Source organism: Pongo pygmaeus, chromosome 11 (genome assembly GCF_028885625.2).
Source record: "Pongo pygmaeus isolate AG05252 chromosome 11, NHGRI_mPonPyg2-v2.0_pri, whole genome shotgun sequence".
Lineage (NCBI taxonomy): Eukaryota > Metazoa > Chordata > Mammalia > Primates > Hominidae > Pongo > Pongo pygmaeus.
Genome location: NC_072384.2, coordinates 16,905,044 through 17,016,665, shown reverse-complemented (window position 1 = coordinate 17,016,665; position 111,622 = coordinate 16,905,044). Strand labels below are relative to the sequence as shown.

General features: G+C 43.5%; 2 protein-coding genes across 24 annotated transcripts; one reads left to right on the top strand and one right to left on the bottom strand.

Moving 5' to 3' along the window:
• Window positions 1-23,619: 23,619 nt before the first annotated feature.
• On the bottom strand, window positions 23,620-111,024 carry SAP130 (Sin3A associated protein 130). 23 transcript variants are annotated; one of them, XM_054477109.2, is made up of 21 exons: window positions 110,875-111,024; window positions 109,118-109,235; window positions 100,574-100,809; window positions 99,283-99,441; window positions 97,693-97,804; window positions 96,027-96,151; window positions 94,869-94,993; window positions 84,839-84,986; window positions 84,588-84,678; window positions 84,276-84,380; window positions 78,628-78,769; window positions 75,478-75,599; window positions 71,821-72,123; window positions 69,033-69,210; window positions 58,328-58,432; window positions 35,329-35,687; window positions 32,570-32,818; window positions 32,280-32,405; window positions 27,865-27,968; window positions 24,822-24,935; window positions 23,620-24,562 (listed from the first exon to the last, which is right to left on the bottom strand). In XM_054477109.2, exons 2-21 carry the CDS (start codon window positions 109,227-109,229, stop codon window positions 24,404-24,406), a joined length of 3,174 nt encoding a protein of 1,057 aa, XP_054333084.1. In that variant the 5' UTR covers window positions 109,230-109,235; window positions 110,875-111,024; the 3' UTR covers window positions 23,620-24,403. The 23 variants fall into 23 exon arrangements, with proteins under 23 accessions (XP_054333084.1, XP_054333087.1, XP_054333088.1 ...); XM_054477112.2 differs by having other exon boundaries at window positions 69,033-69,207; XM_054477113.2 differs by having other exon boundaries at window positions 84,839-84,983.
• LOC129031176 (steroid hormone receptor ERR1-like) lies at window positions 64,009-68,001 on the top strand. The gene has a single exon (XM_054477123.2). It carries the CDS (start codon window positions 65,971-65,973, stop codon window positions 67,237-67,239), a length of 1,269 nt encoding a protein of 422 aa, XP_054333098.1. The 5' UTR covers window positions 64,009-65,970; the 3' UTR covers window positions 67,240-68,001.
• Window positions 111,025-111,622: the final 598 nt, after the last annotated feature.

Here is a 111,622-nt window from a genome sequence, read left to right as displayed (position 1 = left end):
GGCAGCCTCATCCACTGGACCCATTCGTGGCTCCAGCTGTGATGGCCAAGATGACAGGCAGGCTTGGACTGGCATGGTCAGCAGGCAGCTGCAAAAAGAGGCTCTCCACAGCTCCTGACCCTTCTGCATTTGTCAGCTGAAGCTTTCCACGTTGCTCTAGAAAGCCAACTTTCCAAGAAATGCTGTTCACAATTTGCCTTCAAGGAAATCATTTGCAGTTATAGCTGCCATGTCCTCACATTAAGCTTATTGCTGGTAACGATGGTGCCAAGACAGTGGTACCAAATGCAGTCTTCCTGAGTGGCCTTAAAAAAAATTAAGCTAATGGCAATTTTATGTCTTATGGAAGCTGTTCTTATCTATTAACTGCCAACATCTCAGCCTGGACATTTCAGGAAACTCAGCAGGAAATTTTGTTTTTAATTTTTGTGGGTACATAGTATGGGGTACATGAGATTTTTTTTTTTTTTTTTGAGACGGAGTTTCACTCTTATTGCCCAGGTTGGAGTGCAATGGCACGATCTTGGCTCACTGCAACCTCTGCGTCCTGGGTTCAAGCAATTCTCCTGCCTCAGCCTCCCGAGTAGCTGAGACTACAGGCACCTGCCACCACACCCAGCTAATTTTTGTAATTTTAGTAGAGGCAGGGTTTCACCATGTTGGCCAGGCTGGTCTCAACTCCTTACCTCAGGTGATTCGCCCGCCTTGGCCTCCCAAAGTGCTGGGATTACAGGCATGAGCCACCACGCTGGGCCCTCTGTTTATTATTAAACCAACAATATTAAACTCGTCTTACTTGCCAAAGATTTACCCAAGTTATGTGAATTCAAAAGCATTTGTGTCCATTTCTGCACTTTCAAGAGCTTACATGCAGACAGATGCAAGGATCTATAGTTTTCATTAAGGTTTTTCTTTTTTTTTTTCTTTTTAGATGGAGTCTCGCTCTGCCATCTAGGCTGGAGTGCAGTGGTGAGATCTCGGCTTGCTGCAACCTCTGCCTCATGGGTTCAAGCGATTCTCTTGCCTCAGCAGGAGATTACAGGCATGGATCACCACATTCGGCTATTTTTTTTTTGTATTTTTAGTAGAGACGGGGTTTCAGCATGTTGGCCAGGCTGGTCTCGAACTCCTGACCTCAGGTAACCCTCCCACCTCGGCCTCCTGAAGTGCTGGGATTACAGGCGTGAGCCACCACACCCAGCCTCTTTTTTTCTTTTTATGAGGGTGTTTCTGTGGAAACATTAAGGTTTTTCATTTGCCTATTCCTAAATAGTACCTCCTGCCTGCAGACTACCAATCTTTCAATTGACTTACTTTTCTATCAAACAATTGGTCTACAGATGTCTTGTCTTCACCACCTGACTGCCTTACTCACTCTAGCAGGGGCCGAATCAAAGATCCTTGCCCCATTTTCAATTCTTATCTCTAGTGACCTGCCTGATGATTGCCCTAAGTAATTTCAGATTAGACTTTTCATTGTAATCTTTTCCTTCTGTTTTTTAAAATTTCTCCAAACTGGGATAAATAGAGCAGACTGGTTTGGGGCTCTGTAATGTTGGGGACCTGGCAGGAGGTCCCTCTGGCATGCCCAGTATTTGGTAGATTAGACCTTGGTTTTAACCTCATCAACGTCTGTTTTATTTAGCTCTTTTTTTTTAGACAGGGTCTCACTCTGTCACTTAGGCTGGAGTGCAGTGGCACAATCAGGGTTTAGCGCAGTCTTGACCTCTTGGGTTCAGGTGATCCTTTGACCTCAGTCTGCAGAGTAGCTGGGACTACAGGCATGCACCACTACGCTCAGCTCATTTTAAAATTTTTTGTAGAGATGGGGTCTTACCATGTTGCCCAGGCTGGTCTCAAACTCCTGGGCTCAAACAATCCTCCCGTCTTGGCTGCCCAAAAGTGTTGGGATTACAGGCAGCCACTGCGCATGGCCTGGCACATTTTCAATCAGCATCTAAAACTTTTCCTCCCTACATCTGCATTTCCAACGGGATAGCTCTTAGGTAAAACAAGGGCAGAAAATCTATATCTTAAAGGAGTATAGTTTACACTTTAGGTCTAAATACCATCATTTGCCAAAACAAAGAAGGGTATGGGTAAAAAGCCCAGTTAAGACACGATGGTCAGCAAAGGTAAGGCTTGTTACGTCGATTTTCTTTTTTCTTTTTGAGATGGAGTCTCGCTCTGTCGCCCAGGCTGGAGTGCAGTGGCGCGATCTCGGCTCACTGCAAGCTCCCCCTCCCGGGTTCCCGCCATTCTCCCGAGTAGCCCGGCTAATTTTTTTGTATTTTTAGTAGAGACGGGGTTTCACCATGTTAGCCAGGAGTTATGTCGATTTTCAAAATAACTGGCTGAGGGCCAAGAAAGGCATATTTTGGATAATAATTTAGTTAGCTAGGAAGCTTTTCAGTTTAGCCTCTAGTTTTGTTTTTTGTAACCAGATTGTTGGGTTCAGGGCAGAGCTCATTAACAAACAGGGCAGACAAAACTTTTCCTCTGCCTAGACTCAGCATGGATGGTTCTGAGCTCAGGAATTTGGCCAGAGCAGAAAGGTAATTAAAGAGGCAAACTTTCTTGACCTAGTGGCCTAACCTATATAAACACTTTATCTAGCTTTCTATTAGTCTTGGGGTGGGGGGAAGGTCACTAAGCCAAAAGGTTAGTAAATAAACTCATTTTTTTCTCATCAGTTAGTTGCTTAAGATTCTTTTTTATTTTTAGTTTTAGGAACAGGGTCTCACTTTGTTGCCCAGGCTGGAGTGCAGTGGCATGATCAGAGCTCACTGCAGCCTTGAACTGCTGGGTTCAAGTGATCCTCCCACCTCAGCCTCCTGAGTACCTATGGCTACAGGCACATGCCACCATACCTGGCTAATTTTTTAATATTTTGTAGAGGCAGGATCTTACTGTGTTGCCCAGGCTGGTCTCAAACTCCTGGGTTCAAGCAATCCTCCCTCCTGAAGTGCTAGGATTACAGGCATGAGCCATTACACCCAGCCTGCTTAAGATTCTTATTTGCCTTTTTAAAAGAGTATTTTTAAATAGGCCAAAAAAATTTTTTTTGGGGGGTCCTGCTATGTTTTACTTATTTACTTTTTTTTGAGACGAAGTCTCGCTCTGTCACCCAGGCTGGAGTGCAGTGGCGCCATCTCGGCTCCCTGCAACCTCTGCCTCGCTGGTTTAAGCGATTCTCCTGCCTCAGCCACCTGAGTAACTGGGATTACAGGTGCCCACCACCATACCCGGCTATTTGATCTGCATGACAAATAAAATAGCTGTCCCTGGGTGCATCCATTTTGGGAGCCCTTCGTTTCTTTTCTTTCTTTCCCCCTTTTTTTTTTTTTTTTTTTGAGACAGGGTCTCACTCAGCTGTCCAGGCTAGTGCGGTGGCCTGATCATGGCTCACTGCAGCCTCGACCTCCTGGGCTCAAGTGATCCTTCCACCTCAGGCTTCTGAGTAGCTGGGACTACAGGCATGAGTCACCATGCTCTGCCCTTCATTTTCTTTCTTTCTTTTTTTTTTGAGATGGAGTCTTGCTCTGTTGCCCAGGCTGGAGTGCAATGGCACAATTTCAGCTCACTGCAACCTCTGTCTCCTGGGTTCAAGTGATTCTCCTGCTTCAGCCTCCCAAATAGCTGGGATTACAGGTGCCTGCCACCATGCCCGGCTAATCTTTTTATTTTTAGTAGAGGTGGGGTTTCACCATGTTGGCAGTCTGGTCTTGAACTCCTGACCTTAGGTGATCTGCCTGCTTCGGCCTCTCAAAGTGCTGGGATTACAGGCATGAGCCACCGCGACTGGCCTTGACCCACCCAACACGCCCGGACTCCTCATTTTCAAATGTACTTCTTAGATGGATGATCTTGTCCACCTGTAATGTTCTTTATAATGAGCACTGTAATTCTCAATTATCAATGGGTAAGATTTTATCATTTTTCTAAGTCTTTATAAAAATGGGCTTCCAGCCGGGTGTGGTGACTCACACTTTAATCCCAGCACTTTCGGAGGCCAAGGCAGGTGGATCACTTGAGGTCAGGAGTTTGAGACCAGCCTGACCAAGATGGTGAAACTCCGTTTCTACTAAAAATACAAAAATTAGCTGGGTGCGGTGGCAGGCACCTGTAATCCCAGCTACTTGGGAGGCTGAGGCAGGAGAATCACTTGAACCCAGGAGGTGGAGGTTGCAGTGAGCAGAGATGGTGCCACTGCACTCTAGCCTGGGCGACAAAGCAAGACCCCATCTCAAAAACAACAACAACAACAACAAAAAAGGGCTTCCAGGGCAATAATTCTTATCCATGTAAAAGGTAGGCATAGCAGGACTGTGGCGTGCTCAGTTCTTTAAACATCAAGGATCTGTGGCCTGGTCTGGTGCCTCCTGCCTCTAATCCCAGCACTCTGGGAGGCTGAAGTGGGAGGATCACTTGACCCCAGGAGTTTGAGGTTACAGTGAGCTGTGAACGCACCACTACATTTCAGCCTAGGTGACGGAGCAAGACTGTTTCTAAAAAATAAAAGAAAGAAAAGAAAAAATGGAAGGACCGAGTCTGGAGGCTCATGCTTGTAATCCCAGCACTTTGGGAGGCCGAGGAGGACAGATCATTTGAGCCTCAGAGTTCAGGACCAGCCTGTACAACATGGTGAATCCACATCTCTACAAAATACAAAAATTAGCCAAGCATGGTGGCGAATGCTTGTAGTGTCAGCTACTCGGGAGGCTGCGGTGGGAGGATCACCTGACCCTGGGGAGGTCATGCTGCAGTAGCCATGATAGTCCCACTGCACTCCAGCTAGGGTCACAGAGTGAGACCCTGTCTCAAAAAAAAAAAAAAAAAAAAAAGGAAATTAAGGATCCCATTTTTTACATCCAATCTTGGGTCTCTGAGAGCCAAAATAAAAGCCTAACAGGGAATTATATGGGGGTGGGGTCATCTGAAGTTTTCAGTGTTTCGTATTGCATAGAAATTTTCTTGCGAGGCATGGTGGCTCACACTTATAATCCCAGTCCTTTCAGAAGCCGAGGGGAGAGGATTGCTTGAGCCCAGGTGTTTGAGACCAGCCTGGGGAACAGGGTGAGACACCATCTCTAACAAAAAAAAAAAAAAGAAAAATTAGCCAGACATGGTGGCATGTGCCTGTAGTCCCAGCTACGTGGGAGGCTGAGGTGGGTGGTAGGATCGCTTGAGCCTGGGAGGTCAAGCCTGTAGTGAGCCGAGATCACACCACTGCACTCCAGCCTCGGTGGCAGGGCGAGATCTTGCTTCAAAAAAGAAAAAAAAGAAGTTGTCTTGAAGCTGTGGGTGACCTAGTGTCAAACTGACCCACTCTATGATCCTTTCACTGGAGGCCTCTTTGTAGGTGGCGTGCACTCTATGAGCTTTTCGGATCCCTTCCTGTGCTCATCAGTCAAGTTGTGGCTTGGCTCCGAGAGTCCCTTGAACAATTTAGCCAGTATTTTCCCTAATTCAGAGGAGACAACCCAAATCCCTGCAAACGTCTGAAAACTGGAATCACCAGCTAGTAATAATTATCACTTACTGCAACTGCCACCAGTTACCTTTAAACATTGGCACTTGTCAGTGATCCCTTGGTCACCATAAACCCCAAAAGGACATTTGCCCTCTCACAGCACTAATGAATCCTTGGTACTTGTATTGTCCATTCTTACATTGCTATAAAGAAGTATCTGGCCAGGCATGGTGGTTCCCGCCTGTAATCCCAGCACTTTGGGAGGCTGAGGTGGGATCACTTGAGGTCAGGAGTTCGAGACCAGCCTGGCCAACATGGTGAAACCCTGTCTCTACAAAAAAATTCAAAAATTAGCTGTACGTGATGGCACGTGCCCATAATCACAGCTACTCGGGAGGCTGAGGGACAAGAATCGCTTAAACCCAGGAGGTGTTGTGGTGAACCAAGATTGCACCACTGCCCTCCAACCTGGGTGACAGAGAGAGACTGTCTCCAAAAAAGTAATATTAAAAAAGAAATATATGAGACTGGGTAATTTATAAAGAAAAGAAGTTTAATTGGCTTGCAGTTCTGCAGGCTGTACAGGAAGCATGATGCTGGCATCTGCTTGGCTTCTGGGGGCCTCAGGAAGCTTCCAATCATGGCGGAAGATGAACGGAGAGCAGGCATGTCTTACATGGCAGGAGCAGGAGCAAGAGAGAGTGAGAAGAGGGAGGTGCCACCCACTTTTAAACAACCAGATCTCATGAGAACTGACTCACTATCATGTGAACAGCACCAAGAGGTGATGGTGCTAAACCCTTCATGAGAAATCCACCCCCATGGTCCAATCACCTCCCACTAGGCCCCACCTCCAACACTGGGGATTACAATTCTGCATGAGATTTGGTGGGGACACAGATCCAAACCCTATCAGTATCCAAAGGTCATGTGTTTTCTCACAGCACGAATGGACCTTGGATACAAAAGCCAAAAGGATTAGGCTCAACACAGCCCAGACCTGAGAGGAACCTACTCATGACCCCAGGGCTCTGTGAGAAAGAGAGGACCCGGCAGGAGTCAGTGGCATCTTGCCTGTGTTCCTTAGGGACCCCAAGGGCCATCAGAAATATCCTTCTGGTTGCTTCACAGATTGTCAGAACTGTCAAAAGCCAAAATCACAAATAATTTGGTTAAATGATCCAGTTGGCTTTTATTAGCAATTCATGAATTTATGGCAGCATTTACTCTAAAAATTTAGAAAAGGTGCTCTGATAAGCTGAGCAGAAGAGATTGGCTTTATAGGTAGAAAAAGGGCTGAAGAAGGCAGAAATAGAAAGCCAGAGGCAGGCCCGGCGCGGTGGCTCATGCCTGTAATCCCTGCACTTTGGGAGGCTGAGGCAGGCGGATCACGAGGTCAGGAGATCCAGACCATCCTGGCTAACATGGTGAAACCCCGTCTCTAATAAAAATACAAAAAAATTAGCTGGGCATGGTGGTGGGCGCCTGTAATCCCAGCTCCTCCGGAGGCTGAGGCAGGAGAATTGCTTGAATCTGGGAGGCAGAAGTTGCAGTGAGCCGAGATCGCGCCACTGCACTCCAGCCTGGGCAACAGTGCGAGACTCCGTCTCAAAAAAATGAAACAAAACAAAACAAAACCAAACGCAGATTGGTCAGCATCAGGTTACTTCAAGGTATTTTATTTGTAAGAGTTAAAACAGGGGGGACTTCCTTAGCAAGCTGGCTAAAACTGGCTTGTTTGGAGATGTGGTTATTATCTTTCTCTCTCCTGATTTCCTAGAAGGTCAGATAAATAACTTAGTCTCACTTTGGTGACATGAAACTTTAGCATGAGTGACTCCATTTTGGTTTGGTCTACTGGGGTCTGGTTCAGGAGCTCAATACAAATCAATGGCTTCCCATACATTTTATTTAACATATATTATTGAAACTAAGTTGGTATTATTCAGAGTATATCGTCATAAGTTTAGGATTTTAACTGAAATACCCAAGGTAACTCCTAAGAAAATAACTTTAAAAATATACAGAAAAGTAAAGACGAAGGGAATCAAAATGGTATATTATAAAAAATCAGCTAACTACAAGAAAAGGTAGTAATAGAGGAATTAAGAAACAAAACTAGAAGATTAAGAAACAAAACTAAAAATTAAGAAACAAAACTAAAATAGCTAAATAACAGAGGTAAATCCTTCTTTATCAGCAATCACCTTCAATGCAAGCTGACTAAACTCTCCTATTAAAAGACAGAATGGGGTGGGCAGGTGTGGTGGTTTGCATTTTTGTATTCCCAGCACTTTGGGAGGCTGAGAGGGGAGGATTGCTTGAGCCCAGGAATTTGAGACCAGCCTGAGCAACATAGTGGGACCCTGTCTGTACAAATAATTTAAAAAATTAGCCAGTTGTGATGGCAGGTGCCTGTAGTTCTAGCTCCTCAGGAGGCTGAGGTGGGAGGATAGCTTGAGCCTGGTAGGTTGAGGCTTCAGTGACCTGTGATTGCGCCACTGCACTCCAGCCTGGGTGACAGAGACCTTCTCTCAAAAAAAAAAAAAAAAAAAGAAAAGGAAGGTAGAGAATGAGGGGATGAAGAGAGGTTGGTTAATGGGTATAAACATACAGTTAGAAGGAACAAGGTCTTGTGTTCAACAGAACAGTATGGTGACTATAGTTAATAATATACTGTACATTTCAAAGATAACTAGAAGATTTGAAATGTTCCCAACACAAATGTTTGAGACGATGAGTATCCTAAATATCCTGATTCGATCATCACATATTACATACGTGTATCATAACACTACGTGCACCCCATAAATATGCAATTATTATGTATCAATAAAAAAATAAAGAAACATAAAAAAACACGTTGGCTCTGATGGCTCATGCCTATAATCCCAGCACTTTGGGAGGCCGAGGTGGGTGGATCACCTGAGGTCAGGAGTTCGAGACTAGCCTGGCCAACATGGTGAAACCTCGTCTTTACTAAAAATACAAAATTAGCTGGGCATGGTGGCGCATGCCTGTAATCCCAGCTACTCAGAAAGCTGAGGCAGGAGAAAAGCTTGAACCCGGGAGGCAGAGATTCAAGCGATTCGCATCATTGCACCCCAGCCTGGGCGACAAGAGTGAAACTCTGTCTTAAAAAAAAAAAGAAACCAAAAAACCAGAGACTAGCAGAATGAATTTTAAAAAAATCTGGCCGGGCATGGTGGCTCATGCCTGTAATGCCAGCACTTTGGGAGGCTGAGGCAGGTAAATCACCTGAGGTCAGGAGTTCGAGACCAGCCTGGCAAACATGGCAAAACCCTGTCTCTACTAAAATACAAAACTAGCCAGGCCTGGTGGTGGGTGCCTGTAATCCCAGCTACCCAGAAAGCTGAGGCAGGAGAATCACTTGAACCTGGGAGGTGGAGGTTGCAGTGAGTCGAGATTGTGCCACTGCACTCCAGCCTGGGCAACAGAGCGACGCTCTGTCTCAAAAAACAAAACAAAACAAAAAAACTATATGCTGTCCACAAGATACTCATATATAAAAAAACAAGGAAGCTGAAAATGCAAGGATGGAAAAAGATATTCCATGCAAATAATAACCAAAAGGGAGCCAAAGTGACTGTATCATTGTTAAACAAAATTGACTCTAAATGAAAAATGGTTTCAAGAGAGAAGGGACATTTCATATTGTTATAATATTAACTACAGCAAAAAGATATAACACTTATAAACATATTTATAACTAATAATACAGTCCCCAAATGTACAGAGCAAAAATGGATAGAATTGAAGAGAGAAACAATTCTTCAATAATAGTTAGACACTTCAATATCCCACTCTCACTAATAGATACAACAGACAGATCAATAAGGAAATCAGGAAACTGAACAATACTATAAACCAGTCTGAGCTAACAGACATATATAGAGCACCAAGCAACAGCAAAATACACATTCTTCTCCAGTGTATATGGAACATTCTCCAGCATAAACCATGTGTTAAGCCATAAAACAAATCTCAATAAATTTAAAAAGACTAACATCAGGCCAGGCGTGGTGGCTCATGCCTGTAATCCCAGCACTTTGGAAGGCCAAGGTGGATGGATCACTTGAGGCCAGGAGTTCAAGACCAGCCTGGCCAACATGGTGAAACCCTGTCTCTACTAAAAATACAAAAATCAGCCAGGCCTGGTGACACATACCTGTAATCCCAGCTACTTGGGAGGCTGAGGCATGATTTTGCTTTAACCCTGGAGGCAGAGGTTGCAGTGAGCTGCGATTGTGCCACTGCATTCCAGCCTTGGCGACCGAATGAGACTGTCTCAAAAAAAAAAAAAAAAAAAAAAAAAAAGAGAGAGAGAGAGAGAGAGAGAGAAGGGGAAAAAGACTAACAGTATACACAGCATCTTTTCCAATCACAATGGAATAAAACTAGAAATGAATAACACCAGGAAAACCAGAAAATTCACAAATATGTGGAAATTAAAGTCTTAAACAACCAGCGGTAAAAGAATAAATCACAAGGGAAATTAAAAAGTGTTTTGAGACGAATAAAAACAAAAACAAAACATAGCAGTGCTAAGAGGAACTTATAGCTGTAAATGTATATGTTGAAAAAGAAGAAATATCTCCAATCAATAAACTAATTGTACACCTACAGAACCAGTAGAAGCAAACTAATGGAGAAAGAAGGAATCATAATGGTAGGGCATAGATTAAGTACAGAATCAAAAATCAATAGAGAAAATCAATGAAACTAAAAGTTGGTTCCTAAAAAGATCAACAAAACTGACAAACCTTTAGGAAAAAAGGGAGGAGATTTAAATTACTAAAATCTTTCATTCTCGAAAGGGGAAATAAAAAAAGAAAAATTATTACTGAAATTAGAAAATGAAAGTAGAGCTACTACTACCAATTTTATAGAAATGGAAAAGACCATAAGAGAATGTTATGAATAGTTACAAATCCACAAATTAGATAACCCAACCTAGCCACAACTTAAGACACCTAATTAGATGAAATAAATAAATTCTAGAAACACACAATCTACCCAAACTGACTCAAGAAATGAATGCAGGCGGGGGTGCCACGGAAGGCAAGCTGGTAGTGTCGAGGGCTGTTGGGGGTGAAGGCGTCTCATACAACAGGGCCAGATGCAGACATGCATGTCTTTGTAAAGTGAAACATTCAATGATAATCTCCTTCTGTAAAGATGCTAAAGACGGTTCTCATGCCAAAGAACACAGCATGTATATCCCAGTGTGAGAGCTCAGATTCTGGGGAAGACTGTTCTATGAAAGCAGGCTTCCAACCAGACAGTGATCACTTTGGACCCACTAGCCTGCATTTTCAGTCAGCTTGAGAGGAGGGCTTCTGAAGACTGAACAGTTTTCTATGATCCTTACAGGAGAAATGCCCCAGAGAAATGCAGTATTTATGTATAGTCCGTTGGTATGAATTGGATCTCTAGGAAATACCAGAATTAGCAGTGTAGAATATATTCAATGGTTCGTGGGCCACTACGAAGCATTATTCTATGGCTTGACAGTACAACTCCCAGAACCAGCTCCTGTTTCTGCAATGAGGTGTTCTTTCAGAGTCGGTGATAATGTATGAAACCTGCAAATTCATGCAGGGCACATTCTGAAGTGAAAAAAACAAAAAGGAAACCTAAAGACGCATTCTACGTTGCAGGGATAACAATGATTGATCTTAACCCAAGAGACACCTGGAATTTTGTGTTTGGACAGGCTTCTTTGACAGTTGGTGTGGGGAATTCAGCTTTGCCAGGTATGGCAGTGATTTTTATTGTTCATGATATGAAAGCAATGTGAAGAGGTCCCAGAGTGACAATTACAGTCCTGGAATGGCAAGTATTTTGCCGCTTCAATGCTGCAAGACTTGAGCGGGAGATGAATGACTTGCTTAGTAGGTACAGTGTGTGTTGCTCCAAGGATGGATGCACCTGTCTTCACCACAACACAATATATTACAGTGTAGCAAAACTGCATTTTTATTCCTTGAATATATACAAAGAAAGAAAGAAAGAAAGAAAGAAAGTTTTTCTATAAGAATAATTTAGGCTGGGCGTGGTGGCTCAGGCCTGTAATCCCAGCACTTTGGGAGGCTGAGGCGGGTGGATCACCTGAGGTCAGGAGTTCGAGACCAGCCTGGCCAACACAGAGAAACCCTGTTTCTACTAAAAATACAAAAATCAGCTGGGCATGGTGGTGATCCCAGCTACTTGGGAGGCTGAGGCAGGATAATCACTTGAACCTGGGAGGCGGAGGTTGCAGTGAGCTGAGATCACGCCACTGCACTCCAGCCTGGGCAACAAGAGCAAGACTCCATTTCAGAAAAAAAAAAAAAAAGGAATTTAAACCCGCAATGCATAAAAGTATAACTCACCTTCTCTATATATCATAAAATTCTGAAATTTCCAAAAAAAAAAAGAAAAGAAAAAAGGCCAGGTGCACTGGCTCACACCTGCAATCCTAGTACTTTGGGAGTCCAGGACAGGAGTTCAAGACCGGCCTGAGCAAGAAAGTAAGACCCCATTTCTATAGAAAATTAAAAAATTAGCTGGGCATGGTGGCATGTGCTTGTAGAGCAGCTACTCAGGAGGCTCAGTGGCACAATCGCAGCTCATTGCAGCCCATCTATCTGCCCATCTATTTCTGCAAGTTGCAATGTGCTACGGTTTCAACACTAGAAAGGTGACCAAGTGCTTGATGATGAAATCTCCTGACATTCCTGGAGTCACTCTGAAACATCATCACGGGAATAATGTGAATTTACCAGACCCATGGAAACTTTTAAGAAAAGAGTGGATAATAAAATGCCTTGCAGCCCTCCAAAATAAACAATCTTTTAATAGGAGTAATTAAAATGAAACAGTTGCACACAAAAGAAAAAAGAAATAGAAAATCTGAAAACAGTCATCTGCCACACAATGACGTTTTGGGCGAGTCAGACCTCATAAATGACTGTGGTCCCATAAGCTTTAATAGAGCTGCAAAATTCCTATTGCCTGGTAATATTGTAGCCATTGTTGAGCAACGCATTACTCATGTGTCTGTGGTGATGCTTGTGTAAACAAACCTACTGCACTGTCAATCATAAAAGCATAGCACATACAATTAAGTACAGTACATAATACTTGATGATAATAAACAACTATGTTATTGGTTTATGTATTTACTACACTATACTTTTAATCATTGTTTTAGAGTATACTTGTTATGCTTTTTGAAACAGGGTCTCACTCTGTCACCCAGGCTGGAGTGCAGTGGTGTGATCACAGCTCACTGCAGCCTCGACCTCCCAGGCTCAAGCAATCGTCCCACCTTAGCCTCCCAAGTAGCTGGGACTACAGGCACACACCATCATGCCCAGTTAATTTTTTGTATTTTTAGTAGAGACGAGGTTTCGCCATGTTGACCAGGCTGGTCTTGAACTCCTGAGCTCAAGGGATCCACCTGCCTTGCCTCCCAAAGTGCTGGGATTACAGGCGTGAGCCACTGTGTCTGGTCAGAAAAAATTTGTAAATTAATTTAGTGTAGCCTGAGTGTACAGTGTTTATAAAGCCAACAGTAGTGTAGAGTAATGTCCTAGGCCTTCACATTCACTCATCCCTCACTCACCCAAAGCAGTTTCTAGTTCTGCAAGCTCCATTCATGGAGAGTGCCCTATATACAAGTACCATTTAAAAATCTTTTACACCATATTTTTACTGTACCTTTCTTATGTTTAGATATGCTTACACAAATACTTACCATTATGTTACCACTGCCTACAGTATTCAGTACAGTAACATGCTGTACTGGTTTGTAGCCTAGGAGCAGGCCATATAGCCATATAGCCTAAGTTGGTGTAAGTACAACCTGTGATGTTTGCACAACAATGAAATTGGCTAATAACACATTTCTCAGAATGTATCCCTGTCATTGAGGGATACATAACTATAGACCTAGAACTATTAAGGAAATTGAATCAATAACAAAAAACCTCTCAACAAATAAACACAACCAAATGGCTTCTCTGATAAATTATAATAATTCTACAACAATTACTCACAAACACTTCCAACATACTAGGGAAAAGGGAACACTTTCTGTATCACCCTACAAGTCCAGTATTACCCTGATGCTCAAATTAGACAAAAGTACAAGAGAAATATAGACTAATATCCTTTACAAATATACATAAAAATACTCAATAAATACTAGTAAACTAAATTCAGTGGCATGTAAAACAGATTATACACCATGACTGAGTGGGATTTATCCTTAGAAAGCAAGGATGGTTCAACATACTAAAGTTAATGTAACATATCATATTAATAGAAGGAAGGAATAAAACCATATAATGACATTTTAAGCTAGATGATTAAAACAAACAAGTAAAAAAACAAACAAAAAAAACTATATGATCATCTCAGTTGATGCAGATTTGAAAAAATTTAACCTTCTTTTATTATAAAAATACTCAATGAACCAGGAATAGCAAGAAACTTCCTAAACATGATAAAGCCCATATGAGAAAAATTTACAACTAACATAATAATCAATGGTGAAAGACTGAATGCTTTCTCTCTAAGGTCAGGATCAAAGCAATAGTGCCCACTTTCATCTCTTCTCTTAGAGTCTCACTCTGTCGCTCAGGCTGGAGTGCAGTGGCGTGATCTGTGCTCACTGCAACCTCTGCCTCCTGGGTTCAAGTGATTCTCCTCCCTCAGCCTCCTGAGTAGCTGGGATTACAGGCAAGTGCCACCACGCCCAGCTAATTTTCATATTTTTGTAGAGATAAGGTTTTGCCATATTGGCAAGGCTGGTCTTGAACTCCTGACTTCAGTGATCCACCCGCCTCAGCCTCCCAAAGTGCTGGGATTACAGGTGTGAGCCACCACACCCAGCCCACTTTCACCTCTTCTATTCAATGTAGTAGTGGATGTTCTAAGAAGAACAACTAGATAAGAACAAGAAAATGCATCTAAATGAGAAAACAAAATAAAGTTATCACTGTTTGAAGATGACAGAATCTTTTTTTGACGATCTTATTTGTAGAAAAACCTAAAAACTCCACAAAAACTATTAGAGGTAATTTAAAAATTCAGCAAACCTGCAGGATACAAATTAACTCCCAAAAATCAGTTGTATTTTTATACTTTTGCAATAAATAGTCTGAAAGCAAATTTTATTTATTTTATTTTTGGAGACAGAGTCTTGTTCTGTTGCTCAGGCTGGAGTGGAGTGGTGCGATCTCAGCTCACTGCAACCTCCACCTCCCAGGTTCAAGTGATTCTCCTGCCTCAGCCTCCCAAATAGCTGGGATTACAGGCGCGTACCACCACACCCGCCCACCTAATTTTTGTATTTTTAATAGAAATGGGGTTTTGCCACGTTGGCTAGGCTGGTCTCGAACTCCTGACCTCAGGTGATCCACCCGCCTCGGCTTCCCAAAGTGCTGAGACTACAGGTGTAAGCCACCATGCCCGGCCTGAAAGCAAATTTTTAAAAACAATTCCATTTATAATAGCTTCAAAAGAATACTTAAGAATGTAAAATGGGGCTGGGCGCAGTGGCGCATGCCTGTAATCCCAGCACTTCAGGAGGCTGAGGCAGGTGATCGCCTGAGCCCAGGAGTTCGAGACCAGCCTGGGTAACATGGCAAAACCCTGTCTTTACAAAAAAATACAAAAGTTAGCTGGGCGTGGTGGCACGTGCCTGTGGTCCCAGCTACTTGGGAAGCTGAGTTCGGAGGATCACTTGAGTCCAGGAGGTTGAGACTGCAGTGAGCCAAGATTGTAACACTGCACTCTAGCCTGGGTGATAGAGTGAGACTCTGTCTTAAATAAATAAATAAATAAATAAATAAATAAATAAATAAATAAATAAAAGAATTTAAAATGTTGCAGCTACTATAAAAAATAGTTTGGTGGCTATCCACAGAATTATCATATGATACAGCAATTCCATTCACAGATATAGATCCAAAGGAATTAGCCACTTAAACAGATGCTTGTATGCCAGTGTTCACTGCAGTATTACTTAAAACAACCAAAAGGTAGAAACAACCAAGTATCCATCAACACATAAATGAATTAAAAAAGTGATATATACAGTGATATATACTTACAATGGAATATTATTCAGATTTAAAAAGGAATGAAGTCCTGATGTGTGCTACAACATGGATGGACCCTGAAAACCAGGTGCTACATGAAATAAGCCCAACACAGAAGAACATATATTGTACAATTCTAGTTATACAAGGTATCTAGAACAGGCAAATCTGTAAAAATAAAGTAGATTAGAGATTACCAGGGGCTTATTGGTTACAAAGGAGTAATGAAAAACTGTTAGAATTAGATAATGCTAATGTTGCATAACATCGTGAGTATAATGATTGCCACTGAATTGTACACTTAAAACGGCAAATTTTATGTTACATATATTGTTTTAAAAATTAGTAATTTAATGTATCACAAATCTTTGAACTGTATACTTAAAATGGGTAAGTTGTATGATATATGAATTGTATCTCAATAAAGCTGTTTAAATTTTTTTTTGTTTGCTTGAGATGGAGTCTGCACTGTTTCCTGGGCTGGAGTGCAGTGGCATGATCTTGGCTCACTGCAACCTCCGCCTCCCCGGTTCAAGCGATTCTCCTCGCCTCAGCCTCCAAAGTACCTGGGATTACAGGCACCCGCCACCACACCTGGCTAATTTTTTTTGTATTTTTAGTAGAGAACGGGGTTTCACTATGTTGGCCAGGCTGGTCTTGAACTCCTGACCTCATGATCCGCCTGCCTCAGCCTCCCAAAGTGCTGGGATTACAGCTGTGAGCCACTGCACCTGGCCAAAAATGTAAAAAATAAAAACATCAATTGTATTTCTATTGTATACTCATTGGTATTGTAGTACCAATGAGTACACCAAATATGAAATTAAGAAAACAATTCCGGCCGGGCACAGTGGCTCACGCCTATAATCCAAGCACTTTGGGAGGCCAAAGCGGATGGATCACCTGAGGTCAGGAGTTCAAGACCAGCCTGGCCAACATGGTGAAACCCTGTCTCCACTAAAAATACAAAAATTAGCCGAGCATGGTGGTATGTGGTATGTGCCTATAGTCCCAGCTACTTGGGAGGCTGAGGCAGGAGAATCGCTTGAACCTGGGAGGTGGAGGTTGCAATGAGACAAGATTGCGCCACTGCACTCCAGCCTGGGCAAATGAGTGAGACTCCATCTCAAAAAAAAAAAAAAAAAAAAAAAAAAAGAAAAAAGAAAAAAAAAAGAAAACAATTCCATTTACAATAGCATCAAAAACAATAAAGTCCTTAGAAACAGGTTTAGCAAATGAAGTGAAGAACTTATACTCTGAATACTTCAAATGAAAGAAATTAAAGTAGTACTAAATAAATGGAAGGACATCCCATGTTTATGAATCAGGAGTCTTAATACTAAGATGGCAAAATTTCCCAAACTGCTCAATAGATTCAACATAAATCATATCAAAATCCCAGATGACTTATTTGCAGAAGTTGACAGGCTGATCCTAAATTCACGTGGAAATTTAATGGACCCCAAAACAGCCAAGTCAATCTTAAGAAAGACTAACAAAATGGAGAACTCACACTTCCCAATTTCAAAACTTTCTACAATGTTACAATAAGTGAAACAGTGGGATAGTGGCTGTCACATATATAGCGCAATGGAATAGAATTGAGAGACTATAAATAAATCTTTACACATATAACTTACTGATCTTTGAAAAGCTGCCAAGGCAATTCAGTGGAGAAAGAATCATTTTTCAACAGATGGTACTGGGACAACTGGTTAGCCACATGTAATATTAAGAAAATCAAGTGGGACCCCTCTATGTCATGCCACATGCAAAAATTAACTCACAATAAACACCAAAATGAGGGTAATAGTTACAGGGTGAGGATTTGTTTTGGGGGCAACAGAAATGTTCTCAAACTGATTATCATGGTGGATGCCCAACTCTGTGGCTATGGTAAAAGCCATTGAATTGTATACTTCAAGTAGGTGAACTATATGGTATGTAAATTGTAATATCTCAATAAATCATTTTAAACAATGAAATGACAAAGGTTGTCATTAATGATTCCATGGATGTGACGAGGATGACAAAGGAATCCTATGAACAACTCTATGTCCACACATCTCATAATTTAGATGAAATGACCCAATTCCTTCAAAGACAGAAACTAGTAAAACTCACATAAGGAGAAACAATCTGACTATGCCTGTATCTATTTTAAATTGAATCAACAATTAATAATCTTCATCGTCCAAAAAAGAAAATGCCAGATGTAAATATTTTCACTGCTGAATTTTACCAAACATTTCAGGAAGAAATACCAATTGTCTATGATCTCCTTCTTGGAAACAGAAGCGGAAAGAACACTTCCTCACTCATTGTATGAGACTAGTATTACTCTGATGCCAAAACCATGCAAAGATAGAGCAAAAAAGAAAATCACAAACCAGTAACTCTTATGAACACAGATACAACAAAATATTGGCAAACTGAATCTAACAATGTATAAAAAGAATTGCACATCGCAATCAAGTGTGATTCATTCCAGGTATGCTGGTTGGACTGGCTATATCAACAATAAAAATTCAGTTAATGTAATCTACTATGTCAACAGTCTAAAAGGAAAAGTCATATGATCATATCAGTTGATGTAAAAAAGCATTTGCCAAAATCTACCATCTATTCAATGGTTGAAAACTCTTAGCAAATGACGAATAGCAGGGAGCTTCCTCAACTTGATAAAATAAATCTACAAAAAACCCTACAGTTAACATCATAGTTAATAGTGAGAAACCAAACACCTTACCCTTAGGATTAGAAAGAAGGCAAGAATTTCCCCTCTCTCCATTCCTATTCAACATCTTTCTGGAAGTCCTAGCTAATGTGTTGTCAGGAAAAGGAAATACAAGTTATACAGATAGGGAAAGAAGAAATAAAACTATGCGTTCACAGGTGGAATGATTGATTCTGTAGAAAATCTCTAAAGAATTGACAATAAAGGCCACCAAAACAAAACAAAACAAAAAAACAAACTTCTGCAAATATTGCAACATGCACCACCCAAGGTTAATAACATGGAAATGTCAATTGCTGCCAGGCACGGTGGCTCACGCCTGTAATCCCAGCACTTTGGGAGGCCGAGGCGGATGGATCACGAGAGGTCAGGAGTTCGAGACCAGCCTGGCCAACACTAACCCTGTCTTTACTAAAAATACAAAAATTAGCTGGGCATGGTGGCGTGCGCCTGTAATCCCAGTTACTCGGGAGGCTGAGGCAGGAGAACTGCTTAAGCCCAGGAGGCGGAGGTTGCGGTGAGCCAAGATTGCACCACTGCACTCCAGCCTGGGTGACAGTGTGAGGCTCCATCTCAAAAAAAAAAAAAAAAAAAAAAAAAAAAAAAATGTCAATTGCTTTTTCTATATATCACCAGTGAGCAACTGGAATTTGAAACTAAAAACATAGTGCCATTTACAATAGTACCAAAAAAATAAAAAACTTACAAATCTTAGTGAAATACATATAGGATGTATACGAGGAAAACTGCAAAAACTCTAGTGAAAGAAATCAAAGATATAGATAAATGAAGGGATAGTTCATATTTGTGAATTAGACCACACAACACTGTTATCAATTATTTCCAACTTGATCTACAAAGTCTACATAAAGCTAATCAAAGTCTCAGCAAACTCTTCTGTAGATGTCAACAGAGTCTATAATTTACAGGAAAAGACAAAAGACCTGAATAGCCAACACAAGAATTAAGAACAAAGATGAAGAACTGACACTGCCCAACTTTAGGACTTCCTATAAAACTACACTAATGTGCTATTCATCAAGGAAGTGGATCCATGGAACAGAAGAGAAAGCCGCACAAATACAGTCAATTGATCTCTGACAAGGGAGCCAAGGCTTATTAGCAAAGGCTTCAAAGAGAAATCTTATTAGGATTTCAATGGAGCAAGGAGAGGCTTTTCAACAAATGGTGCTGGAACACAACTGGATGTTCATATGACAAAACAAAACACAAAAACCCTGGCTGGGCGCAGTGGCTCATGCCTGTAATCCCAACACTTTGGGAGGCAGAGGAGGGTGGATTGTTTGAGCTCAGGAGTTTAGGACCAGCCTGGACGACATGGTGAAATGCTATCTCTACAAAAAATACAAAATTTAGCTGGACATGGTGGCATGTGCCTGTAGTCCCAGACACTTTGAAGGCTGAGGTGGAAGGATCGCTTAGGTCCAGAAGATTGAGGCTGCAGTGAGCCATGATCATGCCACTGCACTCCAGCCTGGGTGAGAAAGCGAGACCCTGTCTCAAAACAAAAACAAAAACAAAAAAATCCTTCACAGACCTTACATCTTTCATAAAAATCAACTCAAAATGGATCATAAACCTAAATATAAAACATAAAACTATAAAATTCAAAGAAAACAGGAGAAAATCTAGGTGCCTTAGGTTTAGCAATATCTTTAATGTCCAAAGCACAATTCATGAAATAAAAAATTAAAAAGTTGTATTTTACTAAAATTAAAAACTTCTGCTCTTCAAAAGGTACTACAGGCCAGGCACAGTGCTATAATCCCAGCACTTTCGGAGGCTGAGAGGCTGAGGTAGGAGATTCCTTGAGCCCATGAGTTTGAGACCAGCTTGGGCAACATAGTGAGACCCCATCTCTACAAAAAATACAAAAATGAGCTGGGTGTGGTGGCACATGCCTGAAGTCTCAGCTACTCGGGAGACTGAGGTGGGAGGTTTGCTTGAGCCCGAGAGGTTGAAGTTACAGTGATCTGTGATCATGCCACTGCACTCCAGCCTGGGAAACAGAACAAGACCCTGTCTCAATTCAAAATAATAATAATAATAAAAAAGGCAAAGATGTGAATAGACATTTCACCTGAGAAGATACTAAAGAAGGCAAATGAACACATGAAAATGCTCAACATCATATATCACCAGGGAACTGCAAATGAAAATGAAATACCACTACACACCTATTAGAAAGACTAAAATCCAAAAAGCACTGACAACACCGAATACAGGAACTCTCATTCATTGCTGGTTGCAATGTAAAATGATACACCCCTATTAGAGGACAGTTTTGCAGTTCCTTACAAAACTAAACAGTTTTTCACCTTACAACCCAGCAATCACACTCCTAGGTTTTTACCCAAACGATCTGAAAAGTGACTTACACATAAAAACCTGCACACAAATGTTTATAGCAGCTTTATTCATAATAGCCAAAATTGGAAAGCAAACCAATGGGTCCTTCAATAGGGAAGTGGACGCACTGTTGCATCCTCACACAGAATACCACTCAGCAAGAGAAACAACGTACTGATACTCATGACAAATGGATGAAGCTCAAATAATGTTGAGCAAAATAAGCCAGACACAAGTAAGTGTGTACTGCATGAATCTATTAAATGAAGTTAACGAACAGACAAAACTAATCTGTGTTAACAGGTGGTAGATGAGTATTTACCTTTTTTTATGGGGGGCGGGCTGAGGCAGAGGGGTACTGACTACAAAGAAGTGCTCCTTTGGGATTATAGAATGTCATGTATCTTTATTTGGGTGTTGGCGATGGGTGTACATATTTGTCAAAACACAAGATTTTGACAAATCTTATTAGGATTTGAGCATTCGACTCTGTATTTGTATTACAATAAAAATGATTACTTGGAAAAAAAGTTAGTGGGGCAGTGGAGGGCTGTGATTGGATGTGGCAGTGGCGAAGCTTCTGGAGATGACTGACAAGTTTCTATTTCTTACCATGGGGGTGATTTGAAAGTTGTTCTTAAGAATTTATGAATCTATACATTTGCTTCACATACTAGGCTTTCGGATGTGTGGTATTTTATAACGTAAAAAGAAAAAAAAATTGTTTTTAAGGAGTCCATTCCATCGTTGGTTGGGTTGGACTACATAATCTGTAAATAAATATTCAACCCTGTAATTGTATGACTCTCTATTATTACTATGACAAAATCAGTAGGTCAGGTGCAGTGGCTCACGCCTGTAATCCCAGCACTTTGGGAGGCTGAGGCAGAAGGACTGCTTGAGGTCAGGAGTTTGAGACTGGCCTGGGCAACATAGTGAGATCCCACCTCTACAAAAAATTAAAAAGCCAGCTAGGCATGGTGGTGTGCACCTGTAGTCCCAGCTACTCAGGAAACTAAGGCAGGAAGATTGCTTGCACTTGGGAGGTTGAGGTTGTAGTGAGCTGTGTTCGCCTCACTGTATTCCAGCCTGAGTGACATCAAGACCATCTCAAAAAAAAAAAAAAAAAAAAAATCACTCGTTATGAAGACATAAAAATATTACAAGGCATTTTCTTTTTAAATGTTTTCTTGTAGAAGTGGGGTCCCACTATGTTACCTAGGCTGGTCTCGAAATCCTGGGCTCAAGAGATCTTCCTGCTTCGGCCTTCCAAAGTGTTGAGATTACAGGCGTGGGCCACTATTCCTCTTTAATAAAACTGTATTTTTGTTTGTTTTTAGACAGGGTCTCACTCTGTCACCCATGCTGGAGTGCAGTGGTGTGATCTTGGCTCACTGTAGCCTCTGCCTACCACGTTCAAGTGATTCTCCTGCCTCAGCCTCCCAAGTAGCTGGGACTATAGGCATGCGCCACCACAGCTGGCTAATTTTTATTTTTTTTTTAGTAGAGACGGGGTTTCACCACGTTGGCCAGGCTGGTCTTGAACTCCTGAGCTCAAGTGATCTGCCCGCCTTGGCCTCCCAAAGTGCTGGGATTACAGGTGTGAGCCACTGCACCCAGCCAATAAAACTATATTCAAAAACCATTGTTTGTAGGCAAGAATCATCCCCTTTGCCTCTCCTAACTTCTGACTGCATTGTCCTCATAAGGGGAAGAAATCCTGAAAACACTATTTTCTTACCTGCACTGACTTCAAGGCTTGTACTGACAAGCTTTCTTCAAAAAAGTAATCTCTAGCCTGAGCAACACAGTGAGATCCCATCTCTTAAAAAGAAAAATTAAAAAAAATCGCTGGGTATGGTGGCAAGCACTGGTAGTCCCAGATACTCAAGAGACTGACGCAGAAAAATCGCTTGAGCCCAGGAGTTGGAGGCTGCAGTGAACTATGATTGAGCCACTGCACTCCAGCCTGGGTGACAGAGTGAGATCCAGTCTCAAAAAAAAAAAAAAAAAAAAAAAGCCATAGGGAATGTGTCTAAAATATAGGATCCCACATACCTGAATCCTGTCCTGCTCTAACCAAAGACCACATGTGACCACTAAAGCAATGTGTGTACTGATGAGAAACTCCAGCAAAGGAACACTATTCTAGGAGTTAGGCTAGATTGGCACCTAGCAAAACCTTTTCAAGTTTCTCTGTATCCTCATGAAATACTCTAGTCAAGCAGCCTCAATTGCGCCCAGGCTGTCTTTAGCCTAGGCTCCACAGGCCTGGGTGGTCTTCCCAATCCCACAGATGACAGCTTACCATTCTACTATGAGGAAGGCTGTCTCAGGTGAGCCAGGGCATTGGTCCCAAAGGCATGGGCAGAAATGGAACACGGCCCATCTCAAATCTGTTCAGGTCAGAGCAAAGGGAAGCGCTCTAGCCCCAACCTGGTAGCTGAAAGCAGGTGTCCTAAGGAGGGTGGTCGGGTCTTGTCCGCAGAGGCAGAAGCCTCTGAGAAAAATCTTTCCTGGTCTGTCACATGGAGGCCAGATGGAGATGGTTGGTCTTGTGCCCAAAGGAAGCCCATCTGAGCTTTCCACTCAGGTTAATTCAGAGGAAGAGCAACGCGTGGAGAGAATCCACCCGCCCGAAAGCTCCGCCCCCAGTACTGCAGCCTTAACAGTCCTATAATCAGACCAATTTATATCCGCACTGGGCCACAATACAGGCTTGTATTTAAGGGAGCCAAGATCCAACAGGTTTCACCACTGTAGCATATTTAAACTACCCTGATAAGAGGAACTCTATGCGAACAGCATAACTTCAACAAACAAAGTAGGCTCCCAACAATGTGTGAAAAACCGAAGCAGGGTAAACATTTCAGTGAGGGTCAGCGTGGCACTGATTCACTTTACAAAAAGATGCAAACTGCGCCAAGTACAAAAACCTCTTTGAGTCCTTTATTAACGTCTGGAGATGTGTGGTACATACAATTAACAGCATCACACCAGCTACAGAAGTACAGATAACCAAGAATGTACTTCAGAACAAGGATCTGAGAGCAACTTATGGTGTTGCCTGCTCTGAACCTCCACAAAAACCCAGTTCTGACACACGCAAGACAGACGATATAACAATTTCACTTGGGAATGGTTTTTTTAAAAAAATGACAAGAACTAATAGTTCAAACCCTTTAGAGTGTGAGATGTGGCAGCTCGCTTGGTGCCGTGGCACTGCTGTAAAAGGCCAACGTGGGCATTTGAAGGTCAGGCAGAAGAACCGAATGGGGTGGGTGGAAGAGGTTTTATTTTCAGTGTAGAGAGATAACAGATGGTCCGAGTGGATACTTTCAGTCCAGGCTCAGTATGGGGCCTGCAGGAATCCACTAGATAAATACAGTCTATAAACCGGAAGGCTGAAAAACACCAGCCAGCCATCCTTGTCATTGCTTCCAACTGGTGGACACTGATGCATCCGGAGTCACTTATGACACAGGGCAGGTTTAACAGGGGTGCACCCAAATGCAAGAAGGCAGCTCACTATGTCCAGTCAGCTCTGATCCTTTCATGCCACTGGATGTCATGGGTCCCTCTGCTTTCACATGGGAACTAAGGAACACTTCCTTTATTTCAATGTTCCACTTTGGAAAAGACCAAAACCCTCCCCCCACCCCCACCATCATTCTTCATAAATTTGCTTCCAATCTCCTGATTGTTCTGGGTCTAGACTTTTTCCTTTCGCTTCAATTTGGACACTTTTTTGACAGTCCCGTTCTTGTTAAGCAGCTTCAGGACGCGGTCTTTATGATCTAAAACCTTAAGCATGGAGTCTCTGGCTTCACTGATTTGATCCATCACAAGTTTACACCTCTGCATATTTCCCTGAAACAGAAGACATTGCATCATCAATCAATGATCATGAGGATAGTACAGCTTTTAAAAAACTGCTTGCCTTTGGGCAGAGGCCATGTTGAGGCTTCCACAATAGAGAAAATGTCTTCTTGTTTCTCAGGAGTGCAGGCTGAAGCACATATGTTTTTACTGAAGATATGAGGGAGACGGGGGAAAACGGGAGAAGTAGGGCTTTACATAAAGCAACTTCATAAAGTGGATGATCAGAAGGGAAGGGGCTCACTCAAACCTGTATCAGTTCGTTTATTCGGTGGAGATCATCATCAGTTGCTGCTTTTTTCTTTGGGATAATCCCTTCCTGCAGGTTGGTAAGTCTTTCATAGACATCATGTTCTAGATTCGTCTGCAACACACAAAAGGGAGGATATCATAACGTCGGAAATATTTTTCTATGTCAACCCCAGGCAAATGAACCCACCTTCAATCACCTTTGTAAACTAAGAGTTGTTTGGGTGACAACGTCCTTTCTCCTAAGGACGAAGATACTAAGGTTTAAAAACAGTAAAGGTGCTGGGCGCAGTGGCTCACACCTATAACCCCAGCACTTTGGGAGGTCAAGGTGGGTGGATCACCTGAGGTCCGGAGTTCGAGACCAGCCTGACCAACATGGTGAAACCCCATCTCTATTAAAAATACAAAATTAGCTGGGCGTGGTGGCGCATGCCTGTAATCCCAGTTACTCGGGAGGCTGAGGCAGGAGAATCGCTTGAACCCGGGAGGCAGAGGTTGCAGTGAGCTGAGATCCCGCCATTGCACTCCAGCCTGGGCAACAAGAGCGAAATTCCATCTAAAAAATAAATAAATAAATAGATAAATAAATAAATAAATAAAATAAAAACAGTAAAGGAAACTGATCAACAAAGATTTACATTATAATTTGCCATAGTTCAGAGCCTATCTTCAAGGATAACTTTTGAATACTGCCTTGAATCCTCAATTCTTCTGAAACACAAGTCTCCAAGTTTCACAGAAGTGATCTCTGCTAAGTCAGAAGTAGCCAAGGCACTACATTTTTTAGATACTGACAACAGACAATGTTCTTCAGGTCACTGCTACTGAAAAGGAAAAACTTTATGAGGTTGTTGCCTCCTCTTCACCCGCTGGTGAAGGAGGGATTCTTGCCCTAGGGTTATAGAAACGGCCAAACATATAAGATCCAACACTGGACAGATAAGATTAACAGCAGTTTATGAGTCACAAATATAGTCATGCTCTGCTTAATGACAGGGATACATTCTGATAAACGTCTTTAGGAAATTTTTTTGTGTGACCATCACAGAATGTACTTACACAAACCTAGATGTTATGAACTACCACATACTTAGACTATATGATAGAGCCTACTGCTCCTAGGCTACAAACATGTACACCATGTTAATGCAAGGAATAGTGCAGTAAACTGAAACACAGTGTTAAGTATTTCTGTATCTCAACATATCTATACATAGAAAAGGTACAGTAAAAATACGGCATGACAGATTAAAAATGGTAAAGAGCACTTAAATGAATGCAGCCTACCAGGACTGTTAAGTTGCTCTGCGTGAGTCAGTGGGTGAGCAGTGAGTGAATATGAAGGTCTAAGACATCACTGTACACTACTATAGGCTTTATAAGCACTGTGCCCTTAGGTTACACTAAATCTATTAAAAATATTATTCTTTCTTCAATAACAAATTAACTGTAGCATACTCTAACTTTTTACTTTATAAACTTTTAAACTGTTTTAAACTTTTTGACTCTTGCAATAAAACTTAGCTTAAAACACATATTGCTGGACAAATGTGGATACTGTTGGGCGGTTACAAAAAATATTTTCTTTCTTTGTATCTTTATTCTATAAACTTTGTTTTCTTCCTTTTTTTTGAGAGTGTCTTACTCTGTTATCCAGGATGGAGTGCAGTGGTGCAATCATGGCTAAGGGCAGCCTTGGTCTTCCGGGCTCAAGAGTTCCTCCCACCTCAGCCTCCCAGGTAGCTAGGACTAGGGGTGTGCACCACTGCACCCGGCTAATTAAAACACTTTTTTTTTGTAGAGACAGGGTCCCACTATGTTGTCCAGGTGGGCCTCAAACTCCTGGGCCCAAGCAATCCTCTTGCCCCAGCCTTCCAAAGTACTGGGATCACAGGCCTGAGCCACTGAACCTGGCCCCTTATTTTCTATTAAAAAAAAATTTAACTTTTTATACTTGTTTGTTAAAAATTAAGACACAGTACAGCCTGGGCAACATAGTGAGACCCCGTCTCTACAATTTCTTTTTTTTTTTCTCCCGGGAGGGAGTTTTGCTCTTTTGCCCAGGCTTGAGTGCAGTGGCACGATCTCTGCTCACTGCAACCTCCACCTTCTGGTTTCAAGCGATTCTCCTGCCTCAGCCTCCCGAGTAGCTGGCATTACAGGCGCCTGCCACCACGCCCAGCTTATTTTTGTATTTTTAGTAGAGACTGGGGTTTCACCATATCGGCCATGGTCTCGAACTCCTGACCTCGTGATCTGCCCACCTCGGCCTCCCAAAGTGCTGGGATTACAGGTGTGAGCCACCATGCCCGGCCTCTATAAAAAATTTTAAAAAATCAGCTGGGTGCAGTGGCTCACACCTGCAGTCCCAGCTGTTTGGGGGTGGTGAGGTGAGAGAATTAACTTAAGCCCAGCAGGTTGATCATGGCTGTAGTAAGCCATGGTCATGCCACTGCACTCCAACCTGGGTAACACAGCAAGACCCTGTCTCAAAAAAAAAAAAAAAAAAAAAAAAAAAGAACAGGAGAGCGGGAGAAGTATGCCCCGGTCTCTGAATGATGATGTGTGTGACTGGCTTATCTGAGTAATATTGGAATACTGGAAGCTGGCAGGGAACTGGAGCCTACTACTCAGCAAGGAGCAGGAATTGTGTGCCTGGTCCCCGTGGTGTGAAGGGTTGTTTGCCTAGGAGACTTCATCTGAGGGAGCAGAGTTGGAGGAGGGACTCTCGGTTAGGCCATTTGAGGCTCCCCCTATTTCAGATGTCACAATATCACATAACACTGAATCTTAAATTTAGGTCTTACACCACAGTTGTTCCATGTATTTTGGATCTGGATACCAGAACTCAGATGTATTTCAATTTTAATCACATGTAACTGACACAGTGTGATATTATATAGCACACATAAAAATTCTATCATAACCCATGTTAGCTGGGAATGCTTTAGAGTTACTTTTAAAAAGTTCTATGAACTCAGCTATCTGCAGTGTCTTCTCCTCTCTTCAGCATGATGAACAACTGCTAGAACTCCACCTACCAGCTGTAGTAACTGGGCGGCACAGAGGTGGACTTTCCAGCCTTGAGCACGACAGGATACTCCTTTCTGATTAGCTATTTCCTGCAGCATAGCTTTCTTCTCCTCTGGAACCATAAAAAATAAAAAGACGTGTATTTCAGTGTTTAAAAAGGTAAATGATTGGTGTTCGAGCAGTGTAAATGCCATTATTCTAACAAGAATTTTATATTTTTTTTGAGACAGTGTCTGGTTCTGTCACCCAGGCTGAAGTGCAGTGGTACAATGTCGGGTCACTGCAACCCCCACCTCCTAGGCTCAAACGATTCTCCCACTTCAGCCTCCCAAGTAGCTGGGACTACAGGTGTGCACCACCATGCTGGGCTCACTTTTGTATTTTTTGTAGAGATGAGGTCTTGCTATGTTGCCCAGGTTGGTCTTGAACCCGGGCTCAAGCAATTTGCCTGCCTTGGCCTCCCAAAGTGTTGGGATTACAGGCATGAGCTGCCGTACCTGGCCATAAGAACTTTTTTATTTGAGGTAATGGTTTCATCTAGGAGAGGCAAGCCAAGAGGACCCCAGGCTGCTGACTCCCCTCCTTTCCCTCCACTAAGTGCTACCTCCTAAAGCAGGGCTGTCACTCAGAGAGAAGCTTGCCACATGTCAAGCCAGGGCCTCCCCCATCTCTAAGGCCCTGGCTCAAACATTTTGCCGGAAGAAGTGGGCTGTAAAACAGATACCTTCTAATTTCTTCCTGAAGGAAGTGAGTCCATTTGCAAAAGTGTGAAGAAGTTCAAACCTAAAGGTGCTCCCAAGAACAGCGGAGCCTGTGGCGAAGGGAATTGGGGGAGACTTGTGGAACTAATGAAGATATAGCCTAGACTATGTGCAGGCTGGTTTCAAGGAAAGAACAAAGCATAAGACAGCTGGGGGAGCCTTTCCAAGGGCAGAACAACTTTATCAAATCAAGGAAGAACCCTTCTTTTTCTGTTTTTGAACACTGTTTATCACGAAAAGGTGTTTAATTTTGTCAAATTTTCTATATTGATTGATACAATCATGTGATTTTTCTTCTTTAGCTTTTGTTGTGGGTTGAATGGTTTCTCCCCCAAAAGATATGTTGAAGTTCCTTGGTGCCTGTGACTATAACTATATTAGAATGTAATGCAGTCTGACCGCAGTGACTCACACCTGTAATCCCAGCACTTTGGGAGGCCGAGGCAGGTGGATCACTTGAGGTCAGGAGTTCGAGACCAGCCTGGCCAACACGGTGAAACCCTGTCTCTACTAAAAATACAAAAAATTAGCTGGGTGTGGTGGTGGGCGCCTATAATCCCAGCTACTCAGGAGGCTGAGGCAGGAGAATTGCTTGAACCCGGGAGGCGGAGCTTGCAGTGAGCTAAGATTGCACCATTGTACTCCAGCCTGGGGGACAGAGCGAGACTCTGTCACAAGAAAAAACAAAAAAAAAAGGTAATTTGGTTAAGAAGTCATACTAGATTTTGATGAGCTGTAAATCCAATGACTGGTGTCCGTACGAGGGAGGGAGAGAGAGAAGTAGAGAGAGAGAGAGAAAAGGAAGGGGAGAGAAGGAGAGAGAAAAGGAAGGGGAGAGAAGGAGAGAGAAAGAGAAAAGAGGATGGGAGAGGCAGAGAGACACAGACAAGAATGCCATTTGAAGATGGAGGCAGGGACTGGAGTGGTGCAGGCGCAAGCCAGGAACACCAAAGATTGCTGGCAATCACAAGAAACCAAAGAGACAAGGAAGGATTCTCCTCTACTGCTTTCACAGAGAACATGATCCTATCAGACCTTTACTCTGGACTTCTAGCCCCCAGAACCATGGGAGAATAATTTGTACTGTTTTATGCCGCCCAGTTTCCAGTACTTTGTTATGGCAACCCTAGGAAATTAATAAGGCCAGTTAATAAGGTGTATTACTTTGGTTTTCAAATGTTGAACCAGCTTTGCACAGCAAGAATAAATTCTACTTGGTCAAGGTATATACTGCTGGATTTGATTTGCTAATATTTTATTAATGCATTTTTACATCTATATTCATGAGGAATATTGATCTGTCGTTTTCTATATTTGTACACTCTGTCTGGTGTTGATAGCATGAAAACATTGGCTTCATAAAATAAATTTGGAATGTCCTTGCCTATATTTTAAAAGACACTGCAGAGAAATGGATCATTACCTGGTCAGCCGATTATCTTATCAGTATGTAATATCCCTGTGTGTCTCTAACAATTTTCCTTCCTTAGAATTTTACTCTATGTGACATTAATATAGCCACTCCTGCTTTTCTGTAAATTAATTTCATATTGTGTGAATTAATTTTGTATTGTGTGTGTGTATGTGTGTGTGTGTGTGTGTGTTTTGAGACGGAGTCTCACTCTGTCGCCTAGGCTGAAGAGCAGTGGCATGATCTTGGCTTACTGCAAACCTCCAATTCCTGGGGATTCAAGCGATTCTCCTGCCTCAGCCTCCTGAATAGTTGAAATTACAGGTGTGTACCACCATGCCTGGCTAATTTTTATATTTTCAGCAGGGACGAGGTTTCACCATGTTGGCCAGGCTGGTCTCGAACTCCTGACCTCAGGTGATCCACCCATCTTGGCCTCCCAAAGTGCTGGGATTACAGGCATGAGTCACCACGCCTGGCTTGTATGTATTTTTTCCAGCCTTTTACTGTCAATCTACCTATGCCACTGTATTCAACATGAGCTGCTTGTACACAGCACATAGTTGGACTGTGTTTTTTCATTGATTCTGCCAATCTGTGTCTAATTGGTATGTTTAGACTATTTACATTTATGACAATAACTAGTATGTAAAGCTTAGGTCTGCCACATTACTATGTGTCTTCTGTATTTCTTTTTTGTTTCTCTTTTCTTTCCTGTGAGTTTTTTTTTTTTGAGACAGAGTCTTGCTCTGTTGCCCAGGCTGGAGCGTCGTAGCGGTGGTGTGATCTTGGCTCACTGCAACCTCTGCCTCCCGGGTTCAAGAGATTCTCCTGCCTCAGCCTCCTGAGTAGCTGGGATTACAGGCACCTGCCATCACGCCTGGCTAATTTTTTTGTATTTTTAGTAGAGACAGGGTTTTACCATGTTGGCCAGGCTGATTTTGAACTCCTGACCTCCAGTGATCTGCCCACCTCGGCCTCCCAAAGTGCTGGGATTACAGGCGTGAGTCACCGCGCCTGGCCTCCTGTGAGTTTTAGTCTATCTTGATGTATTTATATATAATTTATACGTTATTTTATAGCTGAGGCAAAATAGCTGCACTAAAGTTTCATAGTCAAGAGGCACTGTGTAAAGGAGGTTAGTATGAATATACTGAAACAGAAGATTTAGGGATCATAAACCTTTCAGCTGTCAAGTTATCTTTCTTGAGATAGTTTTTGAAGAGCGAGTCCCAATAAGCATTTAGACTCTTGTAGTGTGGCTTGAAATGCTACCAGACAAATTCCTAAATATTTTTTCTATGGAATTCTTGTGGCATGAAGAGATGTTTAGTGGTTCATATCCTACTTCCACTAAAAGGCAACACTGCTTGACCTCTGGAAATCTCACCTTCTTTCCAAACCTCAGAGTATACTTGTGAGGAAGAAAAGCTGGGAAATGTAGCCGCCTCTGGACTTCCATTCAGAGACTGAACTGTTAGCATCTCCACCTCTGCTTAATTAGTCAGTACTACAGCCAAGTTAGACTCATCTTGAGCCTTCAAGAAAACCCTTAGAGCAGTTTCCAAATGGGATTTATGTAAGAGAATGGGAAATGTGACCAATTATCTAGAGACTCACATTTCTTTGTACATATATTATATTTGAGATTAATGGCACTTAAAGTCCATCAGTAGAAATACTTGCAGGTATTTGCAAAGTACTATCAGCATTTTCAATCATATGTGGGTTTATTAAAAGGTTATTCTCAGGTTCCACCAGAACAACAAAACATTCATTGAGGGCTTACCTTAGACCACTCCAAGAGCTTTGTATATTTGTTAAACAAAAGATCTTTTGGCAGACATGCTTACAATGCATGCATATTTTAGCATCTTAGGAACTACTGTGGACTAAGAACTGTGTTACACAGTAACCCAGTACAGTTCTTCCACAATGACTCTGGAAGCCACAGGTATCCTCCATCAGTACTTTGGGAGCTGTTAACATGTGGGTTTTACAAAAACCAAGGCTGTCACTTAACCATTAAACTGCAATTCCAATAAATACACACAGCTTGCTAGGGCAAAGGGTAATTTTCTAGGTTTTATATTCTACGGGATATACTTAAACACTAAAGCCTCAAGATTTTGTAACAAAAATTTATGGTTTTTTTGAAACTGGAAAATTGTGGATCTGTTTTTCTCTTCTATTTTTATTAAGTTTATACCAATTTCATGAATTAATATCAACTGTTTCTGGGGAAACTAACCTTTGACCCGGACGTCACTGTACCTCTGAAAGTGGTGGTAAGCAGCTTTCCAGGGGTTCCGATAGTGACGAAGCAAAGTAATGGGGGGTCTTGGACGCACTGGGACATATCTCACACCTTCCTCATCTATTAAAGGGAAGACATTAAACAACTTAGTAACATTGTCAACAATCCTCAAAGTTCATTTCCAGTAAGTGAGGTATGAGTGAGGCTGACTATGTAACGAGTCTCTGGGTTGGACTCTGACTTTATGGGAAGCGTCATAACACAAGTCAGCCTGTGACCATTACCAATATACTCCTTGGGAGGAGACTTGCGCTTCTCAGCCTTCACCAGAAGACTCTTGGCAGTGGACTTCTCATCATCCGTGCTGTTTGTCTCCATCATGTCACCTTCTTCTGTTGAGATCACGTGCTGTTGCTTTCGAGGCTTTTTCCTTGGGGAGGCACCAGGTGGTAGGTCACTTGTAGGCATGGACAAGTTGTTTGCCAGCAATGCAAGAGATGGAGACACAGTGTTGGTAGCCAGCGGAGGAACTGCTGTCATAGGAAAAGGAGCACACATATCTGTAAGAACTCAAACGTAACAGAAAGTTTCACTTACTTCCTTCCAACAAAGACGATTAAGAAGACAGCACAGAGAACCAACATTTATTGTCTTCCTATGTGTCTGGCACTGTGCTAAGCACTCTGTGGCAGAAGCTGCAAACTCCTAATAGCCCATATCTTCATCTTCCTTAGTTCCAGGACCTCCCTTTGACAAGGACACAATGATATTCAGCTAAAGAATGTACTTCCTAGCCTCCATTACAGGTGTGGTCATCTACGATGGAAGTAGAAGTGTTTTGTAGCACTTTTAGCAAATTTCCAGGAGGGAGAGAGAGAGCAGGTGTGATCTACTCCTTGTCTTCTTTCTGTGATCCTGGAACTCAGATGAGATGGCTGCAGCATCAGCAGCTGTCCTGAATCAAAAGCATGAAGGTCAAATCCTAGGGGTGGTGGAGCAAAGAGGTGGAAGGAGCCTGGCTTTCTAATAATTTGATGAAGTCCACACACAATCCCTGAACTGTTTGCCTCAGGACTTGCTCCAAAGGAGATAACAGGACCTTATGAGTTAAGCTACTATTTTTCACACTTTTTAAACATAAATGCCTAGCAGGTAACCTATTAACTCATTATTATAAAAATCATCTGAATAAGTAGGCATTGTTATTATCCTCCAATTCACAGATGAGAAAATATGGCACAAGTCACACAAGTATGAAGTGGGCAAGCTGGGACTGACAGAGGCGGTCTGGCTTCAGAGCTTGCACTCTCACCGACCACAGTGTGCTACCTCCAGATAAAAAGCATGTGTTGTGAGGATGTAAACATTTGCTTGAGCTTGTATGAATCATACATCTAGGAATTATCATGTAAGGGCTCACCTTAACTCTTATTTTCACTCTACCACATACTTGCCCTATTTTCCTCTACCCACTCTGCTGCCCACTCCCAACAGTCACACCCTAAACTTTCCTGTCACCGTTAAATATAAACTGCCTCACACCCAATCTCAATTTCTAGCATCCAACTTCCTAGGTAAATCCAACTCTCTTTCTAGGTTCCTCCCCTCAGTACTCAGCCTCCAGCACTTCTTAGGCCTACATGGAACCTGTTCATCCGACCATGTTCTTTGCTATATTTTGAGCACATCACGCATGCTCCTACCTCCAGATTTTTGTACTTACTGCTCTCTGGCCTGGAATAGCCTTTCCCCGGATATCCTCATGGCCAGCAACTTCATTTCTTTAATGTCTCTACTCAATGGTCACTTCCTCAGTGAGGCTTTCTCCTAAAACTCTTTACACAAATTCCAGCCCTGGCTACAACTTTCCTTGTATTTTGTCCCTGCTTTGTTTCTCCATAGAACTTATCACCCAAACATACATATACACACATAAATACATATATAATTTAGTCATCTTTTTGCTTTTGTCTCCCTTGCTAGAATGTAAGATCTAAGAGGATAAAGCTGCATTTGTCTTACACAAAGTTGCATCGTCAGTGCCCAGAACAATTCCTGGAATAGACCCCTATAAGTTGAGGTAGGATTACAGGCAGTTTCCTAGCACAGAGAGGTAAAGGGAACCAGCCAAAAAGAGCAGATGAGTAGCATAACTGAGGGTGCTTCATTTTTCCCTTCTGGATTACTCATGGTATCTTTTGAAGAAGGTGCCAAGGGTAAATATACCCGCAAAAAGAGATTTCATGGCAGAATAAACAAACAGATGAGTAAATAAACAGTAGATTAAAAAAACTATAGACACAGCACAATCACACCTCTATCGGGCAAACGGCATGAGAAAGAAATGGAGGCCTTCTCACTGAAATAGTAGGTAATACTGGGTACCAGAGCACAAATAACTTGCTTTCTTCTTTGGATTTGTTTATACTTCACACAGTTTGTATACTGAATATGTTACTTTTGTAGGAAAAACAAAATTCCACATAAATTATTTAAAAAAAAAAAAGAAAAGAAAAAAAGAAAACCTCTCAAGTGACTTGACTTTCTCAAACCGGAAGTTTAGAGTTAAGATGAAGTAGTAAAGGGAGAAATGAATTGTTTTAAGATTTTACTAATCACATATAGGTTTTTCAGCAACACAAATCTTACTTGACTGTATAACAAGGCAATGAAACTTGGAATAAATAGTACTAAAGCCATATTGTGACCCCTTTTACATAGTAGTATTTTCTTAATACTACTTTCTTAATACTACTAGGCATGGAAGGAAACTATGTTGAAGGATATCCATGGGGAAATATTAATCTCTTTCATGATTTTGGCCAGAAATTAAACTTTATTACAAAAGGGAAGCAAAGTAGTTTTAGTTTTCACAGTGAGTTTACTGCTTTCTTCTACTTATCAAAAACTAATGACATGCAACATCTAAAATGGGTATCAGGGAGTCTTGGCTGAGGGTTACAGAAGAATCTGGATGCTGGAGGAGAATTAGGGAAGGGGAAGAGGCAATCGCCAATGGAGAGTATTCTATGGACGGACTTACCAGAAACTGGCCTCATGATATCCATTGGTTCTACTTCTTCTTTCACTTTAATTTCAGGAACGGGAGGGCCCAAGACGGAGGAGAGACTGCCACCCACAGTGACTGATGGAGGTGGTGCAGCTGCAATGGTGGTGATGGGTGGAGTGATGGGGACCGCTCCAGGAATGGTTGAAAGGGCAACGGCTGGTTGTGACGGGGGACTGGCTGCTGCAATCATAGTTGGAATGGTCGGTGGAGGCTGCTGGGCAGTTGGAGGGACGGCAATGGTAGGCTGATCATTATTTTGATTGGATACAGTCTCCATGGACACAGTGACGGGAGTGGCCATAGACACGTGGATTTCAGACTTGGGTTTGGCACTAAAACACAAAAGAAAAGCACATGTAGCAAATAAGAAAAAAACTGCCTTCATCTACAACATCTGAGAGGATGAGTATTTGTCCAATTATTTCTGTCCAGCACACTGCACAATGTATACTCTATTTCCTTTTTTAAAATTTTTAATTTAAAAAAAATTTTGAGACAGGGTCTCACTCTGTTACCCATGCTGGAGTGAGGTGGCGTAATCTTGGCTCACTGCAACCTCTGTCTTCTGGGCTCGAGGGATTCTCCCACCTCATCCTCCCGAGTAGCTGAGACTACAGGTGTGTGCCACCATGCCAGGCAAATTTTTGTATTTTTTTGTGGAGATGGGGTTTCACCATGTTGCCCAGGCTGATCTCCAACTCCTGAACTCAAGTGATCCGCCTGCCTCAGCCTCCCAAAGTGATGGGATTACAGGTGTGAGCCACCACGCCCAGCTCTAATACTCTATTCCTTGACTTTAAAGTTTAACAAAGCAATTTTAAATGGAAATCAGGTTGTAAAGATATACTGTATGTCCTGCTCCCAAGTTTTTATAAGCAGTAATAAAATTAACTAAGAAAATAACACTTTAAAGAATTCACTCAAAGTCATATCGTCATAGCACAACCAATTTTCATAATATTAATGTATCTTTTCTCCCAGAAGTCCTTAATATATACGTTGTCTTTGGAGTTGTTATTTTTCTGTTTTTTTTTTCTTTTCTTTTTCTTTAGTTACAGTTGTAATTGAGAGGGACTGAGGTTAGCTGATTACTAATGGCCAATGCCTCATCAACCATTCCTGTATAGATGGAATTTCCATAAAAACTCGAAAAGACTGGGTTCAGGAGCTTCTGGGATAGCTAGCACGTGGAAATTCCTGGAGGGCAGGCATGCCTGGAGAGGCCATGGAAGCTTCACATCCCTTCTCCCAGGCCTTATACTTCTGTTCCATTTGGTTGGTCATCTGCATCCTCTGTAATAGCCTTTATGAAAGTAGGTTAGTGTACGTTAAGTGTTTTCCTGAGTTCTGTGTGCTGTTCTAGCAAATTAATCAAACTTATGCATGGGAACTAGCTGGTAAGAAGAACAAGTAAAACCACCTGGGGCTTGCATTTGGCGTTGAAAGTTGGGTGCAGTCTTCCGCATGTTCTCACTCACAGGTGGGAATTGAACAATGAGAACACTTGGACACAGGAAGGGGAACATCACACACTAGGGCCTGTCATGGGGTGGGGCGAGGGGGAGGGACAGCATTAGGAGATATACCTAATGTAAATGATGAATTAATGGGTGCAGCACACCAACATGGCGCATGTAGACATATGTAACAAACCTGCACGTTGTGCACTTGTACCCTAGAACTTAAAGTATAATTTAAAAAAAAAAAAAAAGTTGGGTGCAGTCTTGTGGGACTGAGCCCTCAACCTGTGAGATCTGACACTATCTCCAAGTGTCATAATTGAATTGGAGGGCACCCACCTGGTGTCTTCTGCAAAACTGATTGGTTGGTTGCCGGGGAGAAATCCTTCCCCACTTCTTACTAACCAAAGGTCACAGAAGTTTCTGTGTTGTTGTTGAGTGAGAGAAGACAAAAACAAAAACACTTTGGTTTTTACTCCTATATTCTCAGATGAGAAATTGTATACTTGGGATTTTTAACCTATAGAAATGAAAATATTGAGTTGGGCACAGTAGCTCATGCCTATAAATTCCCAGCAGTTTGGGAAGCTGAGGCAGAAGAATCATCTGAGGCCAGGAGATCAAGACCAGCCTGGGCAAAATAGTAAGACCCCATTTCTTAAAAAAATTTTTTTTTTAATTAGCCAGGTGCACTGGCATACACCTGTAGTTCCCGCTACTAAGGAGGCTGAGGCAGGAGAATTACTAGTACCCAGGAGTCTGAAGTGGCAATGAGCAATAATTGTAACACTGGCACTCCAGCCTGGGCAACAGAGGGACTAGAAGTTCTGGAATATAAAAGTGTAAATGCTGAAAGGGGAAAAAGAAGAAAAAACACTAGAGTCTGAACTGTATATTTGAATAGGCATAAGGAAGAACTGGCTAGGCACGGCGACTCACACCTATAATCCCAGTGCTTTGGGAGGCCATGGCAGGAAGATCGCTTGAGCCCAGGAATTCAAGACCAGCCTAGTTAACATAGGGAAACCTCAAAACTACAAAAACACAAACACTAGCTGGGCGTGGTGGTGTGTGCCTGTGGTCCTAGTGACTCTGGAGGCTGAAGAGCAGGAGGACTGCTTGAGCCTGGGAGGTTGAGGCTGCAATGAGTTATGATGGCACCACTGAACTCCAGCCACAACAGAGCGAGACCCTGCCTCTTAAAAAAAAAAAATAAATAAATAAATTATGGCAAAATATTAAAACAGTTACATATGTTTGATTACTATTATTTTCTCTATTTTCTCAGACATTTACAGATTTTCATATTGAGAAGGCTTTAAAATAAAGTTGAAAATATCTAGAAAGAAAAAGAGAGAAGAGAGACAGTAAATAAGAGAGAAAAAATAAAAAAAAATCAATTCTAGAAGTTCACCTGACAAATAAGAGTTTCCCCAAAAAAGGGAGGAGATGGAAATTGAGTAGCAGAAAACAAATCATGAAAGAAATAATACATTAAGATTTCCCTGTACCGACCAATACAAGTTTTCAGACTAAAGAGACCACTGAGTATACAGCACATATAAAAACAACCAACTGGTACAACAAACCACCATGGCACATGTATACCTATGTAACAAACCTGCACGTTCTGCACATGTATCCCAGAACTTAAAGTATAAAAAAAGGCTAGGCACAGTGGCTCATGCCTGTAATCCCAGCACTTTGGGAGGCTGAAGCAGGAGGATCACGAGGTCAGGAGTTCGAGATCAGCCTGGCCAACATGGTTAAACCCTGTCTCTACTAAAGATACAAAAAATTAGTGGGGCGCAGTGGCGAGCGCCTGTAATCCCAGCTACTCAGGAGGCTGAGGCAGGAGAATCGCTTGAACCCAGGAGGCAGAGGTTGCAGTGAGCTCACGCCACTGCACTCCAGCCTGGGCGACAGGGCGAGACTCCATCTCAAAAAACAACCAACCCAAATTCTACTGTCAAGTTTTTGAACATTGAGAACAAAGATCATTAAAGCGTTCAGAGAGAAATGAACACATAAGATATAAAGATCAGCACTCAAAAATCATATCTGGGTTTTCAAAAGTAAAAACAAAATGTAGAAGACAACAGAGTAATACCTTTATATGTATGCCACACTCTCTCTCTCTCATATATATGAGAGTGAGACAGATGACACAGAGAGAGAGAGAGAGAGAGAGAGAGAAAGAGAGACTCTCTCACTGTGTTGCCTAGGCTGGAGTGCAGTGGCATGATCATGGCTCACTGCAGCCTTAAACTCCCAGACTCAGGTGATCCTCCCACCTCAGCCTCAGTAGCTGGGACTAAAGGTATGTGCCACCATGCCTGACTAAGTTTTGCATTTTTTGTAGAGGCGGGGTTTCGCCATATTGACCAGGCTGGTCTCGTACTCCTGGACTGAAGCAATCTGCCTGCCTTGGTCTCCTGAAGCTCTGGGGCGAGCCACCACACCCAGCTAATATTTTTAAAGAGCAATGATTTCCCATCTAAAATTCTGCCTGCCATTCTATCATTTAAGAGTGAGGAGTTGTGTTTCAGGAATGATGGAGTAGATATACTTTTTCCTATTCCTCCCACAAAGTATAGCTGAAAATTGTGAGTGTTATATATAAACCAAGCACAATGAGCTGCTGAAAAGTGAGGAGAAAAAGGCACATTGTCTAGGGACCTTGGGACCCCAGGAATGGCACGGCAGTCATTTCCCTGGATTTGCTTTTTTCCTTGTGTGTCCCGGATAGGGCGCTGGAGAAGCTGATAACATGGAAATGCCAAAGAGCAGAGACAAAAAAAAGTCCCAAGAAAAGCCTACTCTGTCTAGCCCAAGAACCAAGAAAAAGGGGTGGCTTGGCATGATGAAAATCCTGTAGACAATAATTGCTGTACTCCAGTGAAACGTCACAGAAACAACTGCGGCCTTGGCAAAGGCTGAGAAGAGTCTAGACTTCCCCGGCCAGGTTGTAATGAGAGGCCTCAATCTCCTCCCCATCCCACTACTCATGCGGTATCATCAGAGGCCAACCGGGAACCTGGCCTTCACTGATCACCTGGCAGTAACAAGGCAATGCCCCGTCTTCCCTGCTGGTGTAGTTTGAGAGGAGGCTTGCTAAAGTATAACCTATATATAAATCCAGTCTTATAACTTAACACTTAAAATGTCCAGTTCCAAACGGAAAATCACTCATCAAGAAACAGGAAAATCACAACTTGAGTAAGACAAGAGATGAATGATGAAGCAATTATCTGACAAGGACTTTAAAGCAGATATCATAAATATGTGTTAATATGCAATTACAAATTCACTTGAAATGAATGAAAAAAATAGAAAAATCTTAGTAAAAAAACCAAAGTTATAAAAATTTTGGAACCAAATAGAAATTAAAGAAATAAAAAATATAATAACTGAAATAAGATGGTCTTGCTGTGTTGGCGAGGCTGGAGTGCAGTGGCTCTTCACAGGCATGATCATTGAACACTACAGCCTCCAACTCTTGGCCTCAAATGATCCTCCCTCCTCAGCCTCCTGAGTAGCTGGGACTGTACAGGTAAAAGCCATGGCATCTGCCTTAGAATCAATGAGGCCGAAGACGGATCAGTATTATTAGGCTAATCTGAACAATATACAGAAAACAGACTGAAGAGTGTGGATAGAATAAAGATGTTTTCTGATATGCCAAGTATCAAAAACTGACATCTTGGGCATTCTGTTCCTACTACTGAAGAGGTGCTCTTACAAATCAAGGGGGTAAATCAAGAAAAAGGAAGCATACAGGCTCCAGGTGACAAGGTGAAGGGAATTCAGAGCCTGGCAGACAATGGAGGCACCAGGAACAACAGCTGGGCACCAAGTCCAGACAGGTACCGATACAGACTGGGGCAGGCAGAGGCAGGGCTTCAAGGAGGGATATGATCAAGAAAAAGCACAAATGACAGAGATCTGACAGGTTTAACTCATTTAGGGCAGTTCTGTAGGTTTGGTAGAAAGTTTGAAGATGAACTAGTGATACCTAGAAAAACCTACACAAACATTATAAGCCTTGTAGTACTACATAACTTAAAAAAATTATATTTACTTATATTGACAGCTATTGGATTTCCTTTTTAAATCTATTTTATATTTTCCAATATCTTAATTTTCCTTAAAAGTTTTTTTGTTTGGAATTAGTAATGCATTCACATGTTTCAAATGATGTATCAAGAAAGCTCCCTTCTTCTAACCCATCTACTATTATCTTCCACACTATATCACTATATCTCAGCATTCCACTGACTCTAAGATGGCAACAGTTATAAAATGAACCATTATTTTGTGCATACTTAAAAATGCAATAACTGAATTCTAGAATATTAAGATGTCATCAGTTTTAAGATATTGATTTTAGAGATGCTATGGTTTTAAAACCTTGTTTCTCACAATCAATGAAATATAATAATTTCTTGTATGACCTTATAGTACTTATGAATGAGACATAAGCAAATACAAATGTTTTTTCTTTCTTTCTCTTTTTTTTTTTTTTTTTGAGACAGGGTCTGGCTCTGTCGCCCAGACTGGAGTACAGTGGCACGATCAGGACTCACTGTAGCCTCGACCTCCCAGACTCAAGCAATCCTCCCACCTCAGCCTCCCAGTAGCTTGGGACCACAGGTGTGCACCACCACACCCAGCTAATTTTTTTATTTTTTGTAGAGATAGAGTTTCACCATGTTGTCCAGGCTAGTCTCAAACTCCTGGGCTCAAGCGATCCACCCGCCTCAGCCTCCTCTCCCCAACCCCTCTAGCAGCTGAGACTACAGGGGTGTACCACCATGTCCAGCTAATTTTTTTTTTTTTTTTTAATTTTAGTAGAGACAAGGTCTTGCTATGTTGCCCAGGCTGGTCTCAAACTCCTGAGCTCAAGTGATCCTCCCATCCTGGCCTCCCAAAATGCTGAGATTACAAGTGTGAGCCACTACACCTGGCCCAAATGTTATTTTCTTACCCAATCTCCCTGCTTATTTCAAAACTGTCATAGCATATACCTCATACCTTGCTTTTTTTTTTTTTTTGACTCAATTGGGTTGCTTTTTTGAGTTGTAACCATATTTTATTTACCCAGTTCCCTATTTGTGGAGTAGAGTATAAAGACCAATACAGATAACAACATTCAACAGACTAAAAAACTATAAATTTAACTGGGAATATTTGGAGGCAGAAGGTGAGCAGAATGCACACAATTTCCCAGGCTCCCCATCCTACCAAGAAATGCAATGCCCAGCCACAGTGGACGAACCACTTGCTGTCAGAGCCAGACTTCTCAAAGTATGTCACTTCCTTGCTTCTCTACACTAAGGAATTTGGGGAACGTGAGGGTGGCATGAAAACTATGGGGGTGGGAGGAGGTGCTTCTGAGCTCTGGTGCTGACTGTTCAGGAGAGCTGCATTTCACAGTGGAGCTGTCCAGGGAGCAGCAAGCCAGGTATCTTTCAACAGAGCCCTTCCAACTCTGGCGTGTTAGCTCTCAGCACGCTGACACCTCTGTCATCTGATATGTGTGCTCGTGTATCCGAATAATAAATTACCACACATACCTGGGAAAGAAAAATGCCTCTGTAATTTTGGTAATTATTGCCAAGTTGCCTTTCCATAAGGGTTATAACAACCGTTTGCACTCTCACCAAGAATAAAAGCACCCAATTATCCACAGCTCTTCCAACAGCATATTTCAAACTCCTGGGATTTTGCCAGTATGAAAGGTAAATGATGGTGTCTCAGTGTGCTCTCAGTTTGCTCATCTCTTGATATAAAGCATCATTCCACATGTTATGGACCACTGATACTTCTTTACCTGTGAACTACTTGTTCCTCAGGGATCTAGAACTAGAAATACCGTTTGACCCAGCCATCCCATTACTGGATATATACCCAAAGGATTATAAATCATGCTGCTATAAAGACACATGCACATGTATGTTTATAGCGGCACTATTCACAATAGCAAAGACTTGGAACCAACCTAAATGTCCAAAAACGATAGACTGGATTAAGAAAATGTGGCACATATACACCATGGAATACTATGCAACCATAAAAAATGATGAGCTCATGTCCTTTGTAGGGACATGGATGAAACCGGAAACCATCATTCTCAGCAAACTATTGCAAGGACAAAAAACCAAACACCGCATGTTCTCACTCACAGGTGGGAATTGAACAATGAGAACACATGGACACAGGAAGGGGAACATCATACACCGGGGACTGTTGTGGGGTGGGGGGAGGGGGGAGGGGGGAGGGATAGCATTAGGAGATATACCTAATGCTAAATGACGAGTTAATGGGTGCAGCACACCAACATGGCACATGTATACGTATGTAACAAACCTGCACGTTGTGCACATGTACCCTAAAACTTCAAGTATAATAATAATAAAATTAAAAAAAAAAAAGATGACTGGCTTGATGTCATAAAGTTAACTAGAAATAGTCACATAAACCTTAACTGTTGCTGCTTCAAAGAAACTGAATAAAAATAAATTGTACATAAGTGTCTGAAAAAAAAAAAACAAAAACCAAAAACGTTCATTTTTCTACCGGACTTACTTCTTTATTCTTCATTTCTGGCAGTTATTTATATACTATGAAGATTAGCCGTTAGACTGTGATATGAGTTGGAAATATATCTTCCCAATTCATCATTTGTCTTCCACTTTGCTTATCAAGTTTTTTCTTGACAAAAGTAGTTTGTTTTTTAAATAATTTTTACTGAGTCAAATTTCTCTCTCTCTTATTAAAGACAGAGTCTCACTCTATCACCCAGACTGGAGTACAGTGGCACGATGCTGGTTCACTGTAGCCTCGACCTCCCAGACTCAAGCAATCCTCCCACCTAAGCCTCCTGAGTAGCCAGGACCACAGGTGCGTGCCACCATGTCCGGCTCATTTTTGTATCTTTTGTAGAGATGGAGTTTGGCCATGTTGCCCAAGCTGGTCTCGAACTCCTGGGTTAGAAGCAGTCTGCCCACCTTGGCCTCTCAAATTGCTGGGATTACAGGTGTCAGCGACCATAACCAGCCCTAAGTCAAATTTCCCAAAACTTTCTTTTTATAGATGCTGAATTTTGAGTCATAATGTGTTATGGTTTGACTCTGTGTCCCCACACAAATCTCATCTTGTAGCTCCCATGATTCCTATGTGTTATGAGCGGGACCCTGTGGGAGATGACTGAATCATGGGGGCGGGTCTTTCTTGTGCTGTTCTCATGATAGTAACTAAGTCTCATGAGATCTGATGGTTTTAAAAAGGGAGAGTTTCCCTGCACAAGCTCTCTCTTTGCCTGCCACCATCCACGTAAGATGTGACTTGCTCCTCCTTGCCTTCTGCCATGAATGTGGGGCCTCCCCAGCCACATAAATTTATCCATGGTTTTTTCTATCATTATTTGCATAGAACTACGTAAGTTCAATGTAAAAAACTCCTTTTTAGTTTTTTATGGTTTATCTCGATTGGGATAGTGTTAGGCAGGCAAACTAGAAATAGGAATGAAAGGAGAAAACAGAAAGCCCTTTTTACCCATTTTAAAATGTTCTCTGAGAGCTGGGTATAGTGGTATGTGCCTGTAGTCCCCTACTCAGAAGCCTGAGGCAGGAAGATGACCTGAGCCGAGGAGTTCAAGGCTTCAGTGAACTGTTCACACCCACTGCACTCCAGCCTGGATGACACAGTGAGACCCTATCTAAAAAATAAGGAAATTTAGGCTGGGCGCAGTGGCTCACGCCTGTAATCCCAGCACTTTGGGAGGCCAAGGAAGGCAGATCACTTGAGGTCAGGAGTTCGAGACCAGCTTGGCCAACATGGTAAAACCCCGCCCCTACTAAAAGTACAAAAATTAGCTGGGCATGTTGGTGGATGCCTGTAATCCCAGCTACTCGGGAGGCTGAGGCAGGAGAATCACTTGAATCCAGGAGGTAGAGTTTGCAGTGAGCTGAGATCACGTCACTGCACTCCAGCCTGGGCGACAAGAGCGAAACTCCATCTCAAAAAAAAAAAAAAAGTAAATTAAAAAAGCCACAATGAAAACATTATATAGCAGAATCAGTGGGCTGCAATGAAAGCATTATTTAGAAGAAAGTTCATAGCCTTAAATATTGAAAACTGTCAGGCTGAAAAACCAGAAAACAAAAAAATAAAGGAAACAATAAATATAAAAACAGAAACTAATAACTTAGAAAAGAGACTAACACTGGCTGGGCGTGGTGGCTCACGCCTGTAATGCCAACACTTTGGAAGGCTGAGGCGGGTGGATCACCTGAGGCCAGAAGTTCGAGACCAGCCTGGCCAACATGGTGAAACCCCGTCTCTACTAAAAATTCAAAAATTAGCCAGGTTTGGTGGCACACACGCCTGTGATCCCAGCTACTCAGGAGGCTGAGACACAAGAATCACTTGAATCCGGGAGGCGGAAGTTGCAGTGAGCCGAGAATGCGCCACTGCGCTCCAGCCTGGGTGACAGAATGAGACTCTGTCTCAAAAAAAAAAAAAAAAACAGGCTGGGTGTGGAGGCTCACGTCTATAATCCCAGCCCTTTAGGAGGCCAAGGTGGGCAGATCTCGAGGTCAGGAGATCAAGACCATCCTGGCCAACATGGTAAAACCCCGTCTCTACTAAAAATACAAATAAATTAGCTGGGCGTGGTGGTGTGCACCTGTAGTCCCAGCTACTTGTGAGGCTGAGGCAGGAGAATCGCTTGAACCTGGGAGGCAGAGGTTGTGGTGAGCCGAGATCACACCACTGCACTCCAGCCTGGCAACAGAGTGAGACTCCGTCTCTAAACAAAACAAAACGAACAGAAAAACCCAGACTAACACTAACCCAGGTAGTCCCAGCTACTTTGGAGGCAGAAGAGGGAGGATCACTCAAGCCTGGGAGGTCAAGGCTGCAGTGAGCCAAGCCAGGATTGTGCCACTGCACTCCAGCTTGAGTGACACAGTGAGATTCTGTCTCAAAAACAAAAAAAGCGAGGGGTGGGGGATGGGGCAGGGAGTGGGTATGGTGGCTCACGCCTGTAATCCCAGCACTTTGGGAGGCCGAAGCGAGTGGATCGTTTGAGATTAAGAGTTTGAGACCAGCCTAACCAATATGGGAAAACCCTGTCTCTACTAAAAATACAAAAATTAGCTGGGCACAGTGGCACATGCCTGTAATCTCAGCCACTTGGGAGGCTAAGGCATGAGAATTGCTTGAACCAGGGAGGTGACGATTACAGTGAGCCGAGATCATGCCACTGCACTCCAGCCTGGGCGACAGAGCGAGACTGTCTCAAAAGAGAGAGAGAGAGAGAGAAAAAAAAAAGTGTAATTAACACACGGAATTTAATAGTATCTATTTCCCCTTATTATTATTTCGATTTATTATTATATCCTATTTATTTGTTGTCTGCTAGAACTGATGAGGCCTGAAAAACGTGAATTAAAGCCCTTTTGCTCCTAAGCTGCTCTTTGAAACTCTCCTCATACTTCTTGTAAATTCTGCTTTATGAGTCTTAATGCTACATTATTTGGTACACAGATATTCTTAACTGTTAAAACTTCATTGTAGGCCAGGTGTGGTGGCTCACATCTGTAATCACAGCACTTTGGGAGGCTGAGGCGGGTGGATCACAAGGTCAGGAGTTCAAGACTAGCCTGACCAACATGGTGAAACCCCATCTCTACTAAAAATACAAAAAAATAAGCCAGACATGGTGGCGTGTGCCTGTAATCCCAGCTACTCAGGAGGCTGAGGCAGGAGATTCTCGCTTGAACCTGGGAGGCGGAGGTTGCAGTGAGCCGAGATCGTGCCATTGTACTCCAGCCTGGGGGACAGAGCGAGACTCCGTCTCAAAAAAATAAAAATAAATAAAACAAACAAACTTCATTGTAAATTAGATTCTTCAGCATTATAAAGGACCCTCTGTGGGCCGGGTGTGATGGCTCACACCTGTAATCCTAGCACTCTGGGAGGCCGAGGCGGGCAGATCATCTGAGGTCAGGAGTTCGAGACAAGCCTGGCCAACATGGTGAAACCCTGTCTCTACTAAAATACAAAAATTAGTCGGATGTGGTGGCGCGTGCCTGTAATCCGAGCTACTCAGGAGGCTGAGGCAGGAGAATCGCTTGAACCCAGGAGGCGGAGGCGGCAGTGAGCTGAGATTGCGCCACTGCACTCCAACCTGGGCAACAGGAGTGAAATTCCGTCTCATGAAAAGAAAGAAAAAGGACCCTCTGTGTTTTGCTTTTAAGCCGAATTCCACCTTTTCTGATAAGATTTCAATTTGTTTACCTTTGCTTGATAAATCTTTTGGAAAAATATTTGTGTAATTTGAGTCCTCAGATGACATTATCTTTTTTCACTGGTATTTTAAAACTGGTTACCATGGGATTACAATCAACATTCTAAATTCATATCAATCTAGTTTGCATTGATACCAACTTAACTTCAGTAACATACAAAATGTGAAAGGATGGAAAAAGATATTTCATGGAAACAGTAAGTAAAAGAAAGCTGCGGGCCTATATCAATATCAGAGAAAATGGATGTTAGATCCAAAACAAGACAAAGGACATACTATATTAATAAAAGATTCATCAAGAAGATCAAAGAACTTGGAGAAATGAGCAGTTACTAATTAAAGGGCATAAAGTTTCAGTTAAGCAAAATGAAGAAGTTCTAGAGCTCTGTTGTGTGACACCGTGCCTACAACGAACAACAATATACATTTTAACTTCTCCCTACCAGGGCAGAACTCATGTTAAGTGTTCATACCACAATAAAGAGAAAAAGATACAGCAATTATAAACCTTCGCACATCAAAGAATGGTGCCCCATGTAACAGAATAAAGGAGATACTGACAGAATTAAAGGGAGAGACAGAGAGGATGACAAGAATAGCTGGATATTTCTTTTCTTTTTTTGAGACGGAGTCTCGCTCTGTTGCCCAGGCTGGAGGGCAGTGGTGCAGTCTCAGCTCATGGCAAACTCTGCCTCCGGGTTTCAAGTAATTCTCTGCCTTAGCCTCCCGAGTAGCTGCGATTACAGGCATCTGCCACCATACCCGGCTAATTTTTGTATTTTTAGTAGAGACGGGTTTCACCATCTTGGCCAAGCTGGTCTTGAACTCCTGACCTTGTGATCCACCTGCCTTGGCCTCCCAAAGTGCTGGGATTACAGGCGTGAGTCACTGTGCCCCGCCATAGCTGGAGATTTCAATACCCCACTTTCAATAATGGATGAAACATCCAGACAGAATCTTGGCAAGGACACAGAAGACTGGAACACTAAACAAACTAGACCTAACAGATATAGAATACTCCACCCAACAACAGTGATTGTACATTCTTCTCGAGGGCACATGGGACATTCTCCAGGATAGACCATACGTTAGGTCAAAATTCAAATTTCAAAAAATTCTTAAAGTCTGAATCCAAACAAAAGATCTTTTCCAAGTACAATGGAAAGGACCTAAAAAATCAATACGAGGGAAAATGGAAAAATTCACAATGACAGGTGAGACTTCTTCCCTGAGTCAGGTAACGGTTTTGAACATATGCAGAACACTTCCTTAAACTTTTGGCGTCTTCATAATGTAACAGCTATAGTAAAGCATTTTTTTTTCTTTTTTTTAGACAGAGTTTCACTCTTATTGCCCAAATTGGAGTGCAATGGCACCATCTTGGCTCATTGCAGCCTCCGCCTCCTAGGTTCAAGAGATTCTCCTGCCACAGCCTCCGGAGTAGCTGGGATTACAGGCGGCCCCCACCATGTCCAGCTAATTTTTTGTATTTGTAGTAGAGACAGGGTTTCGTCATGTTGGCCAGGCTGGTCTTGAACTCCTGGCCTTAGGTGATCTGTCCGCCTCAGCCTCCCAAAGTGTTGAGATTACAGACGTGAGCCACCATGCCCGGAGTTGGTTTTTTTTTTCAAAGACAGGGTCTTGGGAGGAGGAGGTTGCAGTGAGCAGAGATCGCACCACTGCACTCCAGCCTGGGTGACAAGAGCAAAACTCTGTCTCAAAAACAAAAAAAAGACAGGGTCTCACTCTGTCGCCCAGGCTGGAGTGCAGTGGTACGATCTCGGCTCACTGCAGAGATCCACCTCCCAGGCTCAAGCAAATCTCCCACCTCCCGAGTAGCTGGGACAACAGGTGCACCACTACGCCCAGCTAATTTCTGTATTTTTAGTACAGACAGGGTTTCACCATGTTGGCCAGACTAGTCTCAAACTCCTGACCTCAAGTAATCCACCCGCCTCAGCCTACCAAAGTGCTGGGATTACAGGCTTGAGGGCACTGTGCCCGGCCTGACAAGCACTTTCAAGTTCTGTATGACTAATGTTTTCTCCATTACTTTCTTATGTCTAGATCAGGCGTTGACAAACTATATCCCGGCCCAACATCAGTTTTGCAGATGAAATCTTTCAGTACAGCTACACCAGACATGAGGACTCATGACAGAGACTACGCGACTCACAAAACCTAAAATAACTTACTATTTATTTTTCCCCTTACTGAAAACGCTTATCAGTCTCTGCTTAGATGATCAACAAAACAGTAAACAAAGTGCTATTGATAATTTCTGTGGAACAAGTGCTCCAACCGGGGCCAATTTCAAGCTGCCAATGCTAAATGACTCAATGTGGAGTGGGGTGGAGGTTGGCGGGGGGAGAGGGGGACGTGAAACAGCACACCATTCTACATAATTATTCCATCGGAAGAACGACAAAATGTAGTTGAATAATTAGCAAGTACTGGGTATTTTAATTTAATTATGAGTTTTTACCCAGGATTATAATTTTTTCAATGGCTGTGTCTAACACCTACCTCATAAAATTCCTGATAATGTATCAATCTACTCTTGTGAGTTAGCACAAGTCAAGTTCAGCATCCCTTTACTTAATGTTTCATTTTGACCTTCCTGAATCACTTCGTGTTTGGCCTGCCTCTGTATACAAGGCAGAGCAGAGGTGGGTTCTACTTTGCAATGCAATCTGCAAACAGGCGAGTTAAGACCTGTATTAGATTGCTAGAGCTACCACAACAAATCATCACAAACTGTGTGGCGTAAACAGAAATAGCTTGTCTCACAGTTCTGGAGGCCAGAAGTCTGAGATCAAAGTGTCGGCAGGGCTGGTTCTTTCTGCGGGCTTAAAGGACAGACTATTCCATGCCTCCTCTCCCAGCTTCTGGTGGCTTTGCTGGAAATCTTTGTTATTCCTCGGCACCTTCCCAATCTCTGCCTTCATGTTCACATAATGTATTTGTCTGTGCCCTAATTTCCCCTTTTTCTAAGAATACTAGTCATGGGTCAGGTATGGTGGCTCATGCCTGTAATCCCAGCATTTTGGGAGGCCAAGGCAAGAGGATCACTTGAAGCCAGGAGGTTGAGACCAGCCTGTGCCATATAGCAAGACCTTGTCTCTACTAAAAAAATTTATTTAGGCGAGACGCAGTGGCTCATGCCTGTAATACCAGCACTTTGGGAGGCCGACGTGGGTGGATCACGAGGTCAAGAGATTGACACCATCCTGGCCAACATGGTGAAATCCTGTCTCTACTAAAAATACAAAAATTAGCTGAGCATGGTGGCTTGCACCTGTAGTCGCAGCTACTTGGGAGGCTGAGGCAGGAGAATCTCTTGAACCCGGGAGGTGGAGGTTGCAGTGAGCCGAGATTACGTCACTGCACTCCAGCCTGGGTGGGAGACTTCGTCTCAAAAAAAAAAAAAAAAAAAAAAAATTTAAATTAGCTGGGCATGGGCCCGGCACAGTGGCTCATGCCTGTAATCCCAGCACTTTGGGAGGCCAAGGCAGAGGGATCATGAGATCAGGAGATCGAGACCATCCTGGCCAACATGGTGAAACCCTGTCTCTACTAAAAATACAAAAATTAGCTGGGCATGGTGGCACGTGCCTGTAATCCCAGCTACTCAGGAGGCTGAAGCAGGAGAATAACTTGAACCAGGGTGTCGGAGGTTGCAGTGAGTCGAGATCGCACCACTGCACTCCAGCCTGGCGACAGAGAGCAAGACTCTGTTTAAAAAAAAAAAAAAAAAAAAAATTAGCTGGGCATGGTGATGCATGCCTGGAGTACCAGGTACTCGGGAGGCTAATGTGGGAGGATCACTTGAGCCTAGATCACACCGCTCACTGTACTCCAGCTTGGGTAACAGAGCAAGACACTGTCTCCAAAAAAAAAAAAAAGACCAGTCATATTGAATTGAGGATTCACCCTACTCCAGTAGGGCTTCATCTTGACTAACCACATCTGCAATGACCCTATTTCCAAATAAGGCTGCATTCCGAGGTACTGGGAGTTGACTTTTGGGGGACGCAGCCCAACCCACAACGAAGCCACTGACATGACATGATATGACGCATGCTTGGTCTTACTTCTATCACAGTATGCTCTGTATGGTTTTTCTTTTATCTTTCTCTCTCTCTCTTTTTTTTTAGACAGGTTCTTATTCTGTCACCCAGGCTGCATAGGAGTGACATGAACACAACTCACTATAAACTCAACCTGCCAGGCTCAAGCGATCCTCCCACCTCAGCCTCCTGTGTAGCTGGGACTACAGGCCCATACCACCACACCCAGCCAATTTTTTAATTTTTTTTAGAGCTGGGGTTTTGCCATATTGCCCAGGCTGATCTCGAATCCCCGGGCTCTCCCCATCTGTTGACCTCGGCCTCCTAAGGTGCTAGAATTATAGGCATGAACCACGACACATGACTATCTTTCTTTATATTTTATCCACTTTTTCATTTCTTTTTTTTTTTTTTTTTGAGACGGAGTCTCACTCTGTCGCCCAGGCTGGAGTGCAGTAGCGCCATCTCGGCTCACTACAAGCTCCAACTCCTGGGTTCACACCATTCTCCTGCCTCAGCCTCCCGAGTAGCTGGGACTACTGGCGCCCGCCACCACGCCTGGCTAATTTTTTGTATCTTTTTAGTAGAGACGGGGTTTCACCGTGTTAGCCAGGATGGTCTCGATCTCCTGACCTCGTGATCCACCCGCCTTGGCCTCCCAAAGTGCTGGGATTACAGGTGTGAGCCACCACGCCCAGCCACCCACTTTCTCATTTCTATCTTCTACGGCCAATACTCTCTTGTGCAGTTTTAATTTTGCCTTCCTTCTGTGGTATCTTCATTAGTTCTCTACTGAGTCCTGTCAACTCCTGTGTCATCACTTCATGTTTTGCCATTTACTCCAGGAGTCTTTTGTATTTGAACTTTGTGTTTTCCTTCATAGAGGTGGTTATTTTGTTATGTTATTTAAATTCATGGTGGCATGTTTCATTATAAATTTCATCTGTCCCCTGTCAACATTTTTTGGTCAGTGTCTTAAGGAACAGATTAATATACTTTGTTGTTCCTTTCCTACATTTTAATTTTAATTATCTTCATATTAATCCTTTTTTGTTACTCATCAGTGAATGGAGTTGGCTATTTCTAAAACAGCCATTTATGTGAGATTACTTTTACTTGGGTGTGGGAGTGTGGGTGGTTTATTCTTCCAGCTAGTTATTTCTTCACAATCCAAATGCTTTCTTCTTTCAGGTGCCACAGATTGACTACTGCAAATAAAGCCAGTCTGAATGCCTGTGTGGGCCCTACCTCCACAACTTCTCTGAAGCACACCAAATCCAAGAAAGAGTCTAAAAAAGAGCCCCTGCTCACCCTATTTCTGCACCTGCTGTCTCACAGGGAGACTTTGGTACCTCATGGCAGGTTCTTCATCTTCAGGACCAACACTTGAAAACTAAGTCCATATGAGACTTTGTTTTGAAAAAGACAAAAACAGAAACAGACCAGGTGCAGTGGCTCATGCCTGTAATCCCAATATTTTGGGAGGCCAAAGTGGGAAGATCAGTTGAGGCCAGGAGTTCAAGACCAGCCTGGGCTACACAGTGAAACTGCCATCTCTACAAAAACAATATGAAAATCAGCTTAGCAGGCTGGGCGTGGTGGCTCACCTCTGTAATCCCAGCACTTTGGGAGGCCAAGGTGGGCAGATCATTTGAGGTCAGGAGTTCGAGACCAGCCTGCCAACATGGTGAAATCCCGTCTCTACTAAAAACACAAAAATTAGCCAGGTGTGATGGTGAGTGCCTCTAATCCCAGTTACTTGGGAGGCTGAGGCAGGAGAATCAACTGAGCCTGAGAGGCAGAGGCTGTTGTGAGCCAATATGGTGCCAGTGCACTCCAGCCTGGGCAACAGAGTGAGATTCTGTCTAAAAAAAAAAGTAAATTAAAAAAGTAAAAATAGCTGGGCATAATGATGCCTGCCTGCAGTCCCAGCTACTCAGGAGGTTAAGGTGGGAGGATCCTTGTGCCCAGGAGTTCAAGGCTGCAGTGAGCTATGATCACGCCACTGCACTCCAGCCGGGGTGACTGGGCAAGATCCTGTCTCTAAAAATAAAACAAAAATAAGCAAACAAAAACCCCAAGTGTTCATTAGCTGAAGACTAATTGTGGCACCAACACACCTCAGCACATCACACAGTATAGGGAAACAGTCACTTTTTCTGGTTTTTCACTTTCCTGACCTCTAAAGATGCTATGTCCTCGAGCCTGGTCCTTGCACCACTTCTGTTCTATTTATACTACCTTCCACTCTCACAGCTCTAAAGAACATCTGTCTGCTTACAATTCCCAAATCTCTATCACCAGCATGGACTTCTATCTTCAATTCTAGAGCTGTATGACTTCAGAATTTTGTTGTTGTTGTTGTTGAGATGAACTTTCGCTCTTGTTGCCCAGGCTGGAGTGCAATGGCGCGATCTCTGCTCATTGCAACCTCTGCCTCCCGGGTTCAAGAGATTCTCCTGCTTCAGCCTCCCAAGTAGCTGGGATTACAGGCATGCGCCACCACACTCGGCTAATTTTGTATTTTTAGTAGAGAGGGGGTTTCTCCATGTTGGTCAGGCTGATCTCAAACTCCTGACCTCGGGAGATCCTCCCGCCTTGGACTCCCAAAGTCCGAGGGAGTGCTGGGATTCCAGGTGTGAGCCCCTGTGCCCGGCTTCCTTCAGAATTTTCTATCTGTCTATATGACATCTCCACTTGGGTGTCCAACCATCTAGATATTGCAAAAGTAAAACGACTGAAACTAACCTGATTTTTTTCCTGCTATTCTCATAGCTTTCCTCATTTTAGAATGCTCAGGTAAAATTTGGGAGCTATCCTTGACTCCTCTCTTTCTCTCCATTCCATCAGAAAATTTTGTCAACTGTACCTTCAAATCACATCAAGAATGTCAAAACACTTGTTAAGACATATGGGCAGGGTGTGGTGCTCATGCCTGTAATACCAGCACTTTGTGAGGCTGAGGTGGGAATACTGCTTGAGCCCAGGAGTTCCAGACCAGCCTGGGCAACATGGCGAAACCCTGTTTCGACAAAAAAATACAAAAATGAGCTGGGTATGGTGGCTCTTAAGTAGTCCTAACTACCCGGGAGGTTAAGGTTGCAGTGAGCTGAGATTGCACCACTACACTGCAGCCTGGGTGATAGAGTGAGACCCTATTTCATTAAAACAAACAAACAAAAAACACTACCTCCATGCAGGTTCAAGCCATGAAGATAGTTAATGATTGTATCAGCTCTCACTGCTTCCACCCTTGCTCTGCTGCAGTTTATTCTCAGCACAGTAGCCAGAGTGATTCTTTTAAAATAAGTCAGATCATGTCACTCCTATGCCTTAACCCTCCAATGGCTCTCCGTCTCTGAATAAAATCCAAAGGCTTCTGAATAGCCCACAAGGCCCTAAATAATCTAGCTCTCAATGTCACCTCTAAGCCATCTTGTACAACTCTCCCCTCTGGTTCCAGGCTAGTCTTCCTTGCTGGTCCTGTGATATTATTCCTAACACATAGGCAGTCCTCACTGAGCACGAAGCTCACACATGTAAATATCAGATATACTCATGCAGCACATAAGGATGTTTCAATGAACAAGGGACCATGCACATGACAGTGGTCCCATAAGATTATAATTTCTGGCCAGGTGCGGTGGTGCACGCCTGTAATCCCAGCACTTGGGGAGGCCAAGGTAGGTGGATCACCTGAGGTCGGGAGTTCGAGATCAGTCTGACCAACATGGAGAAACCCTGTCTCTACTAAAAATACAAAATCAGCCAGGCATGGTGGTGCATGCCTGTAATCCCAGCTACTCGGGAGGTTGAGGCAGGAGAATCGGTTGAACCTGGAAGGCAGAGGTTGTGGGGAGCCGAGATTGAGCTACTGCACTCTAGCCTGGGCAGCAAGAGTGAAACTCTGTCTCAAAAGGAAATAAATAAAGATTATAATTTCTATGTTTAGATACACAAATATGTACCACTGTGTTACCACTGCCTATAGTATTCAGTACAGTAAAGTCCTGTACAGATTTTTAGCCTAGGAGCAATAGGTTGTACCATACAGTCTAGGTATGCAGTAGGCCATCCCATCTAGGTTTGTACAAGGACACTCATGATGTTCACACAACAATGAAATTGCCTACGGATGTATCTCTCAGAATGTATCCCCATTGTTATGCGGCTAGCTCTACAGTCCCCAAATCACCATGTAACTGACAGATGCCCATCATGATCAGTAACCAATCACATCACTTCGTAAGTCTGGTAATGATCAATCACTGACCATAAACAGTTCTGCATAAACTACCCAAGGTAATTTATAGACAAACAGTTCATAAAGAAAGCAAAGCATGTAGTTGTGTTGCTCTGGCATCCTAGTGATAAACCAATGTGAAATTTTAAGAAAATGGAAGACTGAATGTGAGAATGGGTCAATCAAGATGAAAATGCAGCAAAAGACCAAAAAGGAATAAGGCCAGAAGTGAAATTGTATGTGATTTGAAGATTTCAAAATGGCCCAGCAAAGAGAAAAAAGGATAAGACCTAGACTTGTAAAAAGCTGTATGGACCATATTGAAAAAGTCTAGTGAATATAAAAAGGAAGGTAAAGTAGCTTTAATATCATCTTTCAGTTTAAACTGCATCAGGAAAGCCACCTATGGCAGAAATAGTTTATTTCTATTTTGGATTGACAATAGTAATAACCAAAAAAAATTACAATTATTCAAGGCTGAAGCATTGAAGTTAGCTGCCACACTGAAAGAAAATGGTAATTAGGAAAATGAATTACTGCTACTGAAAACTGGTTTTAGCATTTCAGAAGTCAATATGACTATGAGTGGTGTTGAGTGAATCAGCTAACTGCCATCACACAGAAAGATGGTACTATAAAGTGTGTACCCTGAGTCCGAGGAGAAGTGAAGGCAAAGTGGTTTTGAGGAAAAGGATGAAGAGGTCTCAGAAGTTACGCCGGCAAAAACCTTCACATTTAATGAAGTCTTGGAGATGTTCCACAACACTGTCACCCAGGCTGGAGTGCAGTGGTGCAATCTTGGCTCACTGCAAGCTCCGCCTCCTGGGTTCACGCCATTCTCCTGCCTTAGCCTCCCGAGTAGCTGGGACTACAGGCACCCGCCACCATGCCCGGCTAATTTTTTGTGTGTTTTTAGTAGAGACAGGGTTTCACCATGTTGGCCAGGATGGTCTCTATCTCCTGACCTCGTGATCTGCCCGCCTCGGACTCCCAAAGTGTTGGGATTACAGGCGTGAGCCACCGCGCCCGGCTGGTCATTTTTTATGGTCATTTTTACGTTACTGCACTAATGTGCAAACTGACAACTGCAAGTATCCTTATATCAAAGCCTTGGTTCCTCTTTCCTCTGCCTGACACATTCCAGCATCAAAGAGCACATGGCTTATTCCTTCATACTCTTCTCAGAGAAGCCTTTTTCTGTAAATCATCACCTCTTCCTCCCATTACTTTTTATTCCCTTTACTCTGTCTCCCTTTCTTCTTATATTTATTATTTCTTCACATCCACTAGAAAGCAAACTGAAAGGGAATGGACACATTACATCTATTTTTGTGACTGCTCTATAGCCCCACATCCTAAAATAACACCTGGCACAAACAAGGCATTCACAGGTTTTTTTTTTCCTCAAATGTGGTTTTATGAAGAAGTAGATCTAAATATACTAACATGGCAAACTATTACTGATATAAGTAAAAGTGCAAGACATAAAACAATATAATCAGTAAGATCTCTTTTAAGAATCTATCAATTGGGGCCGGGCATGGTGGCTCACACCTGTAATCCCAGCACTTTGGGAGGCCAAGGCGGGCGGTTCACGAGGTCAAGAGATAGAGACCATCCTGGCCAACACGGTGAAACTCCGTCTCTACTAAAAATACAAAAATTAGCTGGGTGTGGTGGCACGTGCCTGTAGTCCCAGCTACTCAGGAGGCTGAGGCAGGAGAATTACTTGAACCTGGGAGGCAGAGGTTGCAGTGAGTGCCACTGCAGTCCAGCCTGGTGACAGAACAAGACTCTGTCTCAAAACAAACAAACAAACAAACAAAATGAATCTATCAATCTATCTACATGTGTATGCAGAAAAACACGTGGAAACATACTTATCAGAACTATTATCTTGATCATAGAGGAAGTCTACAGGAAAAAACAAACAAACAAAACCCCAAAACTGTTACCAGTCAACATTATTCTAGCAAGTGGGATTGACAATGTGGGTAGAGAATGAGACAATAATTTTCACTTTATACTTTAAGTATTTTTATATTATCTAATTACTTTTTCCAGTATAATATTACTTGTGGAATTAAGAAGAGGAAGAACAAATACTGTCATAAGGCTCGGCATGGTGGTTCATGCTTATGATCCCAGCACTTTGGGAGGCTGAGGCACGTGGATCAATTGAGGTCAGGAGTTTGAGACCAGCCTGGCCAACATGGCGAAATCCTGCCTCTACTTAAAATACAAAAAAAAAAAGCCAGGTGTGGTGGCACGTGCCTGTAATTCCAGCTACTCCAGAGGCTGAGGCAGGAGAATTGCTTGAACATGGGAGACTGAAGTTGCAGTGAGCCGAGATAGTGCCACTGCACTCCAACCTGGGCAACAGAGCAAAACTCTGTCTCAAAAACAGAAAAAACAAAAATAAATACTGTCACGATGTCATTTTTGAATGCCATAGCAACTGGGTGTTTGCTATAAGGCACATACAAAGTGTTTTAAAAGTATCATTTTGTTTAAATACACAAAAATTCTATGAGGTAGATGTTATAGGAATGCGCAATGCCCACTTTATAAATGAGGCAAATGGGAATCAGAGAGGTTGAAAAACGCGTTCAGGTCATGCAGCTAGAAAGTGCATATAAGTTGGGAGTGGTGGCACACGTCTATAGTCCCAGCTACTCAGGAGGCTGAGGCTGATCACTTGAGCCCAGGAGTTCAAGGCTGTCGTGTGTTACAATTTTCTATGATGGAGGCTGAGAATAGCCACTGCACTCCAGCCTGGGCTATATAACCTAACAAGACTATGTCGTGCAGGAATATTAGACTCCCCCCAAATGCAAAGATGTGTGGGTAAAAGCAAGAGTGCTAAGAACACTTAGGTGCTCACCCTGCAGGCCTAGGTGACCCAGATGCACTCCGCATAGAGCTCTCCACTCGAGGACTAGCAACATCAGGAGGCTGAGGAGGAATGAGGGTTTTCCGAACTGCCATTCTGAAAGAGACAAGAGACAAACCCGGAGAATAGCAGTCCAAGGGCATTCAAGGCTAAGAAATACAAGATGCACATTTGCCAGGCATACCTAGGACAAAATAAAAGCCCTACATTGACTAAGTATTTTTAAAATGGATTTTCATTTTCTCGGATACCACAGACACATTACCAAAAAACCCAAATAGTACACAAAATCTTAAAAAAAAAGAGAGCAAGTCCCTTCCCCATTCCTGCTCACTTCCTGTCAGGCTCCCTCCAGGAAGCAACCATTGTGACTCTTTTAGCCGCTGCTTCTAGCATGCCACGTCTCCTTTCTACTTGATGTTATTAACACTGACATCCATATTAAGTGTTTACAATTATTATTATGCCTATGGTGTTTATAAAGACCCCGAAGCCAAGTGAAAAAACCTGATCCAGGAAGAGTTGGAGATCAATTGTGCTGTGCAGCAGAGTGGCCACGTAAGGCTCTGACAGAATTACCCATCAGGTTAGCACTATGAAAACACGAGCAATCTTGACACGTTTAGTTTTGATAGAGTGGTGGGAACAAATACCAGTTCAGAGTGGATCTGAGAGAAAATAACTAGACAAGACTATAGCAGTTTACAACACTTAATCACTAATATATCTGGGTACTGATCTTCAGAGCCACTAACATCTCAAAAAGGGTGAGCATCATACATCATGTGTCTTCTGGTAAGAGACTAAATCACCAAACTATGAAGTAGTCTTGCCATAAGAAGAAATAATAAAAAAGAAAAATCACATCAAACCTTTAGAGTCAAGTAACAACTTACAGAAAATGTGGAGGATAGAACAAGTGAAATTACACTACAGGTGCAGTCAGTTGAACTGAGTTCTTTAAGAAGATATATGTAAGTCCCAATCTTTAGTAACTGTGAATGTGACCTTACTTGAAAAAAGGGCCTTTGCAAATGTAATTAAGGATCTCAAGATAAGAGATTCTTAATTACATTTAGATGTAGAGTTTTGGATGTAGAGTTTAGTTTAAGATCCAGTGACAAGTATCCTAGTAACAGAAAGGGAAGGGAGATTTGAGACACAGGTACGAGGGCAAGGCCATGTGACGACGGAGGCAGAGATTGGGGTGCTGTGCCTGCAAGCCAAGGAACACAAAGATCAACAGCAGCCACTGGCAGCCAGCACGAGTGGATTCTCCCTGAGAACCTCCAGGGGGAACTGACCCTGATGACACCTTCATTTCAGATTTCTAGCTACTGGAACTATAAGATAATACATGTCTGTTGCCTTAAGCCAGAAGATTTATGGTAGTTTGTTACAGCAGCCCTAGGAAATGAATACACTGGGGATGCCATCAACAAAATCCAGAGGGGCTATGGCCCAGAAGACCAAGTTTCTTCAACAAATAAACTGCAGGAAAGAAAAAGATAGAGGAAACCTCGATAATAAAATGGCTTTTAAAGTCATATTAACTAATCACAATGTATGCATCTTATCAGAATACTCATTCAAATAAATAATATAAAATATAACAAATCGTGTGACATTTCAGACCATTGGAAACCTGAACAATGACTGGCTATTTGATATTAAGGGGTAATTGGTTTTTTAATGTTATATATCTCTCCATAGGAACATGCTGAAATACATACAAATGAAATGACATGGTATCTAGGATTTGCTTCAAAATAATATGATACGAGCAGGTAGGTTAAGCATATAGGTGAAGCAAAATTGGCCAAGAGCTTTTAAGCTGAGAACTAAAGTTGGGTGACAGGCATATATTCATATGTTCAAAATTTTTTTCTTTTTTTTTTTGAGACAGAGTCTCGCTCTGTTGTCCAGGCTGGAGTGTGGTGGCACGATCTCAGCTCACTACAATCTCCGCCCCCTGGGCTCAAGTGATTCTCCCGCCTCAGCCTCCTGAGTAGCTGGGATTATAGGTGCCTGCCACCATGCCCTAGCTAATTTTTGTATTTTTACTACAGACGGGGTTTCACCATGTTGGCCAGGCTGGTCTCGATCTCCTGACCTCAGATGATCTGCCCACCTCGGCCTCCCAAAGCGCTGGGATTACAGGCGTGACCCACCGTGCCCGGCCACAGGATTTTCTTATGTTTAAACTTTTCCATAATAAAAATAAGGATAAAAGTTAAAAAAGGAAGACCAACTGCATTGCTGCCACCCCTCCCACCCCCAACACTGGCCAAAAACTAACCAAACCAAAAACAAATTTAAAAAAAGAACCTAATGAGAAACATCACTATAAACTGACAGAATGACCAAACTCACAAAGACTGCCCAGAACAAGTGTTGGTGAGGATGAAATAATGATTACTCCTGGTGAGAGTGTAAATGGGTAAAATCACGCAGAAAACCATGATCCATGAAAGTTTAAAACAAGCACACCCTATGACATAGCAAATCCCTCAGTATTTAACAGAAATGTACTCATGCACGAATCAAAAGTCATGCACAAAAATGTCCAGGGTATCATTACAGGAAAACATGGAAGCAACCCAAATAACCATGGATAAAACACGGTACTGTTATACATGGTATTTTATACAACAATTAAAAAATTACAATCAAGGCCAGGTGCTCCACGCATGTAATCCTAGCACTTTGTGGGGCTGAACCAGGTGGAATGCTTGAGCCCGGGAGTTCGAGACCAGCCGGGGCAACATGGTAAAATCCCATCTCTACCAAAAATACAAAAACTGAGGTGGGAGGATCACCTGAGCCTGGGGAGGTAAATGCTGCAGTAAGCTGTGATCGTGCCACCACAGTCCAACCTGGGAGACAGAGCGAGACCCCATCTCAAAAAAAAAAAAAAAAAAATACAATCATATGCAATAATGCAGATGAATTACATAAAACCGAGTGATGAAAGTCAGACTCACACAAAAAAATGCACAACATGTGATTCCATCTATCCATTGGTTAGTTACCTTTGGGAAAAGATGTTGGTAACTGTTAAGGTCACCACGACCAGACCATTCCCTTCCCTTCCCACAGGCCTTACAATACAGTCCCTTGCACTCTCCTCACAGCTACCCCAAGGCAAAAGACAAACCCCTGCCCCACCCTTCGCTGACCCCTCCAGTAACTGTCCAGACAGTTACAGGATGCGGTTAACATGTCTGTTCACCTCGCACAACAAAGCTGGCAAAAAACATCTCCAGGATGCGGGTAAAGACACCTGTACCCAACTCAGCTCCCCCACCCCGACCCAGTCCTCCTGCACCCCCGACTCAGCTCCCCCACCCCGACCCAGTCCTCCTGCACCCCCGACTCAGCTCCGCCACCCTGACCTAGTCCTCCTGCACCCGACTCAGCTCCCTCACCCCGACCTAGTCCTCCTGCACCCCCGACTCAGCTCCCCCACCCCGACCCAGTCCTCCTGCACCCCCGACTCAGCTCCCTCACCCCGACCTAGTCCTCCTGCACCCCTGACTCAGCTCCCTCACCCCAACCCAGTCCTCTTGCACCCCTGACTCAGCTCCGCCACCCCGACCTAGTCCTCCTGCACCCGACTCAGCTCCCTCACCCCAACCCAGTCCTCTTGCACCCCCGACTCAGCTCCCCCACCCCGACTCAGTCCTCCTGCACCCCCGACTCAGCTCTCCCACCCCGACCCAGTTCTGGCCCTATAAAACCCTGCTATAGTCTGTAAGGGGGGCTGCCTCCTCTAACTGTGGTGGAGCAGCCAAGCAGCTCAATAAAACTTGCTTGCCTGACTTTGGGTCTCCTCATCCTTTCTCTTGGCTGACCTTACAGTAACATTGTTTCTTGACCTATACAGTGGTTGGACACTGTTTATTTTGAGACTATACATGCATCTGTGACATTTTCTATATACTTCCATGAAAATGATGAAAAAAAGACTGACAGAAGAACTGGACACAGCAAACACAGACAATTTCTTTTTACAAAGAAGAGCAAAAAAAAAAAAATTTAGGGTGGTAGATAGTAGAGCAAAGTGAGCTCAACAGAAGGATATTTCAGACAGAAAAAATGACAGCATGTTTATACTGTTTATGTGAATGATCTACTAACAAGAAAAAGCTGAGGCTGTAGGAGAGAGGGGGAGAAGAACTAGAGCATCATTCCTGAATCGGCAAGAGAGGAGGAGACAGGGCACGTTGGAGAGGAGCCCAGAGAGCTTGTCTAGAGGAACAGACAGAGGCAGGACACGGGGTACTGCCACCGTAAGTATTATAGATGTGATAGCTGCAGATGGTGGAAGTTGTCTTTTGATTTTCTTTTTCTCAAAAAAGGAGCAATTTGTTGACTAACAGTGAAGACGTAAGAAGCCTGGAGTTCTGAGAGAAGGAAACGTAAAATAGTTATCTGGAGTGGTGCAGGAGAGTATGCTTTGATGGGCTGCTTTAAGACCTTAGTGCGTCTGTGAGGCTAAGCAAGACCAGTTGGCAACGTGGCTTTCCCTGCCACAATCTGCTGTACATGTGCCAGCATAAATGAAGCCGAAAGTTGGATCTAAGTCTGGTTTTGACAAAGCGAAGTGGGGTGGCGGGTAAGGAAATGACTGCAAGTGACCACAGACTCTCAATCAGGAAGAGCAGAGAAAGAGGCCATGACAGGCAGTGAAGAACATGAAAAGGTGGATCAATGGACTGGAGGCTGCTGGGGTCCCTCTGGAGCTGGAGTTCCGTTGGGAGGGAGGTGGGAAGAAAGTAGGTGGGCTAGGGGCATGGGAGCAGAGACAAGGTCAGGAAGGCTTACTGAGCTTGTGTGCTAAGTGTCCACACTGGTGGGGAGGGTGGAGGCAGGAGAAGCATTCAAGCACCTGAGGGGCCAGGGAGCTGGAAAATCATTTCTGATCATTAAAGGTGAAGAGAGGGTTCTACTATCACTAAAAAGTGCCAGACATCATGTCATTCCAAAGGGCATACAGATATATCTGCAAAATCTAACTTGACTCTCTGAGCCTGTAGATCTGCCCTGCCCAACAAGAAGGCCATATGGTATTACTGAGCAACTGAAATGTGGCAAGCGCAACTCAGGAACAAAATATTTAATGTTATTTCATTTTAATTAATTTGAATTTTATAATGGATACTCAATCCAGTTATTGAGAAACTTTTTATTGTCTGGAATAACTTGGCTATGTGAAACTACTTTTTCAACTGTACATTTTATGAAATCTAAATACAGATCAAGTGCTCTTGAGGAGAAATGGTCTGAAAATGGAAGTGAGGCATGACAAGGACACCTTGCCTACCTCCAGGCTGAGTGACAGTAGGGATGTGGAAGAGAGGCAGGGATCACTTTAGACAGCTGCAGGGCAAGTTGAGTCCCTGAGGAAGAGCCAGGTTTAAAGCAAGAAGGCATGGAGAAAGAAGAGACAAGGGCACTGGGGTGGAGGTTGGAGTGTCATGTGATGACAGGCTGTGAATTAGAGGGCACAGTACAAGGGTCTTTGGGAGGAAGTATGGGAGAAGCAGGCACATCTCTTTGTCTCCAGTGCTGCAAAATTTCAAAATACTGGCCTGAGTTTATTGCATCCATTGAATACTGTGCAGAGCATTTCTGTAACCAGGAAACTCATTTCTTTTAGTTTTGGTAATTTTCTATTACTTTGTAACTCCTTACTTTGTAATCCCTGTTCCTTTTCTCTGATCTCTCTTGTTGAAACCCATTACCTGGAGGCTGGATTTCCTGAACTGGTTCTTTTTATTGTTGTTTTACATTTTCTCCTGTCTTTTTCTCCAATTTTCTTGTCTTTTTGTTCCACATTTGAGATTTCTTCAATTTTATCTTCCAACTCTTCTACTGATCTTTCAATTTCTGCTATCTTATTTCAGAACTGGTTCTTTTCTCCTCTGAATGTTCTTTTCACACAGCACTGTGTTACTGTTTCGTGGATGCAACCTTTTCTTTTGTCTTTCTGAAGGCATCACGGATAGTGTTTGCTTATCCTTGTTCATTTGTTTTGTGTTTTATTCTCCCTGCCAGGCCTCTGCATCTTCCAAGGTGCTTTAGGCATGTATTTATTGTGGTTTCTGTCTTCCACCATTAGAGGTCCCCTCAGATATGTGCCTATCTTTGGTTGTATGTTCATGATTAAGAGTCGGGGAGAGGGACTGAAATGCTGGCTGGGAGCTCTGAGCTTTGGAAGGGCATGTCTACTATGAGGTTCACTGTAGGGTAATCTAACCCTGTCCTTAGGGAAGCCCTACTGTCAGTATCTTTAGAGCTTCCCCTTGGGCTGGATAGACTCCCCAGAAGGAAAGTAGAGTCCTCTTCTCATTTTCTATCTAGAATCAAGTTCACCTGCCAGAGTTCTATCAGTTGAAAGGAGGGAGTGGACTGGGAAGTGTTCAGCACACCATACACACATGGTGAGTCACAATCTCTTTCTGGTAAAATACTCATGACCTCCATAGTGCTGAGTGACCCTAGCGGACCATCTGCAGAGTTTGAACTTTCAGACTCCTGCTAAAGTCGGGAAGGGGCAGTATACCACATGGCATAGGTAGAAAATGGGATTCTGGGCTCTAACTTTAACACTTTTCAAACTCAAAGGTTTTAACTTATCCTCCTTAAAGAAGACAGCCCCTTCCTTCGCCCCCAGGATCTGCCTGTCGTTGGTCCTTTTGAAGATTTTCCAATTTTAAAAGAGGATGGTTCTCAACTTTCCCCTACGCAAGCTTCACATTTAGCTTTCTCAGAGCCAGGACGCCATCGCGTGATGGTCTGCTTCCCAGCTTCAGTTGCTACTGTGTCCTCTCCTGTTCTCCCCATCCTTGTGTGTTCACAACTTTTTTGAAAAAAAGTTATATAGAGTTATGAGACGGAGAGATTTTAGATGTGTGTAATCAGTCTTGTCATCTTAACCACAAGCTTTGCCTTGTGTTTTTACTAATAAGGTAACTTTGTCATGGACTGACTTATCCTTTAAAAAAGTATGAAGTATTCATAAACAGCAAAGATAGGGACTCCCGTCTATGCACAGCTCTGTGCAAATAAGAACCCTGCATGGACCCTAGTCCCAGCAATTTAAGTTTGCACTTGCTTTAATCTTTTGATGTTGATGCTATTAGCTTGGCTGAGCCACAGAAACTCTGCTCTCTGAAACACGTCTGCTCATCTCCCCCCTCCAGAATGTTTAAGTCAAACAGCACAGCACATACCTTCCTGCCTATGATCCACCAACTGAGAAGCTTACATGGCAACACAAAACACTATCTGCTACCAAATATGACCCTTACTACACTTCAGAATTTGTTTGCCCACAGTGATATAGAAGGGGAGCAGGGAAGTGCTGGGAAGGGGCGGGTCCCTGGTGAGGGCTCCACCCCCGGCCTGTGCCCACGGATCTAGGTGAGGACAGGCATTTTTGTTTTCCTGCCCAAATGTTGCATTTCCCCCAGACCACCCTGGCCTGCCATGCCCTGATCCTGTGCCTATAAAAACCTCCGAGACCCGAGGAGGGGCCGCCCGCGGCCCCCGGCTCACTCTGGCACTCCGGGCCGCTCGGCCCCCATGCCTGCCCAACCGCGCTGCCGGAGCCCCAGGTGACCAGCGCCATGTCCAGCCAGGTGGTGGGCATTGAGCCTCTCTACATCAAGGCAGAGCCGCCCAGCCCCGACAGTCCAAAGGGTTCCTCTGAGACGGAGACCGAGCCTCCTGTGGCCCTGGCCCCTGGTCCAGCTCCCACTCGCTGCCTCCCAGGCCACAAGGAAGAGGAGGATGGGGAGGGGGCTGGGCCTGGCGAGCAGGGCGGTGGGAAGCTGGTGCTCAGCTCCCTGCCCAAGCGCCTCTGCCTGGTCTGTGGGGACGTGGCCTCCGGTTACCACTACGGTGTGGCATCCTGTGAGGCCTGCAAAGCCTTCTTCAAGAGGACCATCCAGGGGAGCATCGAGTACAGCTGTCTGGCCTCCAACGAGTGTGAGATCACCAAGCGGAGACACAAGGCCTGCCAGGCCTGCCGCTTCACCAAGTGCCTGCGGGTGGGCATGCTCAAGGAGGGAGTGCGCCTGGACCGCGTCCGGGGTGGGCGGCAGAAGTACAAGCGGCAGCCGGAGGTGGACCCACTGCCCTTCCCGGGCCCCTTCCCTGCTGGGCCCCTGGCAGTCGCTGGAGGTCCCCGGAAGACAGCCCCAGTGAATGCACTGGTGTCTCATCTGCTGGTGGTTGAGCCTGAGAAGCTCTATGCCATGCCTGACCCTGCAGGCCCTGATGGGCACCTCCCAGCCGTGGCTACCCTCTGTGACCTCTTTGACCGAGAGATCGTGGTCACCATCAGCTGGGCCAAGAGCATCCCAGGCTTCTCATCGCTGTCGCTGTCTGACCAGATGTCAGTACTGCAGAGCGTGTGGATGGAGGTGCTGGTGCTGGGTGTGGCCCAGCGCTCATTGCCACTGCAGGATGAGCTGGCCTTCGCTGAGGATTTAGTCCTGGATGAAGAGGGGGCACGGGCAGCTGGCCTGGGGGAACTGGGGGCTGCCCTGCTGCAACTAGTGCAGCGGCTGCAGGCCCTGCGGCTGGAGCGAGAGGAGTATGTTCTACTGAAGGCCCTGGCCCTTGCCAATTCAGACTCTGTGCACATCGAAGATGCCGAGGCTGTGAAGCAGCTGCGAGAAGCTCTGCACAAGGCCCTGCTGGAGTACGAAGCCGGCCAGGCTGGCCCCGGAGGGGGTGCTGAGCGGTGGCGGGCAGGCAGGCTGTTGCTCACGCTACCGCTCCTCCGCCAGACAGTGGGCAAAGTGCTGCCCCATTTCTATGGGGTGAAGCTGGAAGGCAAGGTGCCCATGCACAAGCTGTTCTTGGAGATGCTCGAGGCCATGATGGACTGAGGCAAGGGGTGGGACTGGTGGGGGTTCTGGCAGGACCTGCCTAGCATGGGGTCAGTCCCAAGGGCTGGGGCGGAGCTGGGGTCTGGGCAGTGCCACAGCCTGCTGGCAGGGCCAGGGCAATGCCATCAGTCCCTGGGAGCAGGCCCCACGCCCTCTCCTCCCCCTCCTAGGGGGTGTCAGAAGCTGGGAACGTGTGTCCAGGCTCTGGGCACAGTGCTGCCCCTTGCAAGCCATAACGTGCCCCGAGAGTGTAGGGGGTCATGCGGAAGCCATAGGGGGTTGCACGGGATGTGTGGGAGGCAGAAACCTATCTCAGGGAGGGAAGGGGATGGAGGCCACAGTCTCCCAGTGGGTGACGCTTTCGCTGCTGCATAATCCTACCCCCTCTTCAGAGCAGAGTGGGACTTGGAGAGCAAAGGCCCATGCCCCCTTCGCTCCTCCTCTCATCATTTGCATTGGGCATTAGTGCCCCCCCTTGAAGCAATAACTCCAAGCAGACTCCAGCCCCTGGACCCCTGGGGTGGCCAGGGCTTCCCCATCAGCTGCCAACGAGCCTCCTCAGGGGGTAGGAAAGCACTGCCTCTATGCCCTGCAGAGCAATAACACTATATTTATTTTTGGGTTTGGCCAGGGAGGCGCAGGGACATGGGGCAAGCCAGGGCCCAGAGCCCTTGGCTGTACAGACTCTATTTTAATGTATATTTGCTGCAAAGAGAAACCGCTTTTGGTTTTGAACCTTTAATGAGAAAAAAATATATAATATCGAGCTCAAAAAAAAATAAAAAAATAAATAAAAAAAAAATAAAAACCTCCGAGACCCTAGCAGACAGGCACACAAGTGGCTGGATGTCAAGAGGAACACACTGGCGAAAGACACAAGCAGCTGGACGGCGAGAGGACGGCAAGGGGAGCATGCCGGTGGAAGAACACATGACAGACGCTGGCATGCCAGCAGGCCACCGACCAGCAGAACGACGCAGTTTGACCAGGGCAGTCAGAGAGCTGGGGCCGCTCCATCTCCCTTCTGGCTCCCCCATCTGCTGAGAGCTACTTCTACTCAGTAAAACCCTACACTCATTCTCCAAGCCCACGTGTGATCCCATTCTTCCAGTAAGTACACCAAGGCAAGAACCCTGGGATACAGAAAGCTCTCTGTCCTTGCCATAAGGCAGGGGTCTAATTGAGCTGGTTAATGCAAGCCATCTATGGATGGCTAAACTAAAAGAGCACTCTGTAACACATGCCCACTGGGGTTTCAGCTGTAAACATTCACCTCTAGACACTGCTGTAGGGTTGGAGTGCCACAGCCTGCCTGTCTGTATGCTCCCCTAGAGGTTTGAGCAGCAGGGCAATGAAGAAGCGAGCCACTCCCACTGTTGCACGCCCTGAGAGGGGGACAAGGGAACTTTTCCCGTTTCAACAGCAATGATTCATGCTGAATGAAGTATACAGTATGAGTTAATGTAACTACCTACACAAGCCCAAGAGTTACTAGTAAACTACCTTAAAAGTTCTATGATTGAAGTTCCAGAACTAGAGAGAATTAAAGCAGTATGCAACAGATGCTTACAAACTAACACCTCACTGACTCCAGGATTTGTTAAGATCTTACAGTCTCAGCTGGGTAAGGCTCTACTGAATAATCCTGTGGTCAAGTTGTTTTGGAGGAAATTTTAACACACCACAGAAGATGAGAGATGAGTTTGATACCAGCATTAGATAAGAGTGCCTATTATGTATACCAGTTATATCCAGAACCAGAGGTGTCATTTGGCACTACCAGGTCTACTCACCCATCTGTGGCAGGTTTCTTCCGGAGTATGCTTGGCCGTGGCGATGAGCCCTGGGCAGGAGCGTTGGTGTTAGCACTCTGGCTGTGGGTCTGCACCACGGTTGTTGCTGCTGGTGCAGCACTGAATGGATTGCTAATAGGGTTGGCCACAATTGTGGCTCCATCTGCCAACACCACTGCTAGAGGAGAGAGGCAACAGGAAAGAACATTGAAGAGAGGGAAACAAAATGCCACAGAAGACATAAATAAAAATGATGAGACCACTAAAATTAGGTATCCATGTTCTAACTGTCCAATTTCAAACTGATAAGGGAAAGGAGCACAATGTTCATCCAACAAAGAGCAGATAGCTAAATGGGAGCAGTTACTAAGTCTACTGATGCATGATCCATACCATCATTTTTTCTTTTTCTTTGTTTGAAAGAGAGTCTTGCTCTGTTGCCCAGGCGGGAGTGCAGTGGTGCAATCTCAGCTCACTACAACCTCCACCTCCCAGGTTCAAGTGATTCTCCTGCCTTAACCACAAGAGTAGCTGGGATTACAGGCATGCACAACCACACCTGGATAATTTTTGTATTTTTTAGGAGAGATGGGGTTTCACCATGTTGGCCAGGCTAGTCTCGAATTCCCGACCTTAAGTGATCCACCCGCCTTGGCCTCCCAAAGTGCTGGGATTACAGGCGTGAGCCACCACACCTGGCCCATACCATTATTTTTTCTTTGCTCTATAATCACAGTTACTAATAAATGAGATAAGGTGAACAAAGTACATAGTATCTAGTATAGTCTCTCACTCTACTAGTTAACTTTACATTTTTTACTGATATAATTCTTACCATCGTTGTAATTCCCATTTTAGAGATAAGAAAACTGACAGACAAGAAAGGCTTAATACAAGAGCCACAAATAAAAAACACCATCTACCAGCCTGATAGCATGCTCCAATGTACACTTCAAGAAATGCACTCATTCAGTTTTTGTAAAATACCAATCTCTCTCAACCCTCAATAATGGTACCCTCCCCAGTCTATCTTTACAAACACATTCAACTAACAGATATTTTAACTATACACTTAAAGTTAGCATCAAAATACTGGTAAGCATGAGGTCATAATCAGAAAATACCCGTGTTTGACAGTTTTTGACCTATAAAAATGGCAATTTCATAGGAGTCAACTTAGTATCATGAGTTTTCTGGCAGGTGCCCTTAAATATGTAGTACACCATCCTACCAGGTGGGTCATTATGGGTAAATTGCATCTCTATCATAGACATTTAATTTAGTAATAAAAAATCAGAGACTTTGATTAAATAGTTGAATTCAAGGTCTACAGAACAATTAAAATTCACAGCTCCAGCCAGGCGCAGTGGCTCATGCCTGTAATCGCGGCACTTTGGGAGGACAAGGCTGAAGGATAGCTTGAACTCTGGAGTTCGAGACCAGCCTGGGCAACAAGCTATATCCCGTTTCTACAAAAAATCAAAAATAATTACCCAGGTGTGGTGGCATGCACTTGTAGTCCTTGCTACATGGGCGTCTGAGGCATAAGGACTGCTTGAGCCCAGAAGGTCAAGGCTACAGTGAGCCATGATCGTACCACTGTACTCCAGCTGGGCAACAGAGTGAGTGAGACCTTGTCTTTAAAAAAAAAAAAAAAAAAAAAATCAGTGCCTTGGCTGAGAAGCAGCCATTTTGTTTTTTTAAACTACATCAGAGAAATGGCTAATTAATAATAATCCAAACACATGGAACCTTAAATTCAGCCAAAAAAAAAAAAATAATAACCTAGCTGGTGTAATGACTCATGCTCGTAATCCCAGCACTTTGGGAGGCCAAGGTGAGCAGACTACTTGAGCCCAGGAGTTTGAGACCAGCCTGGGCAACATGGCAAAACTCTGTCTCTATTAAAAATACAAAAATTAGCCAGGCATGGTAGCTTGCACCTATAGTCCCAGTTACTCAGGTGGCTGAGGTGGGAGGATCACTTGAGCGCAGGAGGTTGAGGCTGTGGTGAGCCAAGATCACACACCACTGCACTCTAGCCTGGGTGACAGAGTGAGACTCTGTCTCAAAAAGATCTAAATACAGTGACTTACTCCATTTTTCAAAATGTTATTCCACTGGTATTTCTTTTTAAGAATTCATAATATTAGCTAACATCAGCATAAGATTTTACAGCTTTATGTACAATTCTGAAGAAAATCTTCAATGAGAATACTACTTATAAGGTGAATTTTTTTCCCACAACTAGGAGCTTTTAGAAAAGATAACACTTCTCATTATGTGCAAATGAATACTAGGGCTGTTGATGTATATTACATCTTTTTTTTTTTTGGAGACAGAGTCTCACTCTGTTGCCCAGGCTGGAGTGCGGTGGCGCGATCTCGGCTCACTGCAAGCTCCGCATCCCAGGATCACACCATTCTCCTGCCTCAGCCTCCCGAGTAGCTAGGACTACAGGCGCCCGCCACCACGCCTGGCTAATTTTTTTGTATTTTTAGTAGAGACAGGGTTTTACCACGTTAGCCAGGATGGTCTTGATCTCCTGACCTCGTGATCCACCCGCCTCAGCCTCCCAAAGTGCTGGGATTACAGTGAGGTATATTATTTCTAACATTTACAGTGACCCTGAAACTGTAAGTTCTAAGCAACTCATATTATTAATACAAAGAAGAAACAAAGGCCTAGAGAAATTATGAAGACGACAAAGCCAGTGGCAGAGAAAGGATTTAAACCCAAATCTATTTCTTTTCTCCAAACCACCTTCTATGCAAAAATTTAAAATTACCTGAAGTCTTTCCTTCAGGCTGAGGCTGCTGAGTACCCATTGGTGCAGGCTGAAGCCCTTGTGTGTTGATTGGGGTTGCTGAGTGAATTCCCTGTGTGCCAAGTGGTGCAGGCTGTATCCCTGGGGTCCCGATAGGGGCCGGCTGGATGCCCTGGGTACTGATGGGTGCTGGCTGGATCCCTTGAATATGTCGAGCATGCGATGCATCCACTGTCATCAACTGCATGGGGTTTAGGTGGACGGTAGATGCTACCCCCACACCAGTCTGAGCTGTGATGGCAGAGTTTGGAGCCTGAGCTGAAACTAAAAATGATGCAAAAGGTAACTACAAGAAGGTTAGCTTCATTCCACACAGTCCACACAAAGAGAAAAACACTAAAAACAGATTTCCTCCACTGTATAAGATCTAAATCCATGGTTTGAAAAAAAAATAAATAAACACTGTTACTTGAAACTTAATATACTTGGGATTGTTATTTCCTTTCACTTCCTACCAATATGATGTTGTCTTTCTACAGATTACTAGAAATATGATTAAAACAAGAAAAAAGGCAATCAGCTATTAAATTGCAAATATTAGCCAGGCAACCGTGCTAAACAATTAATATAAAACGTCAGAAATACACCCAGAGGTCCCAGGTCAAGAACCTCTGCTTTAATTGATAGGGCCACTATCACAGGTGGTTTTGAAATACAGTAGTTATGAATTTCAAATGGCACATATCCATCAGAAACAGAGAACAAGCAAATGTCCTATGTCCTACAAGGCAAACACCCCATCTACTGTGTATATTTAAAAAAAGAAAACAAGAGCATACACAGAAACCAACAAAAAAGGAGGAATTTCTCACTATCTGTGGAAATAAAATAAACACAGAGGACTTTTTTCTCAGTCATCAAAACAATCCAGAGATGGGACTTTTTCCTCAGTCATCAAAACAATCCAGAGATGTAGGAACTTGTTTTCAAAGCTATTTAAATATCTTACACTTATAAGCTACCTTTTCCCTAAATAAACAAGTATCTCACAATGTTTGAAATTTTAGACCAGCACTGTTCAATGGCATAGTGGGTCACTCACACAACTTTAAATTTGCCAATGGCTACAATAAAAAAGTAAAAAGAGCCCGGTGTGGTGATTTGTGCCTATGATCCCAACGCTTTGGGAGACTGAGGTATGAGGAATGCTTGAACCCAGGAGTTGGAGACCAGCCTGGGCAACATGGCAAGACCCCATCTCTATAAAAAATTAAAGAATTAGCTTGGCATCATAACACATGCCTGTGGTACCAGCTACTCAGGAGGTTGAGATGGGAGGATTCCCTTGAACTCAGGAATTTGAGGAGGCAGTGAGGTATGATTGCACCACTGCACCCCAGCCTGAGTGACAGAGAAAGACTGTCTCAAAAAAAAAAAAAAGTAAAAGAAACAGGCCAGGCACGGTGGCTCACGCCTGTGATCCAAGCACTTTGGGAGGCCGAGGCAGGCGATCATTTGAGAGCAGGAGTTCAAAACCAGCCTGGTCAACAGGGTGAAACCCCATCTCTACTAAAAATACAAAAATTAGCTGGGTGTGGTGGCGCACGCCTATAATACTATCCACTGGGGACAGTGAAGCAGGAGAATCACTTGAAGCTGGGAGGTGGAGGTTGCAGTGAGCCAAGATCACACCACTACACTCCAGCCTGGGCAACAGAGTGAAACTCCGTCTCAAAAAAAACAGAGACAGACCAAATTAATTTCGATCATATATTTTATTTAACCCAATATATTCAAAATATTACCATTTCAATATGTCATTAATAAACATTTTTTTTGGGACAAGGGTCTCGCTTTCTTGCCTAGACTTGAGTGAGGTGGCACAAACAACATGGCTCACTGCAACCTCAACCTCCTGGGGTCAAGCAATCCTCCTGCCTCAGCCTCCCAAGCAGCTGGGACTACAGCACACACCACCATGCCTAGCTAATTTTTGTATTTTTGGTAGAGACTAGGTCTCATCTAGCTTGATCTCAAACTCCTAGTCTCAAGCGACTTTCCTCCTCAGCCTCCCAAAGTGCTAGGGTTATAGGCATAAGCCACCGCGCCTGGCCTAAAAATTCTTAACAAGATATTTTATATTCTCTTTTCTTATATGTCTTCAAAATCTAGGGTATATTTTACTCTTCGAGTACATCTCATGAATTTTTATCAGAAATGCTTAATCTGTATTTTGATTTCATAAAGCCTACAACTGAAAAAGTAGGTTTGCATTGCTAAGTTGTTCCAAACATACTTGAAATTTCTCGAAATTAAACAAAATTAACAATCGAGTTTTTTATGTACTAACCTACTTCAAGTGCTCTGTGGCCACACATGCCGCTGGCTGCCATACAGCACCGTGTGGCAGGAGGGCAATGTCCACAATCCAGGCAACAATAACACTTTCTTTTGTCTTTTTTGTTTTTTTGTTTTTTGAGACAGGCTCTCACTTTGTTACCTAGGCTGGAGTGCAGTGGCGCCATCATGGCTCACTGCAGCTTCAACCTCCTAGGCTCAGGCAATCCTCCCACCTCAGCTTCCTTAGTAGTTGGGACTAGAGGCACGCACCACTAATTTTTTAATTTTTTGTAGAGATGGGGTCTCCCTATATTGCCCAGGCTGGTCTCAAACTTTTGGGCTCAAGTGATCTGCCCACCATGGCCTCCCAAAGTGCTGGGATTACAGGCATCAGCCATAGCGCCCAGCCCCAGGCAATAAGGCTTTCTTTTTTTTTTTTTTTTTTTTGAGATAGTTTCACTCTGTCACCCAGAATGGAGTGCAGTGGCACAATCGTGGCTCACTGCAGCCTCTGCCTCCCAAGTTCAAGCGATTTTCCTGCTTTACCCTCCCAAGTAGCTGGGATTATAGGCATGTGCCACCATGCCTGGTTAATTTTGTATTTTTAGTAGAGATGGGGTTTCTCCATGTTTGGCCAGGCTGGTCTTGAACTCCTGACCTCAAGTGATCTGCCTGCCCTGCCTCGGCCTCCCAAAGTGCTGGGATTACAGGCTTGAGCCACTGCACCTGGCTGGAAATAAGGCTTTCTGATGCCCAGAGTGACCTGAGGGTCCCACAGTAAAAGACTACACAGACTCTGACATTTAAGGATTGTTTTTCCTGGATTAGCAAAAAGAACACTATTCACACGTCATCATGATGAGAGGAGAGCATAACTGAACTAAAAAACATATAACTGGTACACCAAATCCCTGTGACATGCAATTTATCAATATAACAAACCTGCACAAGTACCATGGAACCTAAAGTAAAAGTTATTATAAACAAACCTTTATAAATTTTTAAAAAATACAGCCAATATTTGCATAAAACAATGGAAACCCTATAAAAGTGCAGCTCTATTCATTGTAACTACTGTCATTTTAAGGAGTAACAAAAATTATTAACATGAGTATCCTCAGGGTGGCATAATACTATGCAAATATCACTAATGAGTAACAACCTTTTATAGATCACAAAGATGATTATTTAAGATCTTCAAGCTTCACAATTTATCTGAATCTGAAAACAGAAGCTGAAATAATTAATCTCATACAAAAAATAACCCCTCATCAATTTCTACGTTATTGTTGGCAAAAGTTAAACTGTGAAAAGTCATCTAAAAGGCAGGGCTCATACCTGGATACTGTCGGATAGTGGACACGGAACTGGTGATTGGGGTGTAGGTATGTGCCGCCAGTGGGTATGCAGAAGGGGGGTAAGTTGGCAAAAAATATTGGAACTGAACGGGAACAGACGGTCTAGAGACAGAACAGATGATAGCAAACAAAATAGTCATTTTCTTCTTCACTTTCAAATGATCCTATACCCCAGCTCCTCTTTGTATCCTTCAGAACTGTCAAACAAGGTTTGCTTAAATTGTGTCCCAAACAAACTCTTACATCACAGGACACACACCAAGAACACAAAATTAAAAAAAAAAAAAAAGTGGATACTATAAATACCTATATCAATAAATGTAAAAACATAGATAATATTCTATGCGTGATTTTTGAGAATAAGTCTGAAAACCAGTTCACAAAATCTCAGTAATCGAATCCTCCCTGCTCAATTCCTCGTGAACTACACTCAACTGAAATAGGTTTCACTGGCCAATTTCATTAAAAATACGTAAAACAAAGAATCCCAATTTCACTCAAACTGCTTCAGAAACAATGGAAAGAAGAAATGGGATCCAATTCATTTTTATTTTTTTAGAGACAGGGTCTTGCTATGTTGCCCAGGCTGGAGTGTAGTGGTTATTCACCAGCACAATCATGGCACACTATAACCTTGAACTCCCAGGTTCAATCAAGCCTCCTGCCTCAGCTGCCTGAATTCTGGGACTATAGACATGTGCCACCTGGCTCCTAGTTTAGTTTTTGAGCTTAATATAGCCTTGATACTAATATTGGAACAGGACAATATGACAAAACAAAGATTATAAACAAATCTAACTCACTACAACAACAAAAAAATCCTACATAAAATTAAGTACCATATAAAGTTAAATACATCATGATCAAATAAAGTTTATCATAGGGAGAGAAATGCTTCAACATCAAAATGTCTATTCATGTTTTAGATAAATTTTAAAAATTAAAAGAGAACAATAATTTAAAACATAAAAGATAAAAATATTCAACAGCAGTCAATAGTTATTCATGATATAAATGCCTAAGAAAATAGAAGTAGGCCAGGCACAGTGGCTCATGCCTGCTATCCTAGCACTTTGGGAGACTGAGGCAGGTGAATCATTTGAGCTCAGGAGTTCGAGACCAGCCTGAGCACTCTGGGAGGCTGAGGCAGGCAGATTATTTGAGGACAGAAGTTCAAGACCAGCTTGGCCAACATGGCGAAACTCCGTCTTCTACTAAAAATACAAAAATTAGCCAGGTGTGGTGGCACACACCTATAATCCCAGTTACTCAGGAGGCTGAGGCACGAGAATCACTTGAACCTGGGAGGCAGGGATTGCAGTGAGCTGAGACTGCACCACTGCACTCCAGCCTGGGCAACAGTGTGAGACCTCATCTCTATAAAAAATAAAAAAACTTAGCCAGGCATGATCGCATGTGCCTGTAGTCCCAGCTACTTGGGAGGCTAAGGTGGGAGGATCATTTGAGCCCAGAAGTCAAGGCTGCAGTGAGTTATGATGGTGCCACTGCACGCCAGCCTGGGCAACAGAGCAAGACCCTGTCTCAAAAACAAAACAAAAAACAAATGAAAATGATAAGACCCTCTTGCTTTCCCCTCCAACTGTCCTTATTTGTAGGCAAAATAAACATATACATAGGAAATTCATAAATCTATAAACATTTAGAGCTAATTTACATAATTATTTAGAGAATCTATAAACATTTAGAGCTAATAGGAGTGTTCAACAAGGTGGATGGACATATCAATGTATCAAAATCTGTAAGAATTCCTAGACACAAATGATCAAATTAGAACACTTAACAATAACCTGCTTTTGAAATTACTTTGTGTATACTATATAGGGTTCTTTATGGGAGAGGCAGATACAAACATGGAATGGGGGAAGCAATGGGGTTGAACTAGAGATATCAGTATGAACTCAAATGTTCTTAAAATATTATATACTTTCTACCTCTGCCTGCTCAAAGCGCCTAGAAGAATGACAACCCATAGCAACAAGCAGGGTTAATGCCCAGATCTTGGTTTGTAAATGACAAAGGGCTCCTTGGAGAAACAGCAGATTTCAGAGCCAGACAGATAAAGTTCAATAGGAATCTAGAATATCTCATCATTGGGAAATAAGGAAAGGCTAGAATAGAGGGGATGTGGCGAAATCCACAGAAGCAGACAAAAAGAACACCCAAAGACCAAATGAGATCATGTGAGCACCAAAATAGATGACAGCAATGGATTCTAATAATGAATAAAAGCAAATCTACAAGGCCGAGCCAATTAAAAAACAATAAAATGCTCAACATAATAAATAAATGGGGGTTGATAAGAGAAAGTTTCTTTACATCAGAATGCCAGCTAATATATATAGACAACGTGTTAAAAAACTATTTTGCAACTATCATATTAATAATTGATTCAGCCAGGAATTAATTATAGATCTACAACTATTGAATGAATGTTTACTGGAGAACAGGATATTTATATTCAGATATTTCCATATAGATTACTTGTTTACAAAGGAGAAAAATATGCTTTTCCAGTAGAAAAAGCCGGCAAATATCACCTTCACTAAGTAATGAATGTTAACATAACCAATACGGGAAAAACAGACAGCAGGAGCTCTCTGATGCAATGAGAAGAACACACTGCTTACCTGGTATAACCTGAATGTAACCATGAGGAAACAATGTGACAGTATCAAATTCCCCAAAACAACCGGCCTCTCCACACTCTTCAAAAATATCCATGAGGGAAAGAGAAGGGAGAGCTCAGAATCCTTTCAGATAACTGTACCGCGGTGACGCCAAAGAACGTCTTTACTCTTCTGTGCTACAAACGGAGGCACTTATGGATAAATGCTCATAATGCTGCAACCCTTACTCTCAAAATGGCCAAAAAATATTAAACACACAAAACCCAAAAAATGGATACTAGGAAAATATCCATCAAAAGGAGACTGGCTTGAAAAAAATCGCACATAAAGAAAGGAATTATACGAAGTGTTACGTTCGGGGGAAAATCTGAAAACATGAGTAATAAATATAGGCCGTATTTGTGGGACACTTTGTTTTATGCTGATAAAGCAGAACGATTAATGACACAGTGAGGCAGAATAACTGACACGCAGCCTCCTACCTGTTGTCACTTCGGGTTTCCATGGCCACAGGATTGGGAGAGGCCCGATGTCCGGAGATGGGAATCAGGCTGCTCCTCTCGGCAGGGTAGTCTGGCTGGATCCGAGGAGAAGTGTGCGTGATCTGCTGGGGCACCACCTTGGCTGCAAACAGTAAACGCCAATTCCATGACCATTCTACACTTTTTTTTGGCATGCCAAAACATTCTTGGCTAGCAGCAATCTTAGGAAAGTAAACAATTAAAATAAGTCTGGATTTTTACTCAGAATAAAAAATGAAAAATAAGTACAAAGTTCAACAGAATTATTTCAATCCTATCATTCACTGACATATTCCTACTGTTATTAAAGCAGGCTTCAAAATTAATACTGAAACAAAGATAGAAGTGACCAGGCTCTTTTCTCCCAACCTGACTTTTTAATGACCTGTTTTTAAAAGGGGTAAACTGTTTAAAAAGTAAAATAGGCCAGGCGCGGTGGCTCACATCTGTCATCTCAGCACTGTGGGAGGCTGAGGCAGGAGGATCACTTGAGTTCAGGAGTTCAAGGCTACAGTGAGCCATGACTGCACCACTATACTCCGGCCTCACTCACAGACTGGGACCCTGTCTCAAAATAAATAAACAAACACACACAATTTTGGATTAAAAAACGGAAAAAAAAAAAAAAACAACCTTAGTTTCTACTCTAGGTCCATAATTATAAAATGTAGCTAATTAGCAATGAGAAGACCACTTTAATTCCCAAGTCTGTTTCTTCACCTATAAGGCCACCTTCTCTAGATCACTTAATAATTTCTAAGGTCCTCTGAATGTCCTACGATTTTATATAATACTTCAGAGCAAAATCAAAATCAATGACCATAGAGTTTTCAGATTCAATCTGAGGCTCCAAATGTGTACTCCTTTAAAACTTGCAATCCAATTGTTTGGAAGGTATAGCTGAACTAGAATATACTTGACACTATCTTTTATAGATCTATCTATTAACAGTATGCCTGGGAATTCAGAAAGAAAAGCTGTGATCTATATCAGAAATATAGACAGACAGCTTCCATCTGTGTAAAAACCCGTTACACCAGTGAGAGGCACATTAACAAAGAGACTAGACTAGGAGGATGCCAACATATTACCCTAAATGCAGGGCATTTAACACCAAAGGTAAGCTGCACAGACCCACTGTGATGCCCAGCCAGCTCCTGTGGGAGGCAGCTGGAGAAGTTTTTGCAGGGTGATAACAGGAATGCCCATCTGACCACTGAAGATCGCATCTATTGGCCAATGCAAAGAGAAGTTGGCATGATAGAGTTTTCCATCAGGGAGGTAAGCAGTGGGGATGGTGAGCAGGGGGCAACTAAGCCTTGTTTTTTCACTGAGCCCCATGAAAGGTAGGAGAAAATGATGCTTCCAGTAGGAATGAAGCTGCCATGTGACAGAGTAGCTAGCCAGTGGTTGGTAACCAGACACACCCCACCACTCAGCCATTAATTTAAATCTTTACTTGTTTTCTAATTTAAAAAGCCATAAAGGCTGGATGCGGTGGCTCACGCCTGTAATCCCAACACTTTGGGAGGCCGAGGCGAGCGGACCAATTGAGGTCAGGAGTTCGAGACCAGCCTGGCCAACATGGTGAAACCCTGTTTCTACTAAAAAGACAAAAATCAGCCAGGTGTGGTAGTGCGTGCCTGTGATCCCAGCTACTTAGAAGGCTGAGACAGGAGAATTACTTGAACCTGGGAGATTGCAGTGAGCTGAGATCATGCCACTGCACTCCAGCCTGCATAATAGAGTGAGACTCCATCTCAAAAAAAAAAAAAAAGAAAAGAAAAAACCATACATTCTCAATAATTAAATAAAAACCAAGGAACTATACAGCACAGAAAACATTAAGTCTGTCATAATGTTATCTCCAAAACTTTTCTCTATTTTCTGAATAATGTGATCACCAGATTTTGCTTTCTATAATTCTGAGAACATGATCATATGTTGACCAGAACATGAAGAAAATAAGACTGGTATTCCATTGGAATACAGGCAAAAACCTTATACTTGTGATTTATTAGGCTTTTTTTCTGAGCCAACATATTCCTAATAAGAATAGCTGAATTCGGATTTAATATCACCTGGAGAGGGCAAGCTCACTTGGAAAAAGTCACTTAGGTGATTTTAATACGTATGTTTTACTTCCCAACTTGAAAATTAGTGGTCTAGGGTTATATCAGGTTTCCCTTCTCAATTGAGCTACCTTTCTTAGAGAGATCCTATTATAATACAGAAATACTGGGGTTAGCATAAAAGAGAAAAACAAAATGACAGCATAAACCCTATGGAACATAGGAATACATGTATGTATGTTTCCTGGTACTTTTTAGTGAGTCTACTTCCACAGTGGGATCTCTTAGGAAGATAGAAGGACATTCACAAGAACCAATCTCTAAAAAATCCTTCATGGTGGAGGGTCAGAAGGAAACTAGACAGTCCCTCTGGGCCACAATGGCCCCTCTTTATTGGTCTGACTTTCGATCATAGATACAAATACCCGAGTGAGGCTCCTGACTTGATAAACGTTAAGCGTCTGGGCTTGGCTCTGCCATGATAGCACTCAGGAGAGCCGATGATGCAGGCAGAGGAAGGAAATGGGCTGAAATGGCAATATGGACAATTTACTACCTTTTCAACGGGTGTGTTAATGCTAAACAGATACAAAAAAAACAAACTTCTTTTGACAAATATGAATTAAATTCAGAAGGTTACAGGAAAAATTTGGTCTCTCCAATGGCAAGTCATAGTAAGCAGTGATGCAGAAAAGACCCAGTAGCAGCACCCTCTGTGCTAAAAGACTTCTGTGAGGCTGAGCACCTACTTAAGGGCTGGTGTAGGCCAGTCACCCTAGAACAGGAGTAGGGACTTTCTGGCTACTACCATTATTCCAGAAAATGGGCTTCAAAGTTTGCTCAGAGGGGCTGGAACCCACACTTTATGTCCCGTCACCAGTATGTCAGGGTGTCCTCTTCACAAAAAGCAGTCTTATCTCGGCCGACTGTGGTGGCTCACACCTGTAATGCCAGCACTTTGGGAGGCCGAGGCGGGCAGATCACAAGGTCAGGAGATCGAGACCATCCTGGCTAACATGGTGAAACCCCGTCTCTACTAAAAAAAATACAAAAATTAGCCGGGTGTGGTGGTGGGCGCCTGTAGTCCCAGCTACTCAGGAGGCTGAGGCAGGAGAATGGCGTGAACCTGGGAGGCGGAGCTTGCAGTGAGCCAAGATCGCACCACTGCACTACAGCCTGGGTGACACAGCAAGACTCTGTCTCGGGGGGGAAAAAAACAGTCTTATCTCTAAGTGGATGCTATGGCAGCTGTACTGTATGTATCTTTTGAGAGTAGAGAACAATAAGATGACATGCTCTTCACTATAAAAGCAAGGCAGAGACAATACTAGAAACTATTAATAAAGCCTACAGCTGGCAGGCTAATGAAAGCTGCGTTCTGCCTGGGAGGCCACAGTCCCTGCTTCGGATGCTATGGCAGTGAGACATCAGTCCCCTGCATAGGTGTCGGCCACCTATGGTCTATAGGCCAATCCAGCCTGCTGTCTCATGAGCTAAGAATGAGTTAACACTTTTAAATGGATGAGGGCAAAAAGATCAAAAGAATATTTTGTGATTCATGAAAATGATATGAAATTCAGGCCAGGATCAGTGTCTCGCACCTATAATCCCAGCACTCTGAGAGGCTGAGGGTAGAAGGACTCCTTGAGGCCAGCAGTTTGAGAGCAGCTTGGGAAACACAGCAAAACCTTCTTTCCACAAAAAAAAAAAAAAAAAAAATTTTTTTTTTGAGACGGAGTCTCCCTCTATCACCCAGATTGGAGTGCAGTGGCACGATTTCAGCTCACTGCAACTTCCACCTCCCAAGTTCAAGCAATTCTCCTGCCTCAGCCTCCCGAGTAGCTGGGAATACAGAGGCATGTGACACCACACCCAGCCAATTTTTTTTCTGTATTTTTTTTTTTTAGTAGGGATGGAGTTTCACCATGTTGGTCAGACTGGTCTCAAACTCCTGACCTCAAGTGATCCCCCTGCCTCAGCCTCCCAAAGTGCTGGGATTACAGGTGTGAGCCACTGCTCCCAGCCTACAAAAAATTTTAAAGAATTAGCCAGAGGCCGGGCGTGGTGGCTCACACCTGTAATCCCAGCACTTTGGGAGACCGAGGTGGGCAGATCATGAGGTCAGAAGTTCAAGACCAGCCTGAACAATATGGTGAAGCCCTGTCTCTACTGAAAATACAAAAATTAGCCAGGCGTGGTGGCACACGCCTGTAATCCCAGCTACTCAGGAGGCTGAGGCAGGAGAATCGCTTGAATCCAGGAGGCGGAGGTTGCAGTGAGCTGAGACTGCGCCACTGCACTCCAGCCTGGACAACAGAGTGAGACTCTGTCTCAAAAAAAAAAAAAAAAATTAGCCAAGTATGGTGGCATGTACCTGTAGTCCCAGCTAATGGGGAAGCTGAGGCAGAAGGATAGCTTGAGCCCCAGTTACAGTGAGCTATGACTATGCCACTGTACTCAAGCCTGGATGACAGCAAGACCCTTTCTCTTAAAAAAAAAAAAAAAAAAAAAAAATCAAATTTCTCCATCCATAAGCAGAGTCTCATTGGCGCACGGTCACACCCATCTGTTTACATACTGTCCACAGCTATTTTCACGACACAGAATTGAGCAGTGGTGACACACACCTATGTGGTCTGCAAAGCCTAAAATGTTTATAGAAAGTGTGCAAATTCCTGATCTTGATGACTGAAGTTGAACTGCCAAAAACTTTCCAGGGATTTTTTAAAAATTCAAAGTATACGTATACTTAGAAAGAAAATAAAGAAAACCTAGAAGAAATTCTAGGATGGGTGTGATGTACTGGGGGGCAGCACTCAGATGAAAACCTGGGGAACACACTTGAGCTTTGGTGTTCTTCCCACTGTTGTGTCACTGAGAAACTTTCCCTGAAAAATCTGTCAAAGTATACAAGTTTTCCTCATTCCAGATCTTTGCTTCACCTGTTGTTTTTGTCTATGTCAGTACTGCTTATTTTTATAAAAGGTATAGTTTGATAAGAAAGGAAGTCAAAACTAAAGTTTGAGTACTCAAGAACTGTTATACTCTTTTTCCCCTACCATCAATGCCAAGTCTGTATGATACATAATATTACAAGTCATATTCAGTGTTGCTTTGAAAATCAATAATTGGGCCGGGCGCAGTGGCTCATGCCTGTAATCCCAGCACTTTGGGAGGCCGAGGCGGGCAGATCACGAGGTCAAGACCAGCCTGGCCAACGTAGCGAAACCCCGTCTCTACTAAAAATACAAAAAAATTAGCCAGGCATGGTGGCGTGTGCCTATAGTCTCAGCTACTCGGGAGGCTGAGGCAGGAGAATTGCTTGAACCCGGGAAGTGGAGGTTGCAGTGAGTCGAGATCACGTCACTAAACTCCAGCTTGGGCAACAGAGTGAGACTTAAGGAAAGAAAAAGAAAAAAAAAAAAAAAAAGGAAATCAACAATTGTACAAATGAATACTAGCCATCACCGTGAAGGCCTAGTCTGAGGGTTACAGCACTGCTGGTAAGCTTCTGTCCGGAGGCAGCATGCCACTTACCGACTGGGATGTTTGAGGTGGTTACAGCAGTAGCATGGGAGGAATGGGAGGGCACTGTCATGGTAACAATGGTACTTGTGGGAGCTTGCGTGTGTGACACAGATCCTGAAACAGGGGAAAAAAGGAAATTCTTTAACAAGAACTTCTCTGCACACGTTACAGATTCTCAAAAACCTGGGAAATCTCTTGGAAAAAGTTAAGAGAATTTTTCTAGCCCGTTGTTTTTCTCCGACTGAAGGTGAGAAATGAAAAATTAACCCACCACTCTTGCCTTTTTCCCTAGTAGAAGGAAGAGGAGGATCATGGACTTACCAGCTGTGGTCGCTGAAGGAATGGTGTTGGTTGCCAAAATAGGTGCTACTGTGGCCGCAGCCACTGGCGTGCCAGTACTGAAGATTGTTTTCTGTGAGGGAAACCCCACAACACAGTTATAAGAACATTATCCACTGCATCCAGGGTAAACACAATCAATGCCTTCAGAATCACTAGGCCCTCAGCACATTTTGCCCACTTTTGGTTTTACCCAACAAAGTACACAGGTGGTTATCCACCTTTGGTTTTACCTGAGCCATTGTATGAAGCTGCTGTTTTGGCGTCCCTAATGCAGGGTGAGACGGTAGTGTGATTCTTGTTGTGACATCTCGTGACTGGGCAGGACGCTGAATACTGATTGCTGCAGATGGTGGATGCTGGATAGACAAAGTTGGCCTACTGAAAAGATAACAAAGACACAATGCAGACAGGCAAGGTCATTTACAATCTTCTGCTAGGTTACAGTCATGCAAGTTATACTTTTTCATAGGTCTATGAAGTTCAGAGACAAACCAATACTTGGTCTTTAATCAAACCAATGTGGCAAAAGGTGCACTGAGTTTGTCTCGTTTTAAAAGGCATCAATTTGTACCACAAACTGAAGAAATTAACCCTTAGTTGTTCTCAGTATCCTTGATGTAGTTAATCAACACTCCGTAACAAACTTGAGTTAATATCATTATAATAATTGCACTTCAGGTCAGGTGCGGTGGCTCACACCTGTAGACACAGTGCTTTTGGGGGGCGCAAAGGCTGGAGGATAGCTTGTGCCCAGGAAGTCAAGGTTACAGTGAGTAATGACTGCCACTGCACTCCAGCCTGGGGGACAGAGTAAGACCTTGTCTACATAAAAAATAAAAAGTAAAATAATTGCACTGAACTCTGTGGATAAATCTGAAAACATACTATAAATTTACATGCTGTAAGTTTTTGACAAATTTCCTGAAGAAAGATCAGAGACAATTTGGATTAACAGCAGCTTAAACTATGACCCTTGAAGCACGGACCTTCCTCCCAATTTTACATCATTTCTTAGCAAATGTAAGAACACTCCTAAAATGATAAAAAATTACAGTTATGACTGCCTCAGGATTGGAAGGGAAATCAACAGAGGATGCCAAATTAATTGGTAGCAAGCTACTGAAATGGCAACACTGGCAAGAAAATTTGACAATATAACAAAGTTGGCTATTCAAATCAGAGGGGAGGCCACACGCGGCAGCTCACACCGGTAATCCCAGCAGGAGGACCGCTTAAGCCTGGGAGGCCAAGGCTAAAGTGAGCTGTGATCACACCACTGCACTCCAGCCTGGGTGACAGAGTGAGACCCTGTCTCCAATAAAATAAAATAAAATAAAATACAAAGAATCACTTCAAGTGACATTCAAACACATTGCCACTCTGGTTAGTGGGATCTAGCTGCAGGACAAAAAGAACTGTGAAGTTAGTTACTTGGTATTCTTATTGTTAGTAGTAATCTACAAATAGCAAGAGGTTAATTTACGTCAAACGGACAAATGATACAGGTGCCTCTTTTTTTAATCTTTTACACTGTATTTTTACTGTACCTTTCCTGTATTTAGATATACAAATACCATAGTGTTACAACTGCCTACAGTATTCAGTACAGTAACAGGCTGTATAGGTTTACAAACTAGGAGCAATAGTTATAGCACCATAGCCTCGGTGTGTAGTAGGCGACACCATCTAGGTTTGTGTAAGTATACTCTTATGATGTTTGCATGTCAAAACTGCCTATTCATTTCTCAGACTGTATCCCCATCATTAAGTAATGAATGAGTGTAAAACCTTAGAAAGCAAAAAACAAAACAAAACAAAACTGTAATGTTAAATTTCATCTGTAAATACCAATATGAGTCCATTACCAGAGAAGGAGTGAAAAAAACTTTTTTTTTTTTTTTGAGACGGAGTCTCACTCTGTCACTAGGCTGGAGGGCAGTGGCATGATCTCAGCTGACTGCAACCTCCGCCTCCCAGGTAGAGGCAGTTCTCCTGCCTTAGCCTCCTGAGTAGCTGGGACTACAGGCGCGTGCCACAGTGCCTGGCTAATTTTTGTATTTTTAGTAGAGACGCGGTTCACTATGTTGGCCAAGATGGTCTTGATCTTTTGACCTCGTGATCCACCCGCCTTGGCCTCCCAAAGTGCTGGGATTGTAGGCATGAGCCAACGTGCCTGGCCAAAACTTTTTAATTAACGTAAGATTTAAAATAACATAAGATTTTAAAACAGGCGGTGGCTCATGTCCGTAATCCTAGCATTTTGGGAGGCTGAGGCAGGTGGATCAAGTTTGAGACCAGCCTGGCCAACATGGTAAAACCCCATCTGTACTAAAAATACAAAATTAACCGGGTGCGGTGGTACGTGCCTGTAGTCCCAATGACTCCAGAGGCTGAGGGAGGAGAATCGCTTGAACCTGGGAGGCAGAGGTTGCAGTGAGCCGAGATTGTACCACTGCACTCTAGCCTGGGTGACAGAGCAAGAGTCTGTCTCAAAAAAATAAATAAAATAAAATAATAAAGAGGAAAATACCAGCAGGAAGACATGACTATCTTTACTATACTGAGTACCTCTGTCCCCAGAAAGAGCCCAAAAGCAACGACACACCAGAAACAATGAACACTTCTAACACCCAGAACTTGGGTTATAAATAGTACTCTCCACTAAAAAGAACCAAAAAGAACTGGCTTATTTGAAAACAAAAACAAAAACAAAAAAACAGGAGAAAGCATGAGACACTGTGTATCAAAAACAATAAAGTACTCAAAGGCTAACGGGAGTCATCAAAAGGAAACTTGGGCCAGGCCTGGTACAGTGGCTCACGCTTGTAATCCCAGCACTTTGGGAGGCCAAGGCAGGCAGATTGCTTGAGTCCAGGAGTTCAAGACTGGCATAGGCAACATGGCAAAATTCCACCTCTACTAAAAATATAAAAATTAGCCGGGCGTGGTAGCACACACCTGTAGTCTCAGCTACTTGGGAGGCCGAAGTGGGAGGATCGCTTGAGAGCCCAGGAGGCAGAGGTTACAGTGAGCTGAGACTGTGGCACTGCACTCCAGCCTGGGCGACACATGAGAGGGTCTCAAAAAAAAAAAAAAAAAAGGACACTTGAGCCAGCTCAAAGGGGCTCTCACTAGCCCAATTTGGGGCACTGGGAGCAAAAGAAAGAGACTTTGATTAAAATATTTTTGAGGCTGGGCGCAGTGGCTCACACCTATAAGCCCTAGCACTTTGGGAGCTGAGGCAGGAGGACTGCTTGAGCCCAGGAATTTGAGACCAGCCTGAGCAACATGGCAAGGCCCAGTCTCTACGAAAAATAAAACAACTAACCAGGCATCTTGGCATACACCTATGGTCCCAGGTACTCAGGAGGCTGAGGCAGGAGGATGGCTTGAAGCCCAGAGGTTAAGGTTGCAGTGAGCTGTGATTGCGCCACTGCAACCTTGACTTCTAGGGTTCAAGGTCTCCTCCCACCTCAGCCTCCTGAGTACCTGGGACTACAGGTGGGCGTCAAGATGTGATTCAGCCTGGGTGACAGAGTGAGACGTTGTCTCAAAAACAAAAACAATCGACAACAAAAAAAATCCTGTCTGAATATTTAACATCGACAGGTCCATAGTGACTCACCCACACATACCAAAAACAGTCAGAGGGAGTAAGTAAGGTCATTCAGAAAGTGCTCCCTAATCTGTTGTCTTAATCACCATATTACAGGTTGAGTATACCTTATCTAAAACGTTTGGGATGAGAAGTGTTTCAGATTTCGGAATTATATACTTACAGACTCAGCATCCCCAATCCAAAAAGCAGAAATGCTTCAAGGAACATTTCCTTTGAGTGTCATGTCAGTGCTCAAACAGTTTCAGATTTTGGCATATTATGGATTTTGGTTTAGGGATACCCAACTATGTAGTTCTCCCACAGACAAGTTTTTTTTTTTTTTTTTGTTAACAGCCTGAAAGGCAACTCCAAGGATAGAGCCCCAATTCAGTGATCTGACAACTACAGAAAATACGGGGGTTAAATGATAAAGGGACTTGTGATTATCCTCCAGTGTTCAGATGTGTCCTTGTATGACTGGCTTATTTGGAGGACAAGGGTATTGTAGGCAGAGACTGCCAGTGTGGTATTTTCTCCTTCTCCTCTCAGAGAATAGTAAGGAAATAGTAAGGAAAACAAAAAAGAGAAATATAGTATCCTCCTTTCGCAAAATTAGGAGACATTTGAAATCTCAAACCACAGGACAGAAGAACTGCCAAAGGTAGGGACAACCAAACAGGGACTCAGGAGCCAATGAAGGGAGGATTGCTTTCTTTCCTTTTTTTTTTTTTTTTTTTTTAAAGAGATAGATTCTCACTATGTTCTCACTATGTTGCTCAGGCTGGTCTTGAACTCCTGGGCTCAGACAATCCTCCTGTCTCAGCCTCCCAAAGTGTAGGATTACAGACATGAGCCACCCTGCCCAGCCTGAAGAGAGCATTTCTGGGGCTATAATTCTCGGGATAAAATCCAGTAATGAAGTATAATGCTCCAAAATGAGGAGCACAAACTGACAGAGAAAACCAAAATCTTTTGTGTAACAGTGGGAATGAAGCTGGCAGTGAAGGGGCATTTGGACCAGTTCCAAGGGTTAAAAAGCAAAGGATCTAGGGTTAAACCAGGAATCACACAGACACAGATAAGCTGCATCTGTGGGGAACAGTGTGCAGGGGACCTAGGGAAGAGAGGCTTTGCCATTTTAAGGGGTCTATCTGCACTGACAGGAGTGAAGTAATGGCCAACAAAATTCAAACACAGGACACTGAGTCATTTGGAAAATTTATCCAAACCCAGTATATAGTCCAGGCTACAATAAGAACCAATTACAAATAGGGGATCCAGAATAAAGCCAATCCAATCAAAGATGAATACTCAGGAAGGACCCAAAACAGGATCTATTTAAAGATGCTAAAAGACAAAAGGTGGAACGAAACACACCAGAAGTGCTTTCACTACGCAGATGAACACTGTACCATGAATTTAAAAACTTAATGAAGTAACTGCTTCTATGAAATGGAAACACAAAGCAAAGACATAAGAACTCAGTGGAAATGATGAGAGAACAACAGAAGAAGACAAAATATATGGGCAGAGCTCAAGAGAGAAACAGAAGGCAACTGCTCAGCAGTTTCAAGAATGAAGGCAAAATTAGAAGTGGAACATGAGAGACAATGCTGAAAATGCAGTCAAGGACAGAGAAGAGTATGAAAGCAACATTAAAGGGAACAGTGAAAAAAATTACATAGGAGTGCAAAAAGATTCAACACTTGGGAATCGCCTGTAATCTCAACACTCTGGGAGGTGGGCAAATCACCTGAGGTCAGGAGTTCGAGACCAGCCTGGCCAACATGGCAAACCCCCGTCTACTAAAAATACACAAATTAGCCAGGGGTGGTGGTGGGTGTCTGTAATCCCAGCTACTCGGAAGGCTGAGGCAAGAGAATCGCTTGAACCTGGGGGGTGGAGACTGCAGTGAGCCGAGACCGCACCACTGCACTCCAGCCTGGGCGACAGAGCAAGACTAGGTCTCAAAAGAAAAAAAAAAAATGTTCATAAATATAATTTTTCTTTTTCTTTTTCTTTTTTTTTTTTTTTGAGATGGTGTCTCACTCTGTTGCCCAGGCTGGAGTGCAGTAGCGCGATCTTGGCTCACTGCAACCTCCGCCTCCCAGGTTCAAGCGATTCTCCTGCCTCAGCTTCCCAAGTAGCTGGGATTACAGGTGTCTGGCCCCATGCCCAGCTGACAGACAGGGTTTCACCATGTTGGCCAGGCTGGTCTCAAACTCCTGACCTCAAGTGATCTGCCTGCCTCAGCCTCCCAGAGCGCTGGGATTACAGGCATGAGCCACCACGCCCAGCCAATAAATAGTTTTAGGCTACAGATTGAAAAGGCACACCATGTTTAGAACAAAACCATAAATAACGGTCATTACAAAATAAATGCTATTAAATTTGCTGATATTCAACGAAAAAGAATCAGGCAATGAGGCAAAAAGACCAAGGCCTTTGTAAGCGGTTAAAAAAAAAAAAAAAAAAACAGACTCTGTGCAGTAACATCCAGATCTAGAAGACAGGGGAAAAATTACCCATCAAGTAATCATGGAAAGAATACAGAAACAATAAAACACTCAATCAGCCAAACTATTGCCTAAGTATAAATGGGAAATGATTCTCAGCATGTAAACTTTCAAAATATTGGTGCTTTAAAATATGCCCTTTTTGAAGAAAGTGATAGAAAATAAATTTCATTCAACCAAGTAATGACTGAAAAGACAAGGGTCAAAGAACTGACAGACTGAATGTATTTAGCAGAAAAATTAAGATACGACTTGTATTTTTCTGGAATTTTACTTTTTTTTCTATACCTTGAACCAATTTCATTATCACTGGTTTATCTGGCCCCTTTGAACGTTTGGTAGAATTCTATGAAACCAAGGCTGGGTGTGGTGGCTCACAATTGTAATCCCAGCACTTTGGGAGGCTGAGGCAGATGGATCGCTTGAGCCCAGGAGTTTGACACCAACCTGGGCAACATAGGGAGACCCTGTCTCTACAAAACATTTTAAAATTAGCCAGGCATGGTGCATGGTAGCACGTGCCCGTAGTCCCAGCTTTGGGAGGCTGAGGTAGAAGGATCACTTGGGCCTAGGAGGTCGAGGCTGCAGTGAGTCGTGATTGAGCCACTGTTCTCCAACCTGGCTGGCGGAGCAAGACGTTGTCTCAAAAAAGAATTCAATGAAACCAGCTGGATCTGGTGCTTTTGTGAGAGATAATGCTTAAATTTTTTTTCTATTTCTTCTAAGGAAATTGGTCTGTTGAAAAATTTCTATCTTAATTCAAAAAAAGTTAGACATTAGGAATTTATTGTAATTGTAGATATAAAGAGAAAAATCATCTGATTAGGGTTTTTGTCTGTTTAATTCACTACTTGTAGTATATTGCTAGTGTTATATGAGTGAATGCTAAAAATGCATTCAACAAAATTCAATATCCAGGTTTTATTAAAACAATCAACACAATGGAAAAGATACTTTGACAAAACGATTAAAAATAAAAAGCCTACTCCTAGTTTTCATCATACAGTTGGCCCTCAGTTTCATAGGTGCCACATCTATGGATTCAACCAAGCATGGATTGAAAATATTCAAGGGGGAAAACAATTTCCCCAAATTCCAAAAAGCAAAACTTGAATTAGCTGAGCACCAAGTACCACATGGAATCCATATGAATGAAGTGATGTGTAGGCATCATGATAGGCACTCTAAGTAACCTGGAGATGATTTAGAGTACATGTAAACCTGGAGATGATTTAGAGGTGCATAGGTTATATGCAAATACTATGCTACTTTATATGAAGGAACTTGACAACATCCTTGGATTTCAGCAACTGCAGGGGCTCCTGGAGCTAAGACCCCATAGATAGAGATGACTGTATATCCATTTATACCTTGTGAATTTCCTCATACCATCTGAATATATTAACTTTCATAAAGTTAAAATGAGCAACAACAAGTAGTCTATTTTATGTTGGGTAGTTCTGTCTCTTTGTACCTCAGGCAACATATTTATTAATAACTGCCACAAAGTAAAGTATCCCTTTTATTGAAGAGAGAACAAAGGATCAGGGGAGTTGAAAACCTGCTTAATGTCACACAAGTAGATAACAGAGCTAATGGCTAAAGATAAGTTCCAGGTATTGCTGTTCATTTAAATATAATTTTCTTCAGAGTTCTGTTCTAGGTCCTCTTCTCACTCTCTAGTACCCTTGGATAGACACCTGAAGGCTTTCATTGTGGCCCACGCATTGATCACTCCCAAACCCATTATCTCTAGCACAGACATCTCTTCAACCACATACTGACAACAGCCACTTGGTTGTTTCACAGCTAAACTCAGTATCCCAAAGCTCAAGCTTTTCTAAAACCTGCTTTCCTTCCCTTGTTTTCCTTTTCATTTACTAGGACAAGTAAGGAGGAAATCAAAGAGGCATCTCCTATTCCTCTTCCTTCCTCGCCACTCTGCCCTGCTTCCAGCTGACAGGTCCTAGTGGTGCCCCGCTAGCTTCTAACAATTCCTCTCTCCACACCTACTATCCTTGCTTTGATTCAGTAAATCCCTTCTTGTCTGCGCTATTGCCAAAGGCTCCCTTCCCTCAATATAACCAATGGCAAGAATCACTGCCCTCCCCAACCTCCCTGTAATGTGACTTGGAGATCATGAGGAAAAACAGCATGATGTCATCCCTGATTGTGTCACTCACAAAAAGCCTTTAAGATCATCCCTCATCAACCACACTTTATCCCTGTATGGCTCTACAAATCTTTCTTGCTTCTTTTTTTTTAGAGACAGGATCTCGCACTGTTGCCCAGGCTAGAGAGTAGTGGCACAATCATAGCTCATAGTAATCTCAAACTCCCGTGGTCACATGATCCTCCCACCTCTGTCTCCAAGTACCTAGGGCTATAGGTACATGCCACAATGCTTATCCTTTTTTTTTTTTTTTAATTTGTTGAAATGGGATCTTGGTATGTTGCTAAGGCTGGTCTTGAATTCCTGGCCTCAAGTGATTCTCCCACCGTGGCCTCCAAAAGCACTGGGGTTACAGGCACGAGCCACTGCACCTAGCCTAAATCCTTTTCCGGTTTTTTTTTTTTTTTTTTTTGGTGGAGATGGGGTCTCACCCTGTTGCTCCAGCTGGAATGCAGTGACACGATCACAGCTCACTATAGACTCAACCTCCAGGGCTAAAGTCATCCTCCCACCTCAGCTTCCCATGTAGCTGGGACCATAGGTACACACCACCATGCCTGGCTATTTTTTTATTTTTTAAAGACATGGGATCTCCCTATGTTGCCCAGGCTGGTCTCAAACTCCTGGACTCCAGTGATCCTCCTGCTTCAGCCTCCCAAAGTGCTGAGATTACATGCACGAGCCATTATATCTTGCCATCACAATCTTAAAATGCCTAAAATCAAAGTATAAAACTCCTTTCCTAAACCTCCCACTCTCCTCCACCCTGTTAGGTGTACAGGCCAACTAGCACTGGCAAATAATCCTGACTCCTCTCCTTCTTTCACACTCCCACACCCCCACCCCCTGCCCCAATGACTCCTGAGAAATCTTCTTGACTCTATCCTTCAAAATCTACCCAGGGCCAGGCGTGGTGGCTGGCTCATACCTGTAATCCCAGCACTTAGGGCGACGCAAGGATTACTTGAGCCCAGGAGTTCACGACCAACCTGGGCAACAAAGTGAGAACCTGTCTCTACAAGAAAATAAAAAAATTAGTTAGGCATGGTGGTGCACATCTGAAGTTCCAGCTACTTGGGAGGCTGAGGCAAGAGGATCACTTGAGCCTGAGAGTTTGAGGCTGCAGTGAGCCATGATCGTGCCACTATACTCCACCCTGGGCGACAGAGCGAGACCCTGTCTCCAAAAAATAATAATAATCTACCCAGAATCTAATCATGTCTTTCTACATCCATTTTCACCTCTCCTACATGCCGGCTATACCCTTCTACCCAATCTCTGCTTCTAACTTGGCCTCTCCAGAGCCTATTCAATCCAGCAACCAGGCTGAACCAACTGAAACTTCAGATCATTACATCGCTCTGCTAAAAACTCCGCTAAGGCTTTCCATCATGCCCCAGCCGAGTCCACGTCCTTAGCATGGCTCCTAAGGGCCTATGTGATCTGGAGACCCTGCTACCTCCCCAAACCTAACTCTTGCCACCTTGGCCTCGTTGGTGGTCCTTATAAGTGGCAAACACAATCCTGTCTCAGAGCCTTTGCACTTACTGTTCCCACTGCCTAGAATACTCTTCTCTCAGATAACCATATGGCTCACTCACTTCATTGTATCTTTTCATTTTCTACTGAAATGTATTCTTATCAACAAAGCCCTCTCTGACCACATTACATGAAACTGTAAGCCCCCTGCACCACCCACTCTGTCACTCCCAATCCCTTTTATTTTTTTCTAAAGCACTTTTCACCATCTAAAAAGCTACATATTTATTGTGTCTCCAGCCCGTAAAAACAGAAGCTCTGTGTGGGCAGGAATTTCTTTGTTCACAGCTTTAGCCCCAGGATTTAGAACACGACATAGCTCATTATAAAAAAAAGCCACTCAATAAATATTTACTTAAATGAAGAAACGAAAGAAAAAAGAGTGAAGGAGGAGGATGGCAGGAAGGTTCAAACTTCATACTCCCCGTGTATACCTAAGTGCTGAATCAGTAGCATGTGCCGCTGTCGTAGTGATGACTGGAGACTGAGCTCTGGTGGCTGAGACAGTTGCTACCACAGCAGGAGGGATGGCATTGGAGGTGGTCACAGGTGGCCGAGACTACCAAAAGAGAAAAAACAGTTCATTTAAAACAAAAATAAAATATAGGAAGCCAAATACTAAATGTGTAATTTGAAACTTGAGCCTACAGATGTAAGTATGTTTCTGCCCAAGTAAAAATAAATTCTCACCATTCCAATTAAGGAATTCTCTTTTCAGACAGGTTGTTATAAGACCAAGAGCCAGGCTGGGTATGGTAGCTCACGCCTGTAATTCCCAGCACTTCGGGAGGCTGAGGTGGGCAGATCAACTGAGGTCAGGAGTTAAAAGACCAGCTTGGCTAACACAGTAAAACCCTGTCTTGACTAAAAATACAAAAAAAATTAGCCAGGTGTGGTGGCACGTGCCTGTAATCCCAGCTACTCAGGAGGTTGAGGCAGGAGAATTGCTTGAACCCAGGAAGCGGAGGTTGCAGTGAGCTGGAATTGCACCACTGCACTTCAGCCTGGGCCACAGAGTGAGACTCTGTCTCAAAAAACAAAAACAAACAAACAAAAAAACGCAGTGGCTCTCTACTGTATATAAAGTCTAGTTTATACTCCATATCCTAGAGAACCCAATTTATAGATACTATATTTCCTGCAAATATATTATACTTCAGTATTAATGAGGTCATAGATTTCCTTAAAAAAAAGCTGAATGGCATGGACCATGTTCTTGGAACATACATAGATATATGCATAACTTTTAGGAGTCCACAGATCCCCCCATTCCAAATTAAAATCCCTCAATCCTAGCTAGCCTTTACTAACTGCTGTCTGCAACCATCACTCCCTTCCTTGCCACTGTTCATTTCCCCCTTCACTTCCTCTTCACTTCTCTGATTCCTCGTGAGCACAGCCTTTCCAACAGGAAGGCTTCCCACCATCCCTCCTCTGCATTCTTACAGCTTGTGACATGACACTGTGCATCTTTCAAACTTCCCTATGTCTTGGCAACTAGATGAAAGTCCCTGAGGTCAAGGATATGCCTAGTGCCTGGCAGAGTGAATAACTCCAATGAGGCCCTTAATGCACCCCAGGTTCCGACGTGCCTGGATTGGTTGGTGAATGATGTGCTGTACTGCTGGCTGAGCAGTAGCAGCATTTGGCAGCTGTGAGGTCGGCCTCAGGACTGTGGTTACTTTAGAACTGGACATCACAGCAGCAGCAGCTGCACCTGAAAAAAAAAAGTGTTTATTGTATTTATTCTAGTTATATTCCCTAGGAAAATAATCAGTATGTTTCCTAAAACTCAGATAGCATGTCAATATTGAGCTGGAGTATGGTATGTATACTTTCCATTTCATCACAGAGAAAACAAAGAAAATGTGTATTCAAGAGATTTAATAATAATTTATATTGCCTCTTCACAGACAACCTTAAGTGAAGCTAGCTGCTGTTTTTTGTTTCTGTTAGCTGCAAGTGTGCACAGTCATAAAGCACACAGCGAACAGCAGTGTGATGCCACTGCCTCAGCTCTGACGAGGGCTCGGGCACTCTGCCTTCCAGTCTTCGTTCCATTAGAGCAGACGTCAACATTGCGAAAGGGACACATTATAAACTCTAACCTTAACCCTAACCCTGCACTTTTCACCCTGCAGACCCCCATAAGGGCCTGTGAACCACATTTGGAGAACCGCTGAGTTATGCTATAACCAAGCAAACCTGGTCTTGCGTTTGCTAACTTGATTTTGCTAACAAACTCCAACTGTTGTAAAGTCTCCAATACAAGGTAAAAATTTCTAGTCAAAACTCATTTATTACCTCACAACCTATTAGAAGTTAAGTGTAAAAGTAAATTAATCTTAGCCAGTGTGGTGGCTGACACCTGGAGTCCCAGCTACTCAGGAGGCTGAAGTGGGAAGATCGCTTGTGCCCAAGAAATCTGAGACCAGCCTGGGTAACACAGTGAGACCCCGTCTCAAAAAATAATTATTATCATCATCATTTTATTGTTACGTAAGTTAAAAAACTGAGTAAAGATCATCATTGAACTTTAAAAATATTCAGTATTAATATTTGTGACTTATGTATTAAAAATAAAGACCATGTTGCAGATAAGCAGTCTAATAATAAAGACCATGTTGAGATTATCAAAGCTTGGGCAGTTCCTCAATATAAAGGACAATTTTAGACCGTATTAAACATTTTAATTGCATAAATATACACACTTATAATACAACTATAATAAGCACATATTAAACCATGCTAAAAACATGGATTGCTCTAAGTTTATTTCTACTGTCTTGCAATTTTTTTTTCTTTTTCTTGAGACAGGTTCTCACTCTGTCGCCCAGGCTGGAGCGCAGCAGCACAATCTCAACTCATTTCAACCTCTGCCTCCCAAGCTCAAGCCATCCTCCCATCTCAGCCTCCTGAGTAGCTGGGACTACAGACGCATGCCACCACACCTGGCTAATTTTTTGTATTTTTGTAGAGACAGGGTTTCGCCATGTTGCCCAGGCTGGTCTCAAATTCCTGGACTCAAGTGAACCTACCACCTCAGCCTCCCAAAGTGTTGGGTTTATAGACATGAACCACAGCACCTGGCCTTTTTTTCTTTTTCAATAAAAGAGGTTTATTTGGTTGACGGTTCTGCAGACTGTTGTCCTGCAACTTTAACAAGATGATTCTAGATACATTCTGTGTTATATATTTTACCCAATGTATACCTACTACTGCATTTTGAGAGTTTGAACAAAACTTGCAAGTCGTTACCTCGAGGTAAATGAGAAGCTCCAATGTGAAGAGGGGGCCCAGGAGCATTGCTGCGGATGATAGACATTTGCACATTTGTAGTCATGATGTGATGCAGGTTACTGGGATGGCCCTGAAAGAAAGAGGATAGAATGTTATTTTTACATGTTTGGTCTTAGCCATTGCCTCTAGGAAGTCACCTGCTTCCAAATGTGGGTCAGGTTGTTTCTTTTAGATAGCGAGTATCCCAAGGGAAAGGGCTAAGGACATTCAGCTTGAGCTACTTTTACACGCCATACCGTACAATGAACTGTGCTAACAGGCATGTGAGAAGTATGAGGACCCCACAACTGCTGCAGGCCCACATAATAACAGATAATATACTTTGATATCTACGTTTAGAAACTCTCATCTGTGATATTACCTTTCACACTTGTTTTCTCTGTCCTGGCCCAAATGCTTATTTTTTTTCCCATTCTCACTATTTCCTTTACATACCACTGCATCCATCCATTCTTTAAGCTTTGTCGTTTCTAAGTAAATGTCAGTTAGTATCCAACAGGTGCTCCCCTACCAGTTCTTCAGCTCAACCCTGAAATGTCCCTTACATTCTCCCAAACCACAGAGTTCAGGGCTTCTCAGCTAAGCGTTCTGGTACTTCTGAGAGTACGCAGCAGTATGACAAAAGGAAAAAACACAGTACACCTCTTTGGGATATAAATCTTCCTTAAAAATGTGAAAGGAAAAGTTTTTAGATTTAGTTTTTTTCCCCAGGTAAAAAATGTAAAATATTTAATTAATCAAGTACACAGCAGAGTACGATTGCAAAATTTCACAAAAAAAACTTAAAACAGAAGACTTCAAAATAAATGTTTGCAACTAAGGCTGGGTGCGGTGGCTCATGCCTGTAATCCCAGCACTTTGGGAAGCCGAGGCGGGTGGATCATTTGAGGTCAGGAGTTGGAGACCAGCCTGGCTAACACGGTGAAACCCTGTCTCTACTAAAATAAAAAAAGTAGCTGGGCGTGGTGGCGCACGCTTGTAATCCCAGCTACTCGGGAGGCTGAGGCAAGAGAATCGCTTGAACACAGGACGTGGAGGTTGCAGTGAGCCAAGACTGTACCACTGCACTCCAGCCTGGGTGACACCGTGAGATTCTGTCTCAAAAAAAAAAAAAAAAGTTTGGAACTAGAGAGCTGCTTGAGGTAACCTATCCCAAGAGATGCACATCTGCTCTCCTCAGAGAAACCACAGAGCAGCACTGCCTACCCCCGGAAGGCTGTTCTTGACGCTAAAACCAAACATGAACCGGACTCTGGACTCCTCAAGGACACAGACTGTTTTACCTAGATTTATATATCACACTGAGGGTCGAATCGAGCATCTAGTAGCTGCTCAATAAATTCTGGCTAAATGACCACTATGGATACTGGCTTCTACTCCCTTTACAGTTATGCTTCTCTCTCAAACCTACTATCTTCACTTGCAGCTATCAGTGACTGTTTAATCTTTTTTTATTACCGTGACTAATGTACTGCTGGCATTCAAAAAATCATGATCAACAGTTTGGCATTTCAGTTCGAAAATCAGCAAATTAAAAGGAAGAAAAACCTGTTGTCCACTGATTGTTGCCACAGGAATGGCTGAAGCTTGAGGGATGCTACTCTCCATGGTAACAGTAACCTGCCCTGGAACCTTGGGGGGAAGTGACAGGGTAGAAGGTGGAGCAGGAGCAATGGGACGGCTAGGCATGGTGGGCTTCGGGGGCGGCTGCAAACAGAAAACCACACAAAACATCAATGACCTCATACTGGTGATGCATTTCAGTCCACAATTAAGAGTACACAAATCGAACCTGGAAAGTGCCAGAAAAGATGCCATAAGCTTTATACATTTTATCTATTAGCCTCACAGTGTTTCCATTGAAGTACTAGCATTTCTATTTCACAGATAAAGAAACATACAAAGCAAGGCTAACAGACTTGCTCAAAGCCACACACACAGTAAGAAGCAGAACTGGGAATAAAGCCCAGAGCTGTATGGCTCACAGCCCACACCCTTTCTTCTACATGATGCTGCCTCCCAAGTTTGGGTGGATTGAACAAAACTCCCAGTAACGGAAACATAACCCCAAGGTAATACACAGGCAATATTCTCAGAAACCCCCAAATTAACCAGTTATTAAAATAAACCTTAAAGAAGAGTGCCACTCCACTTGGTCCCATGGTACTGGGTTATCTGAACTTATAACATTACTGTCAGCTGGGCACAGTGGCTCACGCCCATAATCCCAGCAATCTGGGAAGCTAAGGCGGGCAGATCACTTGAGGCCAGGAGTTTGAGACCAGCCTGGCCAACATGGTGAAACCCCATCTCTACTAAAAATACAAAAATTAGCCAGGTGTAGTGACATGCACCTGTAATCCCAGCTACTTGGGAGGCTGAGGCTAGAGAACTGCTTGAACCTTGGAGGTGGAAGTTGCAGTGAGCTGAGATCGCACCACTGCACTCCAGCCTGGATGACAGAGAAAGACTCTGTCTCAAACAAAAACAGAAACAAAACATTAGTGTCATTAAGCCCCCACTGCTAAATCTGACCGGCTTAAAAAAAAAAAAGAGGGTCCTTTCAAGATTGTTTCTAATTTAACATGCCCATAAGTTGAATAATATCAATATCAAAATGGATAACAGCAAAGATCCTATGATGCCAACTGCCCAGCAGCACAAGACAAGGCACTGCAGAAAATCAGGGCTGAGTTACAGAAAGGAGCTGAACTCATAGGTCATAAAGAAAAAATGAAATATGATCCTAAGATACAGCCTAAGATTTTATACAAATTGTTACAAACATTAGCCAGTCTTGAGCTCTGGTTCAGTGTGAAGTTTTAACCCTCTCCATTACCTTCATAAGTCCCTCCGAAAATGAAAGTGGCACTGCTGGCGTCAGGTGTGCTGGCGGGGCTGTCACTGCAACAGGTGTGGCTGATGCGACAGCATGGTGTGTCGACAACATCTGCACCTGTGGATAGGGCCTTACCACAACAGGCTCTTGCTTCTCCTCCCGGGACTGGAGGGAGCCGCTGGAACTCATGTGCTCCCTGGCACTGACTTCAGCATCTCGACCAGATTCATCATTGACTAGTAAAGACATTAAGAGTGAGACAGTATGTCACAGTCTCCCAGTGTAAGATAGCAGCACAGACAAGAGTAGCACCTGAAGTTAAATCTCAGGATAGACAAAGTGGCCATTTCCTTGTGAGGTTTTCTCAACAAGGCCAATATGGGCACTGGATTCTCCTGATGGACATCAGACAAAAGAGCCACAACTGTGGAATACAGAATTTATTCTGGATAGTGTAGCCTTATGAATAAACTACCTGAAAATCATCTAAAATGAGCCGAAATAGTTAAAAGTACAATACAGGATGTAAGACAATTTCATTTAAAACATCCTCTTAAAAAGTTATAAAAGCCTGACATTAAAAAGATATTTTATGCTGGCCAACATGGCAAAACTCTATCTCTACTAACAATACAAAACAACAACAACAACAAAAACCCAAAAAACCAAAAACCACCTTTTGTGTAATCCCAGCTACTTAGGAGGCTAAGGCGGGAGGATCGCCTGAGCCCAAAAGGCGGAGGTTGCAGTGAGCCAAGATTGCGTCACTACTGCACTCTAGCCTGGGCGAGAGAGGAAGACTGTCTCCAAAAAAAAAAAAAAAAAAAAAAGTATGGCTGGTGCAGTGGCTCACACCTGCAATCCTAGCATTTTGAGAGGCCAAGGCAAGCAGATCCCTTGAACTCAGGAGTTCAAGACCAGCCTTGGCAACACAGGAAGAGTTAATCTTCGTAAAAAATTTAAAAATTAAATGGGCATGGTGGCATGCACCCATAATCCCAGCCATATTGGAGGCAGAGGGAGGAGGATCACTTAACCCTGGGAGGTCAAGGCTGCAGTGAGCCAAGCCATGATTGTGCCACTGCACTCCAGCTTGGATGACACAGTGAGACTCTGTCTCAAAAAAAAAACCAAGGTGGTGGGGAGCTGAGAACAGCAGCTCACGCCTGTAATCCTAGCACTTTGGGAAGCCAAGGCAGGCGGATCATTTGAGGTCAGGAGTTCCAGACCAGCCTGACCAACATGGTGAACGCCCGTCTCTACTAAAAATTCAAAAAAATTAGCCAGGCGTGGTGGTACACACCTATAATCTCAGCTACTAGGGAAGATGAGGCAGGAGAATCACTTGAACCTAGGAGATGGGAGGCTGCAGTGAGCTGAGACTGCGCCACTCCTGCCCGGGTAACAGAGTGAGGCTCCGTCTCAAAAAAAAAAAAAAGATATTTTAAGTATAGTTCCTAACTTTAAGAACATACAATTTTTCAAAATTGAGGGACAGAGATAGGAGAGATATTTTCCACTGTATGCTCTTTTTCTTTTGGTGTTTTGGACTACCAGAAGACATGATCTATTTAAATTTTTTTTTAATTAAAAAAAAATTTTTTTTTGAGACAAGGTCTCGCTCTGTCTCCCAGGCTGTAACGCAGTGGCAGGATATCAGCTTACTGCAGCTTCAAACTCCTGGACTCAAGCGATCCTCTGCCTCAAGCTGCCCAAGCAGCTAAGACTACAGGCGCACGGCCCCACGCCTGGCTAATTCTTTTGTTTTTTTATGAAGACAGAGTTCCACTATGTTGCCTGGTCTGGTCTTGAATACCTGGGATCAAGTGTTCCTCCCACCTCTGGCCTCCCAAAGTGCTGAGATTACAGGTGTGAGCCACTGCACCTGGCCTATTTAAAAATAAGTATTTAAAAATTCAGTGGAGGCCGGGCATGGTGGCTCACGCCTGTAATCCCAGCACTTTGGGAGGCCAAGGCGGGGAGATGACTTGAGGTCAGGAGTTCGAGATCAGCCTGGCCAACATGGTGAAACCCTGTCTCTACTAAAAACACAAAAAATAGCCAGGTGTGATGGTGCACACCTGTAATCCCAGATACTCAGGAGGCTGAGGCCAGAGAATTGCTTGAGCCCAGGAGGCAGAGGTTGGGAGATCCTGCCACTGCACTCCAGCCTGGGGGACAAGAGCAAGACTCTGTGTCCAAAAAAAAAAATTAAGTGGAAAAAAAATCAGAGAACAATACTAATGTAATAAAGGAAGAGCTTGTAAAAATATTAACTCATATTTGTCTATAATTTTTCCAAAATAGTAATTTTTCTGAGCATAAAGATAATATTTACTTATGTAGAGAATTTAAATTATTTGGAGTACCATAAACAAAGTAATGTTGCCCCCAAACTTACCCCACAAAGGCACCAACACTTAAAGTTTTGGTGACAGTTCTCGCCTCTTTTAAATTTTGGGTTTTTATTCATTTGACTTTTTTTCCTTGAAGTATGATTTTCATAAAGATAAGTGCACAAATGTTAGCTGTGCAGCTCAATGGACTTTCATAAACTGAATAAACCTGAGTAAATAGCACCCAGCTCAAGATAGAAAACATTATTGGTCCCCCAGAGACCCTTAGTTTGGCTCTATTCTAGCCACTATCCTCCCAAGGAAATCAATCTTCTACCTTGTAACACTATAGATTAGCATTGTCTGTTTTTGAACTTTACATAAACAGACTCATAACAAATACACCCTATTGTGCTTTGCCTCCTTCACTTACAGGTATGAGATTCATCCACATTAGGGTACACAGCTGTAGATCTTTTATTCTCAATGCTGTATATAGTACGACACATGAGTAACGTACAAATTATCCATTTTACTCTTAAGAGACACTTTAGTTTTCAGTTTTTTCCTATTTTGAATAGTGCTAGTAATGTTCTTGTACATGTCTTTTGGTGAACATATGTACCACTTCTACTCAATATATACCTAGGAGCGGAACTACTGAGTAGAGAATACTGCATGATTTTTTAAAGGTGAAATGGGGCCGGGCACAGTGGCTCACGCCTATAATCCCAGCACTTTGGGAGGCTGAGGCAGGTGGATCACCTGAGGCCAGGAGTTCAAGACCATCATCCAACATGGTGAAACCCTGTCTCCACAAAAATACAAAAATTAGCTGGGCATGATGGCGGCTGCCTGTAATCCCACCTACTCGGGAGGCTGAGGCAGAAGAATCACTTGAACCCAGGAGGCAGAGGTTGCAGCGAGCCAAGACTGTGCACTCCAGCCTGGGCAATGAAACAAGACTCTGTCTCAAAAAAAAAAAAAAAAGTGAAATGGGATTCTATTGTATAGATGTACTATAGCTTTTAAAATCACCGTATCATTGATGGGCTTTTAGGTTATTTTCAAATTTTTGCTTTTATCAACAATCTTGTCCAGTGATCTCGTCAGGAAAAAATTTCTAAAAATAAAAGTGCTGGATGAAAAGACTGATGTGGCCAGGCGCAGTGGCTCAAGCCTGTAATCCCAGCACTTTGGGAGGCCAAGGCGGGCGGATCACAAGGTCAGGAGTTTGAGACCAGCCTGGCCAATATGGTGAAACCCTGTCTCTACTAAAAATATAAATATAAAATATAAATATAAAAATTAGCTGGGCATGGTGGCGGGTGCCTATAGTCCCAGCTACTCGGGAGGCATCAGAATTGCTTGAGCCCAGGTGGTGGAGGTTGCAGTGAGCCAAGATAGTGCCACTGCACTCCAGCCTGGGTGACTGGACTCCATCTCAAAAAAAACAAAACAAAAAAAAAAACCAAAAAAACAGAGAGGAAAGAAAAGACTGATACACATTTTCTTTTTCACTATATATTGACTTTTCTCCCAGGTCATTCAGAATTTTTAAAATTTTGATCTATAAAACCTCTTTATTGGGGAATAAATTACATAGAATAACACCACTGGTTTACAAGAAAAGTTCAATAATTTTTTTACAAATATCCTCAGTAACACCAAGGAGCAGAATGGTTGGGTCAAATGGTTAAGTATATGTTTAACTTTGCCGAAGTCATTTCCAAAGTGGTTGTAGCATTATCTGTTCCCAATAGCAGTATACAGGAGTTCCAGCTGCTCCTCTTCCTTACTCATGCTTGATATACAGCCATTCTAGTGGATTGTAGCGTGTGTCTCACTGTAGTTTTAATTAGCATTTCCATGATGACTAGTAATGTTGAACATCTTTTTATGTGATCCCAGCCCATTCATATATATCTTCTTTAGTGAAGTGCATGTTTATCTTTTGTCCATTTTAATCAATTAGCTTTACTGAGGTACAATTTACATATAAAATTCACTAATTCTTTGTGTAACATTAGATAAATGTTCGCAAAAGTATACAGTGGCATATAACACAATCATGATACAGATCATTTCCTGTTACTCCAGTAAGTTCATTCATACCCCTTTGCAGTCAATTCCCTCCCCACAACCTCTATTCTCCAGAAACCACTGATCTGCTTTCTGTCACTACGGCATAGTCTTTTCTGGAATTTCATATAACACAATCATACCATCTGTAGTCCTATGTATCTGGATTTTCTCCTTAGTGTAATGTTACTGAGGGTTATCCATAATGTTGTGTGTATTGGTAGTCTGGTCCTTTTTATTGCCAAGTAGTATTCCACTGCATGGATGGACACACAACAATTTGCTTATCCAGTCACCATCTGATACACATTTGGTGAGAACCCTGTTTTGGCTATTATGAATACAGTTTCTACGAACATGTGAATATAAGTCCTTGTATAAACATACATTTTCATTTACTTTTGATAAATACCCATGGAATGAGATTGCTCAGTGGTGTGGTAAGTGTATATTTAATTTTATAAGATATTGCCAAATTGTTTCTTGAAGTGGCTAGCCATTTTGCATTCCCAACAATAAAGTACGAGTTCTATTTGTGCTACAACCATACCAACACTTGGTATTGTCAGTCTTTGTAATTTCAGTCTTTCTACTGGATGTGCAGTAGTTTCTCACAGTGGTTTTAATTTGCACTGCCCTGAGGATTAATAATGGCGAGCAACTTCTCATGTGCTTCTTCGGCACTTATCTAGCTCTTCTGTATCTACTCAAATATTTTCCCGTCTTAAAAAAAATCAGGTTGTTTGTCTTTTTACTACTGAGTTATAAGTTCTTGTTTGTTTTTTTTTTTCCTGGAGACAGGATCTCACTCCATCACCCAGGCTGGATTGCAGTGGTAAGATCTCAGGTCACTGCAACCTCTGCTTCCCAGGCTCAAGTGATCCTCCCACCTCAGCCTCTCAAGTAGCTGGGACTACAGGCATGAGCCATCACACCTAATTTTTTTTTTTTTGAGACGGAATCTTGCTCTGTTGCCCAGGCTGAAGTGCAGTGGCACAATCTTGGCTCACTGCAAGCTCTGCCTCCCAAGTTCAAGTGATTGTCCTGCCTCAGCCTCCCAATTAGCCGGGATTACCGGCACCCATCACCACGCCCAGCTAATTTTTGTATTTTTAGTAGAGACAGGTTTCACCATGTTGGCCAAGCTGGTATCGAACTCCCGGCCTCAGGTGATCTGCCCACCTCAGCCTCCCAAAGTGCTAGGATTACAGGCATGAGCCACTGTAAAATTAGCCTGGCCTCGGCTAATTTTTGTATTTGTTGTAGAAACGGAGATTTGCCATGTTGCCCAGGCTTATCTCAAACTCCTGAGCTCAAAGCGATCCACCTGCCTTGGCCTCCCATGGTGCTGGGATAACAGGCATGAGCCTACCGCACCCAGCCTTTATTCCCCCATAATGATGTTATGATCTTCCCGCACTATTTTACTGAAAAGACTATCGGGTGCAGTGGCTCATGCCTGTAATCTCAGCACTTTGGGAGGCCGAGGCGGGCAGATCAAGAGGTCAGGAGATCGAGACTATCCTGGCTAACACAGTGAAACACCGTCTCTACTAAAAAAACAAAAAATTAGCCGGGCATGGTGGCGGGTGCCTGTAGTCCCAGCTACTCAGGAGGCTGAGGCAGGAGAATGGCATGAACCTGGGAGGCAGAGCTTGCAGTGAACCGAGATCACGCTACTGCACTCCAGCCTGGGAGAGAGAGCGAGACTCCATCTCAAAAAAAAAAAAGAAGACTATCATTTCCCTATTGAATTACTTAGGAACTTTTATCAAAAATCAATTGGCTATATATATCTGGTTCTATTTCTAGATTCTCTACCTGAGTTGTTGTGGAAGATAGAGTCTTCTGTTTCTAGAGAATAATAATAATTTTCTTCTACAGAAAATAACATCTAACTTGAAAACTGAAAAAAGAAGGAATTAGCCAAATAAGTATATGGAAAGGAAGAAGGAAGACTATGGCAAAAAGAAAAGAATGTGCAAAGTCCCAAAGTCATGAAATTGGGAACCTTTTAATCATTTATTTAGAAATATGAGTAGATACCATCAAGCAGGAGTCATAAAGTAGCTTAAAGTCACTTCAAGTCTAAAGAGAACTAAAATAAATTTATAACAAAAACTAAGTTGGCGGCCACGCAAGTGGCTCACACCTGTAATCCCAGAATTTTGGGAGGCCTAGGCGGGAGGATTCCTTGAGGCCAGGAGTTTGAGACAAGCCTGGTCAACACAGCAAGACTCCATCTCCATTGGAAAAAAAAACAATTAAGTTGGCAGGAGGAAGGCTAAATAGTAAGAAATGAGGCTGGAACATTAGACAAGGGCCATAGCTCATAAGAAAACGCAGAGCAATTAAAGATGCCTTCAGCCCAGGACAGTGACTCACACCTGTGATCCTAACACTTTGGGAGGCTGAGAACGGAGGATTACTTGAGTCCAGGAGTTTGAGACCAGCTTGGGCAACATTGTGAAATCCCCTCTTTACAAAAAAATTTAAATTAGCTGAACATGTGGCTGGGTGTGGTGGCTCATGCCTGTAATCCCAGCACTTTGGGAGGCCAAGGAGGGTGGATCACCTGAGGTCTGGAGTCCGAGATCAGCCTGGCCAACATGGTGAAACCCTGTCTCTACTAAAAATACAAAAAAAAAAAAAAAATTACCCAGGCATGGTAGCGCATGCCTGTAATCCCAGCTACTCAGAGGCTGAGGCACAAGAATCACTTAAACCCGGGAGGCAGAGACTGCAGTGAGCTAAGATCGCGCCACTGCACTCCAGCCTGGGCCACAGAGTGACACTCTGTCTCAAAAAAATTTAAAAAATAAAAAATAAAATAAAATAAAATAAAATTAGCTGGGGAGCCCAAAAGATCGAGGCTGCAGTGAGCCGTGATTATGCCACTGTACTCCTACTTGAGTGACAGAGTGAGACCCTGTTGTGCAAAAAAAAAAAAAAAAAAAAAAAAAAAAAGCCTCAGCTACTGGTTTGAGCAATGAGTAGACAGTGGTATCATTTACCATAAGGAACACCAGAATTGAGTGGTGAAAAAAAAGGAATAGAAAAGCATGTATTTCACTTTGCAGTGTCATATATTTACTTAATACATAGAGAAAAAGAGTATTTGAAGGAATTCCTCAATTTCAGCACTGCTGACTGGACTGGCTACTTCTCTGTTGTGGGGGGCTTCCCATTACCTTGTAGGATGTTAAGCAGTATCCCTGGCCTCTACCTATCAGATGCCAATAGTACTCTTTAGTTGTGACAACCAAACTGTCTTTAGATATTGCCAAGTACTCCCCTGGAGGAAAAATCACCTCCCCAAACACCCATCACTAAGAACCACTAATTTCTACCACTCAAAGGGTATAAGACTAAAAACCAAGTTTTATCTATGTGTATACAATCAGCCCTCTGTATCCATGGGTTCCCTGATATGAATTCAACCAACTTTGGATGTTAAATATTCAGGGGGGGGAAAAAAACCTGGTTGCATCTGCACTAAGCACATACAGACTTTTTTCTCTTGTCATTATTCCCTTAGCAATACAGTATAACAACTATTTACATACCATTTACGTTGTAGTAGGTATTACAAGTAATCTAGAGATGATTTAAAATATACTGGAGGATAGGTATAGGTAATATGCAAACACTATACCATTTTACATCAGAAAGTGGAGCATCATGGATTTTGGTATCTGAGGTGGGTCCTGGAAACAATCCCCCACAGACACCATAGGGAAACCGCATATCCTTTGTTTTCCACTTCTTTTCCTAGATAATAAACTCCTAAAAGGCAAGATCTGTTCCTTAAACACCTCTGAGCTCCCTCACAGCACTAATGCTATACTCCTGGACATTAATTAAACAAGAATATATTAATGCATTTCAAAAACAGTTCTTACAGGCACGCTTTGCTGTAAGTTGCATGTGTACTCTATGTGAACGAAATGCTTAAAACAGGAAGGAAAAAAAACCTTGTTTAAATTAGAATAATAATATACCCTTCCTTCAAATTCAAGAAACAAGAATTTACTAAAATCCTAGAAGAATCTGCTAAGTTTTAAGTTAGAAAACTGGCAATATTCTTAAAGTAGGAAGAAATATATTAGAATATTACATATCTCACCTGTAGCAGCTGGGTTTATCAATCCAGCAGAACCACTGTTTGCAATCTGAGAAGGGGCCTGGCTCAGCCCTGTAGAAGGGGCTCCTAACCGAGGAAACTGTTGAGAACTCATTTCCACCTGTAGTACATACAGTTATATGATTATTACTAGATTCTGAGATCTGAATCAATACTGAGAAATTAAAGCATCTTTAGTACCTATGAGATAGTCCCTTGGAAAAGCAAATGCTGTATCATTTATTTAAAAACAATAACTTGGGATCAATATAAATGCAGACATTATCTAAACCACCTAAGTTTTCTACCAATATTGTTTATACGGAGCTGGCGGGTACTATGACCCTCCATAAATACTTGTGGATTGCTATGCTAAAAAAATCACCATTGAATCCTGTACAAGAGTCACATGACAGGTATTACCACAATGCATGTGTATTTCTCTGTGTAAAGTTTTATGGAAAATGGCATGTCTCTTTGAAACACTCAAATCTCACACCAAGGTGAACAGAACTGTGATTAGTATGTCACAGGAACATTCGGAGGAAGATATCCAGCCCTAAGAAAGGATCGGATATCTTACATCCAGACCTGATGCAAAAGGAATTCTCCAATGCTTTTCGGCAAAGGCCTCCATTTACGGATTTCCTTTTCTTTCTCTTTCACAGACCCCCTCACAGAGCCAGAGGACCCTACACCTTCTCCATCTTCCCCAAAATCGCCCCCCACTTTTCCCCCAGGAGCCAAGCGATCTTCCCTGATTCGCCCGCAACCCCACCCCACCGCGAAGCCCCCGCTGAGACCAGAGGATGCCAGTTTCCAGACACCTCGGAGTGTGAGACCCCCGTCTCCGGGGTGGGGGTGCGGACGGGCGATCTGGGGACCCGACCACAAGACGAGCACTGTACCTCTTTACCTGTAGCCGCCGCCCGCCGCCCGCACCGCCCGCTTCTATCTCGCCGGCCTGGGGGTGCCGCGGAGGGCCCATCTCGGCGGCGGCGATGTGCTTGGCGGGCGCGGGGAGGGATCGCGGCGGCGGCGCCCGGGGCCCGCCGCTGTCCAGCCCCGCTGGCCCCACTCACCCCCGCCACCCGGCCGCCGCTGTGCTCGCAGTCCTCTTCCCCCGAACCTGCCCCTGCCTCCCCCGCCCGCCCATTGGCCCCACGCCCGGCGAGTCAGTGGAGGCCCAGGACCAATCCACAGCGACCTGCACGTTCAGAGCCCGCCCCACCCTCCCGCCGACTGCCAGCCAATCAGGCGCGAGCCTGGCAGGGGCAGCCCAAACCCCTCGAGGCTGAGCCAATGGCAGAGGAAGACAGGCGCCCCCGGCGAAGGGGGCGGGGAGCGGGGAGGCCCCGCCTCGGCCAGGGTCTGAAAGCGGCGGGCGCAGGGCCCGGATGTGGAGAGTCACTTTAAACTGCTCCAGGAGCCAAACTCCCTGGGCCGCCCGCCCGCCCGCCCGCCCGCGCTCCCCCGGCCGCTCTGCTTCCCCGCCAAGGCCCACGTCCGCCACGCCCCCACGCCCGGGTCAGCCCACCCCTCCCGGTGCCTCTCCCTTCCTCGCCACAGGACACCCAGCCCCTGTCGCCGGCCCAACCGCCGTGCCCAGCTCGCGAAAGAGCCGCGGTCCGAGCCGCAAGAGACGAGGATCCTCTGCCCTTCCCCGGGGACGCGCAACGGGACGGACGCTGCAGCCCGGCTCGGCCGCCCCGCCCCCTCGTCTCCTCCCCTTCCCTCCCGGGTGGCCGTCCCGCCATTACCTGGGTGCTGCGCCCAGTGGCCGCCGCGCCACCTTGAGCTCGCTCCCGCGCGCTCTCTGTCTGTGGGGCCGACGTCCCCAGGCTCCGGACCCGCAGCCACCGCCGGGGAGCTAGCACTCTGCCCCCCACCCCTCACTCCAGCGCCGCTGCTTCCGCCGCCGTAACGAGCCTCCTGTCTATTGGCTGGCGCAGGCCCCGCCCCCTGCCGAGTCAGCCAGTCGTCGGTGGTCGTGAGCGGGAGAGCGGACGGGCCGGCCCTTCTGAGCCGCGGCTTCCTCTGGGAAATGTAGTCGCAGGAGCCAGGAGGGCGGGCCGCGAAGGAGGTGGAGAGCGCCGGGGCGGGGCCGCAGGCGACCCGGCCAGGGCAACACACCCCTTTGCTGTCTGAAGTCGGTTCTGCCTTTTCTCTTGGCTAAGTGAGAATACAGTGGATCCCACCCTGTGCCTTAACCTGAGGGCACTGGGTTTCATTTTCCCCGCGGAGAGGCGCGGCGCGGGAAAGGGTAATGGAGGCCAACTGCGGCGGCTTACTAAGGGATCCGCGGGCTGGGCCAGTGTCGTGACGGTGCCCGCCTCCCTATGCCGCGAGTGGGACTCGGTGTCCCCACCGGGGACCGCGGTCGGCACAGCCTACGCGCGGCGGGAGCCGCCAGGCGCAACGCGGGCGCGGCTCTGTGAAAGCAGGCCGGCAGGGCGCAGGGCTCTGGGCGGCCGGGGCGCACCTGCGCGCGCTTTCCGGATTATAAAG

Excerpts from the sequence above, each read along its gene's own strand:
- LOC129031176 (XM_054477123.2), top strand. The coding sequence starts at position 65,971 with ATGTCCAGCCAGGTGGTGGGCATTGAGCCTCTCTACATCAAGGCAGAG.
- SAP130 (XM_054477105.1), bottom strand. The coding sequence starts at position 110,102 with ATGGGCCCTCCGCGGCACCCCCAGGCCGGCGAGATAGAAGCGGGCGGT. Across the intron at positions 94,994-96,026 it reads TCATTCACCAACCAATCCAG|TCTCGGCCACCTGTGACCAC; the intron begins GCACGTCGGAAC and ends CTCTTTTGGTAG. Across the intron at positions 32,819-35,328 it reads TATCATGAGGCCAGTTTCTG|CAGTTCCTCCGCTGGCTACC; the intron begins GTAAGTCCGTCC and ends TTCCTATGACAG.